The 107525-nt window shown below is 38.1% G+C and overlaps 4 protein-coding genes across 5 annotated transcripts; 1 reads left to right on the top strand and 3 right to left on the bottom strand.

Moving 5' to 3' along the window:
* Positions 1-7944: 7944 nt before the first annotated feature.
* On the bottom strand, positions 7945-9491 carry LOC108071682 (uncharacterized). Its single transcript, XM_070288560.1, has 4 exons — positions 9151-9491; positions 8926-9092; positions 8570-8793; positions 7945-8380 (listed from the first exon to the last, which is right to left on the bottom strand). Exons 1-4 carry the CDS (start codon positions 9489-9491, stop codon positions 8207-8209), a joined length of 906 nt encoding a protein of 301 aa, XP_070144661.1. The 3' UTR covers positions 7945-8206.
* A 5539-nt stretch (positions 9492-15030) lies between these two features.
* Positions 15031-16022, bottom strand: LOC108071683 (uncharacterized). Its single transcript, XM_017162487.1, has 3 exons — positions 15403-16022; positions 15177-15346; positions 15031-15116 (listed from the first exon to the last, which is right to left on the bottom strand). The coding sequence occupies exons 1-3, from the start codon at positions 16020-16022 to the stop codon at positions 15031-15033; spliced, it is 876 nt and encodes a 291-aa protein (XP_017017976.1).
* A 1239-nt stretch (positions 16023-17261) lies between these two features.
* On the bottom strand, positions 17262-95403 carry Neto (Neuropilin and tolloid-like). Of its 2 annotated transcripts, XM_017162760.3 has the most exons (13): positions 95219-95403; positions 87108-87219; positions 63083-63379; positions 46464-46817; positions 42759-42844; positions 41915-42244; positions 41743-41840; positions 40211-40350; positions 39019-39128; positions 35708-35839; positions 23253-23335; positions 22635-22919; positions 17262-21444 (listed from the first exon to the last, which is right to left on the bottom strand). In XM_017162760.3, the coding sequence occupies exons 3-13, from the start codon at positions 63252-63254 to the stop codon at positions 20706-20708; spliced, it is 2529 nt and encodes an 842-aa protein (XP_017018249.1). In that variant the 5' UTR covers positions 63255-63379; positions 87108-87219; positions 95219-95403; the 3' UTR covers positions 17262-20705. The 2 variants fall into 2 exon arrangements, with proteins under 2 accessions (XP_017018249.1, XP_070144529.1); XM_070288428.1 differs by lacking the exons at positions 63083-63379; positions 87108-87219; positions 95219-95403 and adding an exon at positions 47062-47152.
* Positions 83958-85071, top strand: LOC108071847 (uncharacterized). The gene is made up of 2 exons (XM_017162761.3): positions 83958-84118; positions 84185-85071. The coding sequence occupies exons 1-2, from the start codon at positions 84109-84111 to the stop codon at positions 84862-84864; spliced, it is 690 nt and encodes a 229-aa protein (XP_017018250.2). The 5' UTR covers positions 83958-84108; the 3' UTR covers positions 84865-85071.
* Positions 95404-107525: the final 12122 nt, after the last annotated feature.

Here is a 107525-nt window from a genome sequence, read left to right as displayed (position 1 = left end):
TTAAGGAGGGGCTGGGTTAAGGGTGAACTTGGGGGGTGGGGGGGGGAGGGTAACGGGTATGGGCAATCAAAGTTGGCAACTGATACACCAGACATAATCGATTTGCTGCCAATTGATGTATGGCCCAGGCAAGCGCTACAAAGTGCCTTTAATGCCGCCTGTTCAGAATGAATGTCCAATATCTATCTAATAAGCCAGATAAATTATATCATTAAATGATTTATGTGGCCATAGTGACATGATCATGAGTGCGGAAATCGCGCTTCTCTGGCTATCTTTATGCATATTTCAGCAAATAATAAAAGCCCGAAAAGTGTCAGATATCTTTAAACCAAAGATATTTAACTTCAAGTTGTTAATTTCTATATTATTTTTTAACTATTGTTAACTTTAAGGGTTTAATTATTGTATTTAGAAACTTTTTATGAATATATTTTACAATTTATTAATTTAAATATTTTATAAATTGTATTTATATATATTTATAGGGTATTATAATTTTAATTAGAAGCTTGCCAAGCCCTGAAGAAGTCATTTTCGACCCCATAAATCATACATATATATTCCTGATCAGCATCAAAAGCCAAGTCAATCTAGCCCTTTTCCAAAGAAACAAAATTTCAAAAATGTATTTTTCAAGTTACACCATTAAAATTATCAAAAAATTGGAAAAAAAAGAAAATTGAAAAATACTTTAAACTTGTTAAGCAGATTTATTAACCTTATAAAAACTAAGACAAAAACGCTTTTCGCATAGAATTTTATGTATTTTTGGCTTAGTTATAAATTTAAAAATCAATTTACTAAAATGTTATAACTTTTAAAATTGTAAAAATTGTTTAATTCAAATTCATACACCCAAAAACACCTTTATCAACAGACTTACCACCTCTTAGCACCCACTGTTTTGCGGCAGTAGCTCAAAAATATTCATAAACCCCACAATTTGGGCGGCTCTGTCATCGCTCAAAAAGCTCAAAAAGTGGGGATTCCATTTGGAGCAGATGCAACACAACCACCACACAAGGGGAGATGGCCCGGAAGCCAGCCGAGGGAAGGAGCAAGCTGGGCCACTCTGTGTCCTGCGGCCAATTAGGGCTAATTTATGATTTCAATCATTTCTTAATTGCATTTAATGTGCAGCGATTTAGCGGGCCCCTCAGCTTGCAGGCCTGGGACCTGCCGAAGGTCAGGGGCGTGACAGGGGGCAGGGGGGCTGGGACCAAACGAGAGGGACTACTTGGTCAGTCGGCCAAAGTTAATGATGTGCAATTGAGCCGGGTTGCCGGAGGGAGGAGCGCGGAACTTAACTGGCTTTGGCATAGTGCTGGTGCCTGGTGCCTGGTGCTCCAGGGCAGCTGTCGATACGTCGACACGGACTTATCGCCATTTAATTAATTTGCGCACACCTCAAAGGTCAGGCCAGTGCGTTTAAAAATCACTCTCAATAAATGTATTATTGTTGTTGTTTTTTGTGTATAATTTAATGATTGATCGGTGGGGATTTTTATTAAATAAAGACATAAATATATCTGGAAATTTGGAGGAATCTTTAAGTCACTTGAATTTTTTTCAACTAAATGTATATAATTTTATATACGGAATGTTTTCTTTCCGCTTTCCTCTTCCACCAAAATATGAATTAAAACAATTGTGGTTTAATTTTTCAGCTCCTCCATTGTTGAATTTTAGTTAAATTCTTTTGTTTTTTTTTTTTTTTTTTTGGTTTTTGTCAAGCCAAGGCAAGTGCAGATTTATAGCCAAGTAGCAGTGACAGGACAGTGACAATCGCAGTCACAGTCGCTCACTCACACTGGGTGAGTCAGTCACGCAGTCACTCTGTCAGTTTGCCAGTTTGTCGCCCTGTCAGTACGGGGCCAAAAAAGCGCGCTAAACTTGCCAAAGTGGCAGCAGCAGCAGCAGCAGCAGCAGCAGCACCAGCAACTTCCTTCATCCTGGCGTAAACTGATTTATTTATAAACGTATTTTATCTCTGCCTGTGACAAAGCATTCATTTCACATTCTGGCGGACAAAAGGCAGGGGCCCCCCTTCCCCTTCACAAATTAAAATACAAAAGTGCAAAAATGTTTGGCAAACTTGTTGCGCCCCAATTGAGGCACACAGGCAGAAAAATAAATAAATAAATCAAATAAATAATAAATCAAATTTAGTTTAAGGGTTTAAATAATTTGTTGTTATTTGAAGTACTATATTTCTTATTATTTTGCCTGAAAGAGTGGTAGAGGCCTTTCTCTCGGTGCTGATGTGTAAAGGAGGGAGGGGCCTTTAAAGGGGGGGAAGAGCCCCATCAGCAAGGTCATTTGTTTTGTATGTCGATGACAAAGACACCGTCCGAGAAGAATCCACAACAGAAGGAGGAAGATGTTTCTGTGCAGTCGTGACAGGAAGTGATTCCTGGTACTATATGCTGATGCACTGTGCCAAATAAGGCACTCAGAGCTGCATAACATTTTTGAATAATTTTTAATTTCCAAAATAGGGTTTTTCTAATAGCCAAGAATTAAGAAAATATTTTTTTGGCATGTAGAAATCCCTTAAATCCCTGGAAAACCCATATTTTCTCCAAGTGTGGCTCTTTGCCTTTGCTGCTGTCTGTCTGTGATGCTAAATGGTTGAGACAACAACGCTGTTTGTCATTACCGGGCTTCGGTTATTTTTGGGCAGTACACTTAAAGAAATAGATATATTTGAGATAAAAATCAATTTTAAAAATTATTTTCTGAAATTATCAGCAAAAGAAAATATATTTTCATGATTTTCCTTAATTGTAATGCTAGTTTTTTATTTATTTTTATTTATTTTTATTTATTTTTATTTATTTTTATTTTTTTTGAGTGCAGCAACAACAACATCGACATTCAAGAAGCAGCAGGAGCCCCAGTTTGCCTTACTTTGTGGGTGTCAGCGATAGGACCCGCGGCAGTCTGTTGACGACGTGCTGCAGCTTTCAGCACGCAGCCAAAACACAGGCACAGTGGGGCAAAGGCGAGCAGAAGTGGAAACAAATTAATAAATATTCATAAGCCACATCAATTCTTTAACTAAAAATAAAATTTGATAATTTATTTAACATCTAACTTCTTTTAAATATAAATAATAATTATAATATATTAAAAAATATAAAACTCATTCAAATATAAGGATAATTTAAGCTTTTGATAAGTTCAGTTTATTATTTATCAATATAATCAACTCTACATTTTATTTACTCATCCCTTGCAAGTTTATATTCACAAATATCTTTCACCATGGCTCTTGATGTTGTCAATTGCTCTCAAGTGAATCTACAGCCCAAAAAAAATAAATAAATAAATAAATTCGCCGACGAGACGAGACCAGAAGAAATCGCAGATACAGATACAGATACAGATACAGATACAGACTTAGCCACAGATAAACACACGGAACAGAACCAGCCAGTGGTTGGGTGGTGGCGGTTAAAGGGGGGCGACAGACAAAGTTACACACAAATAATGTACGAAAGTGGCTTATAAAACAAAATTTGTATGAATGGTCCATGTAGCGCTGGCTGCCTACGTGACATGACATCCCCGAGATACAACTTGTTGTGGAAGCCCCTTCTCACACCCCCACTTAACCACCGCTGAAAGCAGAGGTGTGCTCAGGAGGGGACCCAACTAAATTCAAGACATGTTGTTCAGAGTTGTTCACTTTGATGACTTATCTGTCACATGTTCATCCACAATTGTTCATTCTTTGTTGTTTATAGATCTCCTGTTCACTTAGCTGCCTCCGTGTTCACTTGCTCTCTTGTTCATTTATGGGTTTGACTTGCTCTCTCTCTCCTTTATCCTTTCAGTTCAGTGCGCTCCTTGCTGAGTTGTTCACATTGCTTTTCTGTTCATTTAGCTGATCATTTGCTCAGTTCACTTAGCTTAATATATAATTGCATTTCAGGAATATTTCCCAAAAAAAAAAAAAAACTAATTTCATTTATAATTTATTACACAAATATGTGAAATAAAATACATAAAAACCTATATTAGAAGTACAGCCCCCGTAAATAAGGCTATGCTTACGGCACTGATTCAGATAGCTACCTTTTAGTCCGGACTCCGTAGCACTTTGCCCACTTTTTTGTGGCTTTGAGTCTGCTGCCTGTTGCCGGCAATGGAATAATTCCCATCAAATCACGTCCCTCGCCCGCCTTCTTTTTTCCTTCTTTCTTTACTTTTTTTCTTGCGGTGCTCTTCAAAACTCAGATACAGATACAGATTTCTGCTGGTTGTTTTTCTTTTTGGGCTGTGCTTTTTTATATGATATGCCGAGCATCTCAAAACAATTTGTAAGACTTAAGCTGAGTTTGTTTGGTGTCTTGCATAAATTATAAAATCCGCAAGCTGAGTGCCCGTGCAAAAAAACAAAAAAAAAAAAAAAATGAAATAAAGATAAACAAATACCAGGAATAGGGAGCAGGGAAAAGGGTGTGTGCTAACAACGAAACTTAGCATAGGTTCACAGAGAGAAAATATTGCAAGTTTTAAATTGGAGACTTAAGAGCAAAGGAGTCTTAAAAAGAAATCATAATTTTACAAATTAATATAATTAAATATTAATTACAATTCTCTTAAACTCTTTTTTTTTTTGGCAAGTTTCCCTGATTTTCTCATAAGCTTTTTATCCTAGCATCTCCAAGTGAAGTTCTGCAGATCTAGGACTGCCACAATTGTATCTGTGTGCCTCGGCTTGCATAAATTTATTAAGCGGCTAAGCCAGGACGAAATTCACAATTCTCAATTACCGAAAATACGGCAGAGTTTCTGGCCGGCGGGGCCGAGTGGTCCAAGTGCAGCTGCAGTCCCTCTAATGTGTATCTTACGGATGCGGATCCGGATGCGGACTACCCTGGACTACACACACAACTAATCCAAGTCAATAAAATTCTAACCATAAAAAGGGGCAGGCCGTGGGCCATGGTCCTGGAATTCTTATTGGATTTTGCTGACCGTGGCTAAAATTGCAGCTGAGGTCTCCCATTAAATCTACATTTTTGCTGGCAAAAACCCCCACCAAGTGTGTGCATATGTGCCTCGGGGCGAGCGTGGGAGTGTGGCGTGTGTGTGTTTCCGGTCACAATTGAAATTTACGGAGAGCCGCATTATTAATCTCAAGATTAGATTGAGTCTTGTATTTGATAAACGCCAAATGTTTATGCCAAATATTTATGCCTTACCTAACTGTGTGTGCAAAGGGGTGTGCAAAATACCCCCAAGTAGTACTTATGGGTATGGGTGCGTGCACAGATTGCAGGGGCTCACATAATGCCCGGTAAAGGGGGTTAAATGCAGTGAGAGAAATATGGAAGAAGATGGAGGGGTTGTTGTAAATTATGCAATTTTAATTTGCCAGCTCAAATCGAATACTTAAAGCCTCTAAGGAATTGGTAAATCCAAAGTTAAAGTTAAGTCCTTAAAAGTTTTAAGAAAATCCTATTTAATATTTATAAAAAATCTAACTTTCTGTATGTGAGGAGTGAGAGTTGCCCGGGTATGTGCCCAGTTTACCAATGTCTTAGCCTTTTTTTAAGTTTGCTACGTTTTTTCTGTTGAGTTCGCTTGGTTTTTTTTGTTTTTTTTTTTTTGGGTTATTTTTCGCGTGTGTGCTCTCATTGTGCTTTGAGGTTTGATAACCTCGATATAAATCTGGAAAATGCCGCAGTCACTCACACACGCAGTTTCTGGCTGTTTGGCATTCGGGCTTCCCTGCAAATTTACCATGGGAAGTAGAGTAAGAATTTCTTTTGAAATTGATTTAAAATACAGATTTTAGGATATTTTATAGAAGTAACAAATATTTTACATTCAAGAAAGATAAAAATATTTAATAAAAAAATTAAATGAGAAGGTTTTTCATATTTAAGAATGCTTTCTTGGTAGTTCTAAAGATTAACCTAATTATTGGTGCTTTTTACCCATGGTTCCCTATAGGTCAACGCTTCGTTTCGGTTTCGGTTTTTGGTTTTGGTTTCGTCTCTGCATTTGGACTTCTCCGGATAATCGCACGTCCGTCGGACTTGGAGCCGCTCTGGAGCTGAAGTTCAATGGCTGGACATTGCCATTCCCGGACGGATTTCCATTGCCATTCAATTTGTGTGTGTCGGCGCTTTGAATTTTTCATGCGACACGTCAATTATGGCCATTACTCAATTTATTTATTTACTTTGCTATTTATTTATTTACAATACGGAAGTCGGGCTCGATTCAGACATGGGTCAGCTCCCAGGAGGACTCGGTCTGGCTCCCTTCCCCCCCTCCCCCCTTTTTTTTTTTGTTGTTTTCAGCTGTATTTCAGCTCCTTTCCCCCCCGTTCTTACTTACCAAAGAGTGCTCTTCGCATGAAGATAAATTAATTTGGGCAAATGGCCAAATGATGGGCCTGGGGGTTAAGGGCTAAGCGGCGGGCCTGTGAATATTTACATAAGTAATCAGGGACAAGGGTCATCGATGACCCATGGCACCTTATAAATAGCCACAAGTGCTTGGGCCCACTCAGCGAAAATCTGGCCAGATCGAACCCATTTCTCGCTGTGCTGAAACATATTTTCCGGGGTGCATAATCCATCATATATTGGGTAGAGCCGCCTGTCTGGAAAACGCTAATGTGTTTGAGTTTTCCCGAGGGGATTGTGTGATTGGAAGAGGATCGGGGCGGGATTGGGGGATGCTGGGAAGAAGTGAATCCAGTGCAAAGTCCATTCAATCTTCATTTCCAATGCCGCTGCTTTTATGGGGCTTCACGTGAGTGCGGTAAATGTGTAAACTTTGATGCAGGCAAGGAACGTAAAAAAGTATGGAGAAGGAGGAGGAGGAGACCACCCAACCCCTTCCAGAATTGCAGCCAAGGTTATGCCCGTGCCAGAGATGGTAGCGTGACTCACGCGGTTCGTTTATTCATTACATTCAGCCCGCTTGCACACTCAACTCATTCACACTCTCGATCCTGGGCTGGGAGGCGGTCCTTACCATTCATTACGTGGGCATGGCTGACTCGTAAATACAAAACGGGCCAAAGGGAGCTAACGGGGTCAAAAGGACGAGCCCGAATCTCTGGCCCGCATAGGATTAGTAGCGAAATGAATAGCTGCAGTTATCCTGCCACAGAACTCGGTACCGATTCAGCCGCCGAATCACTGAAAGAAAATAATTAAGAAGTAAGTTTCGTTAGGAAATAAATCGATTTAATTTGATATATATTTTTTTAGCTTTTAATTGCTGCTCAAAATTAATTAATTGAATATTTCTTTAGCTTCTATTTGCTGCTTACTTTGTAATTATCTCTGTTAACCCAATTTCCGGCAGTGTATCCTGCATTTTACGAGCATATGTGGGAGTGCTGCGGCGAAGGCAAAGGTAAGCAGCCGAGTCTTACGGGCACATGCAGCCTGGGAAAGCTGGGAAAGCTGGAAAAGCTGGAAAAGGGCCCCAGCTATAGCCAGAGATGGAGCTGTTTTATGAATGCTCACCGATTTGCCGCCGACAAATCTTTTGGCATCGCCTTTTCACCATGGCGGCCACCCAATTTGGTACGTTTTTACAGAAACCATTTAAATTGAAACCAGCAAGAACTGAGCATGGAGAGGAGCATTGCCACAAAAGGCCACCGACAACCGACAGTCGGCAGCTGGCGAATTGAGGCTCGGCATGTGTTTTTGTCAGCCGCCTCATAATGTCCCATCTTTTGGCCATCAACGGGGGCCTCCCCTGTGCCCCTAAACTATTTGGAAATCGCACCAAATAGACCGACCTGGGCGGAAAGTAATTATGGGGGCAGTTCCTAAAAGCCTGCAGCTTGCATGAGTGTTGATATTTCTTCTATAATTTATAATTCCTTAAATGTACACAAAAAAAAAAATGAAAGGGTTTTAAATATTAATATTAAAGCACACAGAAAGGGGAGGGAGGACACTTAGGGAGCTGTCAGGCAAGGAATTGAGACACATTTCCAAAGTCCAAAGTCGAAGATGAAGATGAAGTCAAGTGGAGCCTAGAGCTGGTAGCTGGTAACTCCTTGGAACTCGGAATATAGTGACTGGCCAACTCAACTGTGTCGGACTGGTGACTGCAACAATTGTTTTCAATTTGATTTGCAGCAAGTAGAGCGAGTTGCGAGCCAGTCAAGTGTGTGTCCCTCCCAGGGGGAGGGTGTCCCCTAATGTTCGGGCCTTCAGTTTGAGTTGCCTTCATCATCAACATCGTCAGGAGCAGCAGCAGAAGCATCATCATCGTCGTCGTCGTCGTCGTCATCATCATCATCAGCCGCCTCGCTTGCCAAAATGTCGTTGGCCAAAGTTGATGGCTCGGTCTCGGTTTCGGTTTCGGTCTCGACTTGGCTTACAGCCTGCAGCCAAAGGGGGAAAATACACAGAGAGAAATAATGTATATATAAATGTATTAGAAAATATTATATGTGATAAATGGAGTTCATGGAAAAGTATAGGTTTCCTTTTTTAACCCCCGAATAGAAGCTTATGAGCTAGCTTTTGTTTTCTGTGTACTGATACAGGAGAGAGGCTCCAGTCGCACTTACATTGGGTACCCGCTCGGTGCCAGCTACACTTGTGTCCACATCCCCATCCACAATGTCCTCCACATTCTCCACATCCTGCTCGTTACGCTCCGGGTCGCTTATTGAATTTCGCTTAGACCCCGCTCCACCTCCCATTCCCGTTCCCGTTCCCGATTCCATTTTGGATCCCACTCCGGGCACTTCCAGGCTGCGCGGCAACACCGGCCTCTCTCCGGTTAGCGTCTCTGCGTTTTGGATAAATTCATTAGCGGCTGAAGGAACAAGTAGTAACGCTGAAGCCTCCGGCATGGAATTATGGATGTCCTTAACCTCGATCATACCATATCCTAGGCCCTGGGCTAGCTGTTGATACTCACGCATGTCCACATGATAGCCTCGATTGTCCGCCGTGTAGAATATGGTAGAGAACTGGTCATTGGGCAGGGGCACCGAGTAGTAGCCCTTTTTGGCCAGGACCAGATCCTTGCCCACGGGCAGCCAGTAGGCGCGCTCATAGCGGGTGTTGCCATTGTCCAGCTGGAATCTATATTCATATATATATATTTTCGTTTGATTTTTAAGAGTTTGCAAAGACAGCTCACCTGAACTCATACTCTCCATCCGCAGATCTGCGATCGAAGCTGTCAATCAGGCGGGGACTCACTTGGGGAGGTGAGGGAGCAGGAAGTGGAATCTGAACAGGAGCCTGAACTGGTGCCTGAACTGGAGCCTGAACTGGAGCCTGAACATGAGCAGGAGCTGACACCACCAGTGGTGGCCAGTGATGAACATACTGATGCCTGTCCGCCTTCTCAGTGGTACTCCTTGGGGTGGTCGTACGCCTGGGCCTCCTCGTCCACCGCGAGTCCACGGGACTGAGGACTAGCAGGAGCATCATCAGCATCACCGCCAGCGGACCGACTTTCGGGGCAAACTCGAACATGCTGCTCAGAATTGAATAATTGATTGTGTGGCATTGCCAAGCATATCGCCTTATATATACCCAAGACCGCCGCAGAGGCCACTCGAGTGAAGCCTTTCGGCACTAAAGATGAAAAATGTCCGGCAGAGCAGGCCTGTTCACCCAGAAAAAAAAAACAACAACAAAAACAAAAAGGAGTCAAATGAAAAGAAAGACCCAGGCAACAGGCTGGTCTTGAAGTATAATAAACCCATTCCTCACACGTCAATGGCAATGATTTGGCAGTGCTTTTGGGGTCTCGCCTCCCACATTCCCACATCCTCGGTTCTCTTGAGTTCTTCTTCCCTTCCGAGTGCTTTCTCCCCGAGGTCAGTGCTGTCAGATCAGCATTTTTTCAGACGAAAAAAGATATCCTAAATAAAGGATCATTCAAATCTAAATATTAATATTAAGTAAGATCTATAGAATTTAAATTCTGGAAAAAAACAAAAGCACTTTCATTTCCAAGAATTCCCTTGGGTAAACCATTTTCCCCCTTTGTAAAGTCCCTTTTCTCCTTGGCCAACTCTGGTGCCACCTCCTTCTCCTCCTCTGAACGCTTCTCTGGTGGGTTTTGTGAGGCGTCACTGTGCCTTTTGTGATTTTGACAGTATTATCGAGGAGGAGGCATCCTTGGGACTCTTTCTGGGGCTTGTTTACTTCGTTTGTTTGTTTGATTATTTGTTTGTTGCGCCGCCACCGCCGCCGAATCGATACCGAAGTGTGTCAGTCCCAGATGCAAAAAAAATATAAGAAAAAAAAAAGAAGAAAAAAGTTAAATCTCAGCCCCAAATCGACTTGGTTCATTGACCAGGCCGCGTCATCGTTCGTTCCACATTGCTATCGGTTTGGCCCATCTCATCATCTGGCGGCCGGCGGGCCTGGTCATCGATTTTGATAGCAGTGTAGGCGTCGCCATCTGCCCCTAATTGCTTAACCCTTGTGTGTGAAAATGCCAGACTTCATCTGGCATTCATCACGCCCTCCCTGTTCTGGGTTAAATATTTATGTTTTCCTTGGCTTTGTTTGTGATGACTTTGATTTGACAGCGACAGAATGGTTTAATGGGAAAGGGGGATTGATTTTTGCAGACTTTCTTTGTTTGTTCAGTGAATGGGAGATTAGGTTGGGGCTAGGGAGGTTCTGTATGCTTTTTTTTACAAAAAAAACAAGCAAGAAAACATTGAAAGGTGTTGATTTTGTAGGTAAAAACTGAAAAGTTTTTACTTTTTTGCTTGTTAACTAAACTATGTTACTTAATTTTAATTATATTTAAATTGTTTTTATTTTTTAAATATTTTACATTATTAAATATATTTTTTATATTATAATTATTATTGTTAAAATAGTTTAAGTATTTTTAATTAAATTATTATTGAAATATTTTAATTTATTATTATATTTTTATTATTAAAATATTTTAATGATTATAAAAATATTTAATTATTATTAATTTAATATTTTAATTATTATTAAATTATTATTAAAATATTTTAATTATTATTACAATATTTATTATTATTTGTAAAATATTTTTTAAAGCCTCTTTCTTTGTAAATACATTTTTTCTTAATAAATATATCTGTAAATGTCTGTAAATATAAATTATCTGTCAAGCCAATTTTTAAGATGATTAATTAACACCTAAATGGCTTTTAATTGATAAATTCAATTCAGAGATCATAATTTATCAACAGAATTAATGATCAGTTCACCGAGGAAAATGCCATAAAAGGGTATTAATAAATTAAACAATTATTAATAGATTAAAAAGTACTATATGGTGACAGTATCGAGTGAAGGGTTAATGCTTTTTTGGAGCCTGTCTGTCAAACCGCAAGCGTAGTTAATTAATGTAAGCACTTTGAAGGAAACAGCTGCCGCCCGTAATCTTATTTTCCCAACATTTCTGACATCTCATACTATCAAGGTTTAAGGTGCCGACTAACGGCACCGCCGATCTTATCTCCCAAATGCATTCATTTGACTTTTAATGACGGCGGCGGCGGCATCGCCTCAAAATATTTCGCATGTAAATGCCAAAAAAAGAGTCGTAAAAAAGGCCTTCGAATGGGCAGCTTGAAAAAGGTGCTAAAATGGAAAGAAGTTAAAAAGGAAAGATAAGGTACTTCTTAAACTATCAAGTCGAGATTAACATTATTTATAAAACAATAACAGTATAAATATTTATAAGAACTATTCTCGAAAAGGGATTGAGATGCGCACAACAAACTAATAAATATTTCTACCCACATAAGTATAAAATATTGTTGAAAAAAAAGGAATAAGAAAGGAAACCAGCAGCAGAGTTCCGCTATATGTGGCCCTTTCGGCGTGTGCTCCACAATATTTCATTTCCCATTTTCCATTTTCTTCCCCCCTCCCCCCCCAGTAGCCAAACAAGGTCCACCCTTAGCCAGCGGCCAAGGAGACCGACGTTGGCATTTTCAAGTGTCTAAGCCATGAATTTATATTGCTCGATTTCGATTTAAAAGTATTTCGGTTACATAATCTCGGCATTTTTATCACATTCCAGCCACTGTTTGATGCTCCCGGCCAAAACTTTCCTCGATTCGTCTCCCAAAACTGACCTCCTGGCTCCTCCCAGAAGCCGCCACCCATCTTGTTGTGGTGTAAATTGCTCAATTATAGGCAAGGCAAGTTTGTATCTGAGGGCCGGGCCTCCTCCTGGGCGAGTGTATCTTTGTATCTTTGTATTGTATCTCGGCATGTGCGAAAGTTTAGACGGCAAAGTTTCGCTTTAAGTTGATTACTCCATGATTTTCAGTTGACCAAACAGCATTTTCCGTGGTCTCTCTCGCTGGCGGCAAATGTGTGGAAATGGATTTTGGAATTGGTTCAAATCTCGGTCAAAGGAGTGAGTATGTTATGCATTTTCCAACAAACAACAGCGAATGCAATAAGCTTGGGAAAATGAGAGGGAAAATAAATATGGCTGTCCCACAAAGAAGGGATGTTGGAAACTTAAATCAAACTCGAGTTTTCCCTGAAAATTCTGGCAAGTATACTAAATATTACTTTAGTTTATTAAGTTTTCTTTGGTTTTTAAAATTTTAAGGGTTTTATATTATAACTAACAAGTTCAAACATGAACAAAATAGCTCAAAATCTGTAAAAATTTAAACTAAAATTAAATCAAAATTGGATTTTCCCCAAAAATGCAAATGACAAACTAGTTAAATGATTTGAAATAAGTTTTCTTTGGTTTTTATAATATTCTGGGTTTTATATTATAACTAACAAGTTCAAACATAAACAAAACATCTCAAAACATCTTTAAATATCTTTCCTTAAAGTTACTCAATCTATTTTATTTGTTGTCAACAATTTTAATGGCATTACGTTAGTCCCGTGTCAGACCTGCGACAAAAAGTGCAAAAAGAAAAGCACAGCAAAAATCACGATCAATCGCTTAAAGTTTAAAAAACGTGAGCTTAAAAAACCAGTTTTTTAGTCTGATTTTTTTGTTTGTTTCGTTTGTTTTTTTTTCCTTTTGCAGTCTCTGCCTTATCGCACTCTTTTGACTATATAATATAAAGGTCGACGTATTTACTTCTATTTACGCCGGTACATAGACCGGCAGCCTGGGTTTTCGGCATAAAGCCACGCGCCAGATATGCAAATAGACGCGACAATATGAGCTACAATGAAATCTTGTTACTTTTTACTTTTCAAATGCAAAGAAGACACACAAAATGATGGTTGCTTTATATCCCCGGCTCTGTTGATTTAGGCAAATTCGCATTTTGGCCGCAGCCGGGAAACTTTGTGCCGGAAAAACCGCGGATGTGGTTGTAGATTTCGATGTGGGATGTATACATTGATGTTTGTGGGATGTGCGCGATGCGGGCCACCCCTTTTCGGCGACTTGCCTCGAAACAATTTGCCCAGAATTCGGAGGTCCGTCTTGGGATAGTTACCCCGAAAGAAAAAAAAAAAATAAATAAAAACAATAACAGCGTTACTAGAAAACACAGAGTGGCCTCCATAAAGTAAACCAAAACCAAGTAAAATAAGAAATACTTTAAACAAATAAAAGAGAAGAGTATGTAAAATTTTTTAATTTTGTATTATTTATTTATAAATAGAAATAAAAATTTATTTATAAATTTAAGGGCTAAGAATCTAATTTTTTATTTAAACAATTTGAATTTAAATTTCTTATTTTCTTCAATGTTCTTTTTGCTTTTTAAGCTTTATAAATCTTTAAAAATCCATAAGTACGCTCTTTCAAGACCTTCATAGCCTGGGCCCACTGTACTGCGAGGGGAGGAGGTGCGGGGAAAGCTGAGACAAAAGGCGCTTCATCAGCAACAACAATGACAGCTAACAAACAACCGTTAAGTGCCGCAACAAATCGCCAAAAATTGAAAATGGTGGGAATACCGTTCCATTCAGGGACGCCGCAGAAGCCACACAGCTCGTACACACACACATAGCTACAATCTCGTTTTTGGTCCGCTGTGGGACCGATGCACTGAGAGAAAGCAGCACCCAAACAAAATATTATTATTATAATTTAAGTCGAAAGCTTGCTAGGCAGTGAAGAAATTCTTGATCAGCATCACAAGCCGAGTCAATCTAGCCGCAAAGAAAGCTAAGTTTACTAATATTCTATAAAATACTCCACAATGGGCAGTAAATTAAATTTAAAATACAAATTAATTTCAGTATTTAGATTTATTATTTTTATATTAATACTTATTTTAATGTATTTTTGGCTTAGTTATAGATTTTGTAAGTATTAATTTTCTCAAAAATGATATAAAATGTGAGATAAAATTTTAAAAATTATCCCATAGTCGCTTTCCGAATTAAACTTTATTTATGAATTTTGTTTCCCCCAGAATTCCAAATTAAAATTATAAAAAATTTCTATAGTTGAAAATATTATTTGCATTATTAGTTATTAAAAGCACTAACTATTTCTCGCCGTGTTGGACAAGAGAAAGATTACCGGGCACCAGGGCTAAATAAAAGACAATAAAAACAAATAAAAAGTTTTTTCAAATGCCATTTGAATTAAACTGGAATCGGAGCAAAAAGGAAGCTGAAACAGTTGCGAAAAATAAACCAAAAGTAGCACCAAAAAGTAAAAAGAAAACAAAACAAAGAAGATGTAGCGTCAAAGCAAAAAGGAAGTGATGACTGTACGGGTAAGCCCCGACCAAAGAATTCTCTTAAGCGATTCGCATGCTTCTTGTGTGCGCACAAGTTATGTTTTTCAGCTTCCTGTTTCTTTTTCTTTTTTTTTGTATCCTCGACGGGACATCCTGACTGAATAGATTTTCGTGTCATTCGGATTCTCACAACTCTCAGATAGCTACATTTATTTATTGAACTTTTAGTTTTATTTCTATAAATATATATTTACAAACGTGCGCAAAAAAAAAGGAAAAAAATAATTTTAGTCACGAAAATAATTTATTTTAAAGGTTATTAGCTTTCCAAGTGGCTTGTACTTATATCTACTGCCTCTGTGGATCACTTTTAGCCGAAACTATATCCGTTTACGGTGACTATTAAAGCAATTTACTTGGGGCTCTTCTTCGCGTTGCACCCTTGGCGGTCGTATCAGAAACTCAACTGCAATTATGCCTTAATATTAACTTTCTTATTTATATATTAATTTGTAAACACTCTCACCTGGCAGCGCATGATAGCCCTCGGAATCGGCTATATAGCATCTCAGCTCATAGCCCAGACCCTGGGCCAGGTGACGGGGCTGCACGTAGAAGCCCTCGACCACCCGGCCATGCTGATCCTCAGAGTAGTAGCCCTTCTCCCAGCGACGGACGCCATGGGGTATGGCGTAACTAAAAATAAAAAATATTATAATGTATATTAAGATAAAGGTAACCTGAGGACTTGCCCAAAGATATAGCTGCCATCCTCGTTAAGGTCGTAGAAATTGTCGCGCCAGGGATTGTAGTCCTCCTCTGAATCCTCGGTCTCACCAGCTGAAGGCTGCGGCAAGAAACCTGGTAGCTGAGGTTGAGATGGAGGCTGAGGTTGAGGCTGAGGCTGAGGCTGAGGCTGAGGCTGAGGCGTTGTATTCTCCTCGGTGGACTCTTCTTCATCCCCTTCACCATCCTCCTCCTCGTTGGATTCCGGATCTTGGGCAAACTGAGCCCGTGCCTCGGCCCCCGTGCTGGGCGCAATTATTCCTGGCCGCCTTGCCGTTGATGGAGGCGAGAAGGGCGTGGTGGCCAATGGGGCAAAGGCATTGGCCAGCTGCTCGCCGAGTAACTGCTTCAACTGTTCCCGCATCTCCGCGCTGTTCTCCTCGCTGCTCTCCTGGCTCTCGCTACTCGCTAGGCCACCCCCATCACCTCCTCCGAATCTCTCGAAGCTCTCGCCATCGAAGTTGGGTGTCTGCAGATCCTGTCGCGGCGGAGCAGGCACTCGACCCGGCGGCGACCTCTGTCCGGATGTCAGGAGCAGAATCGAGAGCAGCAGGTGAATCTGCAGCGAATACCGAACCGATGGCATCTTGGCGCTAACTACTGTCCCCCCCAACCGGAGTACACTTTTTATATGGCCGCATGGGAATGGAATTGGTTGCCTGGGGTGTTGCTTGGCTGCGGACACTGGCCGATGAGCTGGCGGGCCACAAATCAGCCGGAGCCGAAGCGCCGGCCGAGAGTGCATAAATCTATGGCTAACAAAAGACGGAATGCGCGCGACAAATTTGCATTTCGGCCGGCGAGCTTTGGAGCAACAGATATGGATGCGTATCTCAGTATCTGTCAGATACAAGCTGGCCAGTTGGAGTATAATCTAATCTATCCACGAGATGCAAGAAATAATAGCAGCACTGTCACATTAAATATTCTAGAGGTTCTAAGACTAGGATTTTGGCTTTTAAAAATAAAAAGAAATGTATGTTTATTTATAATGTAGAAAGAAACTGTTTTGTTGCTTCATAAATATTTTATAAATATGAATATCAATTTATTTATCAATTTCAGGGTTAAGAATCATCTAAGAAAATGCTTTTATTTTTTATTTAAATATTTTAATGTACCTTTCTCATTTAGTTAAATGTTTTGCCTGCTTTTTAAGCTATATAAATTTTTAAAAATTCCTATTTACACCCTTCCAACACCTACTTATTGTGGTCCCACTGTATTGCTAAAACTTAATGGGATGTGTCTAGGAAATAGGTGTACTTAATTTACTTCGATATACTTATAGATACGTATACGTAATATACGTATACATAATATACGTATACATAATATACGTATACGTAATACAAAAGGCTAAAGTAAATTTTAAATTATTTTTTTTTTAATTTATATTTAAATTAAAATTAAGAATGTCGGGCATTTAGATTGGGAATAAATCGCTTATTGGCCGTTTTTTGGTTTCCTATTTTAAAGCTTATATGGTTTGAATTTACTTTTTTAACATTTTTAACAAAAAACACCACAAGTAAATTACTGAAAAACCCTTTAAAAACTGGCTAAGCACAAGCACCGCTTAATTATACAATTTAAATCGGTTCTTGGCTGTGACAACGCCCACGGGCGGTCCAACCAGGCTGGGTGGTGGCCTGCTGGTGCTCCCCAATCCAAATTGGGTCATCCGAGTTTATCTGCGAGTGCTGCCTACTTACGGGCATATCTTACCGGCAAAGGGCATATTTTTGGGGCTTTAATAGCAATCCCACAGTTTCACATGGAGCAGAGACAAAAGCCATCATTTACATTTCCACCAAATGAATTTTTATTCGATCGTATTTCAGTTTATTTTACATGCATTCATAGACACACACATTTTGCCCTCTTATCGCTTATTTAAATCTATATATTCTTCGTTTATTTTTTTGGTAATTATTTTATGCTCGTATTTTTTTGTCGCTCGACAATTTACAATTACAATGCTTGCAGTCATTGAAAAAAAAAAAACAAAAAAAAAAGGACATGAGAACAGGTTTCTCTCTATTTTTATCCTTTGTTCTGGGCATTGTTTATTTCGATACTTTAAGTATTTATTTATGTATATGTTTTTATATAAAAAAAAAGTATCATACATTTGACTTAATCCTACACATATCTGGCTTATAATACACTTTTTCCTTCTGTAGATTTTGTATTTTATTTATAGTTTTTAGTAAAATCGCTAGTTTTTCTCTTAAATTGTAGCAAGAAAAAAGGTTATAACAAAACGAATAAAATACAATTAACAATTACAACTAGTTCATGGGTTTTTAATACATAAAAGCAAAACCTAACAAAGGGATTCGTTTCGGATATGACCAAGTCGGTTTGGTTTCTTTAATTTATTTATTTATTTACAAACGGAACGGCCCAAAACAATACCTATTATTTGTGTTACTTCTGGCTCTAAAAAAAATATAGAAATTAAACTTCAAGTTCACAGTTCATGTTGACCAAGAAATTGACTTTATTTGAACAAAAGTAACTGCGATTGGAGTGCCCCCAGAGAGTTTTCCTCAAGCTTATTCTGTTTCCGCTTCGAGGGCTTCCATGTGACTGATTTCCGTGCTCAAGATGATGAGGGTTCTGTCGGAGGAGCGCTCTCTCTTTAATCACTCTAATGATTTGAAGGAAAAATTGCAGCGTTGCACCATTATCATTACCATCAGACATCGGTCGGTCCGTTGGTCCTTTGGTCCTGTCATTTACTCCCTTTACACACCCACAAAAGCATCGCTGCCCCTTAAATTCAATCAATCAAATGGATTTCCCACGCCGTCGCTCATTGTCATTGTCATCTTCATGTTTTTTTTTTTTTTTTTTTTGATACTGGCAGCTGCGACAATATTTACGCCATCGGAGTAACCACTCAGGTTGCTCGGATGATCCACGGGGAATGGGAATCAGGGCCCCAAAAAATATCCGTAAGCCCGAAAGTAACCACATTACGGTGACCACGCTAATTGCGGACTGACGGATTCGAGAGCGAGGCCAGGAAAACTTTTCCACAGGTGCGCCGGAGTAAAAGTGGTCTGTGTGTGTGTGTGTGGGTAGAGACAGAGAGAGCTAATTTATCTAATTGAAAAGATTTAGATAGCAGATGAACCAGAAAGATTGTGTCCCCGGTCTGGTTGTAACCCATGAAAATGGGGTGGAAAAAGCAAAGCTCATTTGAGTTTAACTTTAAATAAAATCTCTGTTTGTTTTAAGGTACTTATAGTATAAAACATAGCTAATAAATTTGTGTTTTGTTATTTAAATAAAATTAAAAAAAAAAAACCTTAAGCTCTCTTAAACTTGACACCTTTTTATGGGGTTTTTTAAGAGACTTTTAGGACTTAACTATGCAAAATCCGAAACTCCTAAGTAACCACATATTTTCCCCCTATTTTTTACCTTTTTATATACAAGAAATCCTTTCAGTTTCTCAATTTTTAGCTACCTTCACACAAATATCACCAAGTAAAACATATCTTTTGTCCACTGGTCTCTTAATGGGTTAAGCGAATGAGACTCGTTGCCAACCCAAAAATGGCTTAGCCTTTGTTGTGGAGCAAAAATTAATTTCATAAACCGAGTTGGAGTGGGGCGAAAACCCCCCAACGAAATCGCTTAAAAAACTATTTTCACGAAAATTGCTTAGCTCTCGACCCGGAAAAACCCTCCGGACCCAGACCGAAAATAGAGCTCCGAGCACGTGCCCGTGATGGATGGACTCCGGTGGCGACATCGTCGTGCAAATGGACCACGTTTGCAATGCATGTAAATGAACAGGTTCCTGTCCAAGCCAAGGAGTTTTTTTTCGGGTAGCCAGAGGGAGGCTGCTGCTGGGATCCGATAACAATGTCCTGGGACATGTTGCTCATACGCCACGTTGTCAACGGTCTGCTTAGTGTCTGCCACTCCTCCGCATTCGTGTCTCCGGAACCAAGTCCGCATCCGAATGGGTTTCTGCGTTGGGCATTGTTTTCGAACAGAAATGCCATTGAATGTCCGGCGAGTGTGCTGCGGTCCGCTGGCCCAACAACTGAAACAGCTCCTTGGCTTTCCTCGAAAACCCCGGCTATTGCAAAAAGGCAGGACGAGGCCAGCGGACCGACACATCTTCCATTTGTCTCGCTCAGTCACCTCCAGAGCCATGCATTTGGGGGGGAGCTTATCGGTGTCTTGAAGAATTTTCATTACACTTTAAATGGAAGTAAAAATTCAATTTGTAGCTACTTCTTCATTGGGAAATCGTAAGATAACTTTTGAAATGTAACTTGTTAAAATAACTTTGGAAAACCAACAATAATACATTGATCTCTTGAAATTTAATGCTCAACTTTCAGTTTTCCAGGAAGATATGCCAAAACAAAGCTAATCCCCCACCGATTCTTGGGTAGTTTAGTAGAGTTTAACACTAATTTCTCAGCCTATTTGATAAACATTTATTTATATTTTGTTTGTAGCCTATGTTTGGGTTTCCATTCGATTTGTTAGATTTGTTTTCATACTTTTAGATCATTCAAAAAATAAGCAACTAACTCTTGAAATCTTAAATTGTATGTAAATTATATGAATTAATTGAAAATGAAGACTTGTACTTTAAAAACATGCCTTAAATGGTGAAATAAAATTGTTGAAAAGGGCTTCGCAGGATAATAGTCACACGAAAAGTCACACAGAAATGTCCTTAACTGCAGCCGCTTGAAAATGCCGCTTTCACACCTTGCAAAAGGATAGTGCCAAATGAGAGCAGCACAGAGTGCAAACAGGATGTGTCCCTGTGTGTGTGTGTGTGGGTGGCCAAATGGGAGTAAAAGGCTTGTCCTGCACATCGTCCTTGTTGTGTCATCAGCGACGCTGCGGCTGCCGCTGCGGTTAATATGTCGCCCAATGTCCAGTTGCTGTAATGCTTCCTTTTTCCGCTGATGTTGCTCAATTTGATGCTGCTGCTGTTGTTGCTGCTGCTGCTGCTTCTGGTGCTGCCCCTGCTGCTGATGTTGTCCACATTAATGCCACTTTTGTTGCTGTTCTTGTCGCCGTTGTAGGTGCCATTGCTATTGCTCAAACAATTGCTGTTATACACTTTCATGTGGCCCTTGTTGCCGCTGTTTTCGCTTAAATTCCTTATGTTGCTGCCCCAAGCATTGGTGCTGTTGCAGCTTTGTTGCAAGTGATTACTGCTACTGCTGCTGCTTTTGCTGCTTACTGATGTCGTTCCTGATTGACGGGCAATCCTTAAATGTCAATGGGACGTCATGATAATCACATCTGGCGCCGAATTCCGTATGTCGATAAACACTTTGGACTCCTCGTTCTTCTGGGGATGCTGCTGCTGCTGCTTGTTGTTGCCGCCCGGCAGGATTGTTGTCTGTCCAGGTCCTCCGATGCCCAGGCCATGTCCCTTCATGGCCGGCAAGCGAGCAGCAATATTCGGAGGATGCGGATGGGCAGGATGAGCATGATGCTGCAGACGTTGCTGCTGTTGCTGCTGTAGATGTTGCTGCTGCTGCTGCTGCTGTGCATGCTGCTGATGCTGGTGATGATGGTGACAGATCTCCTGCGGCGGCTTGGCAGAAGGGGTCACCAGCAATCCACCGTAGTGCGAGCGAAGGCTGTGTCGCTCCTCCAGCTCCATGGACTCCTGGCGCGGCAGCTGCTGGTGATGTTGCTGCTGCTGCTGTTGCTGCTGTTGCTGCTGCTGTTGCTGCTGCATGCTGCGCCTTGTCAGTGTCCCAGCCGCCGACGGCGATCCCGATGGCTCATAGCCAAATGTGGAGAAGAATCGCGGCGGCGGCGGCGGCATCATCATGGCCCCGCCCCCCGAGCCGCAGGAGGAGCTGGACTTTTGTCTCATTAGCGAGGCAACACCGCCGCCGGGACCGGAGGACGATCCCGAGGAGGCAACGCCCATACCAAAGCCAACATTAACACCCGCTCCCGCCGACGCTCCGATTCCGGGACTGTTGACAAACAGCGATTCTCTGAGGTGTGCATAAAGGTGATAAAGGGGGAGAAAGAGAAGTGAAAGGTTTTAATATTTGTCAGTTGCACACGAAGAGGCGCTTCGGATTGTTGCATTCACAGGAAGGAAGTGGGAAGGTTACACTTGAACGAAAACTCAGGGAATCGAACCCAAGGGGATTTTGCACCTGTTTTTGGCGTTTTAATTGAATTTTACTTTGAAAGTCTGACGGAAATTTACTTCACTACGCTAGGCTTTATCTTTAGCATTTAAACAGTTGTATCTCTGTTTTTTTGAGTGCATATTGGAGGAGGAAGATAACTATAGAGATGAATAATGACATGTTGCTTCACAATTAATTGAAATGAATCCTCCAGAAAGACACAGGAAATTATACTTCCAGGAAAAATACTCTTTAAAAAGACTTGGCCTTGCAAAGGATTTTAAAATGTAGTGCAAATAGTGTAGTAAAGTTGGTAAGCAACTAAAAAAATAGAAGCCTTGCCAGCTATAAGTACACCGATTTGTAGGCATTAACTCCCCCACCCCCTTTTAGATTATGTTAATAAATTCCTCCTGGTCCCCTTTCCTGACTATAAATTAACCGGAACAACCGGCACGGGGATTCACTGTGTCTCTGACTCGTTCGCATGAATCATCTTCATGTGGGCACGTCGCCGGCATTGTGTGTCACACTGCATTCCATGTCTGACTGCGTCTGTCTGGATGTCATTCCGCCATTCCAGCATCCTGCTAACCCACTATCCTGTCAGCTAGTAGAGCCCATGCCCATTCCCGCTCCGATTCCAACTGGGACCTGTGTCGCTATATCCAATAAAGACGCATGCAAATACAAATATTTGCATCGATTTGTGTTGTCGTAGCGACAGGCGACGGCGTCCCCGTAACTTCCTGGACGCCATTCTCCGCAACACTGTCATTGTTTTTAGTGTTTGCCCGGCGTTGACTTTGCAATTTTCTGGCATCTATTTGACTGCACATACGGCATATGTGATTGTTCAGGGTATCAGGATGGGTATCAGGATGGGTATCAGGATGGGACGGTTGGTGGGGGGCAAAAATAAAGAAATCGTACGCTTCTTTTTTTGATTACAGCTACAGCCAACAAGGTTTTATTTAGTTCATAGGATCATAGGCAGTGTTTATGGGTGCTCTTTGTTGGATTTGTTTCGGGGGATCGGAACTCACCTCGTCTGACAGCCCATGTCGCAGGCATTAATTGGGGCTGCCGCCATGGTGGCCTTTGTCATCATCTCGTGTGTGGCTGTGGTGGTGGAGCTGGATTCGTCGTCATCACCGCCACCGCCGCCGCCCAGACTTGTCTGGGTCATGTCCGCATGGCGGCGCAGGATGCTGTGCTCCTTCTCCTTGAAGTCGGCCTTGCTAGATTGCGTCGAAAGAGGCACTGCCTCGCGGTAGTATCTGTTGGAGACATCGTCCAGGATCTGCAGAGAGGTTTGCGAGTGCTTTTGTCTGAGGAAAAGAGGAAATATTAGGTATTAAAGGATTTATTTATATTATAAATGATTATAAATAATAATTAATATTTATATATATCTCATTAGCTAATCAAAACCCCTTTAAATGTTGTTTAATATCCTGTGATATCATTAGTTTAAGCTGCTCCGACAGCTGGTCAATTGTTATGGAATCAGTTTCCGCTTGAAGTGTGCATCAGCGGCCACGCTGCGTATACGTAATGGGCTTAGGGATCATTTGTGTGCTTGCTCCTTGAGCTCCTGGCAATCCGATTTGGCGTAAGCTTAAACTATATTCACACACACACACCCACAGCTAAGAACTCACCTGGATATGTTCTCCCGCGAGCGACCCTTGGAGTTGCGACCCATCTCATCCAACTTGCTCTCCTTGGACTCCCGGATGTGTTCCTGCAAGGCGAAGCCAAAGGATAGAGACAGAGAGAGAGAGAGAGAGAGAGAGACAGGGGGTAAAACCAATGTAATAAGCATAACAATAAATATTTTTAATTAATTTGGCAAGGGACGGAGGCGGAGTTAAGCCCGATTCTCGCATCTTGGATATCTGCAGAGCGCGTAATATAATATCCTTGAAGCCCACTGCACCAGCCTGCATATAGTGGATTATGAGAGGGTGTCCTGGAAAGGGGAGAGGCGTGCCAGAGCAATTAAGCCAGCCGCCACCTGATGCCGCCACTCGCACCCCTCTCTCTCTCTCCCTCTCTGTATCTTCTGCAGTCATTAATACGTCGATTGTGGATGCGAGGGACAGGGGAAGGGGGCCTGGCTGGGGGAGGACAGGTCAGGGAGGTGCGTATATCCAGCAGGGGGAAGCACTTGATAGCCTGCATAAAAGGAAGCGTTAATACGTAAATACGGAATAATGAAGAACGCGGCCAGGGTAACAACGCTGATCCAGCGACCTTTCCAAGGCAACCCGCAGACCTACAGCCACACCCACTTGAAACCACCTGGAATTGCATCCATAATGGAATATACAAGGCAAACATTTCGTGCACCTTTTTATCTGTTTTCTGTTTTCTTCTTTCTTTTTTTTTTTTTTTTGCCAATTACTTCAGCAGTGATTTTTATTGTAGGATATCTCACTCAGCCAGTCACTCACCCACTCACTCCTTCATTCATTCATTTCCTCAACTATTTGACAGAGGAATATAATGGGGAAAATCAAGGGAGAACCCAATGCAAATCGCTAAGGAAATGCAACCGCCGCGACTTGGCCCCTTCTGACCAGAGAGCCAGCAATGTAATTGGTTTCAAACTCCAGCAGTCAAACGTTCCCAAGGTACACATTTCATTTCGTTTAAATATATATATATATATTTATTTTCCTCCTTCTATATAGGTAGTATATCCGATGTATATAGCTCTTGTGCGGTATTCGTTTTGGCAGCAATTCGTTTAACAAACAGTTAACTATTTACTTGAAGGACTTTGCCTTCCATTTTGCGCGATTGTCCAAATGGAAACTACTCAAGCAGATGGATTGTTTAACTTTTGTCTCTCTACTTTCAATAATACTGTTAACTATGTTTTTGTTCCCTACCTAAAACTAAGACTAAGACACTCCCCTTTTGCTGGTCACAATTAGCACAGCTTAACTTAATGAGGGGGGAACTCTGATTTCGACTTTGCGGTGACCTCAGCACGAACAATAGGGGGGAGAGGCGGAAATGTGGCTCAATATCGGGTTTTTAAATTGTTCTCTCTTATTTTTTCGAATTTGTTCAGCCCGATTTTAATGATGTCGATGCGGATTCAAATGCAAATGCAGATGGAAATGCGTTTGCCACCGCAGAACGTGAGCGAACCAATTTTTTTTAGATGATTTTGTGAAGGAACTTGAGGGGATTGGCGCTGGACTTGGGCTTGCCCAGTGCTGGGGGCGGCGGAGGCGTTAGCACAATGTCCAGTTCCATGGAGGTGGATGAGCTTCGGGCCAGTGTTCCCACACTGCCTCCGCCACTGCTGCACTGCATCGAACTGGAGCTAGAGTTGCTGGCCACACACTGGCCGGTCACCAGGACAAACTCATCGTCGAGGCTATCGCTGTCGCAGCTGAAACCGATGCCATCGTCGTACTCTTGATCCTCCATCTGCAGTACTTCTTCTTCAGCCTGATCCTCCTCTTCTTCAGCCTCTTCCTCCACTTCTTGCTCTTGCTCCTCTTCCAGCTGCAATTGATCGCCATCGTCCAGATCCAATTCGAAATCACAGTCACAGGTCTGCAGCTGCTCTGACAGCTTGGCATCCATTTGCGAGTCAAAGTCCGAGCTTGAACTTCCCGCCTTATCATCGCACGTGTCCATCCTCAACCCCACCTGGGGCTCCAATCCGTCCGACGAGTAGGAGAAATCACACATGAAATCATTCTGTAATCCCACGAAAATCGCGCTCTTGGGAGCTTCCAGTATAAAGGAATCAATGTGATAGATGCCATCGCTCAGGGCTGGCACGTCCTGTGGATGAGGCACAAACAGAAAGAGAAGACAGCCAGAGGAGAGAAAGAGAGAATGCGAGACATGTAGATAGAGAGAGGGAGAGATAGAGATAGAGATAGAGAGAAAGAGAGAGAGAGAGAGAGAGAGAGAAAGGGGAAGATATATATATAGAGAAAGAACGTGAGCGTGGGCATTTCACATCGCCGACTTAACCAAGAGAGAAGAGAGTGACAAGAGAGACAGCTCTAGAGCGAGACAACTCTACATATGCGTGTGAGACCTTGTGTGTATGAGAGAAGGATAGCACTATAGATAGAGGAGGGTGCACCGTAGGCTACATGCATGATGGATGGCAACTCTGGCTACAAAAATTAAACACAATCAAGACAATCAAAACTAAAAAGCCAGTTTGCAGATTTCCCATTATGCCAAATAGAGCTCTGATCACCTGACATGCACAAGCACAATAGACTTTTTGATATATTAAGTATAAAACCGGTTTTCATAGAGATTTTTTTTATTTTTTTATCGCAAGAAAGTTAGTCAGCAAACCCGAACTGATCACAAACTTAAAGGGTAGCAATAGCAGAATCATACGGTTTTGATACCTCGAAGGAATTTATGATCCTTAAGGTAGTTTTAAATAAAAGCCTGAATTTTTAAGGGTTCCTAAAACAGAATTTTTGTTTTGTTTTGTTTTTGTTTGTTTGTTTGTAAATCCCTTTTGTTATACATCTTAAAAATTACTCAACTTTAATATTTCCCAACCCACATTCAGTTTTAATCTCCAGCAGGACTATTGTTGCATTTGCTGGATGCCAAGTAACCCTTGTAAGACCCAGCAGGATGAGTAGTGCAGATTTGTGGCCATGACAATAGCATCACTGAGGTATACCCGCAATATGCACACAATAAGTCCCCAGCAACTCATCAGATTTGTCCCAAGGGGGGAACACCAGCTAGTTCCCGCATAGTTTCATACCGATTCCCATCCTTTTCCATTTGTCTTCGATTGGATTGCCGGCAGCTGGGCCTCTGGTGCAACAAAAGTCAACGATAATTTAATCATGTCTCTCCTCCTCGCTCTGGATATCTCAGTGGGTAACCAAGACCGAGTGGACACAAAGCCCGAAGGCTAAGCCGCTGAGAGGATTCACAAGTGCAGAGGGGTGATAGGAGAAGATCTAGAGCAGGACATGGCTTATTCCATTTGGATTGTATTGTCAACGGTTTGCCACTTGCAGCTCGGCCAATTTGTTGCGCACTTGGCGTATGAGTGATATGCAAATGAATATCCACTTCAATGGAAATAAAACTCAATTTGCGAGAGTTTGTACCATAATTAATAGATATCATTGCTGCAGATTGCAGCTGCCAACTGTCGTCCTGTCATTAAACACACACACACACACACACACACAGAGAAAGAGAGAGACAGGGATACTGAGAGAGAGAGAAGGAGAGGGAGGTAGACAAAGACGTGACAAGGCGGCCCTTCTGGGCCTGCTGAGGACGGCCATCAAGTGAGTTTGTCTGGCTCTGATTCGGCCTGCCTTTGGCCTGGTGATTTTCCCTTCCACTTTCCCCACTTTCCACTTTTCTTTGGCTGCCCTTTTCTGGGGAGTTTTCTCCATTTCCCTGGCCTCTAACAAAGTTCCGGCTTAATATGTAGTTTTATTAACCGATTAAGGCTATAAACACACCAACTTTCATATCAAGATGAGGTTTTTCTTTGTTATGCTCTTTAAAAATGAATAAATTAAGTAATTTCTTAAAAGCAAAAGCTTTAAGTACCTTTTAAAGGGTATTCTGGCTTCCCCTAACCATTTCAGAAGCCCCTTAATTCAATTGTCTCATGTTTCTGAAGTATTTGATTAGTGGTTTCGCCTCACACGAAACTGTGCCAGAAATGATTTAGCAACAATAATGGAGGAGGGTTAGGAGGGTAGGAGGATGGGTGGCTTAGGGTGGCCCAGCTTATGATATATAATCCGACCGCAAAGCAAATTTCAATACCGCGATATTGCGGCTAGCCTGTTTATGAGTTTCTTTTGGGTCTCAGTTACATTCTCTAAGCAAAAGTTTTTTGTTTGTTTTTGTTTTGCCAACGCCTTGTGCCCAATTTACTGGGGAGGAAAAATTAATTGAGTTGATAAGCCCCAAAAAAAAAATAAGAAAACCTTTTCGATTTCGAATTTCCATTTGAATCGTTATGGCTGCAATTGTAATGCCATTTCCCCTTGTTATTTAATACATTTTTAAGCAAATATTTTTTAGTAAAAATTTGTTTGCCAACAAACATAAACTCTGCTCCACTCGTGTGCGTATAGCTACGCATCCATGGAGCGATATGTGTTTGTGAAAGTTTTTGGCTTTGCGCTTCGTTGCCTCATGCCTCATGCCTGTGCCTTTTTGGCAGTCCCCGAAAAATCTGATGTGGCCAAAAGAGACAGACAGACAGACAGTCGGTGGGACGAAAGTTTGGCATTTGTTTAATTGGAATTTTTGAGGGGGTTTTGTGCGCCCGACTTGCCCACCAAGTGTTCACCTTTTGGGCCATCCTGGCCCTCGAGTGCAATTTGCAAAATTAACTTCGAACAAGTTGCCTCTAATCAGAGGCAGAGAAAGAGAGAGAGAGAGAGAGAGAGAGAGTCCTATCCCCTTACCCATACCGATCCCCATCCTTATGCCGATCCCCGATATAAATACATATACTTCCTGCCAATGTCATGAGCATCCTGTCCCGTAATGTCCCTCGTCTGGAAACCGCCAAAACGTATCTGCATCTGATGCCTTCCATTGTTTGATTGGCAACGATTTGTGAAATATTGTGCTCCGTTCGATTGCTTTTAATGGCCAAATCATATTTTATGATTATTGACAATCGCTGGCAGTATGCAAATGTGCGTAGGAAATCGTAGGAATCAGAATCAGAATCGATAACGAAATAAATTTCAACGAAATTTGATTGCTCGCCCATAAAGCGTGACTGACGAACATCTTTGAATTAAAATTCATTACAGGAATTGAAAATTTAAAGTTGGAATTTTTTATTGCTTATATTATGTATATATGTATGTATGCACTGGGTATTTTTATAGTCAGTATTGATATCCTTTTTCGTCTAGTTTCGATTCCTTCTGGCAGTAACTGCGGCTTAATTATAATTTTCCAGTTTAATTGGAGTCTGCCGATGCCGCATTAACCGCACCAAATGGGTAAAAATCAATCAGAGTGGAAATTGGGAAAATCCAGGGGAAGGCTTCAAGGTCCTGCTTTTTGCGGTTAACCGGCTGAGTGGTGAGGCTGTGACTGATTGAATGCCTGATTCACTCGCAGATCGATCGATTGACTGACTGAGCTGGAGACTGGGGACTGGAGCCTGCCACTGAGATGCTCATAATTAAGTGGCCATGTGTTAAGCCAAAAAATAAAGAAAAAATAAGAGGTAGCAAGGCATTTCATTTCGCATTAAGCTTACGCCTTTCACTTAGCCTTCGACTTGTCTTTCGTGGGCAGCGGCCATTCCCTTGGAGATCTCTCGGCTCTCGAGGGCATTATTTTATGGCAACGGCTGAGTGTTTCTTCAGCGAATTGCATTTCAGCTTGATTTATTTCATTTCATTTTCATTTCGCCGATGCAGCAAGTGTCCGGAAAAGCGGATGAAAAGCGTTGAGGGGCTCGGTCTCTCTCGGGCGCGGGTGGCTGAGCAAATTGATGGGGGCGAAAGAAATACGGTTAGCAACATAAGTTGGTTATTACTTGCAGCTTAAAGCCAATGCCCGGCCGCAGCTCCCAAAGCTGCACTTGAAGAAAAATAGTGCCACCCTGAGTCAAAGCCCTGCTTGTGGGCAATCTTCAGCCGGGCTAAGCACCCAATTAGCAATGCAGTAGCAGTAAGGGATTATAATGAGGTGCTCCTTGACATGGCTGCCATGGAAACTGCCAAACTATTCTTCAAGTGTACGGCAATCGTCACTCCATCCCCGGGAATCTATCTGCGGGTCTGTGTGTGTGTGTGTGTGTGTGCGAATTCGTTTCAGTTTCAAGTAAAATATTGCATTTCCCCAATGCATGACATGGTTTCAACTGGTCCTGGCGCTGGTCCTGCTGTTTCCTGTTTCCACCAGAGCCTCAGCCTTGGACTCTGACTCTGATTCTGGCTCTGGCTATGTCTCTGGCTGTGCATCGCCTGGCCGGCCCTGCTTTAGACTTTAGCCACCAGCTGAGGGGCAGATAAGCCGGGGCCAGGAGTCCCGTCCCCGCGCACTGGTTTTCCGCATCCATCCCGGCAAACCCATCCCTTAACGCATGAGCTGCGACTGCCGGAACTGGCAGTTTTTCCATTACGACTGCCAGCCAGGCCACACTCTTGGGGGGATGCCTCTTCAACTGGCCGACACTCAGCTCCTTCCTGACTCCGCCACGTATCCTGCTCGCGGATTACTTAATTTTTATGAAATATGAGAGACGCACAGCGACAGTTGCACTTGGAAACAATGAGAAGGGCCATCAAATTAAGCTAAAATGCATTCTTAACTGTGAGTTTAAAACAGAGAAAAAGGAGACTAACTGGATACCCTGTTATAAATATTACTTCACTTTAGTTTATGATATTTTGCTGAAAGTGAGAGGCTTCAACCAAAACCGAAAATATCCCAAAAACCAAAAAGGTTTTACACTCCGGAATGGCGTGCGGTCGGATGCCTTTGCAATTGCCGTAAAAACTATGGATATGCATGTGCCGGCGGCTGTCATTGCAAAGCAGTTTATCTTGAGGTGGGTGCGCCCGAGAGGAAGGATATCAGGATATCACTACAATGATTCGCTTCGTTTGCCTTTCGCCATGCAATCGCTGGCCCCGGCATCAGCGAAATGCGAACTGCGAACTGCAAACTGCGAACTGCAAACTCCAATGCCAAGAGCACGGCGGCAAGGCGGCACTCTTGCACTGAAAGAAAATTTCTAAAAATTCCAAGATAGCTTCTTCACAGGTTGAGAAGTTTGAATTCTTCAACAAATTACAAAACAACCGACAAAACAATATTATTAAAATTATAAATATTAATACTTGAAAATACTTAGGTAACCTCTTAAAAAAAAAACATCAAAAGGAGTAGTCATAGGTTTTTTTCGAGTGTGAAAGCGCCCAAGTCGCTGCCATTGCTTAAATGGCAACACTAAAATGCCACTCAGGGCAATGTTCTGTGTGTGTGTGTGTGTGTGTGTGTGTGTGTGTGAGTGGGTGTGGGGTGTGCCAGTGCCAGGGCAAATATGCATTGCGGTTGTTACCAAATTGCATGCAGTTATGGCAAGCGCCTTGCCAAGGATGCGGCCAGAACGCAGACTTGGCCAGAATGGAGGGTGTGAGGTGACAGGATACGAATGTTACTCCCTCCCCCTTTGGCCGCCCTGCCGAGCGAGGTGCGCTTGAGAGGATGAATTGCCATGATGAGATTTTTAGCGAGTTTTCACTAAAATCCCATCGGGGGGGAATCCCTGGCAAATTGCAGCTGGGCACATTTATCACGCAAAAAATGAGGGAAAACTGCACCCCAAAGCTGTAATAAAATGCGTACTTGAAGCAAATAACCAGAAAGTATAAATTGCAGCCAGGTAATTTGGTCATCAGTAAGTTGGAGATTAACTTTAGGTTTGTTTTTTGTTTTTTTAATAATATTTAAAGATATTTTCTATATAATTATTGATTTTAAATGTTAAAAATCTGCGATTTCAAGAGCTTGAACAACGACTTTTGGGATTTGTTAAAATAAAAATATTTTTACTAATACTAATAAACTTTAATTTAATTTAAACTGTTTTAGTTATTAATTAGAAAATGTATTAAGAATTTACTGATTACATTACATTACTTTTTATATATTTTATTGATATTATATTTATTAACAAGGACTTTTCTCTATATCATTTTAAATGTGGCATGGCCTTAACCTTTATTTATTAAATAACTGGTTAAAATAATACCAAATCTTGGCCTATATTTCATATTTTAAATATTTATTACTGAAAGAAATATAATTTCATTTCAAATTACTAAAAACCCTTTACAAAACTATACAGAAATTATAAAGTCATCTTTAAATACAATTCCTCATCTTAGCATTTCCTTTCTGATTTCCCCGATTTTCCGACAAAAAAAAAACCTCAGCACCTTTATCTTGTGGAAAGTGGGACATCTATTATGATGAATTATGGGCCTCATCACCTTGTCTTCCCTCTTCTATTTCAATTTTATTTTCTCGTTTTGTAGCGACCCTCGTCTGTGTTTGGGATTCCCAAAAAAAAAAAAGTTGAGAAAAGGAAGAAAGGTTACGAGTGGGTTACGGGGGGGAGATGGTGGGCATAAAGAAATTGCATCCTCCTCGCTGATTTCGAGTGTGCACGAGTGAGCGGAAATACTTTTTCTGCTTATCTACATGCTAAAATCTAAGTGGCAACAGAAAATTTTGCGAACAAGAAATTTCCCAGAGTCTGTGTGGGCCAAGAAAGAATAGAGCTGAGGCCTTGAAGAAACTCAAGATGGAGGAGAATGGAAGCCATTGCCAAAAGCCAAAACGGGAAGAGGGGACAAGGGCAAAGGATTCGGCTGGGGGAATATGGAAATAAGTTTTATTATATGTGCGAATGCTTATGGTTCGGTCGTTTTCCTTGCGGATTTCCACCATACAGAATACAAATACAAACATTTTCTGGACGCCATTCGGTGGCCAAAAATGGGATATTAAAGTGCCGGACAGCCATCATCTCCTGCGATCTGAATGATTTTATCAAAACTGCTGACGCTGAATTGATTCGCTACGATTCAGTTCAGTTTGAATCGATTCGATTCGATTCGATTCGATTTGATTTGATGTGCGCTTTGTGCAAATTTATGTGATGTGCTGCAGTTTCATAAATGCGGTAGAGACTGGCCCCGATTCCGGTAATAAATGAAAAAATTTCCAACCTTTTTCCCAACCTTCTTCCCTCTGCGCGTTTATTGATGGCATAATTTCCAAACGCCCCCGAAAATCGTTTAAAGTCCCGGGGGTAAATCAGCAGGGAGCGCGCGGTGCATCATCCCAGGTGGTGTGTGGAAAATCTAAACCCATCAGGCATCATCCAGCTTCCATCTAACACTCGAAGCGATAATCAGATTGAGGCTTTGTGCCAGAGCTCAGGTTTCACCTACAGTACAATGGGCCAGTGAGGCAAAGCTGTACGCAAAAAAGATAATTCACCACCTGAGACCAAGCCAGAGTTGAACCAGTTAGTTAGTCTTGTGTGCAAAAGCTCAAAGTCTATTTTGGGGGTATGTTTGTTTATGCATTCTCCTCGGTGGTCATGACCGCAAGTATGCCTTTCAAATTGAGTGCACCGCGCCTGGCCAGCCCCATTGTTCCATTTGCTGTGGCATTTTAAGAGGGGGAGAAGGCTTTGTTGGAGAGTCAGTGAACGCGCGTTGCTGTTCTGCAATTTGGCGGGAGCGAGCTTTGACGGAACCTACCACCCTTCGCCCCAAACTTAACACGGCTTAAAGGGTTTCAACTGCATTATTTGCAGTTTAAACGAAACAATTTGCTGGGTTTTTTTTCACATATTAAATGTCATAAATCATGGCTGCCGTGGGCGTGGCTGGTTAATTGAATTTATTGCATAATCCACACCTTTGGCATTTCAATTAAGTGTGTGGCAAAAATCAAGTTTTAATTATGAGGTGACATACTATTCCCATTTCTGTACCCCAATTTCTGGCTTGGCTTTATAATTAAATAATTTTTTTTGTTTTTTGTGGCTAATTAAATTATTCATTGGTATTATTCCCCACATAAGGTTTCGCTGGGTGTCTGTATCAATATCAGGAAGCAGCCGCAGCTATCATTGGTTGTCAAGGGTCCTGCGTTCTGCGTGTCTGCCTTCTAGTCCTTCAGCTTGTTGTCCTGGCAAAAGTCATTTCATCTCAGTTCACTTCATTTCTCATGGTATTTTCTGTCTCCCCTGGGGGTCATACTCGCATTGGAGCTTCAATTTGACATTGACTTCGGTTTTATTTTATTTTGTTTTTTTTTTTTTTTCGGGGCCAAATTGAATATTGTTGGGGACAGGGGGCAGGAGGCAGGAGCAGGCGGAGGTCCTCCAAAAAGAAATGTTTGCCAGCGAGTTAATTAAGTGTGTTTGCGTGTGTGTGTGTGTGTGTGTGCGAGTGGTGGCCATATATTTATAGACGCGGTCTGCTGCTTGATTAAACAGACTCAGGCAACTCTCGAATTCCAGCTTGTGTACTTTTGGGTTTTCCGCTTTTCCCCAGATATGACAACGTGACACGGAAAATACACAATTAAAAGCTGGATGATGTATAGTAGCAAAAGATATTTTATATATAACTATTTTTAACATTTTGATTTTCCAGCAAAAAGGTTTAAAAAGTATTTAAGATATAGTTTAATTTGATTTTTAAATATTTCTTTACTATAAAAAATGTATATATAATTATTTTTTATTTATATTTAATACAAAATATTAAGCCTGAAGTTTTTCTAATTCAAATGTAATGTTTTAACCCAAGAATTGGCTTACTTCTTGTAAGGCACTCTCACCTCTGACATATTTTGCCCATTCAACTGACAAATTTCATTTGTATTGATTAGTCAACTTGGGGGATAGAGCCCAACAACCCCACACAGATCACACCCCACACCACACCACAGTCTCCACACCCCCCACACTGACAGCTCCTCAGAGTGAGCCGGATTAGGAATGGGCTAGGGCTGGGTTCTAACCACCTCGGGCTCAGGAGTCAAAGTCTATTTTACATTTCAAAGTGTCAGACAGCATTAGAAATGCTGCCTTCCGCGGCGAAGGGGGGCCAGGATATAGTATATTCTGCTCGCGGAAAAGGACATTCTGCATGTCTATGAAATTCTTGGCAGGCAGCAAAAACCCTGAGAGTGCGTGGCCAGCAGAGCGCGCATTTCAGTAACTCCTCAGACAGCGGCGACAGGATTCCTATCCTAGCTGTGTATTATTGTTTTACTAATGTCCTGCAGAGACATTCCCCATACCCCATACCCCATTCCCCATTGCCCATACCCCATTCACTGGTCCATCGATTAAAGTTACCCGAATTTGTGGTGCCCCCCCGCTAATTGAAATCGAATCTCGTTGGAATGCCCCGGTTAGATAAGTATGATGTGCGAATGCCTGGTAACAATTACCATTAATAATTAATTGCAATCACAAGCTGAGTGACATGCGTCACTCCAAGAATATGTTGTGTGTGGCTTCATTTGATTTTGATCTTGGAATCATGCATTTAATTATGAGAAGATTACTTTGAACCCCATATATGGTATGTAGTATTTGTGGTTATTTGATATAGAACTCTGATCACACTGCAAATTGCCATACTAATTGGTCTCTAATTGTCAGTTTTGTGCCGATTTTCCATACCCATATATCGTTGTTTCAGCTGTCAAGCAGTCAAGCTCAGTTAATGCTAATTATGTTCACATATGCAAAACGAGTTGGCGTTATAAGTAGGCACTGATCATATGTAATTACACGCAAAATTAGTTGGAATTTACACTGAATTATTTTAGCCCCAACTCTGTCTAAAGTGGTGTTGTTTTTTCAATTAATTATGTAAATGTAAACAAAAAATATATATAGAAAAATATAAACGAAACTATAAACTAGCTGCTGCACTTGTCTTTTTTAATTTTTTGATTTTAAATAGATTTTTTGATGTATGAAATATGAAAATGTTGCTTGTATAATATTGCTCTATTTATGAACAATTAGTGTATGTATTACTTCCTTCAAATATTTTATTCTATCTTAATTTTTGTGTAATTTTTCCAAGTGAATTTTTGGTGGTGTGCTTTTCATATTCATTTATATATATTATTATATATATTATTATTTTGAATCATTTGCAAAATATCTAAAACTAAGTCAACAAAAAAGAAATGTATACAGTCTGTGTGAAAATTAAATTGTTGCCACATTTAAGAGACTATTTTTTAGGGGGTTTGCTAAGGAGGTGGTTTACTTATCATAATTTTTGTTTTTAATTTTTATTTATTTATTTTTTTTTTTGTGGTTCAAGCACACAACGAGCGACAGAGAGACAGAGAGAGAGAGAGAGAGAGTGGGGGAAGAGAGAGCTGCAGGCGGGTGGCAGGTGGCAGGTGGCAGGTGGTTTTTGATTAGCTTCTGGGTGGTTTCTTGGGGGTGGTGGTGGCAGTACTTAATGTAGGGACACGCGCGAGCAGAGACTAAAAGTAAATTTCACACGGGCATTCCAAGTTTCGCAATACTCACCCGTATTATCTTCTGATCCCGTATTATCTTGCGGATGCAGTTTACAATAAAGGTAATGACCATTCCGCCAAGAATCAGTCCAAAGACAATCACAATGATGACCACATGCTCCGATTGACCAGTTGTCTCGCCCTGAAAAATGGTTAAAACTAATTAATTTTGATATATTCTATCGAGGTAAACAAATATTTTTAGTTCCTTTGAAGTCAAGGAGGATAGGATTGTGTGGAAAACTATAGAGTAAGGTTGTCTTACTATATAAAATACCTTCTTAATATATCAATTTGTTAAATTTTCGAGCTAAAATAATTGTTTAAAATATTTACAAAGAAAATGTATTAAATAATGGGTTTATTGTTTGGTTTTTAATTAATTTTAATTGTTTTTAAGGTCTAAAAGTACAGGATTGTGTAGAAAAATTTATAGTAAGGTTGTTTTACTATATAAAATACCTTTTAAATATTTTAATTTGTGAAATTTTCGAGCTAAAATAATTGTTTAAAATGTTTGTATCGAGGTAAACAAATATTTACCAAGAAAATTTATTAGTTAATGGGTTTATTGTTTGGTTTTTAATTCATTTTTAATGTTTTTAAAGTCTAAAAGTACAGGATTTTGTGATAAATCTATAGTAAGGTTGCTATACTACATAAAATACCTTTTTAATATTTGAAATTGTTAAAGTTTCCAATTAAAACAATTGTTTTGAATTTTGTTGTTCTCTTAAGTCATAATTTTCTTGACGTATTTCAAGTTATTAAATTATTATTGTATTATAACATTTAATATTATTTATTATTCTATTAATTTATAATTTTCTTGACGTAATTCAAGTTATTACAAGTAACAACAAACAAGTAATCATTGTATAATTTTACTACAAAAATGTCTTAATTTTGACTACCCAAAATATAAACTTAGAAACAAAACCTACAGAGATATATGCAATAAATTAAAGAGTCTTTTCTCAATGAGGGTACTAAAATATCATTTTTTGTATTTTATTGGCCACATTTGATGGCCCATTGTGTTGTATAGCATTTTTGCTATATATTCCATATACTTTATGACGAAATTCAGGCACCATTAGGAGCTGCTGCCTATGGAAGGCCCGGCTGTCATCATAAATTATATTATTATACGCGCCAGGAGAAGGCCAAACAGGAGGAGCTACATAGCAGCAGCAGCAGCAGCAGCAGCAGCAGCAGCAGCAGCAGCGTGTATTTTGAACCAATTTTAATGTCGGCCAATTAAATAAACATAACATGTGCATGCGCTTGATTGAGCATTTGATTGAAGCCCGCTTCCACATGCATGTGCCATACACATGCTGCACACGCATTCATTTAATATCGTTTGAGCAAATTAGAGACCATAAACCGAAACCAGCCAGAGAAAAAAACTTCAAAATTCGATCTGGAAATGCAAATGGCCCCCAATTACACCTAATATGACCAATAATTATGAAAGCATTTTCATTTTCATTTGTCCCAAAACGAAATTGTTCTGCTGTGAATGCCAAATATTAACGAATTCGGCTTTAATTTGGACAAGATGTTCGACATAAAAACCGAGCTGAAACTTTTGTTAATTATTAAATAATATTATTTACATAAATATAAGCTAGGTTTTCTTTTTTTGATTTGATAAAGTGGGTTTTTTCTTTTACAGAATATTTAATTTAACAATTTTCAAGAATTTTCTAAAGAATATTAAATAAACAATAATGAAGGACAAACAAATCAACTTTTTCTATGAAATTTAAGCAATAATTAGAGTTTTAATTCCAATAAAAATGTTTTTAAGCACAAATATATTCAAGAAAAGCAGAAAAAAATATATTTTAATAAGAAACTAGGTCCTTACGGCATTCCCTAAGAATCTTCTAAGCCACAAGTATCTCTATTAACCTCTTAAAAGAGTGTTAAACCCAATATAATTCCCAAACATTTCTAGTATTTGGCTTAAATATTTTTTATCTGGGATTTACCAACCCAAAAGTGGCACTGCATGAATCATTTCCCCCCTCGATGCTGACTTTATCAACTTGACTGATCTCTGGCGGAGTCCCCACAAATAACTGTTATTTACGGCTAACAACCAAGTTGAAAGATGCTGTGGGAAAAAACACACAAAAAACAAAAACAAAAGCACCACAACCTCTTCCCCCCTCTCCTGCTGCTTCTCTTCTGAAATACAAACCTCAAACTTTGCCAAACAAAACTTATTTGACCAACTTTGTGTTTGAGCATGCTGCAAGTGTGTGCGTAACGTGTGTACGTGAGTGTTTTTGGATGTTGCCACCATCATCGGCGTGTTGAGCATATTTATAATGAGCACGGGCATTGGGTTTCGGGGCGACACCCCTCTCCAGGGGCGGCGCAGAGGGAGGCAGAGGGGTGTGGACCCAAAACTCGCTGCGGGCCAACGGGTTCGCCTACAATTAGATGCACGTACGAATGGCCGAGTTTTATGTGCGATATACACTGAGCATAAATAGGGGTGATTCTTTCAGTAATTTATATTTAAAATTTTAAGGGTTTTTAAATTTTTTTTTAATTTAAATAGCTTTGAAAAAGCCTATAAATAATGTTGTTGAAATAAGTCGAATTATGTTTTAATTTATGGAAAAATGTTGCCAAGCTAAAAATGTGTTGAGCAACATTAAAGGCTGCTGCCACCAAAGCCCTGAAACTATGGTAAATAAATTTAACTAATCTAATCTATAATAATTTAACTTAACAAAAAAAGAATTAATGACCTTGGCTTGATGAAAAAAGAGACTAATTGTGCTATAATTTATGGGTAAAACTTGAATTTAACTTGACGGAATGTTGCTAGGCAGAAAAGTGTTAACTGGCTTAAGAATATGGCAACATTTTCTACAAAATAATTGTAAAAATAATAAAAGTGTAAGAAATATCAAAAGTAAAGTTTATTACTCAGAATAATTGGGTTTTTAAAACAATATTAATACTTGATCCCAGGTTTATATTTTAAGAACTAACAAACTAAGACTCTTCCTCACTAAATAACTAAGCATAACTACATTTAAATAATTTTATTATTTATTTAAAGTATAAAAAATACCAAAAGTTAAGATCATTGGAAAGCGTAATAAGCTTTTTAATCGAATATAAAATCATAATCCCAGATTATATAAAAATTTATCAGAACTAAGAGACTCCAATCTCCACTACATTTCCCCCAGTTGTTATTCCCATACCTAATAGATTTAGGAAATTAAATTGACTGTAATCAAATAATAATTGATCTACAATTTATTCTCGCCGTGTAGGCGTGTCACTTACCGTACAGCCCTCCTCGTCCCATCGAAATTTACAATTGTCTAGGTCATTACATTTCAAATCCTTTGATATGCAGGTCGCGTCCTCGCAATCGTACTCGTCCTCGGTGCAGGCTGCCAAATGCGAAAAATACAGTTTAAGAGTTTCGAGTTTGAGAAAGTTGAAAAAAAAAAAAAGAAAATCAAACGAAAAGCCAGCCAAACTGGCTAAAACGGCAATCAAAGCGCAAAATGCACAGTGGAATGGACAATTGACTTCTATTGAAATCGCTTCGCATAAAATTGATGGTGTCATTCCATTGCCCTTTTCAAACCGGACAATTCAATGGGTCCTTCATTGAGGTCTAAAAACGATTGAGTGTCATCTTCGTGGCTGTTGTTTTCGGGGGGAAAAACTATAAATTTTGAAATGAGTTTCTCAAGAAAGTAGTCAAAGGTTTGTAGAGGATTCGATGCGATTAAATGGGAATTTAATTTTTTTGAAAAACAATTGATCTGGTCGGACTTTTATCTTGACATTACTCTGTGAGCTGATGACTTTAAAGTCCCCATCAATGGAGGACCTTAAATCGATAGACTCTCCACCGTGCGTCAATCGAAAGGCGACGATGGGCGAGAAGCCACAAAGCAAATGCACGTAATCTCCGGCATAAATCGCTCTAGCAACAACAATAATTGCCGATGCCTGGCAGTGGGATGATGGAGGAGGGAGCTGCTCGAGGAGCTGCAGGAGGCTCGGTCCTGGAGAGTAAGCAGCAGTAGCTGGCTGCTCCAAAAGTAAACAATGCTGGCCCGGGGACAAAGGACAATCGTTGAATGACAAAAGAGTGCTTAGCCTTTTGCCTCTGGCAACTGGCGGCAATCACGCAGGACCCCCGTTCCTCCTGCTTATTTCTCAGAATCAGAAAGACGGAAAGACAGACAGACATACAGAGAGACACCCAGATAGGATTCGGTGGCTGGCTGGAGATAGTCTTGGTTAAACTGGCAACTTGCCCCACACTAGGCTGGCACTCGCATTCGCCGCCAGAATCTCCAGCTGTCAAATGGGCAACCGAAAAAGGAGAGAGATTTGGGGCCAGCTTAGCACCGGATTGCCCTCTAGGATTTTCGGGCATGCCTTTGTACTTTTCACCCCGGCCATTTGTTGCCAAATTCGAGGGCTTTTGCCGAATCGAACTCCAGCTTGGACTTACCAGCTCCTCGGTCCCGGAACGCCGTGTACAGAATGCCGAATGTCGAGTTAATCGCAATTTGATCTGCGTAGAAGCGCAAGTGCAAAATGTTTGACTCTGCCGTGATGCTCTCGCCCGCGGAACCGCAAAAGTTCTTTACCCTGCAATGTGTAAAAAAGAAAGGGTATTGTTAAATAACATAAATAATTTCAAACAATTTTAAAAATAACAAAGAGTGGAAAATTTACAAGAAATTGGCAAGTCACAAGTTTAGTTCAAGAACTTTCCCTTTGAAGCCTTCTAGAAAACTTGTAAATGAAAATGGAAGCTAAAAACGATTATTACTGTTTTTTTTAGGCATTTGAAGTTAGATTAAAGCTGTACAAATAAATTAAAATTTCAAAGAAATAAAAAGTGATATGAAAATTTACAGAAAGGAGAAAAATTAAAGTTAAATTTCAGTATTACTTATTTTTTAAGCATTTAAAAATGAGTTTAAATTAAAAAAAAAAATGTACAAAGAAAACACCTTTGTATTCCTTTAAAAATTTCAAAAAGCTTTAAAGTAATAAATTTCAACTCTAATTTAATAAAAATACAAAATCATTTACTTAATAAAATCCTATAAAAAAAGCATCCAGCAATTGATTATGATTCGATTCTTTACAACTTGCCGACGTTGCCTCTGACAATTTGTTAAATATTTGGTCATCGATGGCACGCACTCAAACACACACACACACACACAGAGACACACGCATAATCGATAATATCAATAATTTATAATATGGCTTAAATGATGACGTTCACTGAATACAGTATTTATGTTCATTTCGCCGGTTATTGTTTCAATGGCAGGCACAGTTGCGACCCGTCGTGTGCGATAAATTGTTACGAAAAATGAATTTAAATGAAAGCAAAGGCAGCAAAGACAGCATCAAATCAGTGGCTTCCGAGAACCGAAAAAGGACAGGGGCTGCCACAGGCCACAGAATTTTCCATTCGCCATTCGCCTTTAACATTTTCCGAAAAGCTGAAAATGCCAGTCAATCAATTTGAGTGTTGTCCCGAGCAGCAACAGTAGAGGCAGCAACAAGTGGAAATGTATTGGCGCGTTAAAAGCGGATGTCAATGCGTGTTGAAGATGCCGAGAGTCAATTGCTCCGTTGCTCAATCGCTCAGTCCATCATTGAGTCAGCCAGGAGATGGTAAAATGGGGAAGCGAGACCAAGGAGATTGGTTGTGCAAGTCAAAGGCAATGCCACTTCCGCTGGCGGTACAATTTACTTTTGGCCGGTAATAAATTGAAAATTTTGCCTTGGCCCAGGACCCCATTCCCCATTCCCCATTCGCCATTGCCTTTACATTTCCAGGCCAAAGGACGACAAGACCAGGGCTTTGATCTCTCGCCTTTTGGGCAATGCGGAAATTGGTTTGCGGCGTTGCGTATACGACATCACGAATATTGCGTATACGCCACCGAAGACTGCAATTTGTCAGCGCTGTAAAATTTTTGGGGCGAAATGCGATTAAGCAGCGTATCGAACACTCACCTCAATGGCATCACAGTCTGCTCGGGGAAAATGTCCAGGAAATTCGTCTCGCAGTCGTTGGGCTTGCTCAGCTTAAAGTCCAGGAACTTGAGAAAGATCTGTGGGGAAAATCACAAAAATAAAATATTATAAATTGCTTTTATCCTTAGTTTAATGTGTAATATAAGCTCACCTTCCAGTTCTCCCTGACCTGTATCCGCCAGATGCAATCCAATGCGATCTTGTTGCGTATGACCTGCTCCCGTATGTCCGCCGGCACGTCTGTAGAGTTAATGAACCCCTCATAGCCATCCTTTTCAATGGTACAGTTGAGATCGGTGCTTGGAGCCTCCCGATTCCTATCCAGATACTCGTACACGGCACTGAAGCCCGTGTACTCGATGGTCTCGTCCGAGTGGAAGTGCAGCCACAGGTAGCGCTCCTTTGAGGTAATCTCTGGCGGGAAGTCAGTGCCACAGAATTTACCAATTAGCGTGGAGAACCCATACTGGCCATCTCGGATCTGCAAGGATATGGGAACATTTTCTTTACGTTGGTCTTAAGTCGGCAGTCGGCAGTCGGCAGTTTTTCTTAGCCTAAACCGATTTGGCCGGGGCTGCGCATTCAAATCAGGCTTACTACGAGCAGCGCCAGAGACAACATTCAATTAAAAGTTGCCATTTTTTTGGTGCAACAAGGAAAAGTCGCAAAGGAAACAAATCGAAAACTTTGCCAAGACCCCGGAAAAGCCGGAGCAACTAAGCAAGTTTTCCATTCGCTTCTCCTTGTTTTTTATGCAGCCTGCAACAAAGTTTGTGTTTTTAATGCCTTGACCCTTTTTAGAAGTGGCTTATGGTCCATACAGAGAGAGAAAAGTGTGGCTATCGAAATTCATAGATTTTTAGTCAAAAGGGAAATGTTTTGTTTTCTATTTATAAATAACCATTTATTTTTCACTTTGTTTTATATAAAATTGTTAGCTTTTCGTCTCTGTGTATCCGTGATTGTGTCTCAGTTACCAGTTGCGCTTTACTTACCTCGAGAAAATCAAATTTGCACTCCTCCTTGGCCTCGATATTGAACGAGTTGCGAAAGTCCAGGCGTATGATTTGTCCCTTTGGCGCTGTAATTAGATGCCGTGGACATAACAGCCAACACGTTAGTACACACAGCTATTTCATCTTCACAAAACCAGTTACCGCCACGTAGCCATGGCACCTGCCAATCCCGCCCAGCTTACTTAAAGTCAAATGGCCCCGGGGCCGGGAAACTGATTAACAACAGCTCAGCTCGGCTTCAGCGGCAGAAGCCGGGACTGTGGCTGTGGCTGCGTGGAACTTCGGAAGACCGAAGAGTAAATGCACTAAAATTTTAAAAATATTTAGAGTCTAGAGGGGTTTTTAATCTTTAATTTATTAATAAATATATTTTGTTTAGTATAATAAATCATCTATAACTATCCCAAAAGTAAACAAGCCTCAACTTCACGATGGCCAATAAAAATATTCAAATGTAGGCCTGGGATTCCAGCACTTAACCCTCTACCACCTAGGACCTACACATGCATATATCCCTCGGGGTCAAAGGAAAGCGTGAAAGTGAAAGGACAAGACCCAATCTAGCATATATATACATATATATAGAGCAAATGAAAGCATCTGGGGACCCATTTAGTGGAGGCATAAAAAGAAGAAGAATGCATCAAGATGCTGGACACACACCCACACTCATTCATTCATTCATTCATTCACACTCACATTGCGGGTCATACATATTCAAGCAACCAATACTCGGCGTGAATCAATGGCAATGTGGTTCTGGCGGTTCTGGCTGATTCTGGGCATTTGAAAATACGCTTTTTCCCCCGGCCACCTTGGCAACACACCATCAATTGTCCAGACATTAACACCCACACACGCTCGCACACCCATAAAGGAGATGGACAAGTAATGAAAGTGGCAAAGAAGCGATTGGCCTTGGTCTTAGACTAGACTGGGGTGAAGGGTATATTAAAGTCCAGAGCCACGATTACTGGCCAACAGAAGTTTCCTGTTTAGCTGCTAACTGGATAAACTATACAGAAACCTCGCATATACAAATAAGCTGATGGTTCCAGCTCTCAGCTGCTTTCCGAACAACTTTCAACTCTCCTCGGATCCGCCGTGTAACCGCAACACTTTTACGACTGCAATCCCTGGCGGAGGGAGCGAGGGAGACCCACCCGGACCCGGCCATAAACCGAGCCTCATCTGGCTGCTGCCTTTTTTGTTGGCCCCCGCTTAGTTCAACATTAACATGGCCCTGATATGCAAATAAGCTAGTACGAACGACCCCTAATGCTGAACACAAACGGGATTGCTGGTGGCAGAGGATGAAGGGAGGCAGGGATGAAGGGATACTGGGTTCCTGGAAGCATCCACATATGCTGACATATTTGTGGATTCATATACTGGGGAGACCGCTGATGCGTGCTTATGGAAAGTCAATCATTCGCTTTCAGGTTTTATCTGTCAGCTCTTGACTTTTGCAGTGACATTATTTTGTCTTAACTGACAAATGATTTGGCCTCCCACCGACTTTAGATAACATAAGCAGCATTCGAGTTGAGTTCAGAGTTGGAGAATTTCTCCAGCATCCGAACAACCAAGCATCCCAGTTCCCAGTTCCCGGAGGCAGTGAAGCGAGTGCTCAAATATGATGGCGCCCCGGCACAATCCCCAATAGAGAGAGGGATCGTATTATAGGGGCTGGGGAAATGGTAAATGGAGAAATGGAAAATGGTAGAAGAGCTGGGCGAGTGGTGGGGAAATGGGAGTGCTAACGCTTTTAAATGGGCCACACAGAACGGCCCTGCCATGTGGAGAATCTGTGTGGAGCATCTTACGCATCAGCGCCATCTAATGCCTCCGGTTCACTGGTTCCCTTTCCCATTCCCACTCCCACTCCTACCGACTGACTGACTGACTGACTGACATCTGGTAATGTCAACAGCCAACCAAGACTTGGCCAAAGACTTTGCAATTATTTGCAGTAGCGCTCGCTCGCTGGCTCGTCGCCGCCAAGTGCTTGCCATATAAACTTTTACGAGGCCTGCACTTCACTCCACTCACACTTGAAGAAAAAAATGCCTTAATAGTATTGAAGAGCATCTTAAATCTATATACTATCTGGAGTTAATACACTGTGTGACTTGATTGATTAATAAAATAATACAAGTTCGTATTTAGTATTTAGAAAAATCTCGGAATTAAACTTAACTTGTTTCTTTTCTGTGTGTATCCGTCCACTCAGCAACAGGCTTCCCTCAAAGTTCGTATTTGTCTTTGTGGAACTCAGTTACAGATACTACTGTATTATAGCAGACTGATGGCTAATTGCCTAGCCGGAGATAATCCGCAGGAATGAGTCAAGTGACTGTCATGAATATGAAACCAGAAGGGACTCGCAAGCTTCGAAGACAATGGCATGTCAAGTGTCCACATATATATTTCAATATGTTTCTCCTGCTACAAATTAATCTACATCAATAAATGAAAAAAATAAATTAAAAATCTAAAGTCAACATCCATTTTTAAGCAGTACTAGCTTCAGTTATTGGTTATTGCCATTAGCTCGCTTATTTTGAACATATTTTTTACACTCCAAATAGAATATAGCCTCCTTGCGGGTTGTATAGAAACCGTTCTTCCCCCTCCTGCGACAAACAATCAGAGCCCGGAGCCTTCACAACACTTAGGCCCAAGCTGTTGGCATACGACTCTAGAAATTCTCGGGTATAATAGTTATACTCCATGTCCTTCAGCCACAACTTGGTCCGCACCCAGGGCACCATGCCAGGAAAATCGGATCTGTTCTGGAGTGCAAGTCGCTTCGCGGTCAATCGATTTTCTTGCATCCTGTAGAATTCAAAGTGATGGAAATTGTCACCGCCAAAGGGGATTTCCTCAACAATCGGATTGTTGTTTTCGTCAACCCGAGGCTGTGCCCCACCTCAGCGTTGACCCACTGATCAGCTGGATTCCTATTGTTCTCCATTTATTTGTGGACTCGAAATGTTTAGGGGGGTACTCCTTCTTGAAGGTAATTGGGTGTCCTGGATTCTTTTGATAACTCCTCGTTATAGAGTTTTTTCACGTCTTTTTTCTTGACCTGCTTTGATTGGTTTTTGATTTTAATTTAAATTGTTTATTATTTGTTCAATTACCTATGTCAAAATTCCAAAGAATATCTCTGGATATTGCCTTGGAAAAGCTTTTCTTTGCAAACTTATAGCCTGTGGTTAACCTTTCACTTGAATCAATTGTTTCGGTAAGACAGACACATCAAGTTTTCAGTTGAATTCAACACAAGTTATGCTCGCTTTTGAATAAAATTGGCTTACATTGGCTTAGTGATGGGAGAAAAGAGGCGTCGATATTCACTAATCGATTTATACTCGTTTTTTAGACTATCGTTATCGTTATCAAAACAAAAGTCAAATTTATTCCGATTATTTTTTTTTTTTTTTTATTTACATTCTGTATACTTAAAGTTATAAACTAAAGCAACAGATGGGAGCCATAGCTACTTAGGCTTTAGGCTGTTATTCCGATTAATTATGAAACCTTTCCTTAAAACGATATTAATGTGAATATATTAAATATTTATCACCCAATTTAATAATATTTGTATAGAATTTATAATTTAATTTATATATAATCAGTTTTATATGGAAATACTTCTTAACCCAGGACAAAACTCACCTGTTATCACCCGCGTACAATTTATATTCTTCGGATAGAGATTGGGATACTCGGGGCTGTACAGCTCATTCTTGGTGGGATCCCCCTCGACGAAGAGCCGGCAGCGATCCACCTGGTCCTCCTCCGCCGCCTGACGCTCGCTTCGTCCCGCTCTCGGCGGCCTGGAGATGGTCAGTGGTGGTGTATCCCGCCAGCTCTCCTCAGGCCTTTCACCCTCGGCCACGTCCTCCTCGCGAAAGGGGCGGCGGGTAAATGCCGGGGGCGTGTCCGCAGGAGTAAGCCAAGTTGGCGGAATTGCCAGCGATTCATCGGTTGGCTTGGGGCGATTGGCGATTACCTCACTGCCGGCCGACGCTGCAAGGAAATGAAAAGGAAATGGGAAATGCCTGAGTATAATGCAGTTCAAGTGTCTATTTCCATATAAAGGTAATGTCTGGTGTCTGTGTATGTGACGGTAGCCTTGCGTTTTATTATTTTAATAAGAATCATGAGTATTCAAATTTATGCAGCGAAAGCGCGCTGTATTTTTTTTTTTGCATACCCTTGAAGAAAGTATTAAAATTACACTAAGCATAAGGTTTCTTTGCAGTAAAAATACCTTCGTTTTGTAATTTTAGAATGCTGAAATTACAATTAACCACTGTAACCTTTATATTATATTTACTTTGAATTTTATTTTCACCAGAAAGGAAGAGTATACAAACTTCTGCTGCCTGGTAAAGCTTAGCTTCCTTTTCTCGTTATTATTTTTAATAATGCGCATAACTTTTTGTAAAAGGCAAAACTAAAAGCGAGAAAAAGCAAGAAACAAGGGCGAAAAGCATATATTTATTAGGCTTTAAAAACATTTATATTTATATTTAGAATTTTTCTAGTTATAGCTAATCAAAAATACATATAGTTTTTAGGATCTAAAAGGACTCCTTTCCTGAGTTTTAAACTTTTAAAAATTATAATAAAACCCAAGTTCTTCTAGAAATCTTTCCTTGCCAAATACTTACCCATAATATTGTCTTTATTAACAAAGAAATAAATTAATTAATTAATAAAAACTTGAAAAACTTGTTTTTATTTCTTAAAAGACCTATGTTTTATGTTAACCTCTTAATTATGCCTTTAAATAGCACCCGTAGTATGAATGTGGCATGCCAAAAAGTAGGCAATGCTTTTTTTTAAAGCCTTAATTCGCTTCTTTCCACTTTCGCTCGCTTGCCCGCACTCTCCCTCTCCCTGTGGCTTATTCTCCCTCTCTTTCTCCATGGCCCTGTGCCGTCTCTTTCTAGCTGAGCAACTGCAACTGTAACTGAAACTGCACCCAAACAACAATCATTAAGCCCATGCAAAGTAGCCCAAAGCATCGCACAAAACACTCCTCCGTGTTTTTTTTTTTTTTTTTTTTTTTTTTTTTTTTTTATTGAAAAGAATATAGGCTTAAATACATATGTTACAGAGGATGGATAGGGTGGAAAGTCCGCACCCGTGGGACTGCCGCAAAGCTATACTTCACGGGGGCGGTTGGCGGTCCTGTTGCCGCTCATCGGTCGCCTTCGGTGCGACGGGTCTGCTCCCGGCGCCTCAGCTCTCGCATCACGGTTGCTGCCATTTCGGCAGCCGCATTCCATTTGGAGGGGGTCTCCAACATGCAACCGACTAAGTTGTCGGGTGTCAGGCGGCAGTTCATTGCCGCTTCCAGCGCGGCTCGTTCCGCCGAGAATAGGGGGCATACGAAGAATGCATGCTCCGCGTCCTCAGTAAAAGCGCTGCCACAGTAGTCGCAGTACGGGTCGACCTCATGCTTAAACCTGTGGAGGTAGGCCTTGAAGCAACCATGTCCTGTGATAATCTGCGTGGTGTAGTAGTCCAGCTGACCATGTCGTCTCTGCAACCAGGGAACCAGATCGGGGATGAGCCTGTAGGTCCATCGTCCTGTGCTCGCGTTGTTCCATCTATCCTGCCATCGAGCCATGGTGCTGCTTCTCTGGATTCTGCTACCTGAGTTCCCAGTCCTGCGCTCCTCTGCCAGTAGGTCTATTGGGATTGCTCCCGACACCACCAATGCAGCTTCTTCTGACACCGTGCAGAAGCAGCTCGAGATGCGCAAAGCGCAGCGTCTGTAGACAGACTTACACTGCCGGCTGTAGCTGACAGTCCTCATGGCTTCCGCCCAAATCGGCGCGGCGTACAAGATGGTCGAGGTCACCACTGTAGCTATTAATCGTCTGCTATGCTGCTTTGGGCCACGGGTGTTGGCCATCATCCTAGAGATAGCGGCAGTGGCCTTAGATGCCTTGGCCGCTGCGTACTCCAGGTGGCTCTTAAAATTCAGCCTATGGTCGATCATGACTCCGAGGTACTTGATCGCCGGACTGGACTCGACGTATGTCGAGCCGACCCGGAAGGTGACCTTCTCTACGGTCTTTCTACTGCTTATGAGCACTGCTTCCGTTTTGTGTTCGGCGAGCGAGAGACCGTTGTCTTTCAGCCAAGACATCATCATGTCGATTGCAATGCTGCATTTAGCAGAGACATCGGACAGGTGCTTCTCCACCGTGACCAGCGCTATATCGTCAGCGAACCCTACTACGGCGCAGCCATCTGGTAGTGGAAGTCTCAGGATCCCGTCATACATGACGTTCCACAGGATTGGCCCAAGAACAGATCCCTGGGGTACACCACCTGTCACGTGGTGCATCTGGTTGCCGTCGTCGGATGTGTACAGAAGGACGCGATCTTTGAAGTAGTCCGCTATCAGGAGGGTGAGGTTCCCTGATATGCCGCCGTGTTGGAGTGCCTGCAGGACTAAGCTCCAATTTGCTGAGTTAAAAGCGTTTTTGACATCTAGGGTGGTGACCAGGCAGTATTGCTTGGTGCCTCCCTGCCATCTTTCGCCTTCAATCGCGTTTGCTGCCATTAGCGTTACCTCTCGTATCGCGTCGATCGTGCTCCGCTTCTTCCTGAAACCGTGCTGCTGATTCGATAGAGCTCCACGCTCTTCGATCTCTCTCTCCAACTTGTTGCAGATTATGCGCTCAAATATCTTCCCCAGTGTGTTGAGCATGCACAGGGGGCGATATGAGGACGGGTCGTCATTCATTTTGCCTGGTTTAGGGATAAGCACCAGTCTCTGCTGCTTCCATACTCTTGGAAAAGTGCGCTCCGCAATGCACCTGTTGTATACCTGTGCAAATAGGCTTGGGAATGACTTCATTATGGCATGAAGTGCAGCGTTGGGAATGCCATCGGGTCCCGGGGCTTTGGCTGCCTTGCTGCTGGCCAACGCGCACAGTATTTCCTCCTCGTTGGTGAAGATCGCTTCACTCGCAGCTATGTTTGGCAGCACGAGGGGCGGCTGCGACGGGAACAGCGTGGAGATTATAGCTCCAAGTTGTTCCTGGGAGGTTGGAGTCGGCGGTCTGTAGAGTTTGCCCATGACCAGCTTGTAGGCCGAGCCGAAGGGTTCCTGGTCTGCTGCATCGCACAGCTCTTGGAAGCACCTGCTCTTACTCGTCTTAATAGCGATTTTGAGGGCTTTTTTCTTCTCCTTGTAGCGTGTCTCGAACAGCGCTTGCGTGGGACGCCCTCTACTTCGTTGACATCTTCGCCTTGCAGAGAGGCACTCGCTCCTAGCGACGGATATCTCATGATTCCACCAGGGGACTGGTCTCCTTCCATTTCCTCTAGTGGAGCTCGCCATGGCGGCATCACAAGCAGCCTTGATTCTCGCGGATAATATGCCGGCGCAGGTGTTGGCGTCGCCAGTGATGACGTTGCCATCCATACTGCTTAGGAGTGTGTCTGCGTTAAGGGTGTGTACCTTGTACGCAGATTGCCGGAGAGACGGGCTCTGCTGGCTGTGCGTCGTCTGGGTGATAATGGCTGCGTGGTCGCTGTATGTGAGCAAATCCGTGACCTTCCAGTGGCTGGTCCGGCAGAGCTCCGGGCTGGCGAAAGTCAGGTCAATGATTGACTCTCTGCCTGCCTTGCTATAGGTGCATCTAGCTCCATCGTTCAGGAGACAAACGTCTAATACACTCCTCCGTGTGCGTGTGTGTGTGTGTGTGTGTGTGCTTGAGTGTGTGTGCGAGCATCTGGATGTGCTTGTGTGTGCCTAACTGTGTGCACAGGGCATTGGCACAACATTCAACAAAAAGTCGGCTTAGAACCACCGCCGAACCTCAGATGCCCTCGATCCCGGAACTGCGGCTAGCTACCCAACAGACTCCAATTAGATATAAGTATTTAAGTATATATAACTATATAAACCCCCGATTTCTGACAGTCTCAAGTGCTTGTAAAACCGCAACAGAATTTGGCTTTTAGAAACTAATGCAAGCCGCACTATGTATTATTATCATCAGCAGCAGGAAACTGATTTCAATTGGCTTTCACTTGATATGGAAATTAATTTGATAATTGGCAAGGTAATTTATGGTAATAATATTCAAGGTTGTGGTTAAATCTTGAATCATAAAGATAATGCATAAGTCGAAGGGTTTATATTTAGTTTGAGCTTAAATATCGCTGATCCATGAAGTTAATTTTGAGATTACATTTTCAAGGATTTTATATAAAATTTTAAATATTCTTGTTAGCTATAAATATATCTTTAATTATAATATATTCTATATTATTATAAGCTTTAATTATTACAAATTATTTACCTTTATATATTTTATTTTTAATTTTTTCCCTATTTTGCTGAACAGCCCTAGCCTAGTTCCACTTCTTGTGTTGATTTTACGGGTCTTAGGGTATATGTATGTGTATGCAGGATTCGTTACACCAACACACACACACACACACACACACACACAAGTACTCTGGCACACACACACGTACGCAAAGAGACATGGGGCACATGTGAAGTGTTTGCCTCACATTACATGGCTGCTAGTGCCTAATGATGTAGCAACAAATTTAATAAACATATTAAGTGTTGATGTTTTTGTAATCGGACAGGGCAACGCCAGATGTTACTCCAGTTCCAGTTCCACTCTCCCCCTTCTCTCTCTCTCTCTCTCCTTGCCTTTTTACCACACACACACTACACACAGGCACACTCACAGTCACCCTTGTATGGCATCCATTTTGCCGTAAGTCAAAAGCTGCTTATTTCCGTTCTGATTCTGTTGTTGTTTCCGTTTCTGCTTCTGTTTGCTCCAGCAACTCCAGCTCTCTCGATAGAAACTATATATTTGCCACATCAATTAAGCGGAATGAACATTAAAATTAATTTTAATGCGAATATTAAATGAATTGATTCCTAATGAACCGCTTAAATTGCAACTAAATTCAGCTACTAAATTTCTCTAATTAAAATTGCCACACAATTAATAATCTGCTGAAATTTTGGCTTTTAATTTAGTTTAGTTTTTTTCTTTTGAGATTTATTACATATATTATTTTATTGTCAATTCGATGGGTTTGTGTTTCGTTTGCAGTTATAAACCCAGCTCGACTTTCTGACATCCTCAAACGCCCCTTTTTCTGAGCTTTTAACCCGACTTTTCTGCTGATAAAAATGCTGCATTTAGTTGCCAATATGTGATGCTGTGTTTCCACTACCCACTCTCCCCCCTCTCGCCTGTCAACTGGTTGGATCTCAGACTTCATCGCGCTGTTCATTTATATTCATATTTCCATATGTCTGAGTCGGTGCATCTGTCAGAGGGTCTCTCTCTCTCTCTCTGTGTAAGTATAAAGTATCTTTGCCACGCCCTCTATACCGTAACGCCCCCTTTTGCACTGCCAGAGACCCCGGAGCGCATTCCTCGCTGAAGTCGTTTCGTATGTATTTTATTCGTCGACGCAGTTATTTGCTTTAATACACTCAATAGACTTAACACATTTTCCATGCCCGCACACCACCCATCCACCACCCACTCTCTGTGTGTGTGTTTTGTAGTTTTCAGCAATAAATTTTGCATTTAGCTTGCTCTGCCAGAGACACCCAGCCAGGCCAAAGGAAAAGGAGCTGATAAAAAAATAGAAAAATAATATTTCATTGCAAAAGAGACAGAGGCACAGTGCCTGACATCAGGGAACTTGAATATTATCAGAAAATCATCATACAGATACTCCTTTGAGTCAGTGTAAAAGACAAAAACTCCCTATGGTTTCCCATTAAATTAATTGAAGGTATCAAGATTGCATTCCATTTAATAATATCCATTATTCAGGGCCACTGTGCAGGTGCCTTTCTCTGTTCACTGTTCTCTCGGTGACTGTAATTGCAACTGTGACTCTGACTGTGACTGTGACTGTGATTGTGACTTTATGTCTGTGACTGTGCATATTTATAGTTTTGTATTGTCTGCCAGCCAACCGAGAAAATTACTAAAACAGCCTTTTGAGCGCCGCCAGTTGAAAGAGATGTGGTGGTAATGGTGGGCTTGGGGGTTCTTCTTTTCGGGGGGTGGGCAAAGAAGCTGCTAGAAGAGTCGAGCAGAATGTAATCAAGTATATAATAATTTACAGTTTGCATTAAAATTTTCGTTTGGCAACTGGGACCCAGTTCCCTTTTCGTACTCCAAAGCTGCAGTTAGAGAGTACATAATTTTCTCATGACTTACTAATTGCTGGAAAGCAGACGCTTGTTGCTCAACTGCAACTTTTACAATTACGATTTGTATTGAATAAATGAAATGCTGAAAAGGAAAACTCCTAATAAATACATAAATACATATATTAAGCTCTCTCTCTCTTGGTTCGCTTTGATGTTGGGCAAACACACAGCTGAATGCCAATCCATAATTGAGTGGGCAAATAGTCAAACATTGATTAACCATTGAAAGGAATACAAATATGGCCCCGGGGGCCTTGGTGTTTTCATCTTATTTAAAGTAATCACAGTCAAAGACATTTAATAATATTTCAAATTTCAAATTAAATGATGCACAATTGAACTGGAAACCAAACAATGTGTGAGAATTCAATAAATTAATTGGAACTTTGCAGGTTGCCCATGCAGCGTTTAATATTGCAAAGGCTCTATGATAATTGGGGATAATAATTAAGGTTTTGCAAGTGGTTTATTTATATATTTAATTCGAGACAAACAAGGACTAATACGGATAGGTATTTGCTGCATATTTTAGAACATTCCTACACTTAAAACCTAATGCCCGACTGAAGGATTCAAGCAATTAAATTTAAAACTGAAAAGAACCTTAAATACAAACACGAAATTAACCGAAAATCTCTCTGTTATATGTTATATATATATATATATATATGGTATCAAGTATTCACATTAAACCACACTTGATGTTAAGCGTCCGGAGCAACGGCAGCCAACTATAGGAAATTGTCCATAATTAAGGCCACATTAGTGTGCATTTACCATAAACATTTTAAAGCTCTCGCGTTTCTTTCACTTCTCTCGCTTATTTTCCCTCATTTTTGCCCCCGTTTCATGGCGAGATTACGAGGGATCCATGGTAACGCCGCGGCGTTGCTGAAGCCCAGCCGTAGGGGAAATTTTCAGGGAGCGGGGAGAAGGATACAGGATACAGGATACAGCCGCTGGTATCGGAATTGTGGGCATGCCACATACATATACGCATTTCGTAGGAGTTTGTGAAATGTGGGCGTATGTAACTACTTTGGCCATAATTTGCAATTAGCATGAGAAATCTGGCATTTAAGAGAGACCGAGGAGCAACCACAGAAAGGGGGGGAGGAAGGGGAAACCATTCGAAAATTATGGGAATATATTTTGGGCTAATCTATCTATCTATCTATCTATCTATCTACCTACATATCTATCAATAGATCGATAGCTTTTGTACCCGAATTTGGGAATAGGTTCCTTGGGAACACGGTCTAACTAATTCTAACTTGACTATCCTCATAAAAGTGCAAGATCTGCTTGTATTTACCCAATTTCTATTAATTTTGTATAGTGATTTTTTATTCTCATAGCTAAATGCATTCCTTGTTGAGTGAAAATCGAGGTAATAACGGCTAACAAATGTGATTGATAGACCAATCGCCAGCATCAATGTATCTGCAGGTGTAGATGTATCTGACAGATACTTGGATCATAATTTATAGAAACTTTTAGCACGTGTGCCATTAATTGTGATCCGTGAGGAGAAGAAATAAAACAATAAAGATGGAGTGGATAACAATAAGTAAACAGAGCTCAGGCAGGCAGGCAGACACGCGATTCGAATTTTTGGCAAACACATGCCTGGGAAAATTTCTCTCCGGAAAACTAGAACTCCCCCCCCCCCAATCGGCCCCCCTCCATCAGAGGAGTCTCAAGTTCCAGCTCGTGTTGCAAAATTTCAATTTTGGTCTGGCGCAGCACATAAATAAAATCAGTTTTATTATTTTCCGTGGCGCAAACAACGGAAAAAGATGGCCATATAGATAGAGCTGCCAAGTGTGCGACACATAGACATGGACACCACCCCATTGTGGGTTGGAAAATTCGGCAAAATTCGGGGGCAGTGGGCGTGGCAATGGTGGCAATGGCTGCCTTGTAAATTGCAGACTGTCGAAGAAGCCACAATGCAACCTGAAGTTGCAATTAGCAATAAAACATGGCAGCCCGGGAACAAAAGATGCATCTCTTGTGCACTGAGAGAAACGGTTGGCCATTTGTCTTTTATATTTTACTTTTGTTTATATTTTAAAATTAGTTTTAACCTTGAAAATCAGAGAATGAGAGAATGTTTCCCAAATATCAAAAGCCAGAATTAGAAATAAAAGTAAGGAACAGGTATTTATACTTGTTTAAATTTAGTATTTATATGTTTTTTTTTAATATATTTATAGACATATTTATTTATATATAGTTTTATATATATTTATGTTTATTTATATATTTTTATTTATGTTTATTGTTATTTCTTTATAAAAATTGATTTATTTATATTGTTTTATGTATGTTGATGTCTTTTTATATTTATTTATGTATATTTATACTTATTAAAATCCCCTTTTTATATTTTTTTATTATTATATTTTTTTAATATTTATATAAATGTATTTTCTGATAGTAAACTCCTTAAATAATTATTACATTTATAACAAAAAAAGTGAATAATAACATTTTGTACCGCATTTTCTGAGTGTATATTGCCTCCGCAGCCCCCCTGTCCCCCCTGGCCACCATGGAAGCTAAGCTCATTACCAGCTAAAACCCCAATTGGGGGGCGGGAATCACCTGGCGGCAGTGCAGTTGCCAGGACTCTGAAGTTAATAAAACTCGAAATATCTAATTGATAGTGCATGCGGTGGGCAGATGGAAATATGGCCAACCGGAGGGGGAGAACCGGAAGAGGGCTCGAAGCCATAATCATCAATTATGCATTTATCGGGCCGGGGAAAGTCCATTGTCAAAGTTGGCTAACAACAATGCCGCTGCATTCCGCCCTATTAACGGAATTTTTGGTTGCTGCAAAAATTTTAATTAAAGACAGACATTTTCAGAACCAGATAATGATTTGCTAACGAAATTGGTTTGCTAGAAAAACAAAATATATATATAAAATCTAGATTGGTTTCGGGTAAAGTTATGTGTGTGCGCGGATTATTTAACTTTAAATTTCACGCCTTAATTTCATGTTAATTTTGCACCCATATTTGCCTATCGTGTTGTGTGCTTTTAAATTTAAATTAAGTTTGTGGAATTGCAGGGGCATGTGTGTGTGTGTGTTGAATTTGGGAAAGCGGAAAACGGAAGTCAAAGACAATAAGTGTGTCAACTAACTGACTGAAATGACATGCAGACGCGAAGCCGATTAATTTGCAACATCATCTGCGTAAAGCAACTTTCCACGCTGTCTTCCGTTTGCGGCAGCGGCGACAAATTCCGAAATTGTTAGATTAAAATGAAAATACCTGACAATTGGATTGCGACCTGCAGCAAAAAGTCCCGCCCCCCAATGACACACATAAACCTCGAGACCCCGACCCTCGATGCCCTTTTAATTTTGAGTCAGGCGGCGCAGAGTGATTTAAAATTAAATCAGATATGCCGCCACTCCCATCGCTCTCACAATTTAACCCCTCTATTAGGGCCCCAAGGGGCCGGCAAATAGAGGGCACGTCGAACCACCGCAAGCGGAAGAAGGTGGGTTAAAATAAAAAAAACAAGGTTATAGGAGAGTTACGAGTAATTCGACTTGAAAATATCCTTTGAATAATAATGAAATATAATTTTTATAATATATTTAAGCTATAAATGTAATCAAGACTCAAAAAGAAATTAAAATGGTATAATTAACGTTAGCTTTTCTATTTCTTGGAGCTTTTAAAGCTTAAATAAATTTGTAAAAATTATATTCTATTTTTAAAACTCTACAATTTGAAGTTATTGAGTAAGAAATGCTTAGATATCCTTTAAAAATATATTAAAATTGATTTTAATAAACACATTACCAGACTCCAGACCTTGGAATACTTACTTATTGCTAGATCGACTAGGCTGCACATTCACCCCATAGACATTCGAATAATAACTCAATATACCCTGGCATCTCTGAGGTACTTGGCCGGAATGAGAATTATAGCTGGGAAAATCCGAACATGAACGGAACTCCTTCACCAAAGGCGTACAACCGCCACCACCCTCCTTCTCCCTTCCAAACCCCTTTGGCTGCCTTCGGTGCGTGCTTAGTGGGTGAGTGGAAAACGCGAAATGAAAATCTGCAGGCAAACTGTCAATTTGCAGTGAAAATTTGATTAGGGTTGACTGCATTTTCACTTCAGATTTCAACCAGACAAATGGGCGGGTGAAAGGGTAAGGGTTAAGGGGTAGGTGTAGGAAATGAGACCCGCACCTGGCAGCTGGCAACTGGCACCTGGCACCAGGCACCGGGGAATTGAGAATGCGAATGAGGAGACAAAGAAAAACAATTCGCGGAAAGACCTCCAAAGGTGCAATAAAGTGGGTCTTAAACTTAAATGAATATTTTCCCGTAAATAGGGAAAGCATTTAAAAAGAATGTGAAGTAAAATCAAGAAAGGGAACCCTGTGTAGCAGGAAATAAATGATGAATACAATTTTAATAAGGATATCAAAAGAGTAAGTAAGAAATATAAAAAAACCTATTAAATAGAAAATTAACAAAGAAATAAAGTAAAAGAGTTCGTAATTGGAACAACTATTAAATCATTTATTAATAAATAAATAAATCAATTTCCACCCTCCTTTTACTCTCCCCTTTATTTTACATAAATTTCCCAGAAACAAAGATAAGTTTAATAATAACCAGAGAGTGACTTCAAGACCAATTCCATTGAATAAATCGGTAGCCACAGTAGCAGACATAAGCTTAAAGGGGAAGCAGGGAGAACACTCTAAACAGGAGCACTCACATCCTGGCCAGGAGGAGGACAATAAGGTAAGCAGATGGGCATTGTTACCAACTTGGATTAAAAGTGATGGCCAGACAAAACGCACCAATTGAGAAAGCAATCGCAACTAGGAAAAAAAATAACAGAAAAGTTAGGGAAATGGGAAAAATCAGAGAGAAGAACTAATAATAATAAAAACAAAAACAAAACAAAAACAAATTTATAATTGAAATCAGTGTCACGACAGTGAACAGAAATCCGTAGCAACAAAGCAACAAGGACAAGGATATTCAGGACTCCGGATGACACTTAAGAGGGAAAACACAGAGAAGGGCCAAGTGCAAGATGCAAAAATTAAAAAAAACAAGAAAGAAAGCTAACTTCGGCACGCCGAAGTTTGTATACCCTTGCAGATTGGTTTTCATATTTATGTCATAAATTATAATGCCGAAAACAGACACTAAACTGAGTTACATACCATTTTACCTATACTTATTATGTTTGCAGTTTGACAGTTACAGTTATACATTCCCAGCTTTACATTTTCTCTACATCTGATCGCTTCTATGGCTGCTATATGATATAGTTGTCCGACTTTCATAAAATGTATACCAAAATTCTATAATAATAAGTAAAGCTCATATCTCAGAGTAGATGAAAATACATTGAAAAACAACGAAGTTATAATTTTTTCTATTACTTTCCCTATCGTTCCTATGGCAGCTATAAGATATAGTCGTCCGATTGTCATAAAATTTTTACCAAAATTTTGAAATAATACCAGAAGCTCATGTGTCAAAGTAGATTAAAATACGTTGAAAAACAACGAAGTTATAATTTTTTTGATTAATTTCCCGATCGTTCCTATGGCAGCTATAAGATATAGTGGTCCGATTTTCATAAAATTTTTACCAAAATTCTGGAATAATATAAAAAGGCTTTATCTCAAAAATGATGGAAGAATATTGAAAAACAGCCAAGTTAAAATTATTTTTCTAAAAATTTATTGAACATTTGTATGGCAGCTATATGATATAGTCGTCCGATCCGGCCCGTTCCGACATATATAGCAGTGAGAGTATATAGAAGACTATATGCAAAGTTTCATTCAGATAGCTTTAAAACTGAGGGACTAGTTTGCGTAGAAACGGACAGACGGACGGACAGACGGACAGACGGACAGACGGACAGACGGACAGACGGACGGACAGACGGACAGACGGACGGACAGACGGACAGACGGACATGGCTAGATCGACTCGGCTGTTGATGCTGATCAAGAATATATATACTTTATAGGGTCGGAAACGTCTCCTTCACTGCGTTGCAAACTTCTGACTGAAATTATAATACCCTGCAAGGGTATAAAAAGAAAAGAAAATGAAAGAAAAGAAGCAAGGACAAGGCAAAAACTAACAGCCCGGGCAAATAAAGAGAGCAAGGAGCGCACACAAATTAGCTAATGTTGGATAAAGCCAAAGTCAAAACCAATTCCATTCCCTCAACTTCTCCAAGTGTCCGCACTAAGAGGGAGACGGCGACAGGGTATCCCCAACTCATTCACCCGGTTACCCCCGGCCATCCGCAATTGGGTCAGCTAACATTTGGAGCAAATGGCCAAATGGCCAAATGGCCAAATGCGACGGGCCGTGACAGAAGCATGAAAAGTGCTTTAAACAAGCATTCAGCGGAGATCTCCTTAAATTTGATCAGGACACACTTGGGTGTGAGAGGGATGACCTTTTCAAAAAACTCACAAATTTTGATACTAAACAACACTTTTACTTTAACAAAAACACTTGACTTTAACTGTGGTAAAAAAGGGAAAAATATATTTAAATAGTTGTAAAAGCTGTAATTGCTCTTTAAAGATAGTTTAAATAAATAAATTAAAGGGTATTTTGAGGAGGACTGATGTAAAAATGAATAAAAATGAACCAAAATTAATAAAAATGAATAAAATAAAGTATTTTAAGGAGACTTTTCTTGGACTGTTGTAAAAAAATTAGTAATAATGAAAATAATAATAAAAAAAATGAAATAAAATGAATAAAAATAAGTGAAAAAATTAATAAAAATTAATAAAAATGAATAAAAATAAATAAAAATGAATAAAAATTAATAAAAATGAATAAACATATATTAAATTCATTTTTAATAATTTATTAAAATTTCCCTTTAAATAAATAAAATAATTACTATTTTCAGGATAATTTAACCACTGAAAAAAATAAATTAAATATACTTTAATCTCTCTAAAAACTGTAATTTCTCCATAAAGATAGGTTAAATAAATAAAGAAATATTTATATTAATCTAAATAATACATTTCCTTAAACAAATTTTGATAGTAAATCCTAATTATTATTTAAGTTGACTTTTCTTTACTATTATTTTTAACCCGTTAATAACAACTTATAAATAAACCCTTTTAAGCCATTAATTATTCTACAATCTCCCTCACAAAACTACATTACCCCCCAAATTGAATATAATTTCACTTACTTTAAGTTGAATTTCCAAATACCCCAGACTTTCAATAGTATTCTCCTGGCTGATTTACCAACTGACATGGCCAAGCTGGCAAGTAATTCGATACGATTTTCCAAATTGATTGTCCTTTGTGCTGACGCTTTTTCAGGTAAGAGGTGAGACAATTATTTACAAAGAGTCAGTTCCCATTTGTGACTGACACAGTTGATCCCAATGCCTGCCGATGCCATCCTTTCCCCCCTTCGGACAGGATTCAAAGGCAAAGGCAAACGGGGCTATTTGTTAGCATTTTGCAGTCATTACACAATCCCCAGTAGTTAGTTGGCCCAGCAGGCAGTCCATAGCCTTTAATTAATGGCCACTTTTGGGAACAGTTGGCAGTTTCTAATTTCAAATAAATAAAGGCAATCCCCCACTGGCTGGGCAGGACTCTCATTGCCCCATTCTTTACCCTATCATTGCAATTTGATTTGGCCTCAAAATCCATCGAATCGTATGGCAACCTATTTATATTATTTATTTTTTTTTATTTCTGTAACTGATTTCAGCTAGCCTCTAATGATTTTTTTTTTTTGTGAATATTTTCACCAGCAATTCTAGGCTTTCGTTGAATATTTTAAAAATGTATTTGGTGTCTATAATTAATAATGATTTAGCTACCAATTTAATTCACCAGCTGACTTATAAGCCTCCCATAACACGTGGCCTCAATGGCAGTCAGGATAACAACCTTTGGTTGGCCTTTTCCTGGCTCCCAGAGAGCTGACTGACTTCCGGTAGCCGCCATCTTGTGTGGGTCACATTTTCTGCATGCATTAATTTACAATTACGATAGACCGATGACAGCTGCCACCCCTTTTGATCCAGAGACCGAGACCGAGACGGAGACGGAGTCGTGGGGGCTACATAAATTATTATCCGCAAAACGAAATTCAGCAAAATTATTCTGGAATTTCTATAAGCCAAAGCCCAAAGTATCCCCCGTTGGTTCCATTGCCTTTTTCGATGACTTTTCCGCCCTAAACGATTCGGGTTACAAAGGCGACCCTTTGCCCCACTGCAGCTCCAATTGCCAAAGGTCAAAATAATGTCCTTATTTCTCCCCCAGGTGGGCAAAAATCTGTCAGTCGTTGAGCTAGACATTTGAAATTACTACGACGACGACGACGAGGACAACGAAGACGACGGGCTTTGTGCGGCAATTAAATGAATCCCTGCCAAGGATGCCCCACTGCATGGGAAGCCGCAAGGATGTCTGGTAAACGCTTGACCAATAGCGTCAATCAATTACTCCATTTGAGGGAATGCAGCTGCACTGGCAGCTTCCCGTCAAAGGGTATTTCTGTGGGCGGACACCGGGCGTGCCTCAGTATATCCTGAGGTGGCAGGTGTTGATTGGTCAGAGAAATACCAAAAACAATCAGGGAACAAGCTAAAAACCTTTAATAGCTAGATTTAATTTGGGTCTTAAATTGAGGAAAATGTATATTTTGATTGCAAAGGTAACCCAATAGTAAATATTGAGACATTCTGTGGATTAAGTAAACTCAAATGGACAAATAATTAGTACTTATGCAGGTAAAGGTAAACAATGTCAAATGTCAAAATAATAGATTCCTTTTTCTGTATTCTTCACCAGATAAAAGTCCTTCAATTCATATTTATTTTCAAATATTTCTAGTATTCAAAAGCGAATTTTTTTTAAGTAATTAAGAACCAAGACTTGACTAGATCTTGTTGCCTGAAAACGCCAGCCAAAAACATAAGTTTATACTTCTTAAGATAAAAAATAACCAACTTTAACTGAAACTGGCAGAATAGGGACAGAAAAATACCGCTGAATCGGCACCTCTTTCACACGACCTTGACTGCAGCTCACTGAAAAAAAACAAGCAGGCCAAGGCCCAAAAAAAACATGTCTAGGCGAAAAGTTTGCGACTTGTTTTTATGCTAGATGCGAAAAAAATGTGAGAGTCAATTAATTACAAACAGGCGAGCACACACAGAAAACTCTGGCGAAGCACGTATAAATATAAGAAAATACACAGGAAGAAATCTAGAGTAATATTGATAATTTAATATAATAACTATAACTTTAAGCTAAAATAAATAGATTTCTTATCTTGTCAAAATCCAATCTCAAAGTGTATTTATTTCCTGAATTAATTTCATAAATCAACAATTGATCTCTCAGTGTATACAAACACTCACACACACACGCACATACACATACATCATGTTGGTGCGTGCCTTTGTGTAGCATACAATTCGGGGCCATTCGAATTCGAATTTTTATGGCCGAAAATGTATGCATTCTCCACTTTGTGTTAGTATGTGTGTCAGCACGAAATTGGTAACACAAGAGACCACAAATGCCATATGGCCAAATACTATATACTGACGATGATCCAACATATACATATATAGTATCTCTTCAACTGTGTGTGTGTGTGTGTGTCCGCATAAATAAGCAAACAAATGAACGTCTAATGAGGTCAGAGAACGGGGCATTGGCCAAGTCCCCGACCATGTCCAACCCAATAAAAGTTACACTCGGCATGTGTGAAGATGCTAACTGTCAATGCACTGAGAGAAAAATGAAAGAAAGTAGAAGAATTTAAAAATAATTTTCAGATGTCTAGGAATCATTTGTCTTTTAGGAGGTCTTGACTTGTAGGAGTTTAATAACTCTCATAAATGTCTGGTATAATGGTATATAGTATATATATAGTACATATTATATAGTATTACTTGGTATATATGTATGTATATATATATTTTAGTCTTAACTTGTAATATTTTCTGTTGGCACTTACCGTAAACTGCTTGGCCAACAATTAGCAACATTAGCAGCGAACAGCAGCGTGGGCGGCTATGGATTAACCTTTGATTTTCTTCTGCTATTAGTTGATGTTTTTGTTGTTGCTGCTGCTGCTGCTGCTGATGTTGTTGCTGCCTGATGTAGCCGCTTCTTCTTCTTCTTGGCATTTTGCGAGAGGTTTGCCAGCTTCAGTCTTATTGTTTCCCTGTCTCTCTCTCTCTCTCTCTCTCTCTCTCTCCCTCTAAGCCCTTTGCTCCGTCTTGCTCACAGCCAGAGTCCTTCACACAAGTAACTGTAAAATATAGAGAAGAAAAATAATATGAAGAAACAGCAAGAGAACAGACAAAAGTCTAAGGTACACCTAAAGGCAAGACAATAGAAGTAATATTCTAGAAAGCATTTTAAAAAATATTCTACAAAATATTCTAGAAAATATTTTAGAAAATATTTTAGAATTTTATTTATTAAAAATATACAAAAATATTTATTTAAATATTTCCTTTTAAATTAAATACATAATTAGTTATCCATTTATTTATTTAATAATTTATTTTAAATATTTTAAAGTATTATTCTTTTTAATTTGTTTGTCTTACAAAAAACAGTAATATATACATTTTAAATTTCCAATACTTTTTCTTCCCTAACATCTTGCCCCATAACTCCACATGGTAGCAGCAACATAACGGAAATCCAATTGAAGCCAAGTGTAAGACAATTGCTGGGAGTTTGTTCAAACAATTTTGGCGCTCCTTTCGTCGTTGGCAACAAATGAGTTTCTCCTCAAATTGAGTTTTCGCCGCTGGCGAAATGTCAGCACCAAAAATAAATGATAATCCCATCAAGTGTCGAGAAAGTGTATTGCAATTTTCTTGGAATTTGTTAAAGGATTTCAATAGAATTAAAGGCGAAAAAGGGAAGGATGGCTGAACGAATGTGGGTGTTGATATGGTATTTTGGAATTTAATTAATGGAAAAAGACAATACACTAAAGTTGCCATGGTAAAAGGGAATTTACAGATGAACACCTGTAGGTACTCTCTGCATAGATTAAACTTGATAATAAAGTTTATAATAAAGTGATTTCCATTGAATGTTTTAGTTTATTAGTAGAAAATCTACAGCTTTTAGCATTCAAGGATTTTTAAAGTGATTTTTTGTGGATGTCATCCTTTGATAAAGGTAAGCTCCTGGACGCACATATCCTTCTTTCTTTCTTCCTATTTTTACCCATTTTTTGGTGGAGCCTACAGTGCACTTGGAGTGACCCAAATATTTGGGTGGCCTTTTTTTTTTTGCTTGCGGCAACGACGACTGACTGCCACGCCCATCCGCCTATGCAGACCAAACCGGACCGGACCGGACCCCCTTTTTGGGAAACCGCCAGTCGCCACCCCTGCGGCGCCATAAAGCATGACCCAATTGAATTGTTACGCTCGTGCTAATAAAATTTTATGTGCGGCTATTATTAGGCTCTCGTGTCTGTTCGTGTCCTGCGGCCCCGCAACAAACAATGTCACTTAGGATCCTTGGGCTCTGCTATTTGAGCACAGGAAGAAATTTAAATTTTAAAAAATTATAGCACTTTGCCTAGAAGATTAAAAAAAAATGTATTGTAATTAAATTATGTAGAAGGTGGGTTATTTCACTTCTCTATTCGACTCGCCACAACAAAATAAATCTCTCAGACAAGAACTTTATGTTAAATTACATAGGCTTAACATAGTATTCGTGTATTCGTATTAATATCTGTAAATCAGTGTGACCAGCCTACTACAATTATTAGGAAAAAATATACAAAAATGTGCTATTAGTTTTGTTCATTGCAAATCATCAGTTTTCTTTTATTTTTAATTTTTTTAACTAAAAAAAAAAATACACATAAAATAATATAAATAAAAATATTTATTATAAAAAATTTATCAATATATAAATATAAAATTTGTTTTATGGCGATATCTCAATTTTTAGTAGAGAACAAGAAAGGAAGCTAACTTCGGCACGCCGAAGTTTGTATACCCTTGCAGATTGGTTTCGATGTTTATATTATAGATTTAAATGCTGAAAACGCTCACAAAACAGAGTTTCATTACATTTTACCTATACTTATTAAGTTTACAGTTTGACAGTTACAGTTTTACATTCCCAGCTTTACATATTTTATACATTTACCGATCGCTTCTATGGAAGCTATAAGATATAGTTGTCCGATTTTTATGAAATTTATACCAAAATTCTAGAATAATAAAAAAAGCTTATATCTCAGAGTAGATAAACATACGTTGAAAAACAACGAAGCTATAATTTTTTCCTATTTATTTCTCGATCGTTCCTATGGCAGCTATATCATATAGTCGTCCGATTTTCATAAAATTTTTACCAAAATTCTGAACTAATAAAATAAGCTTATATCTCAGAGTAGATAAAAATAGTTTGAAAAACAACGAAGTTATAATTTTTTTTCTATTAATTTCCTGCTTGTTCCTATGGCAGCTATATGATATAGTCGTCCGATTTTCATAAAATTTTTACCAAAATTCAGAAATAATATAAAATGGTCATATGTAAAAAATAGTGCACATATGTTGGAAAACAGCTGAGTTATAATTTTTTTTCTAAAAATTTATCGAACATTTGTATGGCAGCTATATGATATAGTCGTCCGATCCGGCCCGTTCCGACATATATAGCAGTGAGAGCATATAGAAGACTATATGCAAAGTTTCATTCAGATAGCTTTAAAACTGAGGGACTAGTTTGCGTAGAAACGGACAGACGGACAGACGGACAGACGGACAGACGGACAGACGGACAGACGGACATGGCTAGATCGACTCGGCTGTTGATGCTGATCAAGAATATATATACTTTATAGGGTCGGAAACGTCTCCTTCACTGCGTTGCAAACTTCTGACTGAAATTATAATACCCTGCAAGGGTATAAAAATTGCTTCAAAGTTTGTCTTGTTCTGTTTTAATTCAAATGTATGTATAATCTTAAAAATGTAATTGTATATTACTTCTTATAATTAAACTTTAATTAATTTTTAATACAAAATCTTGTCTTAAAGTTACAATTTTTTAATTCTAAGGCAGAGTCTAAGATTTTCTAAGCATATTCCCTATGCATTTTCCTATTTTGTAGAATTTATTATTTAAGTTTATTCATTTTAATTTAAGAAGCATCCCTTTAAATACTATTTTATTTATAAAAAATATAATATAATACATTTATGAAAGAATTACTTCAAACCTTATTTTTAGTGTACTTTTTCAATGCGGCTGAGGTGGGGCTTTCGGCACTTTCACTTGTGTTTTTGCTGTATTATTTCTTGCCAATGCGACTGTTGAAATTTTATTTTGATACTCTGCTGTGTTTTTAAGGCGAAACTAATTTGTTTCCTGTATCGATTGTGGAAGGGGGGGTGAAAACAAAGAATATAAAAAAAACCAAAAACCCAACAAAACAAAAACCAAAATCGTTAGTCGCGACGGCGTCCGAAATTTATGCATAACTTTGCTCTTTGCTCTCCGAATCTTTGATAACCAAACGCTTTGATTACACGCCCCGCCGCCCAATCGTCGATTTATCCATTCCTTTTTTTTTTTTTTGTGTCGCCCACGCAATTTTCCACTTTATTCTCTGCATGTTTTTCGCATTTTTTGCGCTTCAGTTGTCTTAGGCGATTCCTCGTGGCGTTAAGTACTCACAAAGAGCAGCAAAGCGTCCCACAACAAACCGAAAGGGAATAACGAGGCAGAATGGCTAAAAACAGAGGCTACTTCAAAAAGGGAGGGGAGGTGGAGTCCTTGGGGGGAAAGCTCATCCTCCAGACAAAAAGGACGCCCTAAATCCAAACTCAAGGATCAGCCCAGGACACTGTCCTGGACTTTCATTAGCCCGAAATACAACCGAAAAAGTGTGTGCAATTGACGCAAATGTCTGGTGTCATTTGTGGGCAAAGCAATCGGTCCGGATTCCAGCACGAAATGTTCAAGGTAGATAAAGGATTTTCCATGGAAATAGCCTGCTCAGACCAATAAAAGCGAGCATATTGCGGGAAAAGGAGCTCGAATTTAAAGGGATTTTAAGTGGCATATATATATATATATTTTTTTTTTAATGCCAAGAATATAACAATGATTTTATTTAATTTTTTCTGGTTAGAGAAGACACTTTAAAAGCAATAAAAAAGGGAAAATCATTTATTAAATTTAAAATAATATAAATCTGAAACTTTTTCATATATTTATACCTAAAATTCTTTTTTAAACTTAATTAACTTCATCAACACTTTGATCCAAGCAATATTCTGCAATTTAAGACGAAAAATATTGAAAAATCATTAAGTACACAAATATTTTTGACTTTAATTCGATCAAAAGGGTTTGCCGGAATGTTAGATTTTCAATGACAGTTGAAAGAGACACACAAAAACTTTCACAGCAACATGGAGCCGTGGTTTTGGAGCCAGGCCACATATGCATATTCTCATCAATTTGCCATAATTTACATTTGCCAGATATCTTCTCGTTGTGCTCGTTGTGCCCCCCGGAAAAGTGCCATAAAGTGTCGTAAAGTGCATTAGAGCGCACTTGGCATAACGCAGCCAACAATAAGAAAACACCAAGGAGCCAGGGACACGACTGACGCGAATGGAGCAACAGCAGACGTACAACGGGGCGTATGAGTGTTTTGCATAAATATTCATGGGTATGGTGGTAAAGGGGCAGAAGAGCGCCCACAAGAATTGCGCCAGCGGAGCGACTAACACCTTCCGGCAAGAACAAAAAAAAAAAACAAAAACAAAGAGACAGAGCAGGAGAACAACAACAACAACAACAACAAGAAAAAGTCTCACAAAATTCCCCAATGTCGTTGCCATTTGCCATTGCTGCTGCCCGATTCCCCATACTTTATGCCCATTTCTGATTGTTTATTAGTGCGGCAAAGTCCAAATAGGGGCGGGTTCCGTTAGGGGAAAAGGCATTTTTAATGCCTTGGTACATTTATTGGCGTGTTTTACGCGCCATAAACTGAAATTCATAAACATTTTTTATGCACTTACATGTGTAAATGTGTTTGGTTCGCTTTTGGGTTCCCACGAATGCATCCTGCCAGAGGCATGGGAGGTGTCTGTGTCTGTGTGGGGTTAAGGGTCTGTGCTCTCCAAAAAGGGGCTAAGAATGGGGTGGACCAAAGGTAACATACATATATATATATATATATATATATATATATTTTTTTTTTTTTTGCCGAGGTGACGGCCTCTTGGTGTGTTGGTTTGTTTGCGTTATCCTGCATTGCGAAAATGCGACATAAAAATTCATTTTATTACATACGTTTTTGTATTGTACTGCCACCGATGGTGTACCCTTGGTCTTTTTGGTGGGGTTTTGGGAAGGTAAAGAGGTGGTGGGGTGCATGGAATTATTATTTTATTTGGGGACGCAACAGTTTATAACTCTCAAAAATTCAAATGTGCAGCAAAATAAATAAAAAAGGAAGCAAACTGAAAAGTATTTGTATTTAGATATTTTTAAAACAATAAACTAATAGATCAAGGGGATTATAAACCATAAATGTTTAATTTTCAATTAATATTTTCTGTTTAAAATATTTATTTTCTAGTTTATCTAATTTTTTTGTTTAAATTTAAATATTTCTCGATTGAAATTATATTTTTTCCCCTTCAGGTATTTCTTTCAAAATTAAAACCTAGGCAGAGCGAAATATTACGCATACGCACATTACGCATACGCCAGGAAAAGCTCATGCATATGCAAAGGCGCCAGCAACAGCGTAAGCGAAAGTGTGTGGGTGACACTGATAAGCGCATTATGGGCTCCACCGTATTTTGCAGAGCATTCGAAATTGGCACCACACACTCGATTTGTTGTCATCTTGGGGTGTTAATTGCTCACGAATAGGATAGGTCAAAGGTTGACCCCTAAACAAAAGAGAGAGGAAGGGGGAAAGTCAAAATAAAAAAAAACACAGACAATGGGCAAAGCTAAATTCACAAGATTTGCAAAAGAAAAATCTAAGACAATCTATAACAACTGTACAACAAAAAATGCATTATTAATTATTACAAATTTCCTTTCAAAAACACTTTAATAAACTTTATTTCCAGTGTAAAATCTGGCAACATAAGAACTTTTACTCTCCATGGAAAAGAAACTTTTATGCCAACTCACGTGCCATGAAAATTGTTTTCATTTCCAATTCCAATTATTATTTTTATGTGCATTCATTGTCTGCAAAAGGCCCCACGCATGATTTTGTAGTCGAACTGCTGAATCAGCAGTGGGGGTAGCAGTATATATATATATATATAGCCCACTGTGCTTGATTACTTGATTAATTTTGATCAAGTTCGAGCAGGCGGCCCACTGTCGTCGTCGTCGTCGGCACCCCCAGTTTCCATCTCAATTACCTACTTTATATTAACAGCGCTGTTTTACTCTTGACTGGCCACCAAAGGCACCCACGACGACTGCCTCCATGATGCCTGCCATGACTTCATGGCCCTCGTCGTACGTGTCGCCTGACTCCTGATGACTCTGGGTCCTCGACTCGAATTGAAACAAATTCGAACATGGGGCCTGGCAAAATGGCAAAAACCTGCCCGCGTCACATCTACATAAAGCAAGCAACGAACGGCACCAACAATTATTGGCCCTGAAAGCCGGTCGGCCAAGTCCCCGCCACTCGAGGAGAATCTGTTGACATGCCCATGGAACCGAAATTAAGTGCACAGTGGGGAGAAAACGATTGGAATTGAATCTGGAGTGGATGAAAGTGATTTAAGTTATAAGAAATTAAAGAAGGTTCAGGTTCAGTAATCCTTAAAAAAGGATTTTATAAATTAATTAACTTATCTTTTTAGTATTCAAGTTTAAAAAGATTTATAATTTATAATTTAATATTTACTCCTAGTCTTGAATGTTTAATAAAAAGTCACAAAATAAATTTTAAAAAATTATTAAACGATTTTTTTTTGTTCAAGTTCTAGTACAAAATTTAGAATAACCCAAAACCAGAGTCCACCTGCCCCGGTTTCTTTCATTCAGGAATCTCCCAGGGATCTACCTTTGCTATTTGTTTGGTCCTTTAGGCACTCCTTGACTTTTTGGGCGCACTCGAGTAGGGGGGCTCTGTAACCACTGTGCGCTTAAGAGGCGTTGAAATTAGCTCAGTGCCCCCTCCAACTAGGACTCACTCACTCACTCACTGAACCAGCCGTGAATACCCAACACCCAGGCCCAGGCCCAGCCATCTTCATCTTCATTGTCAGACGAGGAAGAAAACGACGACAACGACGACGACGACGACGACGACAGCGGCGGCGTTGTTCAAGTGGCGCTAGATAAATGCTAAATTCATGTCTGGCGGGCGCCCAACATTATTAGATGGGTGGTTAGGCAATAGCCCCGGATTCCCCCCTTAAATTCAACCCCCAGCCAGTTCCTTGCGACGCCCTTGGAAACACACGCCTTAGTGCACATTAAGACTTGTTTACGAATTTGCTTCAAACATGAAATTAATTTGTGAAATTTCCAAATTTTCCAAGGCAGAGCGCTGCGTTGAGGTGTGAGGTGTGTGGTCTGTGTGTGTGTGTGTGTGTATCGTACTACATCTAGCCACTTTAATTAGAAGCCAGGATTGCCCAGGACAACCGCTGTTTAGCCAGCTTGCAGAAATTTCCACCACAAAAACAAAAACAAAAAAAAGAAAACGAAGGCATATTGGCCACGTTCCGCATTCCGTTAGTGTCTTAATCTGATCACTGCTTTCGGGGCGGAAGCATTTCCTTTTCTTTTCCCTTATTATTTGATTTTTTTTCGGCATGCACTGCATTTTTGTCCAATTTGTGTATTTGTATCCGGACCACAAGGAATACAGATTAAAGGGAAAGCTCACTCGCACAAATCGGATTTCATAAAACCAAAGCACTTTCCAATCGGAATATCAAGTATTATTTTGTGGAAACAGACTTTGTAAAATATTGTACACAATGGAAAATTGTGAAAGGAGAAAGAAGAAAGGGAAACCCCCAAAATGATGATTGATTCGATTTCATTAGAAAAAAGATATTTTTTTGACATTTCATGTGTCACTTCCTTTAGCAATTCGCTTTTCGTGAGTCATGGAAATGCCACGGGGGAGGGGAAAATTGGTTGTAGACTCATAAATTTGCCCCAAAAGACCGAATACACTGCTCGTCGAATGGCTCAATCAATTTGGCGAATGACAAATGCAATATGATTAAATGAATCAGTTCATATATCAAACTTCTGTTACACAGTGTAATAAATATGTCAGCCGGTGGTTGCTTACACAGAGAGATATATATATGTATATAGTGGTATGTATGTGTATGTATTTGCTGTCTGTTGCCTTGGCTTCTGCTGTTGTTCCTTCCACTTGGTTTTATTTTATTTTTCCTTCTTGGGCCCCCGCTTTTCTTCACTTTGCTTGCCTCTGTCTTGGGTTAAATTTTCTATAGCAAACATTCAGCCAGTCAGAAGGGACAACAAGACGGGGCGGGGGGAAAACTGTTGAAAAGTTTGAAGGAATAATCCAGATATGTTGAGAAGGTTTTGCCCCCCAAAGGATTATAAGTTTATAGAATGTTTCTTTTAGATCAGACAAGCAAAAAGTTAAGGCAATGCAAAAACTAATAATTTTTATTGAAAACAAAAGCTAATTAAATATAAAATAAGTAAGAAAATATATAATCCGGTGCTATTTTCCTAACCACTGCTGTGACAAACTACATAACATAGTTATGCCATTGACATTTTCTTTGGCTTTCGCACTTGGTACGAGTTTTCGGCTTGGCACGCCAAATGCCTCATTAAAACCCGAAAGGGGAGGGGGAATAATATGGGATTCAGTCTTTAAAGCCTTCTCCTTGCCTGCCATTTATCAACAGATAGCCAAGTTCTGCGTGTGCCAAGCATAAAAACTAACTTCCAGCTACTTAAAGTGAACTTAAAAACATGAAACAACTCCCAAGTGGACTGACTGCCGCCCCCAACGCAGCAAGGCAGCGACAGAGACACCAAGGAAGGGTGCACAGTGGGTTATAAAATTAAGAAAACAAAAACAAAATCTCTAAAAAAAAATCCTAAGTGAATCCAATAAAAAAGTTTCTTAAAAGTTTGTATTTTTATATGTATACAAAGTATATTTAGAACTCAAATATTTTTACGTTAAGTAGTTATTTAAAAAATAAAAAAAATAAATCTATTTATAACCCCTAAATTTGATTTACTTTTAGGCTTATTAAGCCCACTGTGCCCAATGGCAAACGAAGACGCCAACAGTAGTGGCATCAGGGGAATACTTTTTTGGCTGACTTGGGCTTGGCGGAAAAGTTTAAGTTTGAGTAAATACTACCGGGAAACAGATACAAGCACTGAGGAAATTAAGGCAATAACACATATATATAAATATATATATATATAGATAGATAGATATCTAGATCAAAGAAAAGTTAATTTTGATCAAGACAAACCACCAAAGCCTCAAAAATTACGCTTCTCAAAACACTCTGCAGCAACTATTTAAGAACTTTAAGTACATATTTCTTTCTGTGTAAAAGCACAGGACTGAAAGTATAGGGAATTCTCAATTTTGAGACATCTCTTCAGTCACTGAAAACTCTCCTGGACACGTTGAACGTTTCTAAATTCAATTTGCAAAAGTTGAAAGCTAATGACGACGCCCGAAACTAAGTGGCCACTTGATTTGACGCAAATGCCAGACAAAAATAGCCATCCACCACCACCCCTTTTTCGCTGCCCGGAAAAACCTGCACTCGCTCACCGTAGGTTTGCGGAAAAACCCTTTGCCCGGTTTCCCAGCAAATGTTTTTCGCAGCTCTTCCTCTGCTAAAAGCAAGTTTAAACTTGTCAAATGACTGTTTGGCCAAAGATGGCCAAATTTATCGATAATAAGCGATATATTTCGATTATAGCAATATTATTAAACAAATTTCAATGATGATTATATTTTATGATAATTATAATATAATATTTTCGACTTTTAGCAATATATTTATCGATTAATAATCGCTTACCGATTAACATCTCTAGCCAGCGAATTTAATTCCCTCTGTGATTCCTTCGTACATTTCCCATCACTACTGACTTTCCATATTTGCTGCTGGCCACTCTCTCAAATATCCTTTCCTTTTAAGCCCCGCAATTTTCCCACCCGCAATTTCCACACACACACACACATACATACACTCACACACACACACTCAATCACCTGCATGACATTTGCGAAAAGTTTTTACCTCTCGCTTTTTCCGCTCGACTGAAATATGAAGCTTCTGCCAATAATTTTTTCGGTTTGTAAGCGAAAAATGCACTCGGTGACACAGCAGAAGCCGCTCTTTTGGCCATAATAATGATGATGATGATGATGATGACTACCTCATAATAATAATATGCCAAGCCACAAGGGGAAATCAGGTGAGAAAATAAGTTTTTAAGAGCTACTAATCAACAGATATACAGGGAATAATTATGGGTAGAGGTTGTTTTTAAAAAAGCCTTTTGTATTGTAAATACCTTCTTATTTTGATGAAAGATGATGCGAACATGTTAAAATTACCCATAATTGTCATTCATCCCTTTGCCGGGTTCGTTCATCATGTCGCTGGGATCTTCATAACCACTTGGGTTGACTTTTGTTCCGAGTCAACAGCGTGGAATGGTTGCAGTGTGAAAAATTCATTTAACCAGTCGCTAAACTCCCGGCATCATATATCATTCTGGACAGAGGCGGACCACGACCACAAAGGAGAGCCAAGGAAGAAGAGAGCCAGAGGCAGAAGCAAAGAAATGGTAAAATTGGCAAGGAGCCACTGCCTCGGGCTTGGGGATACCAGCTCCCGGCTCCTGGCTCCTGGCTTCTGGCTATATACTTGCGGCCACGCTCGGCGCGCCTAGTTCATAAATCATTAGGCTCGATTGTCTGACTAACACGCTCTGGCCTTTCACTACACTGAGAGAAAAAATAACCTCAAGTCCCCATATTCATTTTTGAATTATAAATATTATCTTTAAGTCAGGAAATCCCTTTTACTTAGAATTTTTTAGTATAATTTTCTCTTATTTTTCTCTCTGTGCACTCTCCTCCCTTCCAATCATATTTTCCTGGCCTGGCACACACTAAATTAATAAAGCATTTTGCTATCTCCCACAGTCCCATCCTTCCCACCCAAAAAAAACAAGGAAGATATATATATAAGCGAGGAAGCAGAATCCAAAGTAATAAGAACGGTAAGCCCCAAAAATTGCAGCTTCAAAAAAAGATAATAAGCAATGAATTATCCTACACGCAACGAATTTCAAAATCAACCTGAACTACACACACAGACACACACACACACTTGTATATGTAGATGTGTGTCCTTTTGGAATTTATCGCACGTTACGCCTGATGCTGAGAGTTGTAATTTTTCATGAACAGCCAGCAGGCAGCACGCAAGGCAGGGTAAGGCAGTGAGACAGAGAAAGGGAAAGACAGACATGAAGATGGATATGGACATGCAGAGGCGTACACTCAAGAGGGGAGCTGGTATATATATATATATAATTTTTGAAGAGATTTTCATATTAAAAAGAAAATCTACAAAAAAATATTTAAAGAAAACCTGGACTATAAAAAATTAATCCCTTAAAACCCCCCTCCCCCCCTTCGAGCCACTGCCCACACGGAGATGGACGTGAAACGTCAGGGCCTCGCATGACTGACAAACGATTCTTGGCTAAAAGCAACACCAGACCAGCCACCAGACAAATGTTTACCAAACCGATATCCTTGAGACATCATCGTAGACAGCACAAACACAGATTAAAATACAAAAGAAAAATAAAAAAATAAAAAAAGAGATTTTTACACAATTTAAATACAAATATACAAATAGCAAAAAATCAAGTTCCAACTTGACTAGTTCACCAGCGACACTTTGGTCGCCTTTTCGCATATGTAAGCAAAACAGGTGCGTTAGTAAGTGTTAGCACGTGTCTGTGTGTATACGGGTGTGCGGGTGTGCTGTGTGTAACGACAACAAACTTCATGAAAAGGATAAGCTGAGAGAGAGCGGTCTGAGAAAAACAAGCAGCGAACAACTCCACACGCGCGCACATAATGCAAGATTAATTTCTGATGTCGTTATAAATAAAAGCTCGAGTATTTTATAGCCACGCACACCCACTCATCTCATTCAAGTCCAAACAACAAATGCTAAAGGATTTTTCACTGCTGGACATGCAAAAAAGTGCGTTCGGTAATATGCGGCGTATACGCAATGTCAATGGAATGGCGTTGCGTATACGTAATGTTAGCCCAAACCAAAAACCTAAAACCCAAAACCAAAGTCAACGGCCACAAGAATAATGTTGCATTTTATTTCTCCCGGCAGTAATTCGCGGCCAGAACGGGTTTTGTTCGCATAATCGGATTTGCACACACACGAGTTTTATTTTGGGCCAAAAGCGGGGAGAAACGGAAACGGAAGTGGAACACAGACGACGACGACGATGGTGGATAGAGCCGGTCATCACATATTCAGGCAAATGACAAAACACACATTTAAACGCCGGGAAAGCGCTTTCGTTCTTTCCACCATTCATTCATACACTCACTCATTCATTTATACATTCATTCTCCCTCGTTGGTCGTTAGGGTACGAACACATCCCCCGAATTATTTAACTAAGGAATGCATAATTGCTTCATTTGGGCCAAATTGCAACCAAAAAACCAAAACTAAACTGTGCACATGATGCCCCTTTGAGTGCTTTGAGTAAAATACTCTAATACCCACCAAAAGTGAATGCTAATCTTCAAATTTAGAAACAATTCGCTAATCAAACAAAGAGAGTTGCATTAAAATTGATGCAGTATTTGCTGGAACTATGATCGAGTAAATGTTGGGATTAAAAGGGTACAATATTTACCACACTCTCTCTCTCTCTCTCTCGGTCTCTCTCGGAAAAACAATTTTACCTTTCGCTGGCCGAGCATTAAAAATGAAAAGCTACACAGAAAATATACATGGCAGGCGGCGGACAAAATCCAATGAATTTTCAAATATATTGAAATGTGTGGTCAGTTAAAGGGGAGGCATGGTGCAGAGGCTAGAGTCCATATGTGTGCATATTTGGCGGCTGATAAACCGTTTGTCTGGGCAATTATAAATGCATAAATGAATACAACAAGGCTATGTGTTACAAGCAGCTATTTTTCATCATGCCACATTTACGACACACACACACTCGGGACACGTAGCTATGGGTATAAAAGCTAATCAAATTTTCCAGGTGCTAACTAAATTGGGGGGGGGGGTGGCATGGGGCAGGTATTCATTCAATTAGCCAGAGTAGGGGTATACATACATCAATGTGTTGAATCTCTTCACTCTTTTCAGCCCTCTTAAGTGGGTTGATCAACAGAAATGAGAAGGCCAACAGAGGGAAAAGAGTTTACAGAGGGAGAAAAATAATAATAATAAATAAATAAATATTTTAAAAACCCTAAAAGTTAAGCTTATTTCATTTCTTTTGTCTAAATTCTATTTATTTCTTTTTTCTCAGTGCCTGCTGGTTGGACACACACACACCTGATGATGACCTGTAAGGCAGATTCAGCACTTTTGGCCCATTGTCGTCTGGGCCTTGCTATCTGCTCTTGCCCCGCGTCCTTCTTATGCCAATCTGTTTAGCCTCTAGTTGGGTTTCTCCTCAGCTAGCCATTCATTTTAATGTCCTGCCCGGTTTTCGTTGTCCTTCTCCCGTCTCTCTCTCGTCGTCGTAGTCCTTCTAATTGTTGCCATTGCTGTTTGTATTGCCTGTGTTGTTGTTGCCATTGCATTTCTCAATTTGTTTGCACACTTATCTCATGAAGTTGTTTGCTGTAAGCATTTTTCAAATAGTTTACAGCAAACGCTTAGCCATTTCAAAAGTCCTGGCAGCAGGTCCTTTTCATTGAATGCTCCTTGAATATTAAGTATTGTGAAATGTATATATTGAGTTTTAATTGCCAGATCATTTATTCATATATTTAATATAAAATATTCCAAAATAAATAAATCTTGTATTTATAGTTCATAAAATGTTACTTTAATTGATCGATTTAATAAATTTGTAAACATACATCAAATAGAACCAAACAAACAACATATTAACGCCAAGTTGAACTTCTTCAAACTAGTAAAAAAAAATTGTTTATATATATATGGGAAAAGCTAACGACAACAACAAAAAGTTGAGCTGAGTGCGAGAAGTGCTCAGGAAAACATTTTCGGCGCTTAGTCACGCACAAAACTTTTTTCGAATAATATTATCTGAAGAGGAGGAAAAAAAATAGATATATATATATATATATATAAATAAGAAAAACAGATTCTCCAAACGCCCACGGACCACGCCCACACGCTTAACAATTCAATTTTTGGCGCTATAAAAATGCCATAATGCGGCAAAGCGAGATGGAGATAAAAGCGGTACAAAGAAACCAAGAGATAAAAATTCAATGGAGTTTATTTTGTGTATTATTTTGGCTTTTTTTCTCCTACGCATATATCAGAACTTGGCTTAGCGTGTGAGTACTTGCACTGGGAAAAAAAGCTTAGACCTTAGGCACTTTTTAAGCTAAAATTACGATTAAATATTAAAAAAAAACAATAAAAAAAAGAATCATAGAAAAAAATTTAATTTTCTTAATTTATTATTTCACAAAATATTTTAAAAAAACATTTTTTTATTTTATTAAAATTATAAAGTATAAATATATATGTGTTTATGTTCTTACCTAGATTTTAAAGCTCAAAAAATACATTTAAATCTTAAGTAAAAATAGGAAGTCTTAAAAATTTTAATTTTAAAAAATCTTTAAAATGTTTAATTTAATTCTAAAACCAAAACTTGGGCAGAACAACTCTCTAAATATATTAAATAACAAAAAAAAAACATATATTTAATATTAAAATAAAATATATTAAATAATACAAAAAATAAATAAAAATAATAAACAAGAGTTTTAATTTTAATAATTTCGCCAGGGAAAACCATTGATAAATTATAATATGGAATATACATTTTTCACAATTTTTTTCTGCGTGCCCTAGACAATTTTAAAAGTGTGTAAAGTACAACAAATCGTTGCAAGTACCGCCAATCCAGTCCAGTTAAGTTCAATCCCCAGCAGCTCGCCTCCCTCGCTGCCAAATAAAAGTTTAATTGTTCGACTTGGACCCGAGCAAAGTCCCCAAAAAGTACCCAAAAAGCACCCAAAAAAAAACCCACTCTTATCCACTTCACACACTTTGGGCAAAACTTTGTTGCAGAAATTGCAATTGTCCAAGAGCCCAAAGAGCGATGAACATTTGAAGAAAATAGGCAAAAGCGCAAAAACAAATTTCAAACAAAACAAATCGCAACAGAAATAAATAAAAATGAGCCAGGGCCAAAGCCACACTCACTGCAAAGTAAAATCAAATAAAATTAAATAAAAGCGAAAAGGAAATGTAGGCAGGCTGAACATACACACTTTCAAAATATATACATTTATATATATAAAAAAAAATATATATATATATATATATATAAAATAAAGAATAATGCGAAAAACAAGTGGAGAACTGAAAAAAATTTGCATGCGAAAACGCGATGGCGACGTGGAAAAATGGAAAAGCTGCCACACGACAGCGGCGAATGCAAAAGCAACAATAAACTGAAGCAAAGGAACAACTGCAATTATTCAACAATTTGCAAGGCTTGCTGGAAAATGGGGGGCGTGGCAGCAGGAGGGCATCAGGGCAGCAGGTGGGGCGGCGGCATTCAAAAAGCGGCAGGAGTGGCCGCGTGGAAGAAAAGTTCTTCAAACTTTGGCCATACAAAAGTGTACTTCAATGTGTGTGTGTATAGAAAAATTATAAACATACCTCCTCTATATATATATATTAGTATATATATAGAAAATGTAATGTTTTCTTTATGTTTTCCATTCGCTTTTGTTGAGTTATTTTTACTGTAATTTTAAGGGAAACTTTGGCTCAACCCTTTTAGTTACCAATAATGAATAATAACAACAAGGTAAACATGGCGTATACGTTATGCAACTAAACTAAAGTATAAACAAACTATATATCAAAATAAAAATTTAAAAATGTAAATCTCAAAAGATGATTAAAAGTTTCTGGTAAGAAGCTTGGATTCAACTAACTTCGGACTAACTTTTAAGTAATTAAAACTAATTAAGATTTGATTTCTAAAAACAAACTTATTGCCTGATTTTTGCTGTGAAAGCTAAGATTACAAATTTACATTTTCAAGGTTTGTAATTAATAATTTACAGTGAAAATTATATTTAATATTCAATAATTTAATATTCTTTAATTTAATATTTAATAATTTAATATTCATTAATTTAATAATTTAATATTCTTTAATTTAATATTCATTAATTTAATATTCAATCATTTAATATTCATTCATTTAAAATTTAATATATTAATATTCTTTAATTTAATATCCAATAATTTAATATTTAATAATTTAATATTCAATAATTTAATATTCAATAATTTAATAATATTATTACATCTTCATTCTTCTTAGGCCTCATAGGAAATGCACATCTTAGCTTTAAGATCGGAATATATTCATACGCTATTCATTATATGGCATCACCTTAACCCACTGAAGCCCGTTTGGCACTTGGCCCAATAAATCTCATGTTCTCTTACCTATTTTTTAACCCCTGCTGGGCACTCACGTACTGTTGCCCACACAGTTTGTTCCCTGTCCCAGGACTGTCTTGTTTACTGATTTTTTCGGTGCTCCTTTTTTTCTCTCATATTTTTTTTTTTAGTTTTTTTCTTGTATTTCTGTTTTTATTCATGTTTTTTTTTTGTGCTGTCTGTTGGTTTATTTTGCTGTCTTGGCAGAAAGCTGTGTAGTCCGATGCAGTGATTCTGCTGCTGTTATAAAATATGAGCTGAAATTAGGCTACCATAGACACACCCATACTGCCGCAGAGATTGGGAGGAGGAGGGGGGGAGGGTAGAGCACGCACACACACACCGGCACAACCAAGGTTTCATATATTCGTGCCTGAAGTTTGATAAAAAAAAAAACAAAAAAAACGTGTAGTGTGTGAGAAGCCAGAGGCTGGGGAGCGGACAGCAGCAGGACATATGTCCTACAGGGATTCGCCTGCTGGCTCCTCCAGGGCCTCCCCATTTTCCTCGTTTCCGCTTCTCGAAAAGGTGTGAGCGTGTGTGTGTTTTGTCAAATGTGCACTCATTTCTGCTGAAAAATTGAAGTACATGCATGACTGCTCCAACCTGTCACAGGAGAGAGGCTCCTTTCCTACACCCCGTCGAGTCCTTGGTTACACTGGGCGAAACAAATTACTATTGTCTTCTTAATAATAAGAAAATGTATTTATTTTCAAGAACAAAATCGATTAATTCTAAGCTTTTTCACCTAAATAACTATTTCTTTTTTAATTTTTAAACTTTAAAATTTTTTTGTTAAGTGTAGGACATAAGCCAAGCCTTTTGGCTTGTTTTTTCTTTTGTTTTTTTTTTTTTTTGTAGATTTCATAAGATTTCCGGTCACTTCACTAATGAGTTTTACAATGCCTCGTAGCACACACACACACACTCTTGAAAATTGTTGATACAATGTCCTTGCTCAAACAGTCCTTAAATCCAATCCTTCCCCACACACACACACACATACACCGAAGTGTGTGTGCTTAATTTAATTTCCCATTCTTCATCTGTGTGTGTGTGTGTGTGTGGGAGCCGGAGCCGGAGCCGGAGCTGGAAGCTGAGAATTTCCATTGAGCCGTGTCTCTGTTTGTCTTTTGTTGGGCGAGGTCATCTTTTATAAAAGGAAGCCGCCTGCTCCTTTCCAGGAAGAACTTTACAACAGTTAAGTGCTTAATTTATGTTGCTGGACTAATTCATTGAGATGGTCGTGGCTGGTCAGAGATAAGTGAAAAAGTCCTAAGTTGCCCCTAAAAACCTGACAAAAGGGGGCCTTTACTTTCCACTAGCCGGAGAGTAAATAATTGGGTTAGCCGGCAGGTCTGTAGCCTGTAGCCTGTAGTATGTGGACTCTTCAAGAAGTGCTGGAGAAATAATTTAAATATATATTTTATATTCAACTTGAGGCATAATTGAATAAAGGCACTCAAGCAACAGAAGCTGGCTAGCAAAGAAACATTTTTAAATAACCTGTCAAGCCCAAGATTCAGCTTTAAAGACCAACTAAATGGAAATTTTAGCCATTAAAAAATGTAATAAAATTTATTTCTAATAAACTCTTAAATAAAAACAAAACAAAATATTTGTAGCTTGTTAGAAATTATATTAGAATTAATTATACGAAAATCAAAGTACAAATGAGCTCTTTAGCAACAGTTTTTCGCTATTTAAACTTTCTCTTTTATCGCTTAAATCGTAGCCAACTTTTTAGCCGTAAAGTGATTCATTCATAATCTCTAAGAAACTCAACTATGTTCATGCATATTCGTCCTCGTCGTCCTCGTCGTCATCATCGTCTAAGCCAACTGGCCAAAGTTCATTCATAATCTGAGATTGTTTCGCCAACTATTCGCATACATATATATACATAAACAAGTATACATAAACACTTGTGCTCAGTTGCTTATGAGGAAACAGAGGGATTTATCATAAACTTTGCTTCTTTTTAATATTCACGTCACACGCGGCGTATGAGTAATTTTACCCGGCAAATGGCCAAGTCGTGTGTTGCGAGGGCCCATGCCATTGCTAAGTGAATGAAACAAAGTGAATTAAATTCAATCCAATTGAACCATAACGAATGAAAGACTTTAGGCTTTAAACGGAAAAAAAAAGTTGAAAATGTAAATTAAAATTTCAACCCAACTCAAAAGGAAAAAAAGTTGAAAGGCCGTCGCCCTAAAAACCCAACAGATGTCTGAGTAAAAATGTGTGTACGAGAGACAAGAATCGATTTCTGAAAAAATATATTCAGCACTTTAAATAAATAATTATTTACAATTCGAAAGGATTTTTGAGGGATGCTTGTGTCCCGATTTCTGTCAACACAACTTTATTTGCCTTTTGTGAATTGTTAAATGTTGCAAACAAAAATATGACACCAAACCAAAAAGAAAAAAGCTACCCATCTAGCCATCCTGTTGAAGAGGGTAGACATTTTTATAAATTAAGATTTTTGATTTCAAAGGAGGTACGAAAAAAAAGCCTGAGTTTACTGACTCTGAAATGAAATATTTATACTCTTGTCTTGCTGAATGTTTGAATTTTGAGTGGACAAATATTATAAGAAAGAAATCTCATTGAGAAAAGAATTGTTTATAATATATTTTTATATATTTTTAATATAAATAAATTTCAGTTTAAACTTTCTTCTATTTATCAAAAACTCCCCTATTTTTTGGCCTAAAAATTTACTAATAAATCTTGACTGTCCCAACCATATTTAATTATTGAACTTTTGTCAACTCTTCAGGGCTGCCCCTCCACAATTTTCCCCTTTAATTTCTCTTCGCTTTTCCCGATTTTCACCAGTCCTGTTGTTTTTACACTGGAATTCTTTTGAGTGGGGTTTTTTGGGGTGAAAAAATTATTACGCATATATATACACACACGAACAGATGAACAAACGCCCGCCCGCCCCTTAGGCTCTTTGCCATTTTTATCGGCTGCCAAATGGTCCAGTCACTTGGTCCAGTCTGCCGCTCCTGGCCACTTGGCCTAACACTTCCGGGGCCAGAGCCATAAACCGAAATGTCTTGTTTGCACTGAATCGGGGGAGTGTTATGGCCAGGGAGCAGGAGCAGGAGCAGAAACAGAGACTGCGAAATCAGTTAACAGGCAATTTAAACTATTTTACAGACTGCGTACGGCATGCCAAATGACCCGAGCCAAATGTCAATACCATCACAGTAAGTAGCGAAGCGATTTTTCTGCAAAAAATAAACCTTTATTCGGCAACCTGGCGCAGAGGCATTCAATTTATTGAAATGTGGTGGGTAAATAGTGTGGCCAGGCACCTTTAAATATTGATTCATTTATGGTATTGGATACATTTTTAAACATATATTTAGAATCTATAGTTCGGTAATAGTTTGGTGAGCATTTAATACAATAAAAGTAGTGTGCCTGCACTTAACTAATAATTAGTGTGGCCAATTGCTTTATTTATTATTTTATTTTTGCAAATTTTTTCCAATAATGATATATCCGGTTTCAAAACAGTTTAAATCTTATTTTATCTAATAAAAGATTAAAACTTTATAAGACAACATACAGTTGTTTGAATGGTCACATTATTCGCCTTTAATTTTTAATATTTTTTTTGCTCTAAATTGTTAAAAAATATTCAAGAAATATCTAAAAATTTATAATAATTGCTAATTAATTAATTCATTTAATACAATTTAATATTGTGTGGCTGCATTTTATTATTAAATAGTGTGGCCAGGCTTATTTGAACAGCAAATTTTGTCTAATTTATAAATTTTTTATTTGATTTCAAATAACTCAAAGTAATCCCTTAGTTCCCTTATTTAATATTTCAGGGTCAAAACACATTAATTATAATGCCAAAGATGTAGGTTGCCTGTTAAACATTACAGATGTTCCTTCGCCTGTATCGCTATTACATTGACATCTCATGACAATTTGTAAACAAGCTCCGAGGCTGAAAACAATTCACTCGAAAGGTGTGTAAACGCCATGAACCCGGAACACCACAGCTCGTGCGCCCGCACACAACTATTATGATTTCGGTTAATTAGCAGAGTGAAAAGTGCCCCTGGGATCATGAACGACATCGATCTCAAGTGGCTACCTTGCACGGGCCCCAGATAAGATCTCTGCATATAAAAGGGGTGCAGTTTGGACGAATCAACATTCATTCATCCAGCAGAGAAGTAGAAACTGCAGTAGCAGAACCACTTAACCGACGCAACATGAGAGTTTGTGGGTAGCTCTCGGCCACATCCTTCGATCGTAAAAGCTAAAACGTCTTCCTTTTCTCTTCCGCAGACCACTTGCTGCTGATAGGATTCGGTCTGGCGGCCATTGCCGGCGGACGAGATGTTCTGGCTCACCCGCCGAGGAACGATCCTCCGCCGTGTACGCCACCACCTTGTACACCAAAGCCGCCACCCTGCACTCCACCACCGCCACCACCGCCACCATGCACTCCACCACCGCCACCATGCACTCCACCACCGCCACCATGCACTCCACCACCGCCACCATGCACTCCACCACCATGCACTCCACCACCCTGCACTCCTCCACCCTGCACTCCTCCACCCTGCACCAGGACACCACCACCTTGCACTAGGACCCCACCACCTTGCACCAGGACCCCTCCACCGTGCACCAGGACACCACCACCCTGCACCAGGACTCCACCATGCAACAGGCCCCCCCCACCATGCACCACCACGCCACCTTGTATCACCACCACCTGTCCCGTAACCGTCGTACCTACCGAAAAGCCGGTAGCGATTAGGCAATTGTTCTCTCGCCAGGACTGCCAGGGACAGGAGGACGGAACCTTCTTGGCCGATGTGGGCCACTGTCGCCGGTACTACGTGTGCAACCGCCAGAAGGCAAAGCGTCAGAACTGCCCCAACGGATACTGGTTCGATCGTGAGCTGAAGACCTGTCGCCTGGCCAGGCTGGTTGACAACTGTGCCGCCAGGCGCAATTAGTTACCCAGTGTGACCAGACCCACTGCTTGGCCAGTGTGGCTGTGCCTCTTAGCTAACCGCGAGGCAAATTGGCTTTAGAGAAAATGTACTATTTTTTTTTTGTTGTTCTAGTTTTTCCAAAAGAGTTTAGCAAAAGCAAAATGTAAATTAATTTGTAACTATTCCAAATCCCAAAAATAAAGGTTTCAATGATTATACATAAAAAAATTTGATTGCTTAAGGGTTATATAACACTCAAGTGTGATGAAATAACTTCAATTTCGATGACAGACAATAAACTATCAAATATTCAACAGTTTGGCATTCTAAAAGAACCAAATTGAAAGGCATTGTCATGGTGAAATTTGGTCCGGGTGGCTGGCTGCAATTTGATTTACTTTGCCAATCAGTCAAAGCCATTATTAATATCTGTCTAGCTCTAAATAAAGAACGGCAACGATTAAGATGTCTGGCCAAAAAGCCTCCCCCCACTGCCCGTTACCCCTGGAAAAAAAAATATAAAGAAAACTTTCAATCAGACGAAAAATTGTGGAAAAAGCAAAACAAGCTCATAAATTTGTCAACACTTTTGGCACCCCCTCGTGGGTGCACATCCATATCCGTTTTATAGGCGTCAACTTTTCGTTCGAGGACTTCTCGGAGGACTCCCGGGCAACAGTGCGACAGTTGTGAGTTAGTGTCTGTGGCATTACTATGTCAGGCTATTTATTAAATCCCGCCACCAGGGGGCGGGGGCTTGGGCATTTGACAGGACAAAGAATTTATTTGTCGATAAGCATCCTTGATATACCACTGGTGTGCGCCCCCGAGTGAGGCTAGAAAATCTCGCGGAAATCTCTCTACCAAGTCACTAAATCAGCCAGGCAAAAATAGTAGCTGATGTGTGTTATTCATGAGTTTGTTGGGTAGGTCTTAATTCAGACTGATTTAAGGACATTCATAGGCTGACTATGGCACTTGCTAATCTCTTAAGGTGCCAAAAGTATATTGGAGATTTCTCAATTTTTTTAGGATTTACCAAAGCTTTTTCGCTTTACAAAGCTCTCTTTTTTAGTACCCCTATTTGTTGCTGTGTATTTGTGGCTGTATTTGTTGATCCCCAAAGTTTTCTTCTTTATTTTTTCGGGTCACCAACACAAATCAAAATGCAAAAGCGCCGCAGCAGAGGGCCACGTTGTCTCGCGCCTGACTTTTATCATATTTCACTGGGGCATTCGACGACCGCCAAAAAATGAAACCAGGAATAAAAAAAGAACACAAATAAGAAATAGATAGAAAGAAAGAAAGAGTGTAGAAATGGAAACAACAAGCGAGAAACCTCGACTAAGGATAGTTTTTTGCCATTACCAGAAAAACGAGACGAGGCAATAAAATGCATAAAACTTTAAATGCAAAAATGGATTTTTTGGTAGCGTTTCACTCTACACACACGCGTATATATATGTATAAATATATAGCTATATCCCTGTATATATACGCATTTAATACCTCTTCTTTTATGGCGCAAAGTAGCGCTCGAATTGTTTTCGCACAGTTGGGCGAATATAACGCATTCGCATTCACACACGCAGGCTACAAAATCGCGCATACGCCGGGTGGGACGCCCAGTTGCATAGATACGCTGACACACAGACAGATAGACAGACACTCGTGTCCAGTCAACCAAATCGAACTGCAATTCATATTCTGGACAAAGAAAAAATGCCAGCGAATTTCCTTAATAAATCAATCGGCTTAAAAGGTGTAAATGATATTGAAGTTTGGCCTGAAAGGGATTACATTTTAGTTTTAATAAAAGTTAAATAAATAAAATACGGGCTTAGCTAGAAAATTGGTCAATTGAATTAGAAACAATCGAGAAATCTAAACTAAAACATTAATTTGTATTTAATTTTTAAATAATATATTTACTTTAACACAAGACAACATTTCATTCAAAACATTAGAGTCCCTTCCTTTTTTTTTGTATTATTCTTTTTATTATTTCCTTATTTATTTTTGTATATTTTTTGTGCCAAAACCTTTTTTTGTATGCCAACTTATCCACTTAATAAATACAATAGAAAAAAACCCGCAACAAGGGCAATTGTTTGTGGTCGGTTAATTTATGGCCAACTAAAAGTTGAATTAAAATCCGTGGCGCTTCAAAATTGTTGCGGCTTTATGATACTTCAATTGTTTCGATTTAGCATTAAATATATTATATTTTGTGGCATTAATTAATAAGCACATTTAACACTTACCGCAAAAATCCCGGAGAGCAATGAGCGCGCGTATGTTAATCATACGCCATGTTGCTCGTTCTTAGATTTCCTCATAAATATTCAGTTTGGTTTCTGTTTTGGAACTTGGCTCCTGCAAAAGGTAAAGCGACAAAAAATATATGTATTTTCGGCAAAGATTTAAAGCAGATTATATAAATAAATAAATAAAGCCGGGAACATTTTTTCCGGCGCCTTTTTTTGCTCTTGTGGGGTTTGCACATTGAATTTTTAATTGCCGCTCAAGAAAAAATGTACAAAATTACAACTAAACTTTAAATTAAACTTGAAACTGCACACACACATACACACACACACTGAGAGAGTGACACACACGAGTGCCCCCCGGGGATGGCGACGGGGTAGGGGGCGCACTTCTGCTAGGGCATTTCGTGCCCAAAGTGCCCTCGCTTTATAACGAGCTCAGTTATTTCAATTATTAATTAATATCTCGCAGTGGAAAAAGATGCAGACAGGTAGAGGCACATACTTATATAGTAAGTGTACACGGTAAAAATGATTTGGGAACGGAAAGTGAGCCTTTAATGAAAAGCTTTTTTATTTTTTAAATAATATTTCTAGAAATTGAAACTTAAAATATGAATATAGGATTAAAAAAAGAGCAAAAAACTCCTAAATAAATAAAATATATATATAAATATATTATATAAATGTAATAATTTAATATTAAAAAAATAGTACATATTAAATAAATATTGAGTTATATTTTTTAGATATTTAAATAGTCATTATAAATATTTATTTAATTATGAATCATGAATTATATATTTTTTATGAATTTATCCTTATTATCCTCTCATTTTATTGGTTTTTTTTTATCAAAGTTTTCTGGCTTAAATAATAATTCCTTGGACTAATTGAAGTTTTATTTCTTTATTCCCATCAATTCAACTACATAATTTCCTTTTTTTATACAGTTTGTCTCTTATATTCACAGTGCATGTATGCATATTCCCCTTATCTGCATACAGTTGCCGTTGAAAGTTTGCCACCATTGGTAAGTGAAAGTTGAACGTAAGTAAAATAGTTTTCAGGGCAATTGAAAAACGCTCAACGCAGAAACTTTTGTGCAGTTCATTTTCATTTTTCCCACTTGCTTTCCACTCTCTCTCTCTCTCTCTCTCTCTCTCTGTCTCTGTTGTTGTTGTTGTTTTCCTCTGTGGCACCAACTTGCACAATTTGCGAGTGAGAATCTCAAATATTATATTTTATTTTTTTTTCATTTCGCTCACACACAAATTTCTCGTTTGGAAGCATACAAATTCAATTAAGAGCAAATGACGAAAACTTTTTCAACTTTCAGGCAAAAAAAAATAAACAAAAATAAATAAATAAATAAAATAAAGTAAAGCTGAACGGAAATCAAAACTTTTGTCACCTGATCATCAAGAAAGCAAGCACAGGTAATGAAAAAGTCACCAGGAGAGGGAAAACTTTTTCAACGAATTTCTATTATTTTATTAGAAATATACTAAAGTATTTAATTAATTTAAAAATTATTTATAAATCATTCTAAATCATAAATGATTCTAAATTAATATTTTAAAAATAAAACATATTAAAAAATTTAAATAAATCTATATAAAATATAAGCTGCCAGGAAAATTGTTCACTGTACAGGCTTACCTTGAAGACACAACACACCCTGGCACTAGAGTGTTTATAGACAAAATAGAATTCCCAGCGAAGTGTTGGGAGATTCACATTACGTGGAAGCTGATTAAAATGTTGTGGCAAAAGTGAAAGTGAGAGGACAAGTGCCTTAAAGAGAGACAAATAACATCAAATCGAATGAAATAAGCTAGACTAAAAAACGCAAATACCAAAGCAGCAGAAAAAATAATCAAAGATGTTTGCTGCCGCCGCCGCTGCTGCTTTTGCTGCTGGCAAACACAAATTCGTTGGCAATTTATTATTAGAAAGAAGCAGACGATGCCACGATGCCACGATGCCACGAGGCCAAGAACAGAAAGATAAGCGGGGAAAGAGAGAATCTGAGAAGGCCAGAAGGAGGGAAGGAGAGAAGGAGAGAGGCGGGCGATAAGCTGTGAGAAAAGCTAAAAAGCTGATGCTGCGAGTGCCAGTGCAGCGGTCGCAGGGCCATGACAGCTGTTTATGTAGCTGTCGAGACGACAGCGACATCAGCATACCAGGAGCAACATCATCGGCAGCAGCAGCAGCAACAGCAACAGCAGCAACAGCAACATTAGCAGCAGCAGCAGCAGCAACAGCAACAGGAATAGGAACAGCAACAGCAGCAACATAACACATTGCTTAGAGCGACACTACATACTTGTACATGAATGTGGAAACTACATATTAGTTTGATACCCTACCTTACCGACCCTATAAAGTATATATATTCTTGATCAGCATCAACAGCCGTGTCGATCTAGCCATGTCCGTCTGTCCGTTTCTACGCAAACTAGTCCTTTAGTTTTAAAGCTATCTGAATAAAACTTTGCATATAGTCTTCTATATACTCTCACTCCTAAATATGTCGGAACGGGCCGGATCGGACGACTATATAATATAGCGGCCATACAAATGTTCGATAAATTTTTAGAAAACAAATTATAACTTGGCTGTTTTTCATGATTTTTTTATGATTTTTGAAATATGGCCATTTTTTATGTCCTAATTGACTTATAAATAAAAACATTGCCTTCAAAACCATATTAAAAATGTGTTAAATTTCGTAATATCCAAATTTTTAATATTAACTAAAAATATAAAATATTAAAAAAAAATATATTAACTTGATTTCTTGACTAAATTAATCCAATCTTAAAATAGGCCAAGCCCAAGTATTTATTATTTTTAAGTTAGAAAAGCATAGACCACACACACCTTAAATTCGTTCTTAATTATAATCTTGTTTTAATTAAATGCAGAACAAGAACATACTCGTTAAATTTTCCGGTCCCAGCATACATACAAACATACACACACATGTGTAAATATATATATATATATATACACCTCTACACGCTTTATAACCCCTTGCTACCGCGTAGTCTATGAGAAATAAATATTTGCCATGTTTATTATTATTTCAGAGCAACAACACGATGGTCTTCTCCACCGGCTGAGGGAGGTGGAAAAGCGGAATAGCGGAAAATGGAGGATGGAAGGAGCTGGTCAGACACGCGCACCACCACCATATGCCCAAAGTCTCATCTTCGCAGTGTTCTTTGGTCGTTGAGATGCCGCCGCCTAGTCAATATTTCATTTGGCACTTGAACTAAATTCCTTCAGTTTGCTGCGAAGGTTGACGTCTCGGCTGACGTCAACGTCATCAATGTTAGCGATGGCAACTGGGTTATCGAAGCATAACTATCGTCTAAAGATGAAGTATTTCGATAAGTAGTCGATAGGTATTTCGATTGCTATGTTTATTCACTGAATTATTAATTAAATTTCAGTAAAAAATGTTATTACATAATGTTTGATTTACTTTGAATATATCGATTTAATTTCGATATATTATTCACGATTTCGATAACATTGGAAACAGAAAGATGGGTGTATCAGTAAATTATGTAAAATATTTGCAAATTAGCAAATTAACTTTATTTTCGAATTATTATTCAATAAAATTGTAAGATATTGTACAAGAATATTTTTAAAAATTATACTTAAATTATTTTGTATAATAAAAGATTTATTTACATATCTATATGTATGTATAATCATAATTTCTAAATAAATGCTGACCCAGTCCACCTCTAGTAATGGATTCTGCGTTTCATATGTAGATTGCAGTTTGTTTTGCAATTTCGCTAATTTTGCCCAAAGGAAAAACAAAAAAGAAGCCTATATTTGGACAAATAAATAACAAAATAAAACACAAACGATTAGAAAGAGAGGGGGATAGCAAGAAAGAGAGATAGAGACAAATTGAACAATTTTATGTTGACAATGCACGCTGGCCGAAAGCTAGCACAAATAATGCACAATTACAAGAGAAATAACAAGTTGATTTTTATTCCGCAACATGATATGATTTCATAGAGCGAAAACATTTAGCAATTTTCTAAAATTAAATATATGTATTGTTTTGCCCAGCGGGCAACATTTTCATGGCGATTGCCATTGGGAAATGGACTGCGAATTTTCGCATTTGCTTAAAATTGATAGTAACTTTTTGGTTTTTGGCGAGACAACTACATATTATAAACAAATATACAATTCAAAATGTTGCTATTTGCTCTAGGGCGCAAATAAATGATATTTTCCAGCCTTTAATTATCTCTCTTTCGGTCTTTAAATTATTAAAAATAAATTGGGTCTTAAATTAAAAATTGTAAATATAACTTTTTACTAACTGCCAGCTCCTTTTAATGTCATTGCCTGTAATTTCCTAAAACATTTGCCCAAGACTGGTTCGTTTAACCGCAATCAGGTCACATGGCAGACAGCAGATACACATGGACATACACTGGGAGAAACTCTAGTTACAAAATACATAGTAAATATAACTATTCTAAATAAACATCAAAGATGTTAAGTTAAATATAATATTTTCAAGAGATTGTTGTTTAATTTTAATTATTATTTGTTAAAAATTGATTAACAATTTATAATTTGCTTGTCTTTTCAATTTTTTCCGGTGCCTTACCCACGAAATAAATGATATTTTTCAGCTTTCATCTTCGGCCTTTGTTGTGGCCCAAAAAATACAAAAAATCAAAACCTCAACAAAACGAAGCAGCAGTTTAGAATATTTATTTAAGATCTATATTTTTAGCGTGGCAACAATTGAAATTTATCATTATAAATAAATAAATAATAAAAATAAAATAAATTACTGACGAACAGAAGCCAAAGAAGGAACGAAAGAATGAAAGAAAGTCAAGGAAGGCAACAAAAAAAGTGAAAGGCAGTAGTTTATCGCTTCTCTCTTTTCGTTCATTGTGAAAATGGACATGTTGTTTTTCCATTTTCGTGCCATTTTGCATTTCGGCTCTCCACTCCTCCTCCTCCTCCTCCTTTCAGTCTGCATTTTATTTTATTATTTTTGGTCAGTTTGCTTTCTCTGCTTGTAATGAAAGCGATTACAAGCCCGACAGTAAAGCAAACGATAATCAGGAGCAGGCGGAGGGGAGGCTGAACGAAGATGGCAGAAAACCATTTCCTCTTGGCCATTTTTGCAGTATTTCTGTGTAAAGTTGTCTTGGCCAAATTTATGACATTTATTGAAATCGTTTCTCTCTCTCTCTTTTTGTATACTTTCCCTGGTCTGCTCTGATTAGTAGCCTGCGATTTCATTTATATTGTCATGTCCTTGCAGCTGAAATCCCGAATCCAGCTACAATTAGTTTCGCATTCCCCTGGACAATTGCTGGAAATTGCAGGGAACTTTAAGCCAAAAACAAAAGGAACACACACACACACACAAACCGAAATGAAAACAATAAAATGGCAAATAAATTACAAGAAAATCCCCGCAAATGAGAGGAACCTGTTGCTCTGAGAACACAAAAAGCCAGAAAGGGGGGACTGGAAGCTAAAGCTAACCCAAAGCTGGGAAATCGTAAAAGGAAGTTCCAGGCTTAACCGCAAAAACTTGCGGCTTAATTCTATTGAAATAAATGGAACCGAATATTAAAAAATAAAAGAAAATGTAATCACAGCGAATTCCGACAAAGAGATAAAACTAAATGGGGCCCAACGAAGTTATGGCCAAATAATGGAATAGACCATTTTCGCTAAAGATATGAAAATGAAAAGCTTTAAACATTCAAATCACCGCAACTTAACGGGAATTTCCCACATTAAATCAGACTTTTCAGCTTGATAAAATATTGTTAAATTCTCAATTTTAAATATAAGAAAATATCTTCTTATTAAGTTCATCGAAAGTCTGGCTTAATTAATTAATAACAACCCTTTGCAGTCATTGTAATCAATTTTTTAAGCCACCCAAAATTTTCTTTGCTAAGAAAAAAATACAAAAAATAGAGGAAAAGCAAATGAGAGCAGCAAGAATGTATGGAAAATGAAAAATGAAAACTAAGAAATCGACGAGGGCGCCGAAAGTGCGTGTACAGGCCTTATAGCCATAGCCTTGGGCCACATATGTGCGAATGGGAGGAGGAAAAACCAGACGAGATAGATGTACATAATGCAAAACTTTGTCAGCAGCCAAGAAAAAGAGAGAGAAAGAAATAGAAAGGAATAAAAAACAAGACAGGAAAATTGTAAACAATTAAAACTAACTGAATACCAAGTGAAAAAACAGCTAATAATAGGAGTTTTTTAAAGTAAAAATACACAAGCATTTATTTAATATAAGTTTTTAATAATATTAATTAAAAAAAAAACTATTTAAATACAAATTATAGCATTGTTTTTTTCTTATTGAAGAATTGTAATTTTTTGTTAAGTATTAAAAACTATAAATAAAATTCATATCCTTATTAATGACCTATTTACACTTGATTTATTAAATTTAAAAATCTATAAAGCAATATTTTCATTAAATAAATATATAAAAATAATTTATTGACTTTTTTAATTACCTATGGATATTTTTTGATATGTTTTAACTGCTGTTTCCATGTCATTTCCTAAGTGAAACCATATTTAAAATATTTTTCTAATAAAAAAAACCAGTAAGCTGAATATACTCAAAGGCAGTCAAGACTTGGCTAGGGTATATTGAAAGGAAAAACTCGGGGAAAAGCTAAGAAAACCTTCGTCAAAGTTTGGCGCTATAACACACAGTTTTTGTTGTCATTGTTATTCTTGTTATTGTTGTTGTTGTTGTTGTTGGCTGAGCAAAATCTTTTTCAATAAGAACAGCAATAACAACAAACCGCCTATTACGCATATGTAATAATTTTCATTTTCATTTCCATTTCTCCGAAAAATTTCCCCTATTTTCTCTTTCCTGTGATCACAGCTGTGCCGGACAAGAGAAGGCCAGGAAAATGGGAAATGGAAAATGCGAAAAGGAAAACTTGATGGCAGGCGTTTAATTTTTGCTCTTGTTCTTGTTGCTGTCTTTTATTAATGAATTTCTCTCAATTTTCCCCCCATCGTCGTCGTCGTTGTCCCCCTTTATTTTTTGTATCATCGCTTCTCCTCTATGTGTTGTCGGATTTTATACGCTTTTTCCCTCTCGTTTTTTGTGTTCTCTTGGTTTTTTGTTTTTAGTATTTGGGCTTTGTCTAAAAATATGTCTGCCAATTCGCTAAGTGGCCCAAACGTATCTATATGGGATACACAGAAAATACATTTGAATTCCCAATAGAAAATCATTCAAATAAAATGAATTTTAAGATTATGGATTCTATTTTTGGGGTGTATTGAGAACTATATAAAATTAAAAAGAATAACAAGAACAGAAGTAAATGAAATGTTTTCAAAATCAACGTTGATAAAAATCACCTTATTTCTAATTAAAGAAAATAATATTAATTTGTAAAACAAATAATAAAAAAATATTTATAAGCCCAAACATATATTGAAATTTATCAAAAAGCCATAAAGTTTTGAATTTTGACCAGCTTCTTTGGTGAAAATAGCTTTAAAAACCCCATTGAAGGCAATTTCCTTGAGTAATAAATTGTATTCTTTTTCCTTCCGCCTCTCCTTTTACTTGCAGACACCTTTTTCAGCTTAAACCGGAATATAATCTCATCTTTGGCTCATTAAAAAGCAAATTACGACACGGTTGCAAATGCAAATTGTTCCTTTTAGCTGCATTAAGGTTTTAATTTGATGATTATTTTCTCACAGATTATTATTACCCGTTTATTCTGGTTAAATATTTGGTATTTGCTTAGCATCAAAACATGGAACATTTTAATTGTTTTGTTTTACTAATTGATATTGTCACATTAGGTAATTAATTGTGTGGGTTAAGGGGAAATAAATGTGTTATTTTTGGGTAAGCCAATGAAACCGACACGAAAAAAAAACCGATTTGTTTACATTGCGAATGCTAATGCGAATGCTGCTGTAATTTGAATAGAATAAGCATGCATTAAATAAATAAATAAATACATGTGTAAATCTTTGTATTAATCTATGTATAAATTTATGTAAAAATCCATCTTATTTACTATTTATGCTTGTCTCCTTTTTGGTTGACTGCAAATTCTTGTTAATGTTGTTTTTATATTTTCTTTTTAATTTCTTTTTAATTTCTTTATTGGTGTTATTTTGCCGCTCCGCTGCGCTTTGTTGAAAATTTCTCAATTTTTGGCGGGCATTTTTTCCATGCCGGTGCGCACATGCAACACTTTTCACACAAAATATTAAATCACTGATGCACCAACAAAAACGCACAAAACCAACAAAAAAAAAAAAAGAACAAGAAAAACACACACAAACCGATTTTCTAGATATTTTTAAAAATAACTAAACAATTTCAAAACAATTCTCTCGCGATCTTTCGGCTTCTGTTTACTCAGAGTTCTCGCCGGATTACAAAACAAAAACACAGCGCGCCGCGTGTCCGTACACGTGGCCAGCTCGACGTACACTGGGGCGTATACGCAACGTCGGAATGTCGGAATCAGCTCTGCATCGAGTCTGTTACTCGACTGTTGCCGGATTCTGTGATGCGATGCCACGGCTGTTGGCCGTGCTGCTTCCTCCACTCCGTACGGATGCGGATGCGGCGCCACCAGTGCTGTCCAAGTCGTCGAGATTTTCCGCCAGATATAGCCTTTTTTTTCGTAAGGGCAATGGCTTTAGCAATAGGAAAATGTACTTTTAAGGAATTAATTTTTAGAGGAATTTAATTGAATGCCAGAAAAAAAAAATTAAAAATATATAAAAATCAAATCAAATAAAATTAAATCAATTTTAAGAATTCTATAAAAGTAGAAATGCTAAATATTAATTTATAAAATTAAATATCAATTATACGTAGGCAAAAAATTAAGTATTTTCAAAAATGTTGTTATTTTTAACAATTTAAATCATGTAAACGCATTTACAAACATTTGAAATATTGGGTAAATTTTGTTATATTATTTTGTTTAATATTGCATTTCATATTATTTAAGATTAAACCTTAAAAAGCATTAATTTTTATTTAAAAGGCTTTTCTCTGTAAATTTTCGTTGAGGAATAAATCAGTATGCTTCAAAAATATTAATATTTCTTTAAATTAAAAAAAAATCGTAATGAAAAATATTCACGTTCAGACTAAAATATTAATATTATTATTAATATAAAAAAATAATACTCCTTAAAAGTATAAATATAGAAAAAAGACAGGATTAAACCTAAGGTTATAAAAATAACTAAATTATATATTTAATTTACAAATATAAACAAAATTAATCAATTTAATATGAAAAAGGGTCCGTCTAAAAAATTAAAAACTGTAGAAAGAATTATTTAGTACCTTGGGCTTAACTTTATCTGTTTTTATATGTGTATATCTATATTATATATTATTTTTTTATATTTATATGTATATATATTTATTTATTTGTATTTTTTTTATTACAAAGAAATGAAAGCTGCGCTACATTTATTAAGTGAATTATGTTGGCTTGCCTGCCCAACTTTAAATATATATCTTAATAATCTCACTAATGATTTATCCTCAGCTTTAGCTTTTTTGTGTTTTTTTAATGGTTTACTCTCAAGATTTGAGCATCTCTGGCATTGTTCCACAAATGCTCAATGTTGAGTGAGTGGCAACACGAAGGGAGAGCCGAGCTGGCCCGAAATGAGCTCGGGTCTTGCCTGCCTTTGGCTCAAAAACAGTCTCCTTTCGTTAGAGTGGGATGCCGCTCTCCCAGAGAGAGAGAAATAGGGAATCTGAGTGAGTTGTAGGTTTTTTACTCATTTCCGCCGGCACTTCCGGCATCGTCCTGCCCAAGGAAGTTGTAGCCTCGCTGACAACACAACGCTCTGATTCTATTTTTCATACATACTTATCCCTATTTTTATTTCTATTTCTATTTTATTTTATTTCTATTTTATATTATTTTCTCTGGGTTTCTTTAGTTTTTTTTTTCGTGAAATGTCAGTTGACATTCTTGGATCACAGACTGCGAAAAATATTTTGGAAAATGTTGCAAATGCATTCACTAGCCCCAAGCGAATTGGCATTGCTCACTCGTCTTTCACAGGAGGAAATATATATAGAAAGCTAACACTAATGTTAATGCAGAATTTAGGGATTTGAAGAAGCATTTTTAAAGAGAAAATAAAAGGTAATAAAAATAGTTTTAAGTGAAAAATTAGCTAAGATAATATAAAAAGCTTAGCTAGTCTTTGATTTGAATTTCATAAACAACGAAAAAAGAGTTGAAAATACATCAAAACAATGTTAGTTTACCTTTTTGCAACTAATACATGTATAGGAGTCAAAATAAGCACCTTAATACCCAATTAACCCTGTCCCTGTATATCCTTACTCCCCCCAAAAAAAAAAATAGAACAAAAAATCCTGCTTGCCTTAACACACACACACACAGAGACAGAACAAAAAAGAGACTGCGTTTTTACAAAACAGGACCTAGGACAACTGAGACCACACGAAAAAGCCACAGGAAAGGCGGCCACGGATAGAGGGGCGGGGGTGGGGTTCCAGGGATGACAGGAGACGTTCTTTTGGTTCAATTTGCTGTTCTATTTTGCCGCTTCTACAGGCCACAGGGCAACAACAACAACAACAAGAACAGGAGGAAATGCGGTCAAAGGTTGCTACAGTTACAACCAAATGAGAAAGATGGAAGCCGAGGAGGGAAAAACACCCACAAAATAGCAAACATCAATAGGAGAAAAGATACCCGAGGCTTAGGATACACTATCTTAGGGATTAAAATTAACTCAAAAGAAGATAAACAGATACTAAAGAAATGATAAATTTATATAAACAAACCTCTACAAATTTACTATATATTAATTATGTTATTAAGATTAAACCCTAATTTCTCAAATTTGTTATTGTTTATAATTTGAATTTCTGAAATATTCAATGTCTGTAACAGACAAAAAGTCTATACCCTTCTTTAGGGTATCCAAATTCAAGGCAGCTGTTGCTTGCCTCAATAAGGAATAATTTGGCCCCGTCTCTGGGTTTTTCCCACCCTCTTCTGGTCTGTGTGTTGTGTGTGCTTTATTATTTGCCTTTCGAATCTAATATGTATAATGCCTTTGAGTATGATTAGCAGCCAAACCATGTTTGATAATAACATGAAAATATACATGGACCAAACAACTCCTAAAGAATACAACTTTTCAGTAACACACGCCCATCTAGTTGTTTGCTTTTGCCAAACTCTATTAAGTGTCAATCGAGTGCAATTATTAATCAGTCCCAAGTCCGTCTCCAAGGATCTAAGGATCCAAGCACAAGCTGAAGCTCTAATTACATAATCAACAAGCTGGCCCAAAGTTGTGCAAGCTCTCTATCCAGATTTTAACATTTAATTGTAAGTGTAATTATCGGAAAGCATAAGATATGTTTAGGCTTGCTGTTAGTACTGTATTTATGGGAAGATTTGTGCAAATAATTAATCAATGATTGTGTTCAAAGTGCATTTTATGTTTCACCAAAATGTAAATTGTTTTGGAAATGCAGAGCTACAAAATCATTACCGAAATGTTCAAGTGAATGTTTCTAGGCTTGAGGTTAAGATGGAAAATTAAAAACTAAACTAAATAACTTTTATATTTCGATATTTATCTGTTAAATATCGATATATGAAAGTTATTTAGTTTTTGTTTGTCTATCTGCATGAATTATCTATATTTATCTGTTAAATATCGATATTTAATGCAGAACTTTCCCCAAAATATCTTATTAATTCTAAAATTAAATTATTATAATTTAACTTGGTTAATTACCATCAGCTAAGTGAGTTCTTAACAAGAATTTAAGTACTAAAAAGTCTAGAATGCAATATCACAAGCAAACCAACAACAATTTACTCCACAAAAGTTGTATTTATTTATTTTATTTTTCGGAGAAATTTACACTTCTCGGGGGAGGAAGTTTGAAAAAGTTTTGGATTCATTGAAACCCTACAAATTCTGAATATATAATTAAAATTCTATTTTTGATAATTGCTTAACTTGGCTTAGTCCAACGAATAGCCAAAAACTTTGCTTAAATCGATCGAAAAACAAACAAAAAATTCCTAAAACAAACAAAAACCGACCAAAAAGGACAACCAAGTCCCGCAGCCCCGCACATAGAGGACAATGACTGTTTTTCTGAAACAATGAATACAATAAAATGAGCACCTGTCGACGGCCATTCAAGCGGGACATCGAGAGTGGAATTGCACTTGGAAAAAAAATTAAAATCTTTAATAATTCTTTTAAAAATCTTTTAAAATATCTTTTAAAAATCTTTAAAAAATCTTTAAAAAATCTTTAAAAAATCTTTAAAAAATCTTTAAAAAATCTTTAAAAAATCTTTAAAAAATCTTTAAAAAATCTTTAACAAATCTTTAAAAAATCTTTAAAAAATCTTTTAAAAATCTTTAAAAAATCTTTAAAAAATCTTTAAAAAAATCTTTAAAAATCTTTTAATAATCTTTTTAAAATCTTTAAAAAATCTTTAAAAAATCTTTAAAAAATCTTTAAAAAATCTTTAAAAAATCTTTAAAAATCTTTTAAAAATCGTTAAAAAATCCCACAATTTCGCTGCTATTTCTTTTGTTATTTTTTTTTTTTAAGTGCACAAGTAGAAGTTTCAATATAGATTTTTACTATATATACTTTTACTGTCCAGGAAACAGTGTGCGAAAGTGTGGCCATCGGCCTATTAAAACCACAATGCCTGCCACCTTGCCGCATAACCCACTGAATTGTCAGGTTTTTCAGTTGGCCAACCTGCGGGCGCTAGTCCTTTGCCAGCATATTGCCAATGAACTCTTTCTCTTGCCAACCATTTAAACACCTGATGAAAATGCTAAAAGGCAGCAATAGTAGAGCCAGGGACAGCTGCGAGCAGAAACAATAACAGCAGCAACATCAGCGATAACTGGGCCATCATCAGTTAAGCAAAAAAAAAAAAAAACAAACAACAAAACATGGGAAAACACACACAATTAACAGCGGAAATGTCAACAGAAATATTAAACTGAAATTATCACATTCATAAGAACCTTAAAATACCTAAAAAACGGCCTAAAAAAAGACTTTTTGTTCCTTATATCTATAAATTCCCCTTTGAAATGGATTGTTCTTAAGTGTAGAATAATTGTCTTGCACAGATTCCCTCTCAGCTCTACAAGACATTGACAATGTTAAAAGCCAAAACATCAACACCATCTCCTTGAGGCATTTTAAACAAATACAAGTGGGACACAGCAATTTAACTCAACTCAACTTACTTAATGAAACCCCACCATTAATCTAGCGAAACTGCAAACACAAACCTAACCCTACAACATTTATTAGTCGACATCCCCTGCCCTTTAGCAATAAAGACAGAAACTCCTGAAATAATAACAAAAATTACCCCATTTAAACATATTCATAAAACAATACAACTTCTAATAATACCAATATTTATAAATAACAAATCAACACATAGTCATTAACATTAAATTAAGAACCTCACATTTACATACACTCACAAAACAACATGACTACACAGCCTTTTTTGTCAGAACCAGTTGGGAATTATAAAGGAAAAGTAGAGCATAAGGCGCCTCAAAGTATGCTTTATTTTTTAACATATTTTATTTTTATTTAGATTTTTCTTTTTTGTTTATTTTAAATATAATTTAAATGACTAAAAAAACTTGCTAAAAATTATAGCTTACAACAGCGGCCAGTCTAGGTCCTCAGGTATAACAAAATATAGCAACAGCAGCAACATTATATTATAAAAAAAAATAACAGAAAACAAAATCCGAAATTAGCAACAATAAGTGCAACAGCAAGGACAACACTGTGGCAGCAGCAGCAACAGTAAAACCGAAGAGAGAGCTGCGACATCAACAGCAACAATCAGGGGAAAAGGCAACAGCAACAGCAACTGGCAAACTGGCAACTGACAGCCGTTCCGGGATTCCCCCCCTTATGGACGAAGGGCAGCAAGGATTGCACAAAATTGAAAAATTCATAACGGAACGGCCAAAGCTGTGAATATAAAAAAAAGGGACATAACCATTTAAGCCAGAAACCAAAACCCGAGAGTAACAGACAACAGGCAACAGACAACAATAAACCGAAAACCGAAAACAGAAAACAACACACACACAATGTTTGGAACCGCAACAGCGCCAGGTGGCATAAAACATGTCTGTCCCCCAAAAAGGACTCTCGGCCATGTGTCCTGCCCCATTCGAATGCGGCGCCGGTGTGCTCTCGGGGGTTAAGTGGAGAGCTGCCAGCGAGCAACAACAAAGCCAAAATGAAGCGACTTACAACGGGCTTACACGTCGTTGTTACAGGCAGCGCGTGAGCCAAAATCAAAACAAAACAGCAACCGAAACCGAAACAAACATTTGTAAAAAATTTATATATATATATTTAAAGTAACAGTGTATTACAATCATGTACATATGCATATGCCTGTGTAGGTGTAAAAACAAAATACAGAAGCGTGTTTTACAAGGGACTTAACGTAACGAAACGCAAGCTTAGTAGCATTTGAAAAAATAGGTGCATTTGTAATTTATTCACAAAAAACTACACCTGTTTGTTGGCATTTTAATATATTTTTTGTTGCGTCAAAAGGTGTGTAGTTTAATAGGAAGAACAAGTTACTTTTGATGGCTTAAAACATTTAATAAATATTAAGTTGGGTATATTAAATCTATTTTAAAATATTAAAATACTTATTTTTAAATTAAATCTATATTTTAAAATATTAAGATAATTATTTTTGAATTAAATCTATATTTTAAAATATTAAAATAATTATTTTTAAATTTAATCTATTTTAAAATATTATTTTTAAATTTATATAAAATAGTTTTCAACAAAATTTGTAAAGAAATCTTTAAGTTTTCCCTGGATCTTTGCAACTAAATACATAAATCTAGTTTAAAATTTAGTTTAATAAAATTTTTTAAGTAATTTAAAGTATTTAATTAATCATTTTTCACTAGTATAATAGTTATTCCTTATAATTTCCATGTAGTCTCTGTTTTAAGCTTAACAAATAATGATCTTTTAAATAAAAGTAACCTCCTTTTGCACACTTTAAGCCTCACTGAACTGAAATATATGCCCGAAAATGCGAAAATCAGTAAACCTGAGGAATTGTTTCTTACCAATTTTGGTTTTCAACCACCAACAAATATGAGTGAAAAACTATTTTAAAGTTTATTTTTCCAGCATAAACCGAGAAGTGAAAACCAAGAAATGAAACTCTCTTTTTCTCTGAGCACTCAGCAATAAATCTAATTGCCAAAAATTCTGGCAAAAATGGCAACAACAAAAAAAAAACCTAAAAATTCCAAAGGAGAATATCAGGTAAAATAAAATAAATAAACTAAGTAAATCTCACCTGTGGTTGTTGAAAGAATACCTTTGTAGTAAGTGGTATAAATGGAAAGGAAACTGGGTAAAAAAAGTACCTTTTAAATATATAATTAAATGTATTATATAGTTTATAAGCTTCTTAAAATTAAGAAGCAATAATTATTAATAAATAAGTAATATATTTTACTTATAAATTCAAAGAAAAATTTAAAAAGGTAGCAGAAATATTATATAATGTATATATATATTTTTCAATATTTCCCCAAAAATTATCCTTTTACAGTCACATGCCTTCCAGACTCAAGGATTACAGGATATTTACTTGAAGCAAACTGAAAAGTAACTGAGGAGGAAACGAGCAGCGAACAATCCTAGAAACCGCAATGGACAGCAGCAACAACAACGACAACGAACCTGCTCAGACACTGTGTCAACAATGTCTGACGAATTGTCAAAGACCACATAGGGCTCTTGTTGTTGTTGTTCTTGTTATTGTTGTTGCGGTTGTTACAAGGACGAACAGGATACACAGAGCAGTACCAACAGCGGAACCTGGGGGACAGGATAGTGCGGACAATTTACGGGGCGAAAATTCGTCGTTCGCGTTTTTCCAGCTATAGTTTATTGTTATCATTTCTATATAGCGTATACTATGTGTATACGCATCCTTCTATCCACCCCTCCCCCTTCTACCCCATAAAGCATACATTTTGGGCAGGATATACGTATATATATTTTTTTTGCGGGGGCCCTACAAAATTTGTCAACGAGCTTAAGGCCAACGAACACTTGACAATATTCGCAACATACAACACACACATGTTTAACCCGTTGTGGTTTTCAGGCGGAAGCCTGGTATCCTTTTTAGTTTGTAGGGAAAATCAACTATGGGAAAATCTACTGTGGGAAAGTTTACAGTTTCCTTTCATGGTTTCCTTTATATTTTAAGTATTTATTTTTTCAATAAAACTTAAGTAATCTCTTTATAAATTCTCATTTATCATACAGAAAAAATGTATTTTACAAATAAAATAATTTCTCTTTACAAATTTTTCTTTCAAGAAATTACCTTAAATCCTCTTTCTTGAAATTTTCTTGTTTAAAATCGTTGATTACAAAAAAAAACCCCGAAAATAATTAGCTTAAAATGGATACATCTAAGAGGAGCGCATTTTTTTAATTTCCTGACAATCTGCTTTATGTCCGGAAGGACTTTGCTTTAAGATTGACTCGCTGGAACCCAACAGACATCCGATGGATTGCCTTTGGCCGATGCCCGGTTGGCTTCCAATTGGACCTTAATTGGTTGCCAGTCACTTCCGCTTCCCCATCCCCCTGTTGCACTTTCCTTCCTGTTTTTCCAGCCGGTTGCATTTGCCTTAACGTGAACTTTACACCGCATAAACTCGGTGGGGGGAAGGGGGGAAATTAAACACACAAAAAAAAAAAAGAAAACTGCGCATTCCCGAACATCCAAGCAAATGCAATTGTCATTCAATCATTCACTTCCTACCCCCGATAGCTGTTGCGGTTTGATTGTTTGTTTCGCTTTCACTCATTCAGTCACTCACTCCTGTGGCCTCCACCTCCGACGACTTTCCCGCCCTAATGGCACCGCTGCCACACAGCCGCTTTTCCACAGGCTTTTCATGCTTTTGCGGCTACTCAAGCGGCTTTTTGCAGGCGTTGAAAATTTATGCAGAAATATTTTAATTGAATTGTCACCGCGATTTTATTGTTGCTGCCGCATCCTCTTATTTGTTGTTGTTATTTTTTCTGTTTTTTGCAGTTGTTGTAGCTACTGTAATTGTTATTTGTTGTTGCCACACCAGGCCTGGAGATGGACACAATTTATTGATGAAAAATATCGAGAAAAAAAAAGAATAATATTTAAAAATCCCTATTAATAATAAAAATTATGAGAATAATTATTTCTTAAAAAAAATTTAGAAAGAAAATTAATCGATAATTATCGATATAATTTTAAGGGTATGTTGTATAGCCTTGACTAAAGATATCGAAAAATCTAAGATAATCAAAGTCATTTCCCTTTAACTAAGGTTTTTTCTTTAATAGTGTATTATTTATATTAAATAAAATTTCAGAATAAGTTAAATTTATAGCAAGACAAAATAAATATATCGATAATTATCGAAATAATATATTTGTACTTATTTTTTTATATAGAAATCCTCTGAAATCGAGTGATGCTTACTAAAAAAAAATATTTAAACCATTTAATAGTTATAAATTAGACTTTAATCGATATATATATATGTATATACCATCCCTAGCTGACAGACCCCCTCGGTTTTTAACCACTTTGTGTGGAGTACTTTGCTCATTTCGTTCATTTCATTATTTTGTGAGCTTTTAAGTTTAATTTAATTTTTAAACACCTTTTGTGTGTTGTATTTGATGTTTAACGTTGTCATTGTAGCTGTCACTTTGTTGTTCTTGTTGTTGCCGCTGTCAATGGCGGTCGGAATCGCAGTGGTTGTTGTTGTTATTTCAGCTGCCAAGAGAGTTGATGAAATATTCAGGAGATTGCGGACCCATTCCGCACAAAGTCCGGGCCATTGCCAATAATGACAAGCATGTTAATGACACCGACAATTGGCCAATTATGGTGGAATGGGCCAATGGGGTGGTGGGCTGTTGGGTGTGGCATGTGGCAAGCCCCAAAAACCAGAAATTCAAACCGCACAAAACCCCATGAAACCCCACCGAAAAACATAAAGGAATGTTTAGCCACCGCCGACGCCGTCGGCATTTCGGCGTAGTAAACTTCTGGCCATGATTTTCACTTTTAAACTGAATTTTTCAATTCTATTTCCATGGCATCATTCATTCCAAAAAGGCCCAAAGAAAGCGTAGAAAATCTCAACGAGCTGAGAAAGAAAAGTAACGGGGAAGCATGGAAACCTAAACAATTTCCTCAAATGCAAATGAAAATTTCCACAGAAGAGTCGAAAAAAAACACCTGCTAAACGCACCCGAACACACATGTGAGATATAACACACAGCAAAAACTTTATGCAAAATCATCAATATATCTAAAAATAAATTTAAAAACAAATAAGGTAAATACAAAAAATATTACGAGTCCCATTCCTGTATACCCATGCAGGTTTTACACCTCTTAAATAGCTGAGAATATTGTTTTGAAGGGGAAAAATCTTTGGAAATATATATAAGTAAAAAGTAATAGTTCTTAAAAAATATTATAAAATTAAATAAATAATTTATTTTTATTAAAAATTATTTTTAATTTGTTTTTAATCTTTATTTACTCTCTTTAACCTTTTTTTTTCAAGCACTATATATTTTTTTCCAGTGCACATTTTGTATTTGTTTGAGCTCAGATATCCCTATATCCCTTTTTGCAAATTTCGATTACCAGGCGGATATAGCGGCATTGCCCTGATAAGTAAGCTCTTCCCTGGTTTGCTCTGCTCTGCTTTTGCTTTACCTTTGCTTTGCTTGCCATTTTCCCTTTTACTTTGTCTCACCCTCAAAATGTACAATGCAGAATTCCCAGCAGCTCAGCGCTTTTCAATTACAAGGAATTGCTAAAAAAAATGTATATATATGGGGAGTAAAAAGGTTTATGAATGCGCCAAGCTAAAGCGATGTGATTACAGGGTAGCAGGAGTATACACAAAACTCAAACTAGATAGAATTTAATTTAGGTAGAAGGAAACCCTAAAAAGTATGCTATAAATTAGCATGAGGTGAGTTCCATGCAAGACCTTTGAATTTCAATTAATTTAAATTTTTTATTAAACTAATAAACATTTTCCACAAGTAAGGAAAATGCAGCAGTCGACCACCTCATCTCTGAAAATTTCTCGTGTTTTCTGCAGGTAGTTAAAGCAAACACTCGAAATGTGCTGGAATCTACAGCATTTCCGTATAATTGCAGTGAATTATCTTTGTTGGCGCAATATTTCTAGGAACTTTCTACCACCTTCCCCTGGCCAAATGTGAGCTCATCAAATCTTTGTGCTAATCTGCGGGCAGTGATGCCATTTTGACCATTTTTTTAAGTAAAATTTAATCTTATTTCGCTTTCAAAATGCTTAAAAATAATTTATTAATTGTTACCTAAGAAGTTATTTTCTTATCAGCTTTCGGTTTTATTTATTGTTATACAAACCTACAGTTATTATAATTATTATTAATATTTATATATATAGTATATACATATTTCTGCTTTATTTGCCAGCTGGCAGGCAGGCAGGTGGCACGCAAAATAAACAAACAAACAATTACAACCCAAAATGCAAAAAGCGACGCGAATACAAAGGAACAGAGCAAGGGAAAGGAAGTGGAAATGTAATGTACAGAGTAAAGAATCCATTTGAAGTAAAAAAATAAAATCAATTAATTTTTAAATATTATAACAAATTTATGAAAAAATTATATACATTTTTAAGCAGAAAGAAATGAATAACAAATGAATAACAATAATTTTTAATGATTTTTGTCTTAACGATAAATTAATAAACATTAAATAAACACAATGATGCAGTTCTTGTAATATTTGTTAATTGCTAAATATGATAATAAGACTTTAAAAACTATAAAAAAATATAAAAAATGAAAAAAAATATATAAAAAATATAAAAAATATATATACATAATATAAATACAAATTTGTCAGTTTATTTTATTTATCCTCATTTTAAAAAGCAACAATTTAAATTCAATTTCTGATTTAATAAAAATTACTTAAATTAAGCTCATTATTAGTAATTTTTTTCTGCTTGTGTAAGAAGAGGAGGATTTTTAAGACAAAAAATAGGGAGACAACCTCAAGCGTTGTCATCATTTTTGCAAAAGGCTCACCAACAATGCGCCGCCTTAAGATGTTAAGCCTTGTTTTTGCTTTAATTTCACTTGGATGAGTTTGCGGTTGACGTGCAAATAAAAATAACATTCACAATAACA

The sequence above is a fragment of the Drosophila kikkawai genome, chromosome X (assembly GCF_030179895.1).
Source record: "Drosophila kikkawai strain 14028-0561.14 chromosome X, DkikHiC1v2, whole genome shotgun sequence".
Taxonomy (NCBI): domain Eukaryota; kingdom Metazoa; phylum Arthropoda; class Insecta; order Diptera; family Drosophilidae; genus Drosophila; species Drosophila kikkawai.
This window is presented reverse-complemented; position numbering and strand designations above follow the sequence as displayed.

Coding starts and splice junctions, on each gene's coding strand:
- LOC108071682 (XM_070288560.1), bottom strand. CDS start 9,491: ATGTTCGAGTTTGCCCCGAAAGTCGGTCCGCTGGCGGTGATGCTGATG. Junction 8,794..8,925: donor AGGCTATCATGTGGACATGC/GTGAGTATCAAC, acceptor TCCAAAACGCAG/AGACGCTAACCGGAGAGAGG. Junction 8,381..8,569: donor GCACCGAGCGGGTACCCAAT/GTAAGTGCGACT, acceptor CTTTGGCTGCAG/GCTGTAAGCCAAGTCGAGAC.
- LOC108071683 (XM_017162487.1), bottom strand. CDS start 16,022: ATGCCATCGGTTCGGTATTCGCTGCAGATTCACCTGCTGCTCTCGATT. Junction 15,347..15,402: donor GATGGCAGCTATATCTTTGG/GCAAGTCCTCAG, acceptor TTTTATTTTTAG/TTACGCCATACCCCATGGCG. Junction 15,117..15,176: donor GGGCTATCATGCGCTGCCAG/GTGAGAGTGTTT, acceptor GCATAATTGCAG/TTGAGTTTCTGATACGACCG.
- Neto (XM_017162760.3), bottom strand. CDS start 63,254: ATGCCAAGAAGAAGAAGAAGCGGCTACATCAGGCAGCAACAACATCAG. Junction 35,840..39,018: donor GGGACGAGGAGGGCTGTACG/GTAAGTGACACG, acceptor ACCATTTTTCAG/GGCGAGACAACTGGTCAATC. Junction 22,920..23,252: donor TCGCGGGAGAACATATCCAG/GTGAGTTCTTAG, acceptor TCTTTTCCTCAG/ACAAAAGCACTCGCAAACCT.